Source organism: Lutra lutra, chromosome 16 (genome assembly GCF_902655055.1).
Source record: "Lutra lutra chromosome 16, mLutLut1.2, whole genome shotgun sequence".
Classification (NCBI taxonomy): domain Eukaryota; kingdom Metazoa; phylum Chordata; class Mammalia; order Carnivora; family Mustelidae; genus Lutra; species Lutra lutra.
Window position 1 is genome coordinate 37,310,682 of NC_062293.1, and position 142,641 is coordinate 37,453,322.

A 142,641-nucleotide genomic window follows, 5' to 3' on the forward strand; every position below is an offset into this window, starting at 1 on the left:
TGGAGTCACAGAATGCAGACCATGAGCTTTTCCTTTTTAAAAAATTTAAATTGAGTTTATTAACATGCGATGTATTACTGATTTCAGAGATAGAGGTCAGTGATTCATCAATCCTATGTAATACCCAGTGCTCATTAAATCATGTGGCCTCCTTAATGTCCATCACCCAGCTACCCCATCCCCCCAGTCCCCTCCCCTGCAAAAAAACTGAGTTTTTTTCCTACGATTTAGAGTCTCTTATGGTTTGTCTCCTTCTCTGGTTTTGTCTTGCTTTATTTTTTCCTCTCTTCCCCGATGATCCTCTGCTTTGTTTCTAAAATTCCACATATGAGTGAGATCATATGATAATTGTCTTTCTCTGATTGACTTATTTTGCTGAGCATAATACCCTCTAGTTCCATCCATGTTGTTGCAAATGGAAAACTTCCATTTTTTATTTTCTTTCTTGTTTTTTTGAAATATGGAACGCTTTGCAAATTTGCGTGTCATCCTTGTGCAGGGGCCATGATGATCTTCTCTGTATCATTCCAATTTTAGTATAGTGCTGCCGAAGTGAGCACCAAACTTTCATTTTTTGATGGCTGACTAGTATTCCATTGGTTCAACCCAAAACTTAACTTTGAAGCTCTCTTTGGTCACCTGTTTTTCCCACTTCATTCATTCATTCATCATTGAAGTACAACTTACAGACAATAATATGACAGATCTCAAGTATTCAGCTCAGTGTGTTTTGATAATTACATATACTCATGTAACTTTCACTCACAGCAAGGTATAGAACCGTCTATCACTCTCTTTGTCCTTTCCAGTCCAATCCCTTAATCCTTCTCTTTTCTTTAGGCAACTCCTTCTTCTATCACCCTTGATTCATTTTGCTTGTTATTGGATTCCACACACTTTTGTATCTGGCTCCGTTTCTTAAACATATTTTTGATATTTATTCACATTGTTCATGACTTAGCTGTTCATTCCTTTTTATTGAATAATACTCCATCGTATGAATATACCACAACTTATCTATTTTCTTGGAATGGACATTTAGTTTATTTCCAGTTTTTGACTGCTATGATTATTCTTTTTAAAAAAATATTTTATTTATTTATTTGACAGAGATCACAAGTAGGCAGAGGTGGGGGGAAGCAGGCTCCTCGTTGAGCAGAGAGCCCGATGTGGGGTTCGATCCCAGGACCCTGGGATCAGGACCTGAGCCGAACGCAGAGGCTTTAACCCACTGAGCCACCCAGGTGTCCCTCTTTTTTTTTTTTTTTTTGATATGATTATTCTTATATATTTTCCTGAGCCTCATTGCATTTATATTTTAACTATGAAACAGATACAGAGCAGTTTAGAGAATATTACAGATACTCATGTTTACTTCCCATATTTAATAAAAGTTAACATTTTGCCATAGCCAGTTCTTTTTTTGAAGAAAGTTTATAGATTTAGTTGAAACCCACTCTGTATCCCTCCCCACTCCTCTTACCCTCTCATACTTCTCCAGTATCCACTGTTCTGAAGTTGGTTTGAATTCATTCTGTGGTTTTATGTATTTAAGAATATGTATGTATGGATTGATCTGTTTTCATCTAATGTGGTGGCCATTTGGTGGGCCCTTTCCATCCAGAGGGCCAGGTCTTACTTCTGGGAAATTTTTCTTGGATTATTTATCTGAGCATTTCCTCTCTTCTGCTTTCTTGGCTCTCTCTGGAACTCCTATAATTTAGATTTTGGGCCTCCTGCATTGGTCTTATTTTCTCTCCTATTTTTTTTTCTCTTTGTCTCTAATTCAACTTTCTGGGGATTTTCTCAGCTTTATTTTCCAATCCATTTATTAATTTTTCCATTGAAATTGTCATATGTTTTTAATTTCTTTTTTTAATTTTAAATTTCTAACTTTTTTTTTATTCCTCAAATGTTCATTTTAACGTTTCCCCCATCTTGTTTTATGGATGTAGTAATATCTACTCTTACCCCTCTAAGAATAGTAATTACAGTCCTTTTATTATTTGTTTCGATTTTTTTTGTTTGGTCTTAGTTTTCTTTTCCGGCTTAGAATCTGTTTTCTCCAGGTTGCTTTTTTCCTGTTTCTTTTTGTCTTTATTGTCTTTGTTAGAGGTCTTTCCTTAGGAGTCTGGTGATGCTAAATGCTCACTGATATTTAAACATGGGGCACTAAAAAACTGAAAGTTCTGAGTTTGAGATTATGGTGCTCACTTGGCTGGGCTGGGCCATGTCCTTGGGGGAACCTGATGTCAGAAGTACCAAGATTTTCGCCTTGGACTAGTCGGAATCCTTTAGAAGCATTTCCCAATCTCCTTCCCGAAGGGTATAGGCTCCCTTCACTTTATCAGGATTTACTATATAAACATTCCCTTAATTCTCTTGTTCTGTATAATGACTTGCTCTCACATTTGTCTGCTTTTTTCTTTTCCACAGACTCTTTGTTTTAATCTCTTAAAAGTTCTGGCTGCATGAAGCAAGAAAGGAAATCTAGGAACCTATTGGCTTTTTAAAGATTTCTATCCAGTCTTATTTACCACTCCATCTTCATCCTCATTGCCCAAGGTATCTGGTAGACCAAACTGGGTTACTTCTCGGTTCTCTCCACTTATAGATTGAGATTCAGCTTTCTTTGGTTTTCTGTCAGTTATCTCCCATTTGTTTGCTTTCTGGCTTCCAAAGTTTTAGTGCTATAGCCTTTTCTCCCATTTTCCTTAACCTTGTGAGTTTATGCCTTTTATAAAAAGAATCTGCTGTCATCTTTGTGAGGTTTTTGGAGGAAATGGTAGAATGCTCAATATGCCACGTCTTTACCGGAAAGTCGTTCTTATTGTGATTTTAAGTCGCATTTCTCAAAATACTGGTGAGGTCAAGTAACTTTGCATTTGTTTGTTTATTGTGTTTCTTTTTCTGTGACTTGCTTGTTCATATTCTTTGTGTATTTTTCCTCTTAGATTGTGGGTCCTTTTTAAAAAATGGATTTGTGGGGCGCCTGGGTGGCTCAGTGGGTTAAGCCTCTGCCTTCAGCTCAGGTCATGATCCCAGTGTCCTGGGATGGAGCCCCGCGTCGGGCTCTCTGCTCCGCAGGGAGCCTGCCTCCACCTCTCTCTCTCTGCCTGCCTCTCTGCCTACTTGTGATCTCTCTCTGTCAAATAAATAAATAAAATCTTAAAATAAAATAAAATAAAATAAAAAATGGATTTGTTAGAATGTCTATATAACCTGGAACTCACCCTTTGTTAGTAGTATTCTTTGAAAAGATTTTCTCCCACTTTGGAGCTTGGCTTTTCACTTTGTTGTGCTTTTTTTTTTTTCCTATTTCAATATAATATAGGGTGCCTGGGTGGCTCAGTCGGTGAAGCATCTGCCTTCATGTCAGGTCATGATCTCAGGGTCCTGGGATTGAGCCCACTGTTGGGCTCCCTGCTCAGTGGGGAGTCTGCTTTTCCCTCTTCCTTTGCCCCTCCCCCTGCTCATTTGTGCTCATGCTGTCTTTCTCAAATGAACAAAATCTTTAAAAATATATATATAATTAATATATTAAGCACATTTAGTATATTAAATCTCCATTTTAATATAGTCAAGTGTATTCTTTATAGTATTGTGCATTTAGGGTCTTACCTAAGAAATCCTGCCCTACTCCAAGGCCACAGAACTATCCTCTGATATTTTATTCTAACAGTTTAAAAATTATGCTTTTTCACATCAAAGCCTTTAAGTTACTCCTTATATACGGTGTAAGGTAAGAAGGTAATTTTATTTTTACTTTTACATATTGATAATCAATTGTTCTAGCATCACTTATTGACTATCCATCATTTTCCCAGTCATCTGTGATGCCATTGCTATAATTCTTAAATGCATGGGTCTATTTCTGAGCTCTCTATTCCATTTCATCGCAGTTACTTTTCGCTTTCTGTGTCAGAATCACACGATTTTAGTTATTATAGCCTTATTAAAAATTTTCACTTGTGGTAAGGCAACTGCCTCATCCTTCTTCAAAATTGTCTTTACTATTCTTGGCTCTTTTCTGTCATATTTTAAGATTAGCTTGAAAGTTCCCTATACACAGATATGGCCAGGTTGAGATTGTTATTGGAATTCTATTGAATTTATAAGGTAATTTGGGACTTAAAAAATAATATTGGGTATTCCATTCATGAACATGGTATATTGCTCTATTCATTTAGACCTTCTGACTGTCAATGAGGTTTTATAATTTCTCCATTTGAATCAACACTTCTTTTACTTCTTTTATTAGATCCATTGCTAGTACCTATATACCTTTTAGTTTTTGTGGATATGGTGACAGGAACTCTTAAAGATTACACTTTCTAATCAGTTTTTGCAGGTATATAAGAATGCTTTTGATTTTTTGATATGCTGAGATTGAATTCAGCAATCTCTCACAATTCTTGTGATAGTTACAATAATCAGTGTATAAATTTCCTTGGATTTTCTATGAAGACAATCATATTGTTAACAAGTAGCAACTTTATTTTTTCCTTTCCAATCATTATACCTTTTATTTCTTTTCTTGCCTTGTGGCATTGCCTGGGATAGCCAGTAGAATATGGATGAAAGTGGTGAAAGTTGATAGATGTTAGTTAAAGGAACATGTCACCTTTACTCTGATATGTATGTCACTAGAGCTGCTGGCTCTGGAACTATGTTGTGCCTGGTGGGTCTGTACCAGCAAAAGGTATATGTCTTTGGTATCTGAGAATAGGCATTTTTATTCTCACTTAATAGACGAAGAAACAGAAACTCAAAGAGGTAAATAACTTGCTTAAGACCACATAGCTAATAAGTGGAAGATTCAAACCAAAATCTTCTGATTCACAGTCAAACGCTATTTCCATGATTCCAAACTTCCTTCTGGCTCCCTATCTGTGCTAATGTGTCACCTTTCTCAGACAACACACTGCATCTTAAAAGAGATTATTTCAGAACAAACAATGCTTTTACCCAGTTAGATGCCTCTAATAGTGGGAGTGTTAGGCAGATACTGTTTTGCCTAAACAGACGACTTGTCCTACTTATAACTTAACAAACAAACAAAAAAATAAAACCTCACAGACTCTTAGAGTTGAATGGCTTCTTATCTTTTCCAACCTCCTATTTAATGTAGTTATCCCTATACCCCATTGCTGAGATCACTGTCCAGCCTTTACCTACTGCTAGGGTAGGTTTGCTTCCTTAACAAACAGTTGAATAATGGTCGTGTGGATCCACACTGTCCCCACAATCTGGTCCAGAGAGCAATCCATTTTCTACTCTACATTATACCTCTTCAAGTATTTGTTCTCCTTAGATCTTCCCTGTGAGACTATGCATCTCTAGAATGTTTGCTATTGCCTACATGAGATTATTTCCAGACTTTTCACTATTCTGATTATTCTCCTCTCAATGCTTTCCAGTTGCTCACTGTCCCTCTTGAAACCGATGCCCAGACTTTAAGGTGGGGTCTGATTGCAAACAAGTGGGGCTCTTTTGTCACATGATCTGGATACAGTCACTTCTATTGATGCACTCTAGATTTTTGTCTTCTTAGCAACTATGGCACATTGCTGACTTAAGTTTAGGGTTCACTCTTTGGCTTTTTTCCCATTCCATCCCCTATATCCTTTCCTGCAGCACTTCAGAGCTCTCTAGGTCAGGGCAAGGTCTGTGGGGAGGTAGCTAGGACAGAAATCTACTCTGTGACAGGGACAAAAGGGGAAGGATCTGCAGTTTGGAGGCTGCCAACAGGTAACCCAGAAACACCTGATTAATCAGGAATAGGTGAATTCATTTGGGGTTGCTGTCCTGGGACAGAATAAAAGTCAAATTTCAGAGCATCAGTACTTTGAGATTTTTACTATAGAGTTTAAATTTCTTACAAGAAACCAGAAATCTCATGATTTTTAAAAAATCTTCTTAAGAGGGGCACCTGGGTGGCTCAGTGGGTTAAGCCTCTGTCTTTGGCTCGGGTCATGATCTCGGGATTGAGCCTCACATTGGGCTCTCTGCTCAGCAGGGAGCCTGCTTCCCCCTCTCTCTCTGCCTGCCTCTCTGCCTACTTGTGATCTCTCTCCCTGTCAAATAAATAAATAAAATCTTAAAAAAAATAAAAACCCCTTAAGAGATGATAGAATAACCCCAAGAAGGGAAGGTACAGGAGGAATCAGAGTTCTCTGCTCAGCTATATTGACAGGCCAGAAGGTTTAAATGAATAGAGCAACATACCATGTTCATGGATGCAATACCCAACATTGGTTTAGTGGGGTTACCAACCATCCACCCTTCTATCTAACACAAATGAATTTCAGGAACATGCCTTTGAGATGGAAATCCTAGCTGCCCAAATCTCCCTTGCTCCTGTCCTGTTTATAAACCCATACTTACAAATCAATAAGCCTCCCCCTACCCCAACCTATGTTCCTCGTCTCCATCAAATAGTTGTAATTTTGCCTGGACAGTATTTACAAGGACAGCATCGTGTGACTCCAGTGTTGACAATACAATAGTGAAAACTGCAAACCTGAGATGGCAGGAGGTCTCAGTGATTATGGCTGAATTTGACGCATTTGTGCTGGTAACAGCCTATGTACCTAATGCAGGCCAAGGTCTGTTACGCTTGGGGTACTGGCAGCACTGGGATGAAGGCTTTCACAAGTTCCTGAAGGGTTTGGCTTCCCAGAAACCCCTTATGCCATATGGGGACCTCAATGTGGCTCATGAAGAAATCGACCTTCACAACCCCAAGGGAAACAAAAAGAATGCTGGCTTCACTCCACAAGAGCGTCAAGGCTTTAGGGCATTACTACAGGCTATGCCACTGGCTGACAGTTTCCAGCACCTCTACCCCAACACAGCCTATGCCTATACCTTTAGGACCTACATGATGAATGCTCGATTCAAAAATGTCAGTTGGCACCTTCATTACTTTTTGTTGTCTCACTCTCTGTTACCTGCATTGTGTGACAGCAAGATCCATTCCAAGGCCCTGAGCAGTGACCACTGTCCTATCACCCTACACTTAGCACTGTGACACCACCCCCAAATTACTTTAAACCTGGGAAATGAGCCCCAAGCTAGCTTTAAAACTTAACCTCCCCAAACTTCTTTAAAAACAGATGTAGATATCTGCACTGTATTTCCCTTCTAAAGATATAAATCCTTCAACCAGGTTCTTACTGATGCTTTTCTTTAAACCTCCAGTTTTTTCTTTTTCTTTTCTTTTCTTTCTTTCTTTTTTTTTTTTGCCTTAAACAAAAACTATTGCTGACTTCCTTTGAACTGTCCACATGAAAACAAAGAGCCATAGTTTCAAAAAAAAAAAAAAGGTACCTGTCATTCATTTTCTAAGTACTAAGCACTTGATACATCTTAACTCTTTTTGTCTTGGCAACAGTCCTTTGTGGTAGACAGTATTATCATTGTTTTACAGGTAAGGAAACTGAGGCATGGAGTTTAAGTGTCTGCCTAAGGTCATTCAGCTGAAAGCCATGTGTGGGATTGGACTCTGGCAGCCCCTTTGAGGTGTCTGGGCTCTGAACCACCATAGGTGCTGTGTCTTTAGATGGGGAAAGGGCCTGCTGTGGATGCCCCATGCGTGGGACCTGCAGCCCCAGACCTGAGTTCCCACTCTTGGTTCCTTCACCAAATAATTTCCTCTAGTCATAATCACCAGCGACATTCCTTTCCAAGGGTAGGATCTTCCATAGGCTTCAGCCCCTTTATAGATAAAGAAATGTGAGATCTAAATGTTAAATCATGTCCTTAGGCTATAAGTGACAGAATTAGAATGTGAACCCAGCTCTGGGTGACTCTAGTGTCCCCTCAACTTCCCTTACACTACGGTGTGTCTACTGTGGGGCCATCTCTTCAGAAAAAGCCTAGACACTCTCAGTATCCTCTTCCATAGGGGATGGAGAATGTGGGGGTGGGGGGCATTCTTCAGGGAAAAAATCATCACCGTCATCATTATAACCAAAAATCATCTTTGTCATTATTTTTACCATCTTGTTAAAGGTCTACCAGTATGCTGGATGCTACAGTCTGGGAAGACTTTTCACGCCTCTTTGAGGATCCCTGAAAATATGAGTGTTTCATCATTGACCTGGCAGAAGGAAGTTAAAGGGTAAGTAAGGCTTCAGCAAATCCAAAGATGGGTTTCTCCATTTCTTGAGCTGATTGGCTGGATTAATTTACTGTTTCTCATATACCATTCTCTGGTCTTGCATTCAGATCAAGCATAAATGTTTGCTTTCAGAATGTGAGTCAAGGGCGTGATTCCTAGAGAACCACAGGCTGGTGTCTGGGATCACTGGGCTATGCACATTCCTGAGCACACATATGTGTATGGACACACGTATACACGGCATGGACAAGCACACACACACTATACCACCACGTTTGTGGCGAGCAGTTCCTGGAACCAAGGGTTGCCTTCAAGTGAGCAGCTAGTGCATGGGGCTGCAGTCTCCATTCCCGGGGACATTTGTATGGCCAGTTCCACCAGCCTGTGGTGGGGTGGAGCCTGCCTTCTCAGACCGATTCCTGGCTGGGACTGTCCTTCCAGAGGTGTATCCAGGGGTCTTTCAGGCCTTCTCAACACATCCCCTGGTCTGGGACTTGCAGGTCAAGCAGCAGCAGTGCCCACTTCTCAGCCCCCATGGAAGGGTCCCCGTGCTCTCTGCTGCCCCCTCTGGCCAGCTGTCCTCTTGCAACAATGGAGGGATGCCTTCTTAGGTCAAAAGGGAAAGCATTATTGCTGCTCTGTGGCCAGGTAAACAAGCCGCTGGCTTTGAAGTCCCAGGGCGTATGTGCTCAGGCTGGAGTGGTGAGTCTGAAGGAGCTGCCTCCCCCAAACCTGGCTGTGTTTGTTAACTCCACCCTCCCACCCAGGTCTGCTCCATTTGATGTTTCAGTGGGGAAGCCAGAGGAGGGAGGCCTGCCCCCCGGGGTCCTCAGAGGGCTGTTTTCAAGTCTTGCTGAGCCTGCAGGCCTACTTGGGAGCTGAATGCAGACTAGGGGCTGAGTCCAGAGGAGGCCTGCCAGGGAAGTCCCTGCCCTTCGAGGCAGTCAGCTGGGGTGTGGCCAGGGGCAAACCACAGAATGTGCTACTTCCCTTGGGCCATGTTTTTATTCAGGTGACATCAAGTAAGAATGAACAGCAGGGGAAGACTGGAGGGAGAAAGAGGCACCTAAAGGCAGCATTGGTGCCTTCAGTGGCCACAGGCCCGCCATTGCCACTTACAGAATCTCCTTCTTCCCTTCTCCCCTTGACCACCAAAGCAGCATAAGGTGGCCATTTTGCCTTTCCCCATTCTGCTGTGCCTCTGGCTCAGAAGCTACAGGTATGACCAGAGACCCTGCCCACCTGGCCCCTCCCCCAAGCAATAAAATGCACTGAGTGAGGACCTCTGGGGGCGGGGAGAAACTTCTGGAGAGTAGAAACCTGGGTAAGACAGTGCTCCCCCTGGGCTGGCTCTCTGGACTTGCCTCAGGATTTCACTGCATTCCAAAGCGGGTTTACGGCCTTTCAGGCCTAGGCCACAGGAAACAAGACAAGGGATCAAGCATTATTATTAACCGGTTCAATATCCCATATGAATATTGGCCATGAACAGCTTCCCCCGCCCCTGCCTCTCTCCTCACTCTTCCTGCTCTCCCTCCCTTCTGAACTCCTCTATTTGCTACACCCAGATGTGCACACTTCTGCCAGATTCTCCCCTCCCCACAATGCCTCTCTCTAGTCTGTCCCTGCCTTCTTGCCCCCCTGCCCTCCCCGCAATATCACGATTGAGAAAGAGCTTGTTGATAAGACCTGGAAATCTGGAGTTATAAATCCTTCTAGCACAGCCACCCTATCTCCATGCTGATGCTTGTGGTGCCACAGAAAGGAGGCTCACCTGCTTGTGACCCATCCCCTTCCTCCCCGGCATTCTCCAATTGTCCTCTGCAAACATGGGCCAATGGGCCAATGGGAGGTACCTGTCTCAACAGGTGTGAGCCTGGTCTCACTTTCCTACAGGGTGATGGGGAGGTCACCCTCCAGCCCACCTGCTCTGGGCATTCCTGTGATTGTGGAAGGGCAGCCGACGCCACTCTCCTTTTGGATCCCCCCTGATTGCAGCTGTGGGAGGCCAAGCCCACCTCAATGGCTTTAGAAGTTTCCAGGTTAGCTGCTGGGTGCTCTGGCTACAGTGCAGGAAGAGCTTGTACTGCCTGGGTGGGTAGCTTTCCCTGCTAAGCCACAAGCACCTTGAGGGAAGAGAGTGTTTCTTATTTGTCATTGAATCTCTATGTCCCGCAGACTGCGCAGAACACAATTACTTGGTAAACGACTCAGAACTATCTGGTAAATTGCTGTCATACTCATCACCAGGAAATATTTACTGGGGGAGTCTCATGTGCAAAGACCCTGCTAAGCAGGAGGCAGCACAAAGATTAATTAGACATCATTCCCACTTTCAGGGGCGTGCCCCGGAGTCAGGGAGACCTAGAGGAGTTCGCTTGCTAGGAGGTCACAGGAGGGAGCTGGAGCCGGGGGCCCCAGGGAATCTGCTTTGGTAACCAAAATTTGACAAAGAGTAAACTTAAGCAGATAACCCCAGACCCAGACCCCGTTCACTGGGGATCTCTGCATATTCAGAGTAGAGATATTAACTCACTGGCTATCTGCCTGTCTAGCTTTTTCCTGTGTCATGTCAGTGTCCTCGTCTCAAAAAGGTGAATAAAAATTAAAAAAAAGTAGTGTCTCTATTTGGAATGAATTCCTTAAGCTGGTAGCCTGAGCACAGAGGAAATAAAACTTGCCCCCACCACATGTTAGGTGGGCCTTGCGGTTTGGTTTGGGCTCCCCATGGATCTGCAGCCAGAGCTGCCACTGCCCTCAGGAGGAAGGAAGGAGGAGGTGCAGGTGTCCGTCTGGAGTTCAGCTCATCCTAACCCACCTTAATGGAGTGGCTCATCCGTGCTGGCCTTGGGAAAGAGAGGCAATGATAATGGGAGTGTAACTCCTCTTCTAGAACAGGCGATGTATGTCTCTGAGAACCTGGGAGAAGAAGGACAGCAAGCTGATCTCTCGGAATCCGAGGGTCAGCCCAGATGATGGGAGGCTGTGGCTGTAGCAATGCCATTGTCTCATCACGGTCACCCTCTCTGCTTGGAGTGGGGGTCTAGCATCATGCATGGATGGTGGGGTATCATTAATGGGTGGCATTTTCTGCACAGCTCTTTTAGGGGGGTGCTTCTGAAACTGTTTCTACTGAAGCCCCATTAATGGCAGAAAAGAGCGATTTTGCGCTTCACAAGCGGTGTGGGGTTTCAGATCACTGCAAACAGGAGATTTCTTTGAAGCCCCATATTTTATCTCAAAAATTTTGCACCATGATCATGCATTTGCTTTTATATAAAAAAAATTTTTTATATAAAAAAATTTTGCACCATGATCATGCATTTGCTTTTATATAAAAAAATGCAGTTACGATTACTTATTTCTTATTTATTTATTTTTTTTAAAGATTTTATTTATTTATTTGACAAAGAGAGATCACAAGTAGGCAGAGAGGCAGGCAGAGAGAGAGGGAAGCAGGCTCCTCACAGAGCAGAGAGCCTGATGTGGGGCTCGATCCCAGGACCCTGAGATCATGACCTGAGCCGAAGGCAGAGGCTTTAACCCACTGAGACACCCAGGCACCCCACGATTACTTATTTCTGAATAAAATTGATGCCTGGAGAAGATGAGCTATTTTTCCTAAGGTCTTTTGTACTCCCTATGGCTCACTGCCCTATGTCCCAATTTGTGAAGCATGCCTTTTAGGACATCAGACCCATAAACACATACACCACATTCAGGGGTACCATCCTGAAGTGGGTCCCCGACATACTTGCATGGCCATGCCCTTGATACCAAAACACTCCTCCAAGTTTGTCCTATGCTGCCCTGGCCACACACTCCTCCGGGCTGACCCACAGGATCACTCCTTCCCTTCTGGGCTTATCCTGGTTCTTCTTGCAGGGTCTGGAGGTCGGGTGGCCTGTAACACTCTTCACTAAATGTCTAGGGACAGCGGCTCTAAACCTTTTTGCAGTGTCCTTCACCAGGAATGGGCAGGGCAGGCAACAGCAGCCTGAGATCCTGAGGGGCTTGAAAACAACTCCTAAAGTGGATACTTCAGGACCTAATTACCTAACAGGCTAAGAATTGCCCTTGTGCCCTTGGTGGGCTTTAGCTCTGTACCCCACCTTGCTTTCCCTGACACAACTGTTCCATCTGTAAAAGGGAACCAGGAATCAAGGCTGCTGTTTATCTGACAAGGTAGAAGCTAGGTGATCCGAAGCCCACTGTACATTGTTATGGATTCAGGATATCAGTGGTTTTCAGATTAAAAAAAAATGCAACCCATTGATTTATTCATACCTGCATTTATACACGTGTTTACTCACTTTTGTGAAATAGTGGAGCTAGAACAGTGACCAAGAGGGACATGGTCTGGGCCTCTTTAGGGCGACATGGCCGCCCTCAGACCTCTGGAGAAGCCCAAGCTTGTTAAAAAGAGGACCAAGCCGTTTATCTGGCACCAGTCAGACCAATATGTCAAAATTAAGTTCAACTGGTGGAATTCCAGAGGCATTGACAATAGGGTGCACAGAAGATTCAAGGACCGGATCTTGATGCCCAACAATGGTAATGGGAGCAACAGGAAAACAAAGCATATACTGCCCAGTGGCTTCTGAAGTTCCTACTCCACAATGTCACGTGGAACAAATCTTACTGTGCAGAGACTGCTCACAGCGTCTCCTCCAAGAACCGCAAAGCCACCGTGGAAAGAGCAGCCCAGCTGGCCATCAGAGTCACCAATCCCAATGCCAGGCTATGCAGCCAAAAGAATGAATAGACAGCTTATGTACATGTCATATTTATGTTAATAAAACCATAAAGCTACAAAAAAGTGGAACTTACAAATGGCAGACAGAATTAAACAAATAATCTCCAAGGAAGTGAAAGAACCTCAGAGAGGGCCGGCCCAGGGCCTTCTGCAGCCTGCTAGCTGCTCCTGCCCCAGAATGTTCTGTCCGGAAGGATAAGTACACGAACAGCAGGTTCTGGACTAAGTCAGAGGTAATGGTGGATTCACCATCTGCACCTTCTCCTATGAAGGTAAGAAAACATAATTACAAGATTCTCCTCCAAGTCTGCCCGCCTGCCCAACCGTGCCAGAAAAATGCACCAAACCCTGGATGTGCAAACACTCTTGAGGGCAAGGAAATTCAGAGTCTCACTGGATCCTCACTTTGGAGCTGCGACACTTAGTAGCACCAGAAGTCCCCCATTTCACAGATATACAAATTGAGGCCTCAGAGAAGGGAAGCAGTTCCTTGGTGCTCACCTAACCAGACTGAGATGGGGTCACCAAGGGGGTGGGTAGAAGTAGGGCCGAGGAGGGTGTGACCCTTGATTCTAATGAGCAGTGCTGGGTTGGAGGCTTCCAGCAACTCGCCAGACAGACCCCCACGGTTCTGGAGACACTGGCCACTGCCCCTTATCTTCCCTCCCCATGACAGGTGCAGATCTGATGGCTCCTGTGCAGAAAAGCTCTGGGCTCCGAACCTCAGCTCTGAGCTCGTGCGACAATGGACACATGGGCTTTGGAATGTATGCAAACAACCCATAGCCCTGTCCCCCTCCTCCCCAAAGACTGACCAAGATTGTTCCTAAGACACCCAGTGGCTTTGGCGACTGCCCGACAAAAGAGTGTCACACTTTTCTACCCTTCAGTTCTGCAGTATCTTCATCTGAACCTGTGCTACCACTTACAGGGGAATTCAACCAAATTTGGACTCGGGTTTGGGTGTCTAGCTAATCATGTTTAGGGTCACCTACCTAGGACATTAGGGCCTCTGGGAGAGAGAGTCCCTGCAAAGTCTGTGAGGTCTGCTAATTCCACCTCGAGTGAGGAATGTGTTTATTCCTCCATGGGGCAAAGATCCCCCCGCTCGAGGTGACGCTGCCACATTGTGTAACCAGGAACATGGGCTGTTGCTGATGTAAACACATGGCCAGGGCCAGACCTGCCAGGAGCCTAGTCTCCTTTTCCCAGAGGTGTTTCTTATGAATGGTTGTGCCCAGTGAAGCAATTTCCTGCCTTGTAAACTTCTGCCCAGCAAACCACATCTCCTATCTACCGCCGCCCGGCTCTGGGTCATAAAGCAATTCCCCAGAGACCAATCTGAGCCCGATCAAGAGTCCTTGAGTAACGAGAAAATTACCCTCCACCTGCAGACGTAATGACACTTTGCAAGCTAGTGGCTTTGCAGTTTCTGAACGTAAACATCACATGCCTTACCCCATGCCTTCCCTCTGCTCATCTGAGATGTGGGGTCCGCATATTTGATTTTCAGACTCTGGTCCACTCCTTGGAGGCACTGGCTGGCTAGTGACCCATTACCTTGACCTGAGGACCTTGCAGCCTGGAGAACATATTTCACAGTGTCAGATCATCATTTATAGAACCAGGGCAAGAGAAGTTCAGGCAGGTGTCCCAGGCATGCAGAAGACAGGAGGTCTGGGCTCAGACAACACTGGGAACTCATTGATTTGGACACTCATTTTGCATGTTGTGGTCCCTCGATGTGGAAAGTCTCCCCCACTCCCTCTCCATCTGGTGAACTGGCACTCATTCTTTATGACGTAGTTCAAGTGTCTTTCAAAGAACCTTCTCTGATTTCTATCTAAACAGAATTGCTTCCATTGTCCTACCACTCTGCCTTCTCACACCTACACACTACAGTTCAATCACCACTAATTTGTCTGTCTCCCCAGCCATGTTGAGAACACCCTTGGGGAATCTTGGAACCCCCGGTACCCACCACACTAAACCGGCTCAAAGTCAGTGTGCAAGAGGTTTGTTGAATGAATGAGCGAATGGGAATCTATTACATGTCTCTCCACCATACTTAGATGCTTTGGGTAATGAAAACGTGCAAAGAATACAGTTAGAGGAATGAAGACCTAGGTTGGGCTTGTGAAGAAAGGCATAGCCTAGAGTTCCATGCTTGAGAAGGTTGCAATCTGGTCATCTTCCCGTGGATGACAGGAATATTTGCAGATGGGGTATAGAGATTGGGCCCATGGAAAGACAGTAGTGGTTTGTTGTTGGTTTTCCTTCTTGAGTGCCGTGGTCAGGAGCCAGAAGGGGTTCCAAGCTGGCCTAACTAGCCCTAGTTAACTACTACATGAGACATTACCTAGGACCTCCATTTTTTATCCATTTCCTCTCTTATCCCCATTTATAGAAGTAATAATTGAGGAGCGTCTGGGTGGCTCAGTTGGTTGGGTGTCTGACTCTTAGTTTTGGCTCAGGTCGTGATCTCAGGGTCCTGGGATCAAGCCATACGTTGGGCTCCTCACCCAACAGGAAGTCTGCTGGAGATTCTCTCTCTCTCCCTCTCTCTCAAATAAATAAATAAAATCTTTAAAAAAATAGTAAAAATGACTTGATCCTTCCTTTGAAGTTTGAGGAGTTTGAGATTGTGGTAGTGGTAGGTGGACACTGGGTCATTTTCCAGACATTTGACTAGTAAACTCCATGACATACATGCACACATTCATTCATTCAAACATTTACTGAGCACCTAATAGGTGCCAGGTGCTGAAGGATGGGGTCCAAATGGTGAGCAAAACACCAAGTCTCAGGCACCTGGGTGGCTCAGTGGGTTAAAAGCCTCTGCCTTTGGCTCAGGTCATGATCCCAGGGTCCTGGGATTGAGCCCCACATCGGGCTCTCTGCTCAGTGGGGAGCCTGCTTCCTCCTCTCTCTCTGCCTGCCTCTCTGCCTACTTGTGATCTCTGTCAAATAAATAAATAAAATCTTAAAAAAAAAAAAGCAAAAAACACCAGCTCTCTGTTCTCATAGAACTTAGATCCTAGTCAGGGGAAGACAGTCAGGGACAGTGGGGTTGGGGCCCAGACTGGAGGTTAATAATGAACAATTATTTCATTTTCTCTATACTTTCTCTATACCAGGCAAAGGGCTTGAGGCACCTTATGACAACCTTATTTGCAGATATGGAAACAGAGAGCCTAAGTGGACGTCCTAAGATCATACATCTAGTAAGCAGCAGAGCCAGGATTTGAACCTAGATTTTTACTGTCCTCCAGCCTGAGCTCTCCACCACAACTTTATACAGCAGCAGCAAATGTTTATTAGATGAACAAAGAAATGGGTGAATGGTTAACCCTAACTATAGTGGTAGCCTGTTGCTTTGCTTCCGTGATACAAACGTGAGCATAAGTTTTTCATTTACTTATTAAGTCAAGCTTCTCCCAAGTATGGCTCCTGCTGAAAGCAGATTTCCTGAAGATTGAGAAACAAGTACCTTTCTCCTGACCATTCATGTTTCCTGGGCAAGGCAATCTGTTTTAGGGATATGACTTTTTTTCTTTCAGTTTTATTGAAAAATAATTGACATATAAAACTGTATAAGCTTAAGGCACGTAGCATGGTAATTTGATTTATACGTATTGAGAAGTAATTATGAATTTAAAAAAGATTTATTTATTGGCAAGACAGAAAGAGAGAGAGCAACCAAGAGTGGGGGTAGGGGTAGGGGCAGAGGGAAAGGGAGAAGCAGACTCCCCGCTGTAAAAGGAGCCTGGCGGAACTCGATCCCAGGACCCAGGACACACTGGGATCATGACCTGAGCCAAAGGCAGACGCTTAACTGACTGAGCCACCCATTCAATTAAAATCATGAATTTTAATTGAAAAAGTTGTACAAAAGAAACTATCGCCTTAAGTTTTCTTCTGGGTTTGTGGCAAACTCTGTATTTGGTTGTAGGATGATGCCCAAATATATCAGGTCTTAATTCCTGGAAGGTGTAAATGTTACCTTAAAAGGAAAAAAAAAAGAGTCTGTGCAGATGTGATTTAAGGAGACTTAGATAATCCAGTGGGCCCTGAATGTGGTCATATGTATCCTTATGAGAAGGGGAAGGGGGAGATTGGACGCTGCAGAGAAGGGGACAGGACCTCGGGGGCGGGGGCTGGGGATGCTTCCACCAGAAGCTGGAAGAGGCGGGGAACAGAGCCTCCCCTACAAGCTTCAGAGGGTGTATGACCTGCTGACATTTTGGTTTTGGCCCAGTGATACTGCTTTTGGACTACTGGTCTCCAGAGCTGTGAGAGAACATGTTTCTGGTATTTCGTGACAGCAGCCACAGGAAACAAATACAGTCTCTCACAGGGATCCTCCAACCAATGAATCCTCCTCCTTCCCCATCCCCTTTCTTGGATATTTGTTATGTCCTAGTACCCATCCACACCTGGCATAGTGTAAGTCTGTGTATCATCATTGGTTCCTCCCAGTTGAACATCCATAGAAAAAGGGACTTTATTATTTTTTTTTAAAGAGAGAGAGAGCAAGTGGGGAGGGGCAGGGGGAGGAGGAGAGAGAGAATCTCAAACAGGCGCCACACTCAGTGCAGAGCCCGATGTGGGGCTCGATCTTAGGACCCTGAGATCATCACTTGAGCCGAAATCAAGAGTTGGACACCCAACTGACTGAGCCACCCAGATGCCCTGAAAATGACCCTTTTTTTTTAATGGTTTTCCTCCCCCACACCTTGAAGAGCATGCAGCACATAGTAAGTACTCAATAAACATCGGTAGGATGAATGCCCGAATGTCATGTTATTGCCCCTGGAGAGCTCTGACATCGTATCAGGGTCAGATGATAGCAGGCACGACCCAACGACCTACTACCAAGTTGCTTCCTAAAGCGCCACTTTAAAGAATATCTGAGGTAGAGTCAATGGTCTGGCAACCCTGTCTCACTTTCTACAACATCAGTTGCTATTTCCTCCTCTGTTCCGCCCACAAACCTAGGAACCGCCTTCAGTGCCTCTCTTTCTCACACTCTGCGTGCAAACCACCAGGAAATCTTAGTGCCTCCAAATCCTCTCCCTTCAAGAGGACATCCACAATCAGACCACCTCTGTTCACCTCCACCACCACCCCGGCTCTCAGGCGGACGACATCAACAGCTTCTGGTTTTCTGCTGTCACTCTTGACCTCTCCCTACAACTCAGCAGCCAGAGCAATCCTCTGAAAACGGATGTTCCATCTTGTCCCTGCTCTGTTCATAATGGACAGCTTTCAGCTCCCTCAGGGAAAAAGCCGGGCCCTCACGGCAACTTACAGCGGTCCCTTCAGGTGGCGACAAGGTCCTCTGTCACTTGTCGTCATGCCTCACACCTGCTCTCCTCCCTGACCCACAGTTCTCCGTCACTCAGCTCCAGCTCCTCTAGCCTCCCTGTTGGATCTTTCTTGGTTTTGTCATCATGCCCCATTCACAGTTACGGCTTGTCTCCCCCACCAGAATGAACTGCAGGAGGAGAAGGACTTTTTTAAAGTAATCTCTACGCCCAAGCAAGGCTTGAACTCACGACGCCAGGATCAAGAGTCACACACCCCACCAACTGAGCCAGCCAGCCCCAAGGGGGGAAGGATTTTTTGATTCACTGATGAATCTTCAGGGTCCAGAACAATGGTGCTCGGCACACAAGGGTATCAGTAAATATTTCTTGAATAAATAAACGAGAGACGTTATTTTGGACTAGATGATGTTTCCAAAAGCAAAGGGATACGCGGAAGGTCTTACGGTAGCTCAGGAAATCAGGCACCTTTTCCTTATACTGGAATTTGTCTTAAAAAAAAAAAAATTAGCTTTCTCTTTTTAATCCCTTTTGTAATTGAGAATAATTGAATATAATTGGCTTATGAAGGTTGTCTGCACAATTGGGCATAGAAGAGAAACCTGCCTTTTGGGAATGCAACAGTATTAAGAAAATTAAATAGGTGAAGACTGTAAAGAAATATCTTGTTTGTGTTGTGGGATCTGTTGGCGTAAACATATACATGCGGACTGTGGGAACACCACTTTGATGATTCCTGCTTTTGATGGTAACCCCCCCTTTTGTTCTGCACTGCTTTCCCTTAGAATGTGTTTCCTCTCTCTCTATGCACACAGCACTGTACACACACCCAAGAAAAAAATGGTCATTCAGGTGTGTGTGAAGTCCTGCATACCCCAAAGATTCATTTAAAAAATACGGTCATGTTATAAATCTTGGCTGACAATCTAGTATTTGCCTAGTCGGAATGACCTCTGCACCATAACTGGGGGCAGGGAGAGGAGGGAAGAGAGGGAGAGGGAGGGAGAGGAAGAGAAGAGGCGGGGAGGGGAAGGAGGGCGAGCTGGAGTAGGAAGGACAGGCTTTATACAATTTGCTTCAGCAGATTACAGCTTCTCATGAATATTCAGCCAATATGAATAGTGAATGAATATTCAACATCCAATTGTTTGAGGCAATTGGGGTGTGTTTGAAGTATTAAAACATGGCCATGTCATATGGCACTGCACTGGCCATCTTCTATTTGGGAGATTTGGATGGTGTTATGTGTTTGAATGAATTCCTAATTCAAAGGGGACACATCAGCCCTGAGTTTCCTTGGGAAGGTGTCTGTTCCTGTTTCCTCCTGACCCACGCCATTCCTTGCTCTGGTCAGTCCTCCTCCACGGCCCCCACCCACCTTTAGTCTGGGCCCCCTGGCTCTCACACTTCCTCCAAAGTCACCTTCTTTTTACCTTCTTCTTTCCCTCAGGAGACAAAGACTCCCCTCAGTCAAGCCTTCCCCCTCTCCTCAGACTTCCCTCCCGGACTCATCCTTGGTTCCCTGCTGGATTTGCCATGTACCATAGAAAGGAACATCAGTTTCCCGGGAATTTGGTGGTTTTCTTGACCAAGCTTCAAATTTGTGATAAGAGGGGCACCTGGGTGGCTCAGTGGGTTAAGCCTCTGCCTTCGGCTCAGGTCATGATCTCAGGTTCCTGGGATCGAGCCCTGCATCGGGCTCTCTGCTCAGCAGTGAGCCTGCTTCCTCCTCTCTCTGCCTGCCTCTCTGCCTACTTGTGATCTCTCTCTCTGTCAAATAAGTAAAATCTTTAAAAAAAAATCTGTGGTAAGAAATATCTGGAAATAGCAACAAAGCCCAGAATCCTGCAGAAGTCACTGCGGGAAGACAGGATACTAAGGCAATGTAGCAGGCACAGATGTCTCCAAGGGCTTGGCAGGTATCCACTCATTTACTCCTCAAACAACCTTATACAGGAGGAACTATTATCATCACTCAATTTTATGCAGGAGGACAATGAGGATGGGGCTAAGGGCTGGCGTTAGAGATTCTAATCAAGGCATTCTGGCTCCAGAAGGAATATCAAAGACTTGCCCCCCCCACCAGCTGAGGGCCAAGAGCTGAGATTTCCTGGGTGTCTGCATTGTGTTCTCATCCACCTGAATCTAGCAGCTAACCCCCCAGTTATCTCTGCTTTGGGTGGGGGATACTCCCCTGTTCGGCATGGAATAGGTTAAGGCAGGTCTTCATTACCGATTTTGTTCCTTGTCCATGGATGTTAAAATGGTATCTGCTTCTCCAGGGCTCACCCTAGAAAATGACAGCAGGTCATGGAAAAAACAGGTCCATCGGTCTGTTAGTCTAGGCTCCAGGTGTAAGGAGAAAGCCTGGAAATGTCAGTGGAATTGGATGGATGGAATGGAGGAAGAATGGGGGTTTTCAGTTCCAAGTGAATGTTCGGCATGGAGAATTCCACATGAAGACTCTGTGGTGACCCCTGTGCCCCGCTTAGAGCCAGTGGAGGAGGTCCCTGCTTTATTCAGAAGGGAGGTGCTAACCTTGCCAGCATTGTTTCCCGTGTGTCTTGGTTTCTATAGGGTTTGGTTAGAAAAGTCCCCAGAGATTTGCCCCATCCATCCATCCTCACTCCTCTCAGCCTCCAGCTCTGCCTCCATAATCTCTTGGATGAATAAGGCCTTCTGGGGGGGGTGGTCCTCAGGGTGATTGCAACAATGCAAGATCTAAATCTGTCAAATGCAGATACTTGCTGTCCCAGAAACAACATGAGTCCAGATATAGGGTTCCAGCTGAGGCTGGGGCTTGAGGCCTGTAATCTGTTCTTCTTTAAACTCCCAGGAGCCATCTAATAGGACATCCCAGGGGATCTTGGCCTCTCTTGGCCTGTGATACTTGGCCTTGGCCCCCACTCCTCTCTACCCAACCTTGAGTTTTCTCTTGACCCCTTCGGCTCCAATTACATTGTCTAGAGGAGCCAGGAACCAGAGGAGGTTGGCATTTCCCTAACTAGCCATCCCTGTCCTGGGCACCCAGCAGAGTAGGTTCTCCTTAAATCTGCACAGCTCTCTGTGAAAAGCATCTTCCCCTGCTCTGGGATTTTGAAAAACCATTTCTTGGGGCCTGCTCAGCAGAATTCCCTGGCCCACACCTTGCCTTGGAAACAGACAAGAAGCAAGAAACCACATGTGGGTAGGGTCTATGCTGTACAAGAGGATACAGCGAAGTGGATGGATACATCCTCTTTCTTCCTGGAGTCAACACTGGATTATTATTTCACTGGGTGAAGAGTCCAGGGCTTTGGCTTTTCGCCTTCTGGACTGTTTGTGCTCATTAGCATCCTTGCCAGAGGGGGAAACCCAGGCAGGAGGCAACACTCACAGGATCCTAGTGACTAACGGCTCTACAGAAGAAAGGAAAGCCTAAGGTTAATGCTTAGGAGGTGGCAGAAAAAGTTACCCACAGGGTTTCCATTCTTCCCGCTTTTTATCAGTTCCTATGACCAAGAGTCACCAAGAGCTGGCTCTATTCCTTCACTATGACCTTCACCTAGGACTTCACCTATGACCAAAGTGTTGCCTCCCACTCTGGCCAGAGCCCCTCGGAGGGGCTTGTGGAGCCTGGTTGGGGGAATCAATGCTTACCTTAGTGGTACAGCCGGCACGGAGACACTGGGACACACAGCCACGAGCCCAGTGGAATACATGGAAAATTCCAAGGGGAGTCGGGGCCGGGGGTTCTTGGTGGAACCTTGGCAGAGGAAGCATCAGAGACAGAGATAGGAGACTCTGGGCAGTGATAAAATAAATGGTTTTAATGGGAGGCTTTCAGAGAGGGTGACGCTTTCCTGTGCTATCAAGCAGCCAGTTTTCCTGCCTTGCAGTGTCTCGGTGGTGGGCTGGCAGAACCCCTGGACCCCACTGGAAGCTAGGATATTAGTCTGACGCCATGTTCAGCCCCTCCAGGATCCAGAGCTGTGTCTCCACAACAGGAGATTGGAGTCAGCTGGCAGTCAGTCCCACACAAACATCCTGGTGTCTGTCCAGGCCTGAGAGAAAGGGGCAGGAGCTTTCACTTCCGACTGGGGCTATTCCTCCATGGGGGGGTTGGGGGAGAGGGGACCAATCACTTGGAAAATTCAACTCCGACCTTTACAAAGAGAACTAATAGACACTTCAGTATTATATACAGGGCTGGGGGTAGGGAGGGAGCGGAGGGGAAATTGCACTTAATTACAGTAGGTTATAGTTTACACCCATTGGAGAAATTTACTTCTTCAAAAGAAATCTCAAGATCAGCTGGGATGGGGTGGGGGGGTGCGAGAGGTTGCTGATATTTACAGTGTGTTTGGCTCAGTTCAATAGCACGTGTCCTCCTCATTTCAGTAACAGATTCAAGTTTTTTTTTTTTTTTTCTGCATCGGTTTGTTCGATGAAAGAGTGCGACGTAGACACGACAGCTTTCTCTCTTCCTCCTTCGTGGTTTCTCGCCTCCCACCCGTGGGCCGGATGGGAGTACCTGCCGTCTTGGGAGAGGCATGGGGACAATACTGCATAGAAGGGGAGGGAAGTTGCACTCTGGGCTGTGCCTCCCAGCGGGCTGTCCTTGTCCGAGGGGCCAGCAGGATGGCAGGTAGGCGGGGACCTCTCTCGAAGGTGCTTGTCAGGCCACTGGCCTTTTCCGTGACAGCTGCCCGGAGGGGGACGGTGTAGAAAACAGGGTCCTTGTTGCTGTGCACAAAGTTTAAGTGATGGGTGGGCATCACCAGGCTTGGAGGGGGCACTGCAGAGAGAGGAAAGAGAGCTCAGCAGTGTGTATTCAGCAGGGACGCCACTCTTTTGGCTTCTCCAGGGGAGCCGAGACCCTGCTCAGCCCTCTGCGGGCTGAGGACCCAGGGCCCGCTAGGTGCCCCAGCGTTGGTCCTGAAGCTCGCTCCCTTTAGGGAAACTCCCGAGCCAGGTTTCCCGGCCACTTCAGAAGGCAGCAGCAAACTGTTGTGGACCTTGAAATAGTCATAACTCGCTGAGCTTTGTCCTCAAGTCAAGCTCCTATTTCAGGGAGTGTGTGGTTGCAACAGCAGCTGGACGGGAGCTCTTGCCTCTCGTGGAAGTAAGGGTCCTCTTCCTAACACCTCTATGGGCAGGGGTCCCCTAGACCACTGATCCCCACACTTTAACGGCCCTCTGAATGCTGGGGAGCCTGTGAAAAGGTGGATTCCGATCGAGTGGGCTTGAGGTGGGCTGAAGCACCCGCATTTCTAATCAGCTCCCAGATTACCCCAGAGCTGCCGATCTACTTAAGCACATGAGAAAATCACCACTTGCTCAAGCGACCCATCAGGGAAGGCATTTGGGAAGCTGCAAAGTGCTTTCTACAGGCTTGTTCCTATTAAGACAAGAACTCTGATGCCAGATTTCCAGGTGGGTGGGGAGGCGGGGCAGGAGACCCCAGAATGGATGGAGAAACCCTCCAAGAGGAGCCATGCAGCCCCTTCCTGGGGCAGCCTCTCCTTCCAGGACCTTGGACTTCATTCATTTCGGCTGTCATAGTACATCATTCCCGTCCTTTTCTCTCCAGGAAGACCCTTCTTGCTTCCCTCTGTCTCTTCCTTCCCTTTCACTTGTTTTGGCATCTAAAGGGAAAGTCTTCTCTGTCTTTTGGCTTAATGGCTCCTTTTCTAAAGACTGTTCCTTTGGGGCACCTGGGTGGCTCAGTGGGTTGAGCCTCTGCCTTCAGCTCAGGTCATGATCTCAGGGTCCTCGGATTGAGCCCTGCATCGGGCTCTCTGCTCAGCAGGGAGCCTGCTTTCCCCCCTCTCTCTGCCTGCCTCTCTGCCTACTTGTGATCTCTCTCTCTCTCTCTCTCTCTGTCAAATAAATAAATAAATAATCTGTAAAAAAAAAAAAAAAAGACCGTTCCTTCAACACTCAGGAGCTTACATGTGCGTAAATGTGAGCGTGCACACACACACACACATGCACACACCCCTATTATTACTACTAAAGGTCTATTTTCACATTATTATCTCATTAGCCAGTGCTCCCAGCCATACTCCTGTACAAGGTTGCCATTACGCCCATTTTACAGATTAAGAAGACAAGCTCCAAGAGCGAACCATCCACAGTTTCAGAACCCGGACAGTGTAGAGACAGATTCAAAACTGGTTCTGGGTGCCCTTGGGCACGTGTTCTTTCTAGTATGCTCAGAAAGTAAAAGTCTTCTCCTAGCTTTGTGTTCTTAGTCGTGGCACTCTCTCTGTGCCTCAGTTTTCTCACTGGTGAAATGGAGGCTGTTGGGGAGTCAGGCGAGCCAATACATGGGACGTGCTCAGAATTAACACTGGGCTGCGCAGGGCGCCCCGGCCCGTGAGCCCTCTGTCACTGAGCTGTGCATTTGCTGGAGAGGATGTGTTCTGACCCTTTTAAATTCTTGAGGCCCTGGCCAGGGTCCTCTGATACCCTTTGCCTCCTCTTCCTCCCACCACCCACCCCCACTTTTGAGTCTCTTTACTTCCCACTATCAGCCTTTTTCCAGTTTTCAGATTTCAGGTGAGGAGAGAGAAAATGGCTTGTGACCTTGCAGGTTTCAATAGAAGAGCAAACAAGAAGGGCAGATAAGGAGACGCCAGTGAGATTCTATGACCTGTCATTAGGGATGGGCTTCCCAGCTATCAAATGTTTGCTCACATAATAAAATGGTGGCAGAGCCCTAAATGTTGTCAAAGGCACTAGAGTTATTTGTCCCCTTCAGAGTCTAAACACAAACAGCTGATAAGGGGTGCACTGGGGTCCCTCAGAACCAAGGCCTGGCACAGCCAGCCCTGCGGGGGCCCTGGCCAAAGGAACTCTGAGGGGACCCTCTCTCTGAAAGGGGTGGTGGTAGCTGGGGTGACAGTTAAGGACGTCCTCACTCTACAGGGGCTGATTGCCTATGGCAAGAGCTAACGTTTACTGAGGTCCTACTGTGTGCCGGGCTCTGCGCTAAGTGGGGGCTTTACACTCATCCTTGTACTGGATTCACACATCAATCCTTTGAAGGTAATTACCATTCATTCACCGAACACTTTCCTGAATGCCTCCTATATAAAGCAGCTCAGCGCTTCTTTAGGCACGGGCCACGCAGCCATGAGCAAAGACCCTGTCCGTATAGTCACAGAGTTTATATTCTAGAGTTTTGAAGAAATAAATAAATGAATATGTATGTGTGTGTATATACATATGTATCTATATTATACATGCATATATAAAACAAAATTCCAGGTGGAGATGAACACTCTGTAGAAAAAATACACGAGGGGAACCTGGGTGGCTCAGTTGTTAAGTGTCTGCCTTCAGCTCAGGTCACAATCCTGTGGTCCTGGGATCAAGCCCCAAATTGGGTTCCCGCTCGGCGTGAAGCCTGCTTCTCCTTCTCCCACTCCCCCTGCTTGTGTTCTCTCTCTCACTGAGTCTCTGTCAAATAAATAAATAAAATCTTAAAAAAAATACACATGATAACAGGTTAGGCTGATTTGAAGGAAAAGGGAATAATTTACACAGGGCAATCAGGAGGGGCCTCCTTGAAGTGGTGACATTTGAGCTGAATGAGATGAGGGAGCAAGCATGCAAAGATGTGTATTATGGAGTGTTCAGGGCAGAAGAGACCACAAATCAGAAGTCCTGAAGTGGGATCACTTCAATCCTGGCTCAGCTGAAGCTGACTGGAAGGAGGAGGAGGGGAAGGTCGGCAAGGGGCTGATCACATTGGGCCTAGGAAGCCTCCATTTCAGCTTGGTTGCATGGGAAGCTACTGGAAAGTTTTGACAGGGCAGGGGTGACATGACTGGTTTCCCCCTTTAAGAGATAATTCTGGCTGCTGCGTAGTGAGCAGACCATAACCACCATCGTGGGGCAGGAGTGGGAGTGGGAAGTTGGGGGCACTGGAGGGAATCAGTGAGGGAGGGGGCTGGACTGGTGGGGAGATGAGAAGCGCTCAGATGTGGGATGCATTCTGCAGGATTCCTGCACAACTGGTACCATTTTTGGAAATGGGGAAGCCCAAGAAAGCAGTTTGAGTAGGGAGAAGTAGAGGCAAAATGAAGAGCTCCTATTTTAGCGAGGCTTGTCATACCAAAGATGCGGCAGATTTGCGAATGGGCACTCAAGGCAGAGGTCTATACTAGAGACAGAACTACTGGATCCGTCAGTGTGGACACCTGATCCAAAGCCATGGGACTGGAAATCACCCAGGAGTGAACACAGTAGAGAATGAGTGCGAGGGCCCTCCAACAACTCAATGTTGGGAAGACAAGTTGCCAGCTATGGAAATGATGAGTGCCATGGTGGGGAGGACCAGGAACGGGTATCGTCCTAAAATCCAAGTGACAAAAGGCGGGCGTGATCAGCTATGTCAGAGGCAGAGATGGAAAGTTACCCATTGGTTTGACAACACGGTGATACTAGTGAAATGGACAGGAGATGCTCCAATGCCATGTGAGGACCGATGACTGTCAGGAATAGCCTCAAGACAGAACTGGGGCTGAGCAGGTAGAAACAGTGGACACAGATAACTCACTGCTCTTCTTATGAGATTAGATTCATTATGGTTCTATTAATTAAAAGTAATGATGGGGCACCTGGGTGGCTCAGTCAGTTAAGCGTCGGACTCTTGATTCTGGCTCAGGTCATGACCTCAGGCTCATGAGATCAAGCCCCATGTCAGGCTCTGCGGTAGGTATGGAGCCTGCTTAAACTTCTCTCTCCCTCTCCCACTGGCCTTCCCCTGCCTTTCTCTTCCTCTCAAATAAATAAATGTATGTATGTATGTATGTATGTATGCATGTAATGATTATGCTTCCAGTTTTACCGATGAGGGAACTGAGGCCTAGAGAGACTGTAGGTAACTTGCCCAGACTCTCACAGGAGAAAAGTCTGTGTTCTCAACACAAGGAAGAGGACTTCCTTCTACCTTCTGAGCATGGCCACTGGAAAATAAATGCCCTTTGCCATTTACAGTCTTCCTTCCAAAGCTTGAGAGACAATCAAGGTTGCCAGCGAGGGAAGGTCAAGTTTGCCCCAGCCGCCATGGGTGGGGTTTTGAGCCAAGCACTGAGCTAGGTATCTTACAAGACACACTGTATTTAGTCTTTTTAATTATCCCATGGAAGAGGAACCATCATTTTCGTATTACAGGCGAGGAACCTGACACTCAGAGAGGCTAGGACTCTTCCCTGAGGTCACACAGGTAGAAAGTGGTAGGATCTTAGGACTGCCAAGTTGGTGCTCTGAATCATCACACAGTTCCTGCCTGACCACCAGTGGAGAAGGCTGGAACGTGGGAAGCTGCCCAGGATTTACAAGAGGCTGTCTGCCTCCTCCTTAGCAGCCCTCTGACCTACCCATGCTAGCTGGAAGTGGGGAGGAGAAGGGGTCCTCTCCTGACCTCTCTGTAAACTGGGAAGTGGAGCAGTGGGTATAGAGGCTGTGGAAACAGGACTCGGCGGGCAGCCAGCCCACACTTGTTCTAACCCATGTCAGTGCTTGCTGCGGTCCTGTTCCAGACTGGCAGGGCCCTGTCTTACAGGAGCTTGGGCACAGCTCCACTCAGATGGTAGCTCGCCAGTACACAGGGTTGAGAAGGAGGGGGAGGCACACAGAGCCATAGGAGCTGCAGGTGAGAGCGACCCAGCCCAGAGGTTCCTGAAATGTGATCCACATGGCCCCAGGGCATGTCTGTCCTGACAATGAAAACACTGTGATCAGATACAAGTTCAAATCCTCCCTTGAGCCTGATGCCTGCATAAACCTGGGTCACTTTTCTGAGTGTTGAAAAAGGGATAGGAGAAGATGAATGTGGTGGGATGGATTTGGAGAGAGAAGACCAAAGTCTGGGAGTCCAGCTCCAGATTTATCATCTGTGTGAGTTTGGCTAGATCCCTCCCCACCTCTGAGCCGTAGTGTTTTGCTCTGCAGGTTGGGTGTAAAAAATATCTACCTTGCAGAATGGGTCGGAAGGTTAGCTGGGAAAGAGATAAGAATGATGAAGCACTTGTTGCTTTGCAAATGAGAGGCACTCAAAAAATGCTAGCTCTGAATTCATTCATTCATTCATTCCTCCATTTATATTTTCTGAACATCTACTATAGTCCAGGCATTTGGCTAAGCACAAAGGGCTCTGGTGCTTTGAGAGGTCCTTTCATCATTTGCTTTTTTTCTGGGAGTCTGGGAGTCCAGGGATGAGAGCACATCTGTGAGTCAGCATAAAAATGGGAAGCATGGGGCTCCTGGGTGGCTCAGTGGGTTAAGCTGCTGCCTTTGGCTCAGGTCATGATCTCAGGGTCCTGGGATCGAGTCCCACATCGGGCTCTCTGCTCAACGGGGAGCCTGCTTCCCTCTCTCTCTCTCTCTCTCTCTCTGCCTGCCTCTCTGTCTACTTGTGATCTCTCTCTGTCAAATAAATAATAAATAAAATCTTAAAAAAAAAAAATGGGAAGCATGTAGACCAAGCAATGAGTCAAATTTTGAAGGAGTCGATAGAAGGCATCTCCTAAAGGATCACAGATGGAAAGCAGCAAGAGGGAAGGACTTAGCACGTGGAGTATTTGACCACGTACCAGCCATTCTTCTAGGCATGTGAATATCCTGTGAGACAGGGTTAGGATTTTCCCCATAAGAGATGCAGAAATGGTCCCGCAGGATGAATTAACTGCCCAAGGTCCTGTGGTGGGGCGGGGAAGGGACTGGGGTGAATGCAAGGCTGCTGGCTTTTCCCAGCATTCTGTGATGCCTCTCAAGGAGGACTGCCCGGGATGCGTTCCTTGGCCTGGAGCATCTGTGCACCCTAATGGCCCCATTTCATGCACATAGCAATTTATGAAAGATTTGGAGAAACCTGGCCTTGTGGTTTTTAGCTATTGAACCCGGCTGTTCCCCCAAAGTATGGGACCAAGGAATCCTCCTGTCCTTACACCACCCCCAGTTCCCAGCAACCTTCTTGAAACTTGTTTTGTTATATAATACTTTAGGACAAAGAGAAAGCAACATTGTACCACATCTCTTTCAGCATTTATTCTGACCCTTTGCCTGGGGAACAGATTTGGTACAAAATTTTCTTTACCTTGGTTCTTTCTGTCTGACTTTACCTTTACCCTCACTTCCCCATCCCTCTTCTCCTTCAGTTTCGAAGAAGAAAGTTGACTGACTGGGACACCTAACAGGGGCTGAAATTCATGCTTGTTCCTGACCATTAAGACTGCAATAGCAGCAAAGGCTTGGGTGTTTTTGAGACGGAGGTCGCAAGGCCAGTATTGCTTAAATGGAAGGAGTCCAAGATTTAGTCAAAGCCCAGAGTCTGAAGGTCCAGCTCTAGAACCGACCAGCTGTGAGACCAACTCTGCCTCTCTGAGCCTCAGTTCATTCCTTTGTACCAAGGAAGTTGCAACAGAAAGAAGATGATGAGATCATGTTCACGAGAAGTATAAACCTACAGGGCTCTGTGCATAGTTTGATCCTACATGTGAACATCCTTCTCATCACCCCAGAGATGAGGCTACTGCCAGACTCCTGAACCGCCCAGGGACTGGGACAACTTCCCGGTGGTTCTGGAGGGCTGTTCGTGCAGCTTCAAGGTCGGCTGGCCACTCTGTCCAGCGGAGGGGAGAAGCCATTTGCTGGCCAGTGCCGCGTCTCAGAGAGCGTCTCGGAGAATTTTGATTAAGAGACCATTTCCTGAATTCAGAGGGCTTGTTTCAACAAGCAAGCATCAAAGTCAACTTGGGAAAGACAGGAATAATTAATCAGAGCCCTGTCTAGGGCTGACCAAGTGGCAGATGGATTGATAAACCTTTCAAAGGGGGAAGGTATTCCCAAGCAGGGCTGCTGCGCCTGGCTGGTTCCCTGACTGAGATTTGTGAGCACAGATAAATGTTTTCCCTGCTCACTACAAAGAGTGGGAAATCGCACGGGAGTCTAAGGGCAGGGCCACGGGGGGTGTCCTTTCATCTTCCATTGGGTGAGAGAAGAGTGGCAGAGCAGGTCCCACACACCTCCTCCCTCTCCCAACTCCAGAGCCCAGCTGCCTAGGCCATGTGTGGACCCTAAATCCACACGATCTCATCGAATCCCTAGGACAAGTCCATGTTATGACTCTTATTTTAAAGGTGAAGAAATGAGGGCTCAGAGAAGTCAAGGTGGGCAAACCTGGAACAGAACCCACCTGCTCCACCATACTGTGGGACCAAGAGGAGATGTGGGCAAAGGGAAGAGCAGAGAACCTGAGCCCATGAAAGCACATGAAAGCACACGGCACTGGAGGAGGTTTGAGTCCCAGGACTCATAAAAAAGACCAGCAACAAGACCAAACCCTGCTGAGCGCCTCTGACATGAAGTTCAAGGCTGTCACCTACTTATCTAGTAATCAATAGAGGCCAAACAGTTCCCACGCTGCACAGACCCCAGCTCCTAAAAGGTCCTATTGTATTATTCTGGAACTGTTGTGTGTGTTCAGACACCCTGTCCTATTTCCTTACTCTCCGTGTCCCGTGGCAGGGACAAGCTGCAGGGATGAGTCCTGTCTTTGGTTGGGTTTACTGCTCCATCGGCTCTCCCTGGAGGTGGGAACCAGCTACCCACTGAAAAGAGTGACGAAGCCTCTGGATTCCCCACTTTTAGCGAAGTAAATTCTAAGTTTCTTGATAAAACACCATGTAAACACAGGCCCCTGGAAGGCCCGACTGTGCACTGGGGAATCTCCACGGGTGGGGAGAGTTGGGTCACTCTCTGAAATTTGCAGTGTTCCGGGTTCAGCATGGGTCCTGGATAGGGTAATTGGCCTTACTACTCCCTTTTTCCATTGATTAATTTGTGGAAAAGCCTCAGGCATCCCTCTTGCAAAGCAAGAAATGCTATAGAGGGCGTGACTGTCTTGAGTCGCCCTTGGAAACACCTTTTCCATGGATCACCGATCAGTCCATGGGAAATACTCCGTCTCAATACCTAAAGGCTCTGTGTAATCCAGTCTTCAACGGATTATCAAGCCCTGGACATTTAGTGTTCTTGCTGGGGAAGCTGAGGGAGCAGAAAGTCCTGTTAGCAGGTGGCCCATCTTCTTTGCCTCTGACCTCAGGGACTCCTTTAGCAAGTAACCAGGAGCCTGAGAAGGACCAGGCTCAGGCCCCACATGCCACCCTCTCTGCACATCACCTGGGTCGCAGGCCCCACCAAACTTCCTTTGGGCATTTACCTGTTTACTGGAGGACATGTTGGTAAGCGTACTGATGCTGCTCGTATCTGTGACCACCATCGCAGACGGAAACCGGGAGGTGTGGGAATACTGGGGGGGTTCCTGCTTGTGAGTGTACACTGGAGAAACAGAGGGAAGACAAAGTCAAGACCACTTTGGTATGACCACACAGGCATGTACACAGCTACAGACCTACAGACCCCGCCCCCATCCCACACCATAAGTTCTTATGTCCCTAGGCAGAGAAGAGGGGGCAGGTGCTGGTGATGTTTCAGAAGGCAGCCTGATGTGGTCAAAAGAATGGCCATGTGTTTCAATTCTGGCTCCTCGATTAAGTCACGTCACCTCAATTTCCTCATCTGTCAAATGGGAATGATAGCTGTTGTAGATTGGAAAACATCACGTGGAAAGTCCTTTGTACCAAAGACACAAACAGCTTTGCACAGTGTCTTGTTGGCGGTAGTGGATGGCACTTCTGTTCTCCTGACTTTTCAGTTAAATGTTAGATGCTTAACATCAACAAATGGGCCTTAGGCATATGTGGTGCATCAGAGATTGTAAGTCAGAAAAAGTTCTAAGTAGCCAGCAAACATAAACGAGATGGCCAGCACAAGCTTATCCTATCTGCATTGACTCAAGAGCCGGGTCTTACGCAAAGCAATTACAAACTGATTAATAATTATAATTAGACATGGGTATAAATCGTTGTATAATTCTGGGTTGTTCCAGTTTGCGCTAAAATGACATCACAGGTCATATTATGATGTCACAGAAAGACGAAGGATGACAGACAAGGGGAGACTAGATGCAGATAAAACCTTTAGGAGCAGGTGACTCAGTTTTCAGTTTTTCCAGTACTTGTTTCACCAAGTCCAGAACTTTTTGACTCATGCGATTTATCCATTAGATTCATATAAAATCCAAGTCACATGACCAGCTAACAGAAGCATGGGGCTGTTTGGCCATGAGGGAGGGAGCAGACTATTCTATCCACCACAGCATCTTCTAGAGAGTGACGGGGTAAAGGTCACTGCCTGTCACTCCAGCCGGTCCTTCCAGCGGAGGGAGGCTGACTGCTGCCTGGTCCTGGGGCCCCCATCTGGGCCTCTGCAGTTCACAGGTACTAGGGACCACTCTCTGACAGTCCCACCTGGGCCTGGCAGGGGACAGCGACAAGCAGGGGCATATTATCAGGTCCTGAACAGAAAGGAAAGTGGGTATGGACGGTCCTAGACTCTGCTACAGGTTATGGCAGATTTTTCCAGAAGCCACATAAAAAAATGTGATTGGAATGTGAGATGGTGCTTGGAAACCAGCTCTGCAGGCCTGAGGAGGGGAGAGTGCCCCGAGGACAGAAGAAGGGTGAGCTGTGCAGCCAGGGGAGAAACAAAAACCATCTTCCCCATTCCTGCCTCCTATTAAAAACTCCCTTAATAAATCATCACCTGCATTTCTGTAACTCTTGTGTTCACCAGATACAGGTCAGACCTAGTCTTATTTCATCTCCATAATCGCTTTCCATAATCACTCTCCATTATTTATCTCATCTCCATAACCTCTCTACATTCCATTTTATGGATGAGGAAATTGAGGCTCAGAATGGCTAAGAAACTCTACCAACGGCTACCAGCTGGTAAGCCTCAGAGGCAGGATTTAAATCCTATGTTTGTCTGACTCCAAGATGATCACTCTATTCCAGAGACTTCTCGGGTGTTCCTCTGGGACCCTGCCAAACTTACAGGCCAGGGGCTGTATCCTGATCTGGCCAGAGGGCTGGCTGTGGGCCTGGAGCTCAGGACAGAGGGCGGGGATACAGTGGCTGGAGTGGGTGGGAACTAACTGGTTGAAAGACAGGATATGAGAAATAGTTTGGGGGTTGGGGGGGGGCGGGTAACGGCAGAAGCACTACTATTTTTTTGTTTTTTTTTTTTTAAGATTTTATTTATTTGACAGACAGAGATCTCAAGCAGGCAGAGAGCCCGGCAGAGAGAAACGAGGAAGCAGGCTCCCCACTGAGCAGAGAGCCCGATGCGGGGCTCGATCCTAGGACCCTGGGACCAAGACCTAAGCCGAAGGCAGAGGCCTTAACCCACTGAGCCACCCAGGCACCCCAGCACTACTATTCTTTATCCAAGATGGCAAGGAGGTGGTATTGTCCATCTATGTCCGTGGTTCTTGATTAGAGATGTCTGAGGTCTGTCAACGGGACAGCATGGGGATTCTAGAAGATTCTTCAGTTTCAGAGAACACAAACTGCATGCTTACTCTTGTCATTTGGTAATGACTACCTGGAATTTTAGATTGAAAGGGCTAAGCTGAGGCTCATGGGGAAAAGGCTCTGTGGTTGCCTAGCAAGATCGTCCATGGGTGCCAACCCTGCTCTCTATCTCCAGCTCCCCTTTACACGTAGGTTCAACTGTCCTCTTCAAACCTCCCCCAGGAGTCATGGGGGTAGAGAGTAGGTCTAGGAAAGGCACAGACCACACAAGGGTCATGTTGAGGAACTGTCTGGGTTGATAACAGGTAGGGAAAAGTGACCAAATCAATTCACTTCCAAGCAAGTACGGATCCAGAGAGGGCAGAGGTGGGCTGCGTAGGGCCCTTGGTGGTGCCCGCCCCACTCCCCCAGCTCCCCCGCCACTCCGCCCCATGTTCTTACTGTGGGAGTTCTGCAGCTGCGTGACGGCTGCCATGAAGGGCTGTTGGGTCATGTGGCTGCTGGGGCTCTGCTGCATGAGGGGCTGCTGGTGAGGGCTGTGCAGCTGCTGGGAGAACTGGACAGGCTGCAGGGCCGCCAGACTGCTGGCCACACTGTTGATGACAGGGACGCTCTGTGCTTGGGAGGTGTTGAGGCCTGTGGGAGCAAGAGGGAAAGATCAGAGGTGGCTTCAGGGATGCGGAGAGGCGAGTGCCCTGGCATGGTCACCGACAGAGTCCTGCCATGTGCCTGGCACGGCTGGGCTTCGCGTGAGAGATTGCCTGGGAAATGGTTTTATAGATCCATTCTGCAGACAAAGAAACTGAGGCTTGGAGAGACGGATTGTTCCCTCACATTCCACAGTGAGCTGTGGATGGAATTGGGCTTACACAGATCCGAGGCCTGAGAGTCGTCCTCCCAAACTTGGCTCCCTTGAGGTTGCCAGGACCCTGGGAAGGCGGTCTCTAACTGGCCAGCTCCCTCCAGACCTGACTCTGAGAGGCCTACGTGGGTGCCCTGAGGGTAGCTTAGTGTGCCACTCAAAGGCACAGGTTACTGCCCAGACTTGTCTGCCCAGCAGGGGGCAGGAGTGTTCAGGAACTCACATTTTGATTAAAAAACCCAAACCAAAACTGAAAAACCACCACCACCACCAACAACAACAACCTGCACTGTCCTAGGAGTACGAAGCCAGAAGACCGTCATTTAGCGAACCGGTGCAAAGACCCTGGCAGAGGTCAGATGCTCCTTCTCTTCACTGTAGCAGAGACGGGGGGAAATACCAGACCTCAGCCCGTCTGTGAAGTGGAAGGATTTTATCTGGCGGCACAGAGCTCGTGGCATCAAAAGGTCCAGGTAGTGGGAAGAGGAAGTCGCAAGTTAAAGGCTGGCCGTTTATAGGGGCTCTTGCCATCTTTCTGCTCTGGAGGTGTCAGGCCTCTGTGGTCCTGTTCTGTGTCTATATCCTCTGCAGAACTGGGGCCAGCGCTGCAGAGACTGGGTCCCTGGTCCACCCCGCCCCCCCGCCACTCCATGTGCTCCTTGGGCGGGAATCTGGGGGAGACAGCCTAGCCAGGGTGGGAGTGGTGATGAGAGGATCGGGGCAAGATACCCCGATCTCTTTCCTGGGGCTGCCAATGTTCCTTTGACTTTGCTTTCTGTGAAATGGAGGGCAGGATGGGATGAAGAGAAAAATCCAGAAAAAAGGTCTCTTTCAGGCAAGTGTGGAAGCGACACCTGGAGGGCCTTTCCTGAAATGGAGAGGGTTCTAGAAGCGGGTTTGTGGGAAGTCCTCCATGGAGATAGCAGGAATACCTCAGCTGGTGATTACTCAGGGCTTTAGCTGATACTGTTATCAGAAACCTAAAAGGTGAGGACCCCTGAGCAGAAGTAAAGGGAGAATAAGCCCCCTCCTGGGTCTTCTGGGGAGGGGGGCTGGGGCCGGGTCCTCTAATCCCATACAGACTAGCACTATCTCCCATTCCCTAGGGGCTCAGGTACCCAAGCCCCAGTCTCACCTGATATCCTGATATATCCTGTTTCCCTCTCCTACCTTCCCCTGGGGTCTCCTGGGAGGCCCCACGGACTTGCTATCCTCCCAGGCTTATTACTGCTGCTCTTTTGGGAAATCTCTGCCCAGAAAAGCCAATTATCCTGTTGGGAGTGGATGACATTTGAGGGCACAGTTCTAAAACCTGCCTGTGCTTTAGAATCATCTGGGGGAGCTCTTTAAGAAATATACATTCCTCTGCCTCACCCAGGACTTAATGAGTCAGAGCCTTCAGAGGTGAGGCCCAGGAATCTTATTTTCAACACAGTCTGTGATCCTGCTGTGTGCCTCAATTCCAGGATCGAGAGCCACTGATGTCATTCTAGCTCCCACGGAGTGTGACTCTTGGCCTTTTCACCTGTTTTCTGGGCACTGGTTCCTGCCTGAGAGGCACGTTGTCCATCCAGTGGATGAATAGAGAATGGGGGGTTGGCAATGCCAACCAAGTACTTTGTTACCACTTCTGCCCAGGGCAGGACCCTCAGACTCAATGGGACAAGAGCTGGCCACAGGAGGACACCAGCAAGCAAGTCTTCAGCCTGTTACTCCACTGGCTAGGACCACGAGTTTCAGACAAGTTTTCTGGGGATCCTCGCCATTCTTCATTACCCCACCCCCCAAGTCCAAGCACACACCTGCACATGCACCATGAACACACTTCCAAGGCCAATGTATACTCTGCAGATTAAGGATACAGCAAGATGGCAGAGAAGTCTGGGTGGAAGAAATCAGGAGGAACAAAGTTGAAAAAATATGGAATAGCTTCTGGGAAAATTTTAGTTCAGAGAGTGCCTAAGAAAATATTAAGGATTGTGTGTCAGCCGAAGCTTGATGTGGGAGGAAAGAAAGTAAGTGGGATGGTTTGTGTATCTTTTCAGTTGTGGAAATTAAGAGGTGATAAAAAGAGCTTAGACATGGGTCGTTTAACCAAATCTTCTAGAAGGCAAGTAAGCTGGTTTTAGGTATCCTAGCTCACTCTCAAACCCTGCTGTTAGTATGGTTACCACATTCCTATGAAAAGGCAGTGAGTTTAAAAATTTTTTATTTTGTCAGTTCTCTAAAAGCTTCTCTAGTCCCATTTCTCTCTGCAAAAACAAAAAACAAAAACAAAACAACTGCATTTGCTATTTCAATTCCTGAGCAGCTGAGGACATGCTCAGTAAAGCTGGATGCCTGCCATGGGTCTAGCCCAGTTCTACCCTCCAACAGCACATGAGCCACTCTCCGCAGAAGTGATCTGAGTAGCCACCTTGGCTATAGCTGACTTAGAGAGGAGAGAGAGAGAGGAGGAAAAGGCAGGAACAAAGTAAAGAAGTGCAGGCACTCGATATAGGGAAGCCACAAGGACAAGGGGATGATATTAGCAGAGAGAAGGAGAGCAATGCACCATTCAATCTCTCCCGAGACTTCTTGGGAAGACTTCCCAGGGTCAGGGTGATGACTTGGCCCGTGCTGCCATGATGGAAGCCGGAAACAAACTGACTACTCATCAGCATTAGAATTCTGAGAGCGGCATGCGACCCCCCTCAGCCTTTCCATGCCCTGATCTGGTGCACCCGTGAGGGGCTAGAGGTTCCTTGTACAAGAGCCCCCTAGAGCTGGAAGGACCAGATCCATGCCCCATCTTCCGGTATGTTTCTCCTTGAAGGATCAGAGATGCTCCTACAGTTTCCCTTGGGAGTTTTCAATGTATTTTCACCACTGGCCAAAGAGCTGTCCCATGACCACATCAAATTCCCTGTTTAGAAGGAAGCCCATCATTGCTCCATCTTCGCCAGCACAAAGAAACATCAGCATCACTTCCTGGAATATCTACCACATCCTTACAGGTAGAAATGAACACGAGACAAAAGTACAAGCTCTAATATTACATACTCACATTTGCAGATTTACAAGCATGTCTCTATGCACTGTTATTGGATCACCTCAGCAACCCATTTTACAGATGAGGAAACTGAGCCTCATTAAGGTTAATGATTTGCCCCAGGATGCACAGCTGGTGAGCTGTGACCCAGATTCAGTGTGACTCCATTGTTCCTCTTTCTTTAGGCTAAACAGTCCAAATATTGTTGAGGAGAGAGATAAGGAACTAAACATAAGCAGAATCAAAATCGACAAGCAGTGGGTGAGTTTGAAGGGAGCTTTTTATAAACCTTTTTAAAAAATCAGATTGACTTACTTTCCACCCTTCTTCTCCCTTCCCCCTAGGTTTTGTGACCAAGAACGGAGCTTACTTTGTGCAATGGCCATGACTCCGGAGAGGGGGGTCATGATGAGGTTTTGAGATTGCTGGGGATTATGGTGGGACAGGCTGTGGATATTCGTCAAGGTGCTGACAGGGGGCAAACCACCTCCGGAGACGGAGATCTGCTGGAGAGAAGAAACAAGAGCAAAGTGAGTGGGACCGGGACTGCAAAGACCAGTATCCAAAATGACATGGCTCAGTAAGTCCTCGGGACAGCTAATTCACTCACTCATTCATTCATTCATTCACTCGCTCACTCATTCATTCACCCGCACTCTCATTCATCACTCATTCACTCACACACTCATTCATTCACTCACTCATTCACTTACTCACACACTCTTTCTTTCTCTTACTCACACACACTCATTCACTCACTCATTCACTTACTCACACTCTTTCATTCATTCACTCACTCACACTCATTCATTCATTCATTCATTCATTCATTCAAACAATTATGAAGCATACACTGAGGCGCAGGCACAATTCTAGGTGCTAAAGACCAAGAAGCAAAACACACAACCCGACCCTTATGGTGCTTTTGTCTGTTGACTACTTTGAGTTACCTGCCTGCCTTAGGGATTCTTCTGCTCCCGGGTATTGTGGGACTGTGGCTTGCTCAATTTGGAAGTATCCTCTGTTCTGCTCCATGCTGTCTCTCTTACTGGTGCTAAAGACATGTGATTGCTGAAAGTAACGACTGAAATCTGCCTGAGTGAGAGTGGATTAGGGACTAGGCAGAAGCGCCAGAAAGCTCTCACCATTACAGACTCCACTAAGTACCACTCATACATTAACAGACAAACTTCACTGTGGTTCCGTGAGGCAGAAACTTCACCGTAGATCTGTATCAGGTAGATACAGTATCAGATAGACATATCACTGTTTCACAGAGGAGATATGTAGGTTGCCTAAGATCCAATAACCCAGCAAGTAAGTGGTATTCAAACCCAGGTCTGCCTGACTCTGGAAGTCAAGTCCTTACCTTTTTTTTTTTTTTTAAAGATTTATTTATTTATTTATTTGACAGACGGATCACAAGTAGGCAGAGAGGCAGGCAGAGAGAGAGAGGAGGAAGCAGGCTCCCTGCTGAGCAGAGAGCCCAATGTGGGGCTCGATCCCAGCACCCTGGGAACATGACCTGAGCCGAAGGCAGAGGCTTTAACCCACTGAGCCACCCAGGCACCCAAGTCCTTACCTTTTACAGAGGACCTTTCCTTACCCCGCTCCTGCCATTACTCCTAAGGGTTGAGGGAGATCAGCCATCATTGTGCTTTTCTCCCTTTTCTGAATCTCCACTATCCATGAACAATTTTTATTTTTTTGGTCAAGGAGCTGCTGTCTTAATGACAAAGCTACTAAATGATAAGCCCTGGGCCCCAAGGGCCCCCATTCTGTGGCAGCATTATATTTTAATGACAGATGAGCAAGAGAAAGCTACTAATTTTAAAGGTTTACTACGCACATGGCCACTTTGCAACCTTTCACTGGGGATCAAATACTTTTATTTATTCCTTATAGTGTCTTTTCCTTATTGATTTTCCTCACTTTTCCAAGGTATGAAGGCATCATGAGCCCACATGCTGATAGGGTCTCTTCCTTGCTAGTACTAATATGTGTACAGGTCTTATTACATTGGTTAGAATTTTCTAAACAGTATTAAACAACTGTCATAAATGTGCTTGTTTTGATTCTGATGTTTTCCAAAATGCTTCCAAAGGTTCCCCACTAATTATAAGAATTTATCAATTTTACACACACACACACACACACCTGCAGATGCACACAAGCACATAGTTTGTTTGTTTGTTTGTTTTTGGTGACAAAGTAGTTTACTATTTATAGTTTTAATAATTTCTAAAATTATTTTTAAGAAAGGATGTCTCGGGCCACCTGGCTGGCTCAGTCGGTAGAGCATGTGACTCTTGATCTCGGGGTTGTAAATTCAAACCCCACACTGGGTATAGAGATTACTTAAAAATAAAGTCTTAGAAAGAAAGAAAGAAAGAAAAGAGGGGGGAGGGAAGAAGAAGGGAGAGAGATGTCTCCTGACATTCTGAACTACTCTAGACATTCTTGATGGTATCAGGACTACTTGGAGATACTTTAGGGTTAGAGTATAGACATTCATGTCTGAGTAGTCCTGTTGCCCTTCTTCTGGAGTTTGTCAAACAATAGGTCTCATGCCAGCACCTGGGTAAGACACTATCTCCCGCCCTGACCTTCTGGTCAACCCCATAGCTTCCAAGGTTAATTTGAAAAAGAAAGAAAGAAAAAAACCAAACGGGTTTGTTTGTGTTTTTTTAAAAATGGGCATCAAGAAGTCAGTTGGGGTTGGAGGGGGGGAGGTGTCACGTGACCAAGAAGGAATTCTGACCACATCAAACAAGAGAGAACCAGCCTGTTCACTGGGCTTGTTTTTCAAAATGTCACAGCCATTAAAAAAAGAAAAGAAAAGAAAAGAAATCAGTAACCTGCCTTCAGACTTTGGGTAACGTAGTCTTTTGGAGAAAATCAATGAAGTGACAGTAATCTCTGCTGTTTCAATGTTTGATTTTAATGGTGAAAGAGAAACACAGATGCCAACCATGGCTTTAGAGTTTGTCAGGTGCTTGCACTGATTGTCCCCAACAGATAATGACACAAGTAAGGAGGGCATTCTCACCACTGCCCCTACGTTACCAATTAAGAGACTGATCCTCCCAACAGTGGACAGACCAGCTCTGCGTCACTTGACTAGTCAGTGAGGAAGCCAGAATTCACACTCAGTTTTGCTAGAGTTCAAATCCCTTCCACTTACTATTTTTGGGTAACCTTGGTCAAGTTCCTTCCCACTCTAAAATGCAACCAGTATTTTCTACTTGCCTCCAGAACTGAAGGAAGCCAGGGGCTGCCTTCATGATTCTTACATGATAATTCGCTGTGTCTGAATTACATGAATGCTGCCATTTGCAGTTCGCCTACACTAAGTGCTTTACTGTGTACAACCTACAAGGTTGGTGTTATTACCCCCACATTGCAGACATGGAAACAGAGGTTGAGAGAAGTTCAGAAATGTGCTCAAGTCATGTTGGTGTTGAAAGCAGGCCATCCGCCTCTAAGGCCTGAGCTTTGATACTGGGAAAGTATCCAGTATGTGTGTTTTAATTTTTATCATCATCATCATCATCATTATTATTATTATTAAGTAAACTCCATGCCCAATGTGGGGCTCAAACTCATGACCCCAAGATCAAGAGCACATGTCCTACCGACTGAGCCAGCCAGAAGCCCCAGTATGTGCTTGTTTGTTTAAGATTTTTATTTATTTATTTGAGAAAGAGAAAGCATGAGTCAGAGGAGAAGTGGAGGGCAAGCAGACTCTGTGTGAGCACAAAACCCGACAAAGGGCTTGATCCCACGACCCCAAGATCATGACTTGAGCTGAAACCAAGAATCAGACACTCAACCAACTGAGCCTCCCAGGTGCCACAGTAGGTGCTTTTAAAACAACAACAACAACAACACAATGTTCAACACACACAAACTGCAACCCTAAATCAGGCCAGCTTTTTGCCTATGCCCTTGGGTGCAGGAGAGGGAACAGACAGTGCAAAGGAAAGCTCACGTGGACCAGCAGTATTTCCAAAACTGATCCCCGGGGGAAGATTTTGAATTCACACCCTAGTGAACGTCAGTACACAAGAGACTGCCACTCCTCGCCTGGGGCTTACCCAAAGAACTGCAGTGCTACAAGCCATCCTCACACCAATCCCACCATGCAGGCATGATTGCCCCCCATGTTACAGATGAGGAAGCGGAAGTTAAGCAACTTCCATCCTATCACTGATAAACAACCAAGCCCAGGACGTGGACACACGGGTTCCCTTGCCTGCGTTATTTTTAACCATATTCCACTCCTGCCTTGGTGGACCACATTCTGGGATGGACCTGTTACATATTAACAGAAAACAGATTCTTGCATTTGGGCATCCAGTAACAGTGACATAACATGTAAGCCAGGGTGTTGGAGACTAGCAAAAAGCCGGTCCCCGCAAACCAGCTTCCAGGTGTTTGCTAACGTTGAGGTGTGCTCTCTTGGTCAATCATCAATCCAGTAACACGCTGCCCATTAGGGCACTGCTGAGCAGAACAGGAAGCAAAAAGCCTGTCTGCAGCAGCCCCGGCTTGGGGTGAGGCCACTTGTCTCTGAGGAGAAAGAGCCGGAGGGTCCAAAGGGAAACCCCAAGGACCTTCAAGCGAGAGGAGTGGAGACTTGGAGGGTTTCATGGGCTATGTCTCCCATAAACCCCCCTTCTCCGGAGCAGCTTGGGTGATCCTTACCCCTAACCTGTTTGGGTGTCCAAGTGACTCACAGAAACTTGCCCGTGCCTCTCTCGTTTGCACAGACTGCTACCAGGGGAGAGCAGCGCGTCTGCACAGACCACGACCCAGGCTAGCTCTCCCCTTGGAAACTACATGCTGTTTTTCCCTCCAGGGAGCTGGGGACTAAGTCACCTGTGACTCACCATTCCTGTGTTGCCTACACAGTACACACACGTCAAGGTCTGAAATGGCATCTGCTCCCCGTCCCCGTCCCCCCAGTCCCCTCCCCACCGCTCCAGCCCCCACCTGCCTCTGGATCAGACACCTTGAGGGAATGTGTGCAGCTCCGCCTTGAGCGTGGAAGCCGGGAACCAGCAGCTCCTCCCCCACCGAAACACAGAGCGTGACCCAAAGAATAAAGTTTTCCATTTCCTGCCCTTACCGGTGTCGTAATGCCTGTCTCTCTCACTAGCCGTGCTCCCCTGCCCTTGTGTGGCTGGAGAGTGAGAGCCTTGTCAATTCAAAGAGTCTATTCCTCACCGAGTGTGCTAAACTTAAATCTGGGTGTGGGCTGTGGGTATGGCCATAGAAAGCTTCATTTAGAGAGAGGGACACAGACATCCACATCACACCACCACGGCGTTTCTCAACTCTATGACATGGTGCGGAGTCTTAACTTGTTAGCATACTTGCTCCCCCAAGCTACCGTATTGTTATCACCCCCATTTTATAGCTGAGAAAGAAAGAAGAGTTCAGTAACCCGCCCAAGGCTACTCAGCTATTAAGTGCGGGAGCTGGGATTTGAACCCTGGTCCCTGGAACTTCAAAGTCGGTGTTTCTCAATGGGCAAGCACTGCCCCACCCCACCATTCTGTGCTGTGCTCTTCCGTGAGGTACATCAGATGTCCCAGCTCAAGAAGCTTCCCTCCATCCCTCCTGCCCGCTAAATCCCGACTCAGTTTCTCTCTATGCCAGCACCAGGGGGCGGTGAAGAGAAAGAGGGGGCTTGTTTCCAAGTGAAGTCCTCTCTGAGGTGAAAAGACTGGCTTTGGAGGCCTTGGTGGGGGGTGGGTAAAAATGAACATTTTATCAATGCAAATGTCTTTGGCGGGCCCCAAAACAAACAGGGTCCCACCCGGCTTGCTCCTTTATGAGGCATTCAATCAATAAAACGAGAGCAGAACTCTGTCAGATTTATTGGCTAGGTTCAAACCGAACACCTCTTCCACCCGCCAAAGGCTGGGTCACCAGTCCTACCTTTCCGTTCCAACTCTGGACAGCCCCCATTTTCCCCGAAGGGGCTACAATGGCTCATTGTTTGAGGCAGGCCTTGTGAGAAGTTGTGTTTGTTTTGCCTCTTATCTTATCAGCTCCAGAGCTACAATGGCCCAGGTGTACTCACCATTTTACCATCAGGTGAGAGGAGATTGTGGCCAGGGTCCAGACTGGCGGGAGAGACTTGCTGTAAAACGGACTGGCTGGTCACCATGGCGCTGTTGCCATGGTGGCTGATTGTTGAGGCGGAAGTGACCTCACTGTTCCCCGGCTGGCTGTAGCGGACGCCTGCAAAACAAGACGGACCCCACAGCAGCCGTGAGTGCCCCCAGGGCCTTGGAACACAGACTCGGCTCCCCTTGTTGGCAAGGGTGGACGCCAAGAAGGCCAAGTAGCCTTCTCCTCCCCCGTCTGCCCACAAGAAACACTGGCCATCTTTCTCTAGGGTAGAGGTGGCGTGGGCTTGACTTCAAATTCCAGAATGTAAGCTCCACGAGGGCAGGGCGTTTTTGTCTGGTTTGTTTTGTTCATGGTGGTATCCCTAGTGTCTTGTCACTTGGTGACCACTCAATACATACCTGTCAGAAGAAAGAAGGAAGGAAAGAAGGGAGGGAAGGAGGGAGGAAGGGAGGGAGGGAAGGAGCAAGGAAGGAACTCAAATGCATGAGAGGATTCCCCTCGTTGTTGCTTTAGCATAATTGTTTCAGGATTTAGGTGCTGAGATTGGCCTTCTCTTCCTGGTAAGAGTATTTCTTTTACTCTTCAAAATGCCTTCTAGGAATTTTTCCCCGGCACTCATGGCAATGTGGGGCCTGCAAAGTATCAGCAGACCCATTCTACAGAGAGGCACTTGCCCAGGGACCCCTGCAGGAGCCATAGCGGAAGGCATCCATCTCTGCACACCATGGTTTTGGCTGAGACTGAGAGGCCCCCGAGGGGACACGGGCGGAGCAGGACAGGGATGTGGGGCTGCGGCTGGGAGTCTTGGGCTCTGTAACTCACATTCCTCTGATGGGGTCCCATCTGGCTGACTTCCAGGGCCCAGGGGAAGGTGCAGCCACCAGGAGGTGGGGCAGGGAGCACATCCTGGCAGGACGTGGATGATTAGTCTGCAAGGGAGGGGAGAACCAAGCATGCTTATAGCCTCCCTGCTCTGACCCTCCCTCTTGCTCAGGAACCAAAACAGAGGTCTGCGCTCAGGAAGGCAAAAGTGCTGCGCAGAGGTGGCCTACAGAAGGAAGCAGAAAAGGGGTGGGGGGGGGCAAAGAACCTGGGCCCAGTTTGCAGGGTCAAAGTCTCTCTGGATGTGCCCATGAGACAGCCAAAGACAAAGCTGGGGGGCTCTGGGACATCTCACCTAAGCTCAAAGCTGATGAAGATCATGTACTTGTTTTGCACTTTGGATTCAACAAAAAGGTTTGAGGGACCCTGGGTCTACCTGCAAGGTAGGGAGATGGAATGCTCTCGGTGTGCCATTGCTTGGAGAGGTGGGCCAACTGTCTGGCTGCAATTCTCCGTTTGCCAGCTTTCCCCATATTAACTCTGACTGTATCAAGGACACTGGTTCTGTTGGTCTGTTTCCTGCTGCCCTCCTTCCTGCTCCCCCAGGGCCCCACCCTCCCGAGGAGGCTACAAAGCTCCCCCCACCCCCACAGGAGCCTCCAAATCACTAACACGAAGCTTGCCAAAAGGAGACCCAAGCCAGTTTTCCTGACACCATCCAAAGGACGTTACCCAAGGCTGATATGACCTAGAGCCATAGGGGACTAGGAAGAAAACAAACAAATGCTAAGGCGGGCTTCCAACCTTCAAAAGCAATCTGCCTGACTCTGAGCGGCTTACTGTGTGCTCTGCGGACTTCTTCTATGGGTGGTTGTCCCCATCCTTTGATGCATGGGGCTGCTGGTGGGGGTGGCAGTGGGACAGCATTGGAATTTGATGGTTATTGGTCTAGGGCACTCCACTTTGGGGGGAACAGGAGCCATAACGTTAAAAGGAGGAAAGGCTTCCCTGCCTCCAAAGCAGCACCCCTTGCCTGGTCCTGCCCATGTCCCCCCACAGCCACCTGCAGCCCTGAAGTCTCCTATTTACGACTCTCTACTCTGCCCCACTGGGTCACATTAGGTTCTTTTTCTCCACTCACATTTGCCACTGGGCTCCTGGCAGGGTGTGTCCCAATAGCTCCTACTGCTATTACGCAGAAGAAGAAAGATATAGGCCTTGTGAGCTCAGGAGCCAGAGCAGATCCAATGGAAAAGAGGGAGGCAGGTTTTCCATCAGCAAGAGAAAGAGATTTCTGACAAGGAGGGACAGTGAGAAGACTGTGGGCTCAGGAGCTAGAGAAACTCGGGCTTGATTCCTGAATTTGCTCTTTGGAGATGATCTTGGGAAAATGACTTTTCTGTCTGTGCCACAGCCTCGTCTCATATGATGGAGGAAACATATCCTTAACACAGTGATCTCGAGATAGGAGAAAATATCTGTAAGTCTCCTAGCCTAATGCTAAAAAGGGGTAACTATAGGCGGGGAGGGGGCTAGTATGGAGAAGGACCCCAAGGCACCTGTCCTAAGACTCTGGAATTCTAGACAACCCAGGGCAGGTTCTAAGCACCCAGTGGAATGACCTGTCCCTGGAGAAGGGCTACCAAAGGATCCTTCCCTGCAGAAGCCCGGAGGTTTTGCTCTGGAAGCAACCTGGGAGGCAGACCTGGCCTCTGCCGCTCTCATTCTTTCCTTCTGGAGGGACTGGACTTCACCCTGTTTTCTCCTGCTTTCTCTGACTCCCAGGCCAGCTATTTACCTCCCCAAGATGCTCTGCTCCGGAGAGAGAGGTGATAACGCTGGGAGTCAGGTGTGTGTTCACCTCCCAGCCTGTCCCCATCATCGATTCAGCCTCAAGTCAAACAGACTCCGGTTTTAGCCTATTTAATTTGGCTGAAGGAAGAGGGCCAGTCCTCTGATGATCAAATATGGGTCACGGAGAGGCTTCTCCCCTACCGCAGGCTACATAATTATTTATTTAAAAATAATTAACCAAGGAGATCCACAGGAAACAAAAGCCTCCTTTTAGGAAGGAGCCTGGCAGAAGGGTGTCGAGAGCCATTTGTTAGAACCCTAGCAATGTAGCCCAAGGCTGACATGGTTTTTAAACCTCGTTTTCTCCCCCAGCAGAACTTCATTCTAGGAGAAATGTCAAGGTGGGGCTGTTGTGTTAAAAGACTGGTGGGCCTCGACCTCTGGCTAAGGGGGAGCATCGGGAGGGAGTTAGGGGATCCCTGTTTGATCCCAGCTCTGCCTTCAGTGTATTGGGGGAACCCCAGCTTCCTTATCTCTGAGCCCACTGGGAGAGGGGGCTGCTATTGCCCCCCGAGTGTGGTGGGAGTGAGGCAGGGGGCTGCTCGCCCATTCCAGATTCACCTGTGACCTTTCCGACCGGTGCTCCTCTCCCCAGGAGTCTGGGAATCACTCTGGGCCCAGAGAAGGTGGCTCGGAGATCAGGCAGCCGCCTGAAAGGGGGTGTGGAGGGGGAAGGTGTATCACAAGGTATCTGCTGGCGATGCACCAGGAATAGTGTTCTCGTTGGAGGAAGGAGAGGCCAGGTCCTTGGGTATTTCACAAACCCAGAAGAGCGCTTCAAAGGAGGAGGAGCGTTGCAACCCCGCAACCTGGGTTGAAATCCTGGTTCTACCACACATGCGCTGTGTGACCTTGGGGAAGTAACTGAACCTCCCTGAGCTTGTTTCTTTGCTGTTTAACAGTCTCTGCCCCTTAGGTCATTGGGAAAACGAATGACCTTAAGAGATGTGAAAGTCCCCAGAACCTGCCTAGCACATAACAGTTGCTCAAGATACCTCAGCTCCTTCTACCTTGGGACCATCTTTGTCTAAAAGACGTTTTCAGGAAGGTTGAGATCACAAAACTTGACTGAGACCCTGTTACGGGCCAGGTACTGCACTAGGGCAGTGGAATGGCCTCTCCCCTTCTTCCTTTACTCCCATGAACTCTGAACGGGAATATACCACCAGGGCTCTGGTTTAATACTGACTGACTGAAGATGCTGCGTCAATAGCCCCAGAGGTCCCCAGAGGTCCCCAGAGCAGACAGACAATGCCAGAAGGTGATCCTCTACCTTGCACTCACTTCCCATCTCAAGGCACTCACTGGCCACATCCCCACTGCTGGTCCTAGGAACCACAGCACCTTGTATCCAGCAGCCAAAGTCCTCCCAGCTAGAATCCAGAGCCATCCCTGATGTCCTAGGGAGGAGCTGACCTACTTCACCTGTTCTAGGCCTCAGGATCATGGGTGTGGGGCTCTTTCTAAATTCCTGACGGCATGTGGGACAGAGACAACGCATCCGGTTTCTATGCAATAACTGGTCAGAAGTATCAAGGCATGAACGGAACTCATGGTTCCAGAAGCCAGCATCTTCACGCTCGGGTTCCTGTGCCAGCAGCCTCCTCCAGGGCACTCTTCACTTTGGTGCGGCCTGGGATTTCTTTCCAAAACAAACTCGTACCATGTCATTGCCCTGTTTGGAAATCCAGCATGGCCCCTCACTGCCTTCTGGAAAAGCCACAACAGCAAAGACTGGCAGAATCAGGCCATTGGGACTCCAAGCCCCTTGGCTGTAGCCTCTCACACAACGCCCCCATACAGCCGTATCAGAGCACCTGCTGTCTGTCACGTTGGCCTGTTCACCCCCTGCCTCCATGCCTTTGCTTCCACTGTTCCCTCTGCTGGGAAAGCTCTTCCCTTCTCCATGTCACATCTTTTTTTTTAAGAGGGCTTAATGTCACCACCTCTGTCAAGCTCTCCTTGATTCATCTTGGTAGTTACCTGCTTTGCCCTTTGCATTTTACATGCAGTTGAGACCCTTACAGCAGGAGTCCGTCCCCTGGCACCATAATGTTCCTTTGACAGGGTACTTCTCTCTCCCTCTTAAAGGAAGGGATGGCTATTTACTCACTGTGGCATCCTCAGAGCCTCACAGAGGGCCTGGGACTGTGACTATTTACTGAAAGAAGGAATGAGCCCTCAGCTGCTTTGAGCAGGCATGCCCCAGGACAAGAGAGCATCCCTTCTGGAGGAAGGAGAAAATGCAGTCAGTCCCAAGGCAATGCTGGTGTTAAAAGCGTGCATCTGTTCCAATTCTATTGATACATTATGGAATAATCTGAATGCAACGTGAATTTCCCATTTGAGGAATCCAGAAACCTGCACCCACAGGAGCGGAGCCACAGGGGAAAACACTGAACACATTAGTGTGCACATGCACACGCAGACACACACACCCCCTTCAAGCCTCTACCAGCTACCAGCAGTTCCCTGCATGGGCTATCGGCCACCTGTGGAGTTAGAACTTTCCCTCCGATTTCCGACACTCCTCCGCCCACCACCTCACGGGAACTCACAGGCTGAGGCCCTTGTGACACCTTCCCTATGCAAACTTTAGGGCTCTTTCAAGGAAAAATGCCATATACTGTTGCACTGAAACACTTCCTAACCAGTTCACAGGGGTAAAACTCTGCTCATCTTTTTATTAGATTCTTACCTCTTCAAAGGGTGTCACTGGAGAAGTTTTGAGTAGTGTGCCCTTAACCCCATTCCCCCCCAACCCATAAACCCCATGGTTTATGCGTGACTTTACAGAGCACTGTGGTTTTTCTGATGTCAACGTCAGCTTCTACAGAACTGGCCATGGACCTGTGTTTGAGGCCAGACACAACTGCCTTGCAGGAGGACCTGGGAGAGGACCCATTTAGGGTGTAATTAACCACAAGGACTTTTCAGAAACCTGTGCTTCAGGGGGCGAGAACTACAGCTCTCGAAGAGCTTCTAAAAACAGCCGGAATGCCACAATTCCAGAAATCAACAGGCCATCAGCATCGAGACACTTGAGACAAATTCTCTCTGTCTCTCTGCCTTGATGATCCTGGGCCGGTCAACTTGGGTATCTTGGCATTCTTCTCTACAAGATGGCCACATGGATCCTCCTTCCTCAGAAGCCAGAATAATGAGTGAGTAAAATACGGCGAGAGAAGCACCGGGTTTTCCGGGGAGAGAAAAAGCTGGGCAAACAGAAGAGCCATGTCAGCCAGGGAAACATGACCAGAATTGTTCTTTTATAGGAAGTGGGGGGAAGAAGGAGGTGGGGCCTCCTGGGTTTGCCCTGGCGTGGCCTCTGGCACTGAAGCCAGGGGCCCCATTTTCCTGGGGTCTGTGAGTTGTACCCAGAATCTGGTGGGATGCCTTTCACCCTTGACATTTCCAAGCCAATCTCCCATCCCTGATAATGTAGGAATGTTCCTCCAACCAATGGACCTTTGCCAGCACGAACGAGCGTCCCAGCCACCAACAGAGTAAACATTACTCAACGGGCCAGGGCTCTGTCACACACATTCTTCCCGTGTGTTTCTAACCTCATGCAGAGCACAGCCCAACCCTGTTGGGTCGAGAAACTGGGAACTTAAGCCCAGGCAAGAGGGAGCGTGTGAAGGAGAAAAGGAAACAACCCTGTCCATCAATTATGGGCAGACAGAGCTGTCTTTGCTATGACGCCAGAACTCAGGGCCGGGGAGGGGGCCAGGAGGAATGAGGCCCGTCCTGATGGGGGCCCGGTAATGTGTCCACAGCAATCCACTCCCCCTTTTCCCACAGAGGAGTCACTTTCTTGAGGAAAGAGTCAGAGACACACATGATTCCATCTTGGGAACTTCTGAGACGCTCATCTGGGATAAAAAAGGGCGCACCGTTCCCTGGTGTGTGACTAGGAACTCCAGCAACGAGAGCTTTCCACACAGGAGACAGCCCTGCTGCCTCAGTGTCCTCATCGGCGACACAGGCAGGACTCCTGCCAGTTCCTAGTCCTATTTCCTCCACTCTGGGCATCAAGATTAATGTTTGCAGAGAGTTTAGGAGATTAAAAATCTGAAAGCCTGAGAGGAAAAAGCTGATGTAAGATGAAAGCAGTTCAAACACTAGGCTGGTTTCAATTCCACATCGCCTTCTACCTGAGGTGGCTCAGTGAGGAGGCCGGTTCGTAAGGGCAGAAACACAGACAGGCCCGCGGGGACGGTAAACACTCTTGAACTCAAGGAGTAAAAGTGGAGTGATACTTAAGGGAAGCCCACAAACTGGTTTTCTTATAAAAATCAAAGCAGAGGGAGCCAAGAAAAGAAAAGGGAAAAAAAAGTCATCTTCCATTAAAGCATCTTGGCTGAGAACAGACCCTAACGTGTACAGAGCGCCTGAGAAAATCACACATGTGAGGAGGTAGAAGGGCAACAGAAACTCTGCCTGTCCTCCCCATGAGGCCTGCCCTGGCCACCCCGCCGGGTCCTTACCCCAGAGCCAGTCTCTACAGGCAAACATCAGACAACTGGCAATGAGCACTACAGCCTAGAGTCCGCGGCTACAAGTGAAAGAGGCCAGGCTGGCCCTTGAGAGCTCAAGAAGTCCTCACCTCTGTGAGTCTCCTATACATGCTGCTCTCCGTGTGTCACAGATGCCCATTTGACAGAATGGAAAACTGAGGTTCGATGAAGAAGAGATTATTTTCACTACCTCTGGCTCCTTGTCCTTGTCTCCCCTCCAAAGCTGACCCTTCTTCCTCTTTCCCATAGACCCCGAATCAATTCTAGGTATGCTGGGCTCCATCATGAGCCACCAATGGTTTGAAATGACTTTGTTTACTTGTTGCTTGGCTGTATCTCTTGCTGGAATGTATACCCAATGAGGGAAAGACCTTGCTTGCCTTCTCCACTGTGTCCTCAGCACCTTGCACAGGGCCTAGCCCATTTATTTTTATTTTCATTCATTTAAAGATTCCATTTTTATTTATTTGAGAGAGAGAGAGAACGTGCGCATATAAGCAAGGGGAGCGGCAGGGGGAGAGGGAGCAGACTCCCTGCAGAGCAGGGAGCCCAGTGCGGGACTCGATTCTGCAGGACTCTAGGATCATGACCTGAGCCAAAGGCAGACGCTTAACTGACTGAGCCACCCAGGCACTGGGAGCCTAGCCACGTAGGCACTCAGTAAATACTGCTGGAACAAGCAGCTGATGGATGAATGACCTACGCTCCAGCCCTGTCCAGGACCCACACTGCCGGTCTGCTGAACAGAACGGTGGAGAATTGGGAGTGGGATACATCTCTCCTCTAGATCTCCTGGTTTTGCTGAGGTTAGTGGGAGCCATGCCTCTTAAAGAAGGGAGAAGGGGGAGCGAGAGAGGAGGAGAAAGAGAGTAAAAGATCATCGAGGTAGATATAACACAGACCCGTTTGGGTGACTTGGTGTTTGAAGGCCAGAGGTTGGTGCACAGCGGCATAAGTATCACATATGAAGCAGCAGAGATCTCAGGCAGAGCTCTACCTGGTGTAAAAAAGGGCCAATGGGGCACCTGTGGGGAGCCTACCCATTCCTGATTTCTTGAGACCTAAGCATAACCCCCATTAACTGTTTTAAGGGGGATGGGAATGGGTGCTTCCATAAGCACAGGATGACCATTTCTAAATGTTTGGGGCTGTGGGTGGGAACCCAAATTTAGATTCACCCTGTTAGAACCCAGTTTGGGGCCTCTTCGGGTGACTTTGAGGAAGGATTAATTAATGGGAATTTACTGTGGCAACATGAGTCACTTAAATGCCTTTTCTCCAAAGGAAGTTGGAGTAAAACTGAGAAGGGTTAATGGTGGACATCATTAGGGTGAAGGCAGGGAGGACAGACAGAGCCCGGCTGCAGTCTGGCTCCTGGGGTCTCTTTTCTCAGAGGCAGCCTTTGCAGGGAGGGGTAATGTGGCTGCAACAAAGGCCCCTGGGCTTGGCTGGCGAGGAGAATGATGATGCTTCTAGTGGGTCTGGGCAACGGGGGAAGGCTATAAAGCCATCAGCAGACTGAGCCACTAGGTGTCCACACAAAAGTAAGGTCCTAAAAACAGACATCTGTATTGTGACTGAAGGGCTCATAAAATTGCCTCAGAAAGGAGAGGTTTTCCACTGCGACCTATTCATAAGCAGAGCCCTGCTGGGAAGTGACACCCAGGGAGAAGATCCTTTGAGGCCTGGCAAGTGTCGGAGCTGCCTTGTTATGGGCACTTGCCTGGCCAGACCCCAGCCTCTTCATCACCGCTGCCAGGCACCATCACCATCGTCGTCATCATGACATATAGCCACTGGTGACCATCTCACGGACCCCGGTCCCAGGTAGCACCAAGTGTCACGCACTGAGGCTTCAGAGGTTGGATGGTTACTGGCTTCCACTGACCAGGAGCACTGGCAAAGCACTCAGGGAGCACTCCCCGAGGATAGTAGCAGCTTAGAGCCATCTTGCCAAATGACACTGATCTGTACAACGTCCAGTCCCTTTCCTAGACCTCAGCTTGCTCAATGAAACCTCAGGAAGAGCCATACTAGCTCTTTTCTTGCCCAAGGGATGTTGGTAAGAGATCATAAGAACTAATCTAGCAGAACATTAAGCTAGTAGAACTAAATCAAACAAGCAGACTTAACTAAGCTTGTAAACTAAACTAGTAGAAACTAAATGAGAACATTAAGGGAGAATGAATACTCCTGCTCTTTGAAAACTTCCTGGTAGCATTTAATGTTGGACGGTGTGCGTGCGTGTGTGTGCGTGTGTGTGTTAGGCGTTATATGCTGGTTAAGCAGCATCAGTGCAGACAGTGCTGGATGATACTGTTCCTAGAAAAGGGAACACATGCTTTAAATAACAACATACTATGTTATATAAAATGAAACAAATACCACACGCTCAGTTTAAAACTGAGAAACAGATAATAAAATGGGATTTAAGCATTCACCTTTTTGGACGTGAAGCCCTCCCTGACAGACCTCATCACTGCAAGATACGCAGAACCTCGACCCTATGCTAGGCACCAGTTGTGGACCGGTGGTGAAGAAAGCCCACTCGGGCTCAGACACTGGTATGAGAATTCTACCATTCAGAATACAAACACAGTTCTAGAGCCTTCTGGAGCGGCTCTGTTGGCAGACAGAACAGCCTTACTTGGTTTGTTTCTTTTCTTGGACACGTAGGGATGCAAACCCTCTACTTCACCTACCAGGAGGATTCTCCAGAAGGAGGAGCAGATCCATCTGTTTCCATCTGTAAACTCGAATGTTTCCACTCATGAAACATCTTGAAATAAATTAAGCAGCTATTTTGTGCCCACCGTGCAAATCGATGTTACGCAGATGAGAGATGTTATTTAGAGGTTTCCCACCCTCGCCGAGCAAGAACTCACTGGGCTTTATTGCCAGCACGGTCCAATAGGGGCTGGCCAGGAGGAGGCTCCCTGCGGCCCGCAGGGCCAGAAGGCCTGGGCAGGCGGACTGCCACTCAAAGGCCCTGAAAGTGTTAACCTCCAACAGTGATAGGTGTCTCGTTTCCACCCATTATAAATCTGTTTATTGTGACTGGCCCCACCCAATCTGCTGGTGCTGTAAAGCTCTAATGGTCCCTAATAAAGGTGGAAGGATTGTAACAGCACACAGTTCCTGAAATGGGGAAGGAGCAAAGGAGAGGGACTGATGATGAGCTTAACAATAAGATATCACAATGGCCAACCTTCCTCTGCTGCTGGGTCCCAAGACTCCATAGGATCCCTGATCTCCAAATAATAATCTGTCAGACCCAAGAGGTCCAACACTCTCATTTGCCAGAATCCGTAGGAAGTGAAGTGATTGGCCCAAGGTCACTCCTGTTCAATCATGGCTCTGGAGTCTCTGGCCCTTCCCTCTGCTGCCTCACCTCTCCTAGCTCAGCAAAGGACCATCCGGACAACCATCAACCCCTTCACGACCCTCCTGTTCCATCAGACCTCATGATACCCAGCCCTGACTACAGACCTCCACATCTCTTCAGGAGTTTGTTGAAACTCCCCATGCCTGATGCCCCCCATGCCAGGTTTTGATTTTAAAAAGGAGACATGCGTGTTTTTAATGAGCTCCCCAGATGCCTTTTATGTGGCCTGGGAAGGAGATGTGAGAAGCCCAGGTCTTGCCAGTACTGCGATTTCATGGTTTCTGATGTCTCAAATGAGAAGCAGGGCTCCTGCACAAGGGAAACTTCCAGGGTGAAACGGCCAAGCCACACCCCTGTCAAGAACCCAGGGAAACCCAAAGCTCTTCCTCCCTCTCAAGGCCTGGAGGGCTCCAGAGCCAACAACACCTGGTGGTGGATCATCCTTAAGATGCTCAACAGCCCTCAGGAGGTAGGTACCATGATCCCTATTTCACAGAGGAAGAAACTGAGGTTCAGAGAGACCAAGTAACCACCAAACAGTGAAAGAACCACAGATCAAGCCTGAGCCTCTCTGGGGTGCTACCCCTGTGACCCAGATACACCCTTCTGAGTATGGTCCAGGAAGGGACTGCTTGTAGCCGGCTTGCCTCAGGGGGTGTAGACTTCCCTCCGGAGCGTCATTAAACACCAAAAAGATCTGCTCCGTGTTCCTCCAACCTGGGAAGGATGTGAGTATGGGTCCTAAGAAAGTTGGTTCTTGGCTTCCTGAATGCATCAGAGACCGAGCTTCATTGACAACCTGTTTGTCTGGCGGCTGCAGCCAGAGCAGAGGGCAATGGGCAGGGGTCTAGAGCAGAAGCTGGCTCACAGGTGGAGGGAAGGAGCTTCCAGAAAAATCAGCCCTCTGGAGCTCCTGAGGTTTCCCGCATTCACTGCAGGGGGTGTGCTCTCCCTCCCCTTCCTGCTGCTCTTTTCACCTGAAGTTTGGGGAGGCTTCCCTCCTAAGAACAAAGACCATTAAGTTTCTCAAACCCGGCTTCCACCAAGAAAGAACCACACCCCCTCTAATTGGCAGGTTCCCGGGGCTAATTACTCACAAGCAGGGTGCTCACGCCTCCCTGAATTAAAGGAGAAAAATGCCCTCCAGGAAATTCAGGGTCATCTTATGAACCTGACCTCCTGCTACATGGTCATGAGCCTCCGCCCCTCCCCATGATCCTTGGTGCTTCCCCACTTTTCTCTTCCTGTTTAGTGCATTTGCACTACATGCCTATTGTACTGGACATGGCGCTGGAAGTATGCTACAGATGTCACAGAGCAGTCCTTGGAAGAATAAAGAACAGTATTCTACGAGGGAGGCCAGACTTAGCCAGCTGCAAACACCAAGATGAGTATCTAGTTGAAAACACTCAAATTCTCTAAAAGCCAGGGGGCGCCTGAGTGGCTCAGTCAGCTAAGCATCTGCCTTTGGCTCAGGTCATGATCCCCGAGGGCCGAGGTCCTGGGATCAAGCCCCACATCGGGATCCTCGCTCAGTGGGGAGCCTGCTTCTTCCTCTTCCTGCCACTCCCCCTGCTTGTGCGTGCACATGCACGCTCTCTGTGTGTCAAATAAAATCTTAAAAAAAAAGTTCTCTAAGAGTTAGGACTGGAAGACCTTCAAGAGGAATGGAGGGAAAGGAGGGGGGAACCCCAAAACAAGGCTCTGCAAGATATGGCATGAGCTACCATTTATGAGCACCTGCAACCTCCAGGGTGTTTCCATACATTATCTCATTTAATCCCTGTGGCATCTGTATGACTTGGTGTCCCCATTGGACAAATTGAGAAACTAGGGCTTAGTGGTCGCAGAGATTTGCCCAGGGTCACATAGCTCATGAGTGGTCAAGTTGAAGGGGGAATTCAGGTCCTCCCCCACAGCCTGTGATTCTGTTGCTATGCCCGCTGGATCATGAAAGCAAGTCCACAGATCATCTTCAGTGTGTATTACGCGTCTGGGTTACTGATGGTCAGGCGTCTATGGCACAGGCTGGGCACTGGGATTTTTAGAAGCTCCTCAGTTGATTTCTAAGGTGTGACAAAGTTTGGGAACCATCATCCTAGAGTGGGGGTCAGCCAACTGTGGCCCACACTCCAAAGCAGCCTGTTTCTGTAGGACCCATCAGCTCAGTGTGGTTTTTACATTTTTAAATGCTTGGGAAAAAAGTTAAAAGGAGAGTATTTTGTGATGTTTGAAAATTATAGGAAATTCAAACTTCAGTCCCATAAATCAGGTGTTGCTGGAAGACCCTCACATTTGCTCACCTACATATGGTCCAGAGCTGCTTTTATTCTGCAGAGTCCAGCAGTTGTGAAAAGAGACTATAGCGCCTGAAAAGTCTAAAATATTTACTATCTAGTTCTTTCCAGGGTAAGTTTGCCAACCCCTATACCAGAGTTCCCATGACCGCTAGGATAACCACAACTGAATGCTTGACTTGACCTTATTGCGGGGTTATGTTTCATTCATATCTACATCTATATATCTTCCCCATTTGTGCTTGTACTTCTCCTTGAAAAGTGGGTAGAGGCAAAATGCCAGATCTTGGGCCTTCATATCAAGAAGTTCGCTTCAACCTTCAACAACCAGGGGCTCCAGGGTGGCTCCATCTGTTAAGCATCTGCCTTGGGCTCAGGTCCTGATCTCAGGGTCCTGGGATTGAGCCCCAGGGCAGTCTGTCTCTTCCCCTCCCCCCTGCCCCTCCCTGCTGCTCCTTCCCCAGTGCCGGTGTGCTCTCTCTCAAATAAAATCTTTAAGAAAAAAAAAAAAAAAAGAAAAAGGAAAAGAAAACAAAACTTCAACAGATTCCAAGGGCACTTCTCCAGGAACCTGCTGGCCAGGGCTCTGCCCTTGTAGGCAGCTTCCTTCCTCCTTCGAGCTGATTGGAGACAACAAGGAGTCCTTGAATCATCTAAGGGTCCTTCAGGGGGATGATTAGGCATGGCCCACCGGGCTGCCTACTGCGATAGCGCTCCCGTATCTCCAGCCCCTCTGTGCAGTGCCTCTGAGCCCCGCCATCCCGCAGCCAGGTGTCTTTGTATGCAGACCAGGGTCGGGCCACAACTATCAGAAGGAGGTTACCAGCAGAAGCCTCTGAAGGCTGGGCCTCTTAATCTCATTAATATCCTGATTGTCTTCCTCAATCTAGTGGAAGCCCATAGGGTGGTACTGCAAGATAAACCACCTTCAAATTTAGCAGATAAAACGCCCGGCAGATAAAGTCCCGACAGAGGAGAAGCGCTCAGCTCCCAAGTGTTGGTACCAAAGTGCTTCCTGAAGTACCAGATGTTTCAAGGCAGGATTTGTTTCTTTTCTGAACTGGCAATGATCTGTTACTTAGGGACAATGGGGCTTATTTGCCAGGGAGACCTTTGCTGTGGAGATGAATATTTTTACAGCCGCCCTCATAAACCCCGCCCCTTGTCTGCGGGCCGGAGTGGGCGGAGCTCCAGAGGGGCGCTGAGGTGCCCAGGCTGTCTCTGGGCCCCATTAAGCTGTTAAGGCATTTAGTGCCCCCAGACAGGGCTGACTACAAGGGCAGTTCAAATCCCTACCCAGATGGGGATGGGTTCATGAAAGAGGGGGCTTGAATTTCTTACTGGGGCAGGGTGCAGAATCTTCCTTGGTCAGGGGCAACAGCTTGCCGAGGGAGGGGGCAGGCGGGAAGCAATAAACCAGCCAGACTGGGTGACCCCTCCATACTTGGCCCAGCTCTCCTAAAGCCTTTTTGTCATTCAGAGGGGAGCAGTAAGAATGTGGGAGAGGAAGGGACTATGGGAGTAGTGTGTGTGTGTGTGTGTGTGTGTGTGTGTGTGTGTGTAGTGTGTATGTTTCCATGCCTGCAAAGTTCTTAGCATCTGCATAATGCAGAGAGATGGTAAGCATGTGACAGTTCTAAACCTGTCTGCCACTTACTAACTATATGAACTTGGGCAAATTATCTACCTTCTAAACCTCTCCCCTTCCTTGACTGTAGAATGGGGGTGTGGGAACAGAAGGTTTCTACCCTTATAAGGTTGCTGTGAGGTTTAACTGAGGTGATGCGTATAGGCACTCAGCCCAGGGCCTGGGACCCAGGAAATATTTAATCAACACAGATGTTATGATTATTCACATGCAGCCATAACCCTTCCATTGGGCACTTTGGAGATTTCCTCCAGTCCCACTGATTTCTGCATCAGGGAAAAACAGCAGCAACCACACAGATATCCTGGCCCAGGGTTCGATTTGTCTAAGACCCAGGCTTAGATTCTGGTGGGTGACTTGGGGAGGACGTGTGAAGGGAGCCAAGCGGGGGAAGTGGGTAGCAGGATTCAATGGGTTTCAAGCTCTGATCTGACCACTGGGCCAATCAAGTCCACCCTGGGCTTGGAGAGGGGGCAATAGAGTTCGAAGGGAGGCAAGAGAAAGTGGCCACAGAAATGAAGTCCCCCATGTAAAAAGACTGTCGGTCAGGGTATCCAAAGATTATTCTGGAAGGGCTTCCTCTCACCTCTGTGCCTCACTTTCTTTCTAGGAGGATGAACCTCAACCTCCCCAAAAGATGGTGTAAGAGCGAGGACACGACATGTGGGGTGAACGAAGGCTGATGAGGTCCGTCTGCCCCTCACTGGCAAGCTGGCCAGGTGAGTCTGCCGCAGACTGGAGCGGAGGCTACACGGAGCCCCACAGCTCATGCAGCTGGATCCCTAGCCTTAGCCCAAGCCTTGGCTTCCCTTCCAGGCCAACTTCCTCCTCCTCCTCCTTGAGCCAATCAATACAAGCACCTGTCTCCAACCAGTCCCTTTCCTTGCCACAGCCCTGCTCTCTGACCTTTTGGGGGCCTTTCTCTTGATTCCGCTCCAGAATGGAGATAGGGGCCATCACTCCGGGCCTCCTCAATGGCCTCAGAATGGGCTGTCATGGGGCCTCTAACCAGGGACAGCTCCTGCTGGCCAGAGCTGGAATGGGGGGGGGTTGCAGATAAAGGCCTTCCAGGCTGAAGATGAATGGCTGCTGGCAGCCCGCTACAGTAACTTCAGGCCCCCAAGAAGAGCAAACAAAGGGTGCCCCTGTGACTCTCCCTGGAAAGATGAAGGCCCATCAGCGGCAGCCAGGCTGGTTCAAAGCCCCAACTTAATTGTCAATTAAGCATGCATAAGGGGGACAAAGCCATGACAACCCTGGGCCGCATGCTGGTGTGTGATTGTAAAGGCGGGAGGGGCAGCCCCCGAAAACAGCTGATTCTGCTGACAGGGTGTTTGTGGGGCACCTTGTAACCAATCAGCTGCTGACAGAGGCAGAGTGCTCCCCCTGCCACTCCTATTGTGTGGGACATTCCAGCCCCCGGGTCACACTGTGGTCACTGTGGGCAAGTGGGACGCAACCCACCGACACTGGCCGCGAGACCAGGGGCTCGTTAGAAACGGGATGCTCTCTTCTCCAGGAAGAAGGATCAAGGGGAGGATGGGTTTCTCGGGTGCCCCCAGGGGCTCCGGGCTCGTGTGCGGGGTGGGGGGGGGTACAGGAGAGCAGAGTAGGGGGACTGGGGCCTTGTCTCCCCGCACCCCCACCCCAGGCTCAGCCTTAGAGGGTACTAGGGCTGACGCTGACTCTGGGTCTTGGTTTCTCCCTGGCCCCCCACGGAGCTCTTTTTGTATTCTGTGTCCAGGTACATTCTGGGCTTGGCTAGAGGCCATACCGATAGGAAACACATTGCCAGGCTCTGCAGACTATACGCAGCCCTGCCTGAGCACGGGGCTCCAGCCTGCTGTCTGCCGAGCCTGGGATGTGTCCCCTAGGAGCCCCAGCACAGTTCACGTGCTACCCCAGCAGCCTAAGGGGGGGGCACAGTCACACCTCCCAGCGTCCTGCACCCCAGGCCCCAGCCCGGCCCCAGGGCGCATGTCACCGCCTCTTAGGACACCATGCCCCCAAGTGTGAAAGTCAGAAGGAAACGGATGGCTGCTGCCTGCCTTTCTTTCTGCGGCTGCTTGTCAGAACCGCAGCAATAATGAGAGTCGTCACCATTTATTGGGAAAGAGGGTGTTTACACGTTCTCTCATTTAATCCTCACGTGGGCCCGATGAGGCAGGTCCTCTTTCTTTGTTCTACAGACGGGCAAGTCCGACCTGGAGAAGTGACATGACTGGGTCACCCTGCTGTTGTGGGGATCAACCTGGCTAGCTAGGGGCAGGATTCAGAACCAAGTCCAGAGAACCCCCTCTCTGGGCATGGACAAGGACTGCCACGATGAGCCCGGAGTGAAAATTCAGACAGAGGGGAAGGCAGCCACTGTGAACACACATAGTGTCCCCTCACTACTGCTCTATAAAGAGGAGTCTCTCCCTAGAAACACACGAAGTCCCGGACGACAGCCTTGGGCCCTAGATGGTCCCGTGCATTCCATGCCAGCGCGATGCCTTCCCAAGGAGACAAGAAGCTTCTGTGGGCAGGACGCACACGCACCTATGTGGCGCCGAGTGGGAATCGGCAGGCCCAAGTTCTAGGCACGTCTGCCACCCTTGCTCTCTTAACTTTGCCAAGTTACTGCTTCGTTTGGGTCTCCGTTTCCTTCTTTGAAGCTCCTCCCAGTTCTAGCATTCCATGATTTTTTTCAAAGGCCGAGATCTGGTGGGGGGACCCCAGAGAACCCACTCCAGGGGGACCATGCGTCCCAGGACCCCGATCAGAGGGCTCTCGGGCTGTATTTAGCATGCACCCTGCTCAGTTTCCAGTACCTGCCTGGCCCCTCTGGCCCCGCTCTGTGTCTCCTGTCAGTATACAGAAGGCCTCCGCCAACGACCCTGTGGTGACCTCACCACAACCCCAGCTTGTCAGAAAGCTGCCCGGCCTTTGTTCGGCTTGCAGGCTCCCTGACTTTGGTGTGGAGATCACAGGTCCCAGCACAATAGCCATTGTCTTCTCAATAATGCCCCTTGCCCTAACCACGCCCCCCACCGCTCCAGCCCCTGCTCCGTGGATCACCGCGGGCGGGCAGCAAGTGCCCCAGTCATGCTCCGTGCTGGCCACATGCCGTTTGCTCTGCCCTCTGAACCCTGCTTTGGGTTTCCGTTACAGGATGGACTTACTCTGCCATCAGGCTAGTGCTCTTCGGGGTTGGGGTGACGGCGGGGGCGGGGGGGCGCTTCTAGGCCTTTCAAGAATAACCTGAACCTTCTCCCTGTGTGGCTGAACCTTTCCCTTCTGTGGGAGTGGGGTCCCAAGAAGGCCCCAGCCCTGGCCCAGGTACCCAGACACCCTGGAAGCAGTCATGCTGTGAGAGCAGTGTGTGGAACAAATGCTTGGCAACAGCCCAGCTGGGGCCCCCCACCACTGAGGCCAGCCCCAGACCTCAGACTGCTCCCAGCAGCAGAGCAAGCAGCAGGCGGAGCTGCAAATGAGGCCTGGTTCTTTTGCAAACCCTTCCCCAGAGCAGGGGGCAGATCATGCCATCCTTTTTCTACACGGACACCAAGCCAGGCTCAATAAGCACCCTCACGCTGGGCAGCCAGCTTTCCGGGAAGGACTAAGCCCCGGGGAAGGGGGAGAAGTGCTCTGCCTCAGACCAAGCCTGATACACCACTCAGCATATAGGGGTGCTTTCCCACAGTGACGATGTAGGCTTTGAGCCTGACAAGCCCACACCCCGTAGCAGAGATGCCTAACGCAGGCCAGGGGCCCGGCACACGGCAGCACACAGTAGGGAATCAACCAGTTTGGGCCATCTCAGCCCTGCAAAGCTGTCAGGTGAGATTCTGCACTAACTCTGGCAGAGCACCGAAGCCAGCAAGAGACTGCCAGCAGAGTGGCCCTTCCCCACAGGCCTCTGGGCCCCCCCCCCTGCTAGGGCTGGATGGAGCCCTGGCATGGGATCTGGACAGGGTAGAGGGGACCCTGTAGTTCAGATGTAGAGTGCCAATAAGGCATCCTCTCCATCTCATCTGACAGTCACCCCGCTTTGCTGAGTCAGCAACCACCCAGGGAGAAGAAAGGAGACCCAGAGAAGGCTGGGGAAGAGGGGCTCCCCAGAGTCTGAGCAAGGACTCAGAGGAAACCTGAGTGCAGCCACACACTATTCTCCCAAGAACATTCTGGCCATGGGAGGGGGCCAGCCCTAGCACCATCCCGCCATTTCCTCCTCGGGAAAAACCTTGCGCCAGCCCAGACCCGTGGGGAGAAGCAGGGTGGCTGGGCCTCCAAGGCACTGGGGCCTGGGCCAGGCTTACCTGGCAGCTTGTTTGGAGGAGAGGCGCCAGGCTGGTGGTGGGGAGAGCCGTGGGAGAGCAGGGGGTCCAGGCTGTGCGTCTGGCTCGAGCTGTAGGCGTCCATGGCCAGCTTCTGCCGGAACGCCTCCTCCTTCCTGCGGTTTGCAAACCAGTTGTAGACACGGACCTCAGTGACCAGGTTGGAGCCCAGGCCGTGGGCTTTGGAGGGGGAGACACCTCGCTGCAAACATTCTGCCCTGAGGATGGACGGGGGAGGGGGAAGCGGGGGAAGAAGGTGAGTGAGAGCAGCCAGGGAGAGGCCTGCTGGTCCTTGGCCCCAGACACAACATCTCAGTGCTCCTGCTCAGGAGCGTGAAGAGGCCAAGGACAGAGGTGGGGCCTGGGGAAAAGCCTGTTCTGAGAGAAGTCCAGCCCATGGAGTTATCTGGCTGGAGTAGGGCCGAAAATGGGCCGCACAAGCTCTGTGGCCCCAGAATGAGGGGCTTAGGCCTCTGGTGTGGCTCCCGACATAGAGAGAGCAGCCAACGGGCAGGTAATGCAGAGAGAGGGTCCAGACAGGGCCTCTTGATATCTTATGTTGCTACTCTTCCCAACCTACAAAAGGTGAAATCCTTCACTAGCTCCATCTGAACCCCTTCGAGGGACTTCTGGCCGTTTAGAGTTTGGATAGCCCCAAAAGGGTACCAGGATAGCCATATTCCTTATGTGCCACAGGAATCCTCTTCAAAGGGCAGGCTGGGAGCGGTGAAAGGAAGACACAGAGAGGTGCTTGGTCTCTAGCTTTATCACTGCTGGCCAGGTGGGAGAGGGACTCTCAGACACCGCTGGGTGCTGGGGGTGCTTCTCATTAGCAGGGGGACAGAGCATAGCCTAGGGATTCTGTGACATGTCCTTTCCTGGCTTCAGCTCCCTAGCCATATCTTGTTGTCAGAGCCAGACCAGCCCAGAGATGGACAGAGAGCCCGCAGGTCTTGGCCAGAGCAAAGACCAGACTTCTTTTTTCTTTTCTTTTCATTTCATTTCATTTCATTTCATTTCATTTCATTTCATTTCATTTATTGAGGGTGAGTACAAGCTCTCGTACAAGAAAGGGGGGAGGGGCAGAGAGACAGGGACAGGGAGAACCTCATGCACACTCCATGCCCCGTAAAGAGCCTGACATGGGCCTAGATCTCATGACCCTAAGATCATGATGACTGGAGCTGAAATCAAGAGTCGGACGGTTAACTGACTGAGCCACCCCGGTGTCCCCTACCTTTTGCAGACCAGACTTTTCAGGAAGTCAAAGTTAATGTTGGAGTCAGGGAAGATGGCAGGAGTGAAAAAAAAAAAAAAAAAAAAAAAGATATCCCAAGGATTTCTAATCATTTTCTTTAAAATTATATGTGGTTGTTAAGATACAAAAAGAATTCTAAGCAGTGTAGACAGAGTGCATTGGACAGATCTAACCAATTCTTTTCCGCCAAGTTTCCTCCTGGACCAGTAAGTTGGTCAAAGCCAGAACCAGTCTCTGGCTAAGGGACCGTTTTTCCCTGGTCTGCATGGAGGTCAAACACTGGTTCTCATCCTACTGACATCTTATTTTTGGACCAGCAACCTCCAAATTATCTTCCCTACAATAACAGTTCATCGTTTAAGTACCCCTTGCCTCACAATCAACTCAACAAAGCGATGTATGTTTCTCGTTTCTCAACTCTAGGCTTTCTCGGGGTCTTTTTAAGGTTAACGTGGGTCACGACTCCCCGGGAGGAAGAATACACTTGAAGTTTCTCAAACTTATTTGTTAATAGTGTGAAATCAGGGTTCCATGGACCACACTTTGGGGAACCCTGCCGTAGCCACACTTAGCTGGATAACCAGTACTTCAATATCCCAGCACTGTAGGGATGGATCTCAGGTCCATGTGCTTGCCCGCCTGCTCGAGTGAGTTTCTGGTGGTGTTACCTGTTGCACTCCTCCACTAAGGCCTCCCTCTCTTCCTTGCTGGGGTTCTTTTGCCGGTCGTAGGCCTGGTACAAGATTTGCTGGGATGCGGGCCCCCATTTGAACCGGTTGCGACGCATCTTCTTGTTGGCGGGCTCAGAGCAGGCGTCATCGGACTGCCCAGGCCCCTGGCTCTGTTGACTGAACTCTGGAAAGAGAAACAGCAGCTGATCCTGACTGCTTTTGTCTGTCATATTTCCAGAACTCTGGACTGTCTGGTTGAATTCTGAAAAGAGAAAGGAGTAGATTTGATAGGGTCTGTAGCCTTCACTTGGCAGACAGATAGACAGATAGACAGACAGACAAAAACACCTTTATTCCTCTCCCCTAAGCTTGCCATCTGCCGTTATGACGTGTGGGGCCGTGGGGTCCAGAGGGGAAGCCCACAACAGGCCCCTCACTGCCCACTTCGGTTTGCTCCACCAAAGCCACCGCTTTCCTTTCTCTGAAGGAGCTCCCATGTGGCCCAGCCACTGTCTGAGTGGCAGTGTGTTTTCATCGGCTCACTGGCCCTCAGACATGAAGCAAGCCTCTGAATCCTGAACTCTTGTATTTTGGTGTCCAAGAGGATGAGCTCAACCAAGTCTCAGGTCTAGAGGTAAAGGGCTCAAAGATACAATATGCTCTTAGACAAAATATTCAGAAACAAAAAACAGCTCTCCCCAGCGCTCCTCTCTCCTCATGCATCCTAGGCGTCTACCTTATGATGTTATCCCCTCAGAAAAACCCAAAACCTGTTCACTATTACTTAGGAATAAATATAACTGGAGTTTTAGAATAGAAAGAGAAGAAGCTCTCAGATTTCGGATAATTTCAAAGGCAATGGTGTGTGTGTGTGTGTGTGTGTGTGTGTGTGTGTGTGTGTGTGTCCAGGGGTCCATTTATGAGGGAAACAGCCCAAGAAGGAAAGGTCTTACGGATCTGCCTCACTTTTGACAGATGGCAAATGCAGAAGACTGCCAACACAGGACCTTTCTAGCAATGGCATTTAATGAGTTGGAGAAAGATAAATGTAGACAAAGCGATGCTCCCCGTCAATTCCCAGGATCTGGGTACATAATGACCCTCAATACATTTTTTTGTTGAATGAAAGAATGAAAGGTGGCCGCTCACCCACTGGGGACACTCTAGCCCCTGTGGTTTAAATGAGATTTACTTTTCACTTGTGGGAGAAGAGAACTTTGTTTTCGTCTTCCTCAGAACTACACGAACCAGGGTTCAGAGTCATTAGTTCCATTTTACAGATGAACAAACACAGAGGCCAACCACCCTGCTAAGCAAGGACACATGACAGATTCACTTCCTAACTCCCAGTCCCCAGGTTCTGGACCTTGATGTTTTTCTTTCTTGGTTCCTGGAGTCACTTCTGCAGGTGTCAGAGGCAACTTGATCCAAAATTCTCCAAGGTTCAGAGTCAGGCCACTATTTAATGCTCAAATTCCCTCTACGACACCCTGCCACATGGTCTTCCAGTCTACACCCCTCCAGCGATGGGGAGCTTACTACCGGTCTAGGGATCATTTTCCATTTTGGCCCATCCTCAGGAACAGTGGGCCTCTAACCAGCCTGAACTTGAGACTCTGCTACAGGCCATGCTGGCTTCATCTGAACTGGTTGCTGACTGGCCAAGTTCTAAGTAGTGTCTGAACCTGTCCCTGGGGCCTAGGATTTGGGTCCTACCCACTCTGGAGGATTCTCAGGCCACTTTCGGCTCCGTGTTCAGTGATTCCCAATAACTGCTTCAGACACCTCAAGAGAAGCCCTGCCCAAGCTCTGGGCAGGAAGCCACTGCCTCAGTTTTGGCTAATGGAGGGCCCAAGCCAAGTCACCTAACTCTCCCCACCGCCTGCTTCCCTGCCTGTGGGATGGGACCAGGTAAAAACCTAAGGGGGCACTCAACAGTCTTTCAGAACATCTATCTCTAGTCAGGATGATGACAGGGACCCACATTCCTAGGGAGGCCATGTTTTTCCAAGTGCCTCCACACCTCTTACATTACTGGGTCTCCATGGCCACCGGCTAGTACAGCTACCTGAGGGACAGCAAGATGGGGAGAAAGAAGTTCCTTGCTCAGAGGTCTGTCTCAAGGTCTTCTCTCCTCCCTGTGGCGTCACCAAGAGTAAGAGGCAAGGCCAGTAAGGATAATCCTGAGGACCCAGGAGCCCCAGGAGGCTCTTCCTACACTCCCGAATACTGATCATGACAATGAATGTGTATTGAGCCCCCAGTGTGGTGGGGTATCCAAAAGGTCCATCTAACTTACAACATCTCCATGCAAGAAGTCTGGTCTTCTCCATTTTGTAGCTGAAGAAACTGAGGTTCAGACTGCTTATAGGACTTGCCCAAAGTTGTATGGATGTGAGGCACGGGCCACAGCCCTATAGACACGAAGCCTCCTTAATCAGCAACCTTTGCATCGCCTCTTGGTACAAACCAAACCCAAACAATACATCCACAAAACCATCACATCTGACTTGGGTGGAGGTAACAGAACTAATTTTGTCTGTGGTAGGTGTGAGGCTCCCTCACAGCTGCCCAGAGTTTGGGGTGGCCTCTGTCTGAGGGCGGCCTTCTGGGGAGGCAGCCTCCCTGCACGCATGCCCAAATCGGCCAGGCTGCCTTGATTGCAGGTGCCTGGAAACATCTGGGTTCTGCCTACCTCAGGGCCCTAGCCTCTGGAGTTTTGAAGAACTAGACTTTGGCCCATCCTCCAGCCACCACCACTTCTCCTCCGCTTCCTTCTAGATCAATGGGGGGAAGCAGGGAGAGAGAAAATGTTCCGGTTTCAGCAGCCTCTTTATAGGCTCAGGAGCTAGCTTAGATAAGCAGATTCTCTACATGTGCATAGGCCCATGAATATTATCACTGATATTATCATTTTTCATTTTTCAAAGAAGTATGTCTTTTTAAATGCTTCCCCCTGGTTTGGGGGGTAGGGGAGGAAAAAATGAAACAAGATGGGATCGGGAGTGAGACAAACCATAAGAGACTCTTAAATCTCACAAAACAAACTGAGGGTTGCTGGGGGATGGGAGGGTAGGGATAGGGTGGTGGGGTTATGGACACTGGGGAAGGTATGTGCTATGGTGAGTGCTGTGAAATGTCTAAGCCTGACTATTCACAGACCTGTACCCTTGGGGCAAATAATACATTAAATGTTAATAAAAATAATTAAAAAAAAAATGCTCCCCCCTTTCTCCTTTCACATGTTCCATCTCACTTGCTAATTTTTATCCCATGCTTGTGTATCTTGTATTCATCCTGCAAGAATTGGGTCCAATGCCACCTCCTCTAGGAAGCCCTCTGTGATATCTCCAGGCAATTTAGCAATTCCTCTGCTGCCCCTTGTGTACACCTTTGTAACAGCTCTTAGAAAGCGACAGTCATTATTTACTTAAACATGTCATTTCCCCCATCAGGTGGTAAATCCTGGAAAAAAGAGCCCGTGCATCTTACAGCCCAGGACAGTGTTTGACACCTAATTGATGTCCAAATAATATTTACAGAATGAAGGAATGTTTCTTAAGATTTAGACCTCATGTGGCTTTAAAGCAATAATGATTTTAAAAATCCTTGCAGGGGAAAAAAAAAAATCCCTTGCAGAGACAGTCTCATCTCAAGCATCTTGAGAAACTTTCTGGGACGTGTGTCTTTTTCATAGCTTCTAACTGGCCTTTCCTGGATCTCTCTGCTTTCTGAGAGATCCACTGAACACAGGGAGGCAGCTCAAACTGGAGATGCCACATGAGGCTTGGACTGGAGTGAGAGCAGGCCCAAGGGTTCTCTGGCCTTCAGAGACTGTGGTTCCTGAGAATGTTCTCAGATTCTCCAGGAATCACAGAGAGTTGCTTCATGTCAGAAACACAAATTCTTAAAGACCTAGCCACTGTGGGTGGTGAATCAACCCCTAGTTTAAAAGGGGCCCCTTCTCCTATGCAGCAAAGACCTCTGCCTTTGCTTCTTCTTATCTGTCCATTTAATGCTTCCAACAAACAGCCACCCTAGGAGATGGAGGTCTAAAACCTTTCCCTCCTCCAGGAAGCCTTTCCGCCCATGGGCACGGAGACAATAAATACTGAAACAATCACTTCAGAGCACTGTATGGCAGAAAACAAGAAAGATTTTTTAGAAAGTGGACATCCAGTGAGAGAGGAAAAAACCCAACCCAGAAAGTGGTGGAAATTAGTATCTTGATGAAGAGAGAGGAGCCCACGGCCCAGAGGACAGTGGATGGGAAGAGGACAGTGGGATGGGATGGCCCAGAGGACAGTGGATGGGAAGAGTGGAAAGCTCATACAAATTTTTCCTGGGAAAAGGGCCAGATCAAAATAATTAAAGGATAATGTAAAAGCATATTCTCCTAAAAATAAAAACAGTCCATCATTCAAATGCAGTTCAAACTTCCCTATGCTTCAAAACAAAAATCTCTTGGTATTACTGACTGGAAGAAATCTTGGGACAGAAAGAAAATTTGGGGATGGAAGTGGGAATGACAGTAACTGATTGGCCAATGTCCCAAATGGAGACTCTGCTGCTGTGTCCTGATTTAGCCAGAGTGGCTTCCTCATCAGACAGGGTCATCAGCTGAAGTCTCAAAACTGTGTCGATATTGACATATGTCAGGGATCATCCTAAATTGCTTTGGGATGAGAGTGCTCCCGCTCCCAGAAACAGGGTTGAGTTCTGACTGTATCTGTATCTACAGCTATCTTCTGTTTTGTACATGCTCTCCAGAGGGGAGGAAAAGAACAGTATTAGTGATCAACAGGTATGGATGGCTACAGGACATCTTCCTTGGGAACTCCGATCTGCGGCAAGGAGAGCTGTTTGGTTTAGTTTGGGGACAACAGTCCACTGTTACCTACTTGGTTTCAAAGAGAAGGATGCTGGAAGCGGGGACCAGAAAATTCAATGTACATTGCACACACTAATGGACTCATCAAGGCAGCTGGCTGGGTAGTAAGGAACCATGGAAGAAGAAAATGATGGAAATCAATCCACTGTATAACTACGAAAACCAAATCCACCTGCCAGCTTCCTTGTATCTGCCAAATGCTCCGCAGGCCTTCTGGATGTAGAGGAAACTGAGGCATCCCACAGGGGTCAGAGTTAGGGCAAAGGTCACTCCAGGTTGAGGTCCAGCAGGGGTTAGAGCACTTACGTCGGAGGATCTCTCGTTGCTTTCGGACGTACCAGGTGTAGAGGGCTGCGCGCTTCTGGGTCTTCATGGGGGTGCCCTTGTTGAGATGCTGAGAGAGGTGGGACTGGTTGAGACCCGTGACATCGACCACTTCCCTCTGGGGGATGTTGTGCTGCTGCATGTAGCCCTTAATCATTTTGGCAGCCCTCCAGGGGTCCTCGCTAGACAGATAAGCAGACAGTTAGGATTTTGGTGGAAGATGTCTGGGTAGAAATATTCCCTTTTTAGGGCTTTTACCTACACTCTGTGCAAAACCCTGATCTTCACCCACTTCTTCCATCTGCCCAAGTGACATCCAGGGGAGAGAGGTAAGGCCAAAACAAAACCTAAAGGAAAGGGAGACAAAAGCTCCTATACAGTATACTCAGTCCCTGTCATCGGAGATCAGGAGGATAAAGGTGACAATGATGTCCCATCTTCAGGGAAGGGGAGGCACCACCAGCACTCACTTTCTTTAGCAGAGAGAAAAGTTCCTATTTTATTTTGCTTTCCTTCCTTTTCCTGGAAAGTGAGGGGCGTGAAGGCAAAAGGCCTTCTGGAAAGTGGAGATGCCATTAACTTGGGGCTGGGCGGGCTGATCCTGCAATGACAGGGGGCAGCACCAGTCTGGAATTCCAGACCTTTCCCACATTATTTCCTTTCTGAGTAGGTGTCTCAGTTTTTTTGTCCTATAAAATTGGAGTGAAACATTTGTGTCCATCTCCTGAGAAGCAAGGAGGACTTCACAGCCAAATGTTAAACAGTTTTCAGAATTTCAGAAAAGTTTTTAAGAAATACAATGATGTTCCTCCTCCCAGAATGAAGAATCACTCCAGGGAGGTAACGCAAGTTTAAAAACCAACCAACCAACAAACCAAACAAAAAACAACCCTCCACAGCCCTACCTCCCAGATGAAACCTAACGGGGATGGATAATTTCAAATCAATTTTTTAAAAGATTTTATTTATTTATTTGACAGAGAGAAAGATCACAAGTAGGCAGAGAGGCAGGTAGAGCGAGAAGGGGAAGCAGGCTCCCTGCTGAGCAGAGAGCCTGATGCTGGGCTCGATCCCAGGACCCTGGGATCAGGACCTGAGCCGAAGGCAGAGGCTTAACCCACTGAACCACCCAGGCGCCCCTCAAATCAATTTTTAAATAAGATATTAACCATCCCAAATGCCATGGTTTCTCCTATTCTTACCCTGACCCTATCAGGGAAGAAATATATCTGGAAGGCAATGTTTCTCATCAATTTCAAGCATGGGATAAGAACTTGATTATACTTCTCATTTCTCAGAATATACGCAAAAAGCTTCTCTACAGCAATGTACTAGGGTTTTTGAATTTTATTTATTTAAAGTGCTTTCAACTTTGCCAATATGTTTTCTTGCTTATTGAATAGGTGACTTCAAAGTGAGAGGTGTCACTTAAAACAAGAAATTTTAAAAATGAGGCACAATATAGAACAAAAGTATTCACACCACATATCCACATATACTATTTGATACAGTTATATATTTAACTTAAAAAAAGACCCAGTACCCCTTTACTATATGCTGATGTGTATAATAGTCTGATAGAACATGAAAAAAAAAATGAAGAAAAAACCTGAGTTTGAAATGAAACAATAAAGAACGTGTAAAGCAGAGGATAAAACAGAGATACTGTTGCAAATGAAACGGTCATTTCTAAATGGTGCCCATCACATGGCAAATAAAATTTATTTTTGTTTAACGAATTTAAAAATTTGTAAGTAAACATATTTTGTAAGCGTCTGAATAACTGGTTATTTTAACAAATCTTTGATATTAAATTCGTGAGATCACAGGCTTTAGCAGAGATGTTTTGAAAGACACACTTTTAAGATTAATTATATATATATGTCAATACATTTCTCAAGTATTTATAAAGGTACATCCAAGTGATGAAACATAATGAACTAACAAGGACAAAAAAAATGCGAAAACGCAATCCATTTCACACATGGAAAATATCCACACGACGCAAATACCCGTGTAAACATCAGCGATCATTTTAACGCTTGCTTCTGGGGAATATTTCCATAGATATTTTTAGGGTAGAAAAACACTTTCAACAGATACAATTGCTTTGGAACTTAGAAAACGCCTTTGGATTTTCAAAGTTAATTGCTTTAACAGATTCTTTGACTCTCTCCGTTTTGTTTAAATTTCTTTACCTGTGTTCATTTCGTGTGTCTAGGAAACCTAGCAAAATAGTTTACTGTTCTAAGATGGAAAGGTTCTGTGGAAAGAATAATTAGTTTAACAACTGGGAAGGTTAAGGAAAAAAAAACCAAAAACACAGGGAAACCCTACAAACTCGAGCAAACCCTTCAGCCCGTATTTAATGACAAGAGCCAGGGGGAAGATGGCGTAGTTATACCTTTACAGCTCTCTGACACCACAATTCACCTGTATTCACCGGGAGGACCCCAGAGAGCTGGTTACGTTTGTCCATTTGAAAATACAGCTTAGATCAAGAGGTTCCAAAGCCCGACAAATACACGGATCCCGAGAAACACGAGCAGCCACTGTGCTCGGAGCGCAGGTGTCAAACGTGCGACCCCGGTGCCGGGAGTGGGCCCAGCACGCTCCTTTTCAAACAGGGACTCTGCTGCCCAGGAGCAGGAAAGCCCTGGACCCCCGTACAGTTCGCCCCGAGCTCCTTCAGAAGCCTCAACTCTGGCTTCCTTCCTTTCCAAACGCCCGGGCTCCCGAGGCAGCTCCAGCCCGGAGCGCGGGGCCAAGCGGTGCGCGGTCCCGGACTTTTCCTTCTTGCCTTTCCCTTCCAGGAGTCCTGCGTCCAGCAAAGACACTTCCGTTCTGTTCTTTCCACTTTACCGGAACAGGGTGGGCAAAAAAGGGAGTGCTCGGGAGCCGACCGTGCAGTGACCTGGGAACCGCTAGCAATTTCTTGAAAAATTACTTTAATAAAGTCTGAGCACTCCCGAAGGTGGGGGAGGGAAGGCAGCACCCGCCTGGGAAAGGAGGGAAAACCGTGGGTCTGTCCTGCGTCTCTACGTCTCCAGCCGGGTGAGGGTCTCTGCCCCTCGCCTCCCTCCCCGCCCCGCGGGAGCCAGGCTGCGCCGAGGGCACAGGGCCGAGGCCGTGTCTGCTGGTGCGCACCGCCCCGGGGCGGCCCGGACAGCCCAGCTTAGGTGCCGGGGGGCCTGGCGGGGAGTACCCCGCAGCGCCGAGCGCGCGCACCGGCAGGAGCCCCGCGTCTGCGTTCGGACTTCCTTCCCTCTCTAAGCCGCGTTTACAACTTCACCAATGAATAACCCGCCTCTCTTCTTAACCTAATCACAACTCTTTGTGTATCTTTCTGTTGATGATTTATAGAAATAAATTAATAACACCCTAACTCCACGTGCTGCCGTTTATGTTACATCTCTGCTGCGTCCAGCCCAGCGCGGGGCTGGGTGCGGAGGGGGCCCTGGGTCGCCTCAGGCTTCGAAGAACGTCCCAGAACCCCGCTGGAAGACGCACGCTAGCGGCCAGGTGGATGGGCCTGGGCCCCGCGGGCTTCCCGTGGCAGGCGGCCGGGAGCTCGGTTAGACTGCCCGGCCTGCACGACCTCCAGGCTGCCCTGGAGCCCCAGCGGCTCCTCTTCCGACCCCTCACCTTCCTACGCCCGAACCCCGGCGGTAACGAAACCGCGGCCGCTCGGGGGAACCGCGAGGGAAGAACCTCAAACCTACGAACAGCAAAAAAAAAAAAAAAAAAAAAAAAAAAGAAAAGAAAAGAAAAAATACTTCGGAGGGGAAAAATCTAGAAATCCCCAATTATCTTTGCTAGAGAGTAAGCCGCTGGGTCCCCAGATGGCAAATTCAAATGCAAGGTCACATCCCACCCCCAAACTGCTGCTGCGGCCGGGATACCGAGGCTGCCTTACTCGGGGCGCGGCTTTGGTTCCGGCCCCTGTCCTGAAATCTCGGCGCTGAAGGGTCCGAGGCCACGCAAGGGACTCGGTCCTAAAGCCGAGCGGCCGGGAGCGACGTGCGGTCTAAGGGAACCGCTCGGCTCCTTGGATAATTAGTAACTAGCTGTCAAAGCCCTAGGCCGATCGTGGAGGCCCAGCAAAAGATCCTAGGCCCGCCAGGCGGCCCGAATTCCGCGAGGACGCCGGGATGTCGGCGGCCAGGTCTGGAAACGCCCTTCTTTCTCAAAATGCCACCAAATCCTCTGCGAAGGCGGTCTCAGCCTCACTTGCCCCTGGCTTCCTTAGATACGTGTTCCTTTTGCCCCGTGCCGGTCCGCCCCGGCCCTACAACACGCAAACGTTTCCCTTTGCAAATCTAACCTGGCCCTGAGGATTCCGGATAACCCTAGGGTCTTTCAGGGGCGCTGCAGATGGGAGTGCCCTCCAGAGAGCTCGCCCCCCGGATCCCGGCCCCGGGCGCCGCCAGTACCTCTGCAAAGGACAGCGGGACACGGTGCCGGATGCCGGCCCGCGTTTCCCGGGACGGGAGAGGCGGCGCGCGGGAGAAACGCTCTGCTTGGGACCTGTGCGGGCGGGAGCCTCTGCTCACGGAAAGTGGCCACTGACTCACTGCACCCACTCGCACCTCCAGTCGCGCGAACAAACCTCCCTCCCAGAGCTCCGCCGCTTGGGCTCTCCCAGGCCCGGAGGGCCCCTCGGGTCCGGGGCGCTGGCCTGGGGAAGGGGAGATGGAGCCTCGGGATTCAGGGCCCTCCGAGTGCGGCACTGGGAGGGGTCCAGGTGTTGGGAGAGAAGCGGAGCACCCCCCCCCCCGGGGGACTTCTCTGGTGGGAAACAGGGTCGCGCGTAGCGTCACTCAGGCACAAGGCCCGGGCTTCAGGGGTTGGGGCGCCTACTCCCCACCTCGGTCCGCGCCTACCTGAGCATCCGGTCCACCTCCGCCCGCTGCTCCGCCGCCTCCTCGGTGTTGAGCGCTTGCAGCTCCTTGAGGATGGGAGGGGTGTCATAGTCGTCCCCGTCTTCGGAACCCTCGTCCCCAGACAAGCGGCCCTTGGCGTGGCCGTTCGTGAGCGTATGAAAGACTGGCTTGGTGTCGGGGTCGGCCCCGTTCCCGGGGGACAGGGGCAGCGTCTCCAGCTTCACCCCGAAACTCGGGGATGGCAGCAACTCCTCTAAGGCCTGGACCAGCACCTCCTTGGTGACCCCGGAGCTCAGCAGGGCGCTCAGGAGTTCTTGCTGGAGCGACGTAAGCTTGGACACCATTTTCCAAGGACAGAAAAAGAAGGGGGTGAGGGGGTGGGTGGGTGCAAGAGAGGAGGGTGGAGGGGAGTTTCACAAGCGAACCCCAAGTCCAGGAGCCCCCCCCACCCTTCAGCCTCCAGACACCTGTTAACTCCCCAGGGTCCCGGAGTCTCCTCCGAGAGGAGCCAGAAAACTTCTAACTTGCCATGATCGCCACCATTAGGCCATATAAGATATGCAAATTAGCGGGGAGGGCCCGGCTTTCGGCAAGATGCAAATGGTCTTGGGGAGGGGGGAAAGGGAGAGAGGGAGAGTATGAGGGGGCAAACGTGGAGAGCTGGAGACCCAGACCGGGAGCAGGGCATGCCAGGGTCCATTGTACTCACGCTGGGGGGCTGAAGACCTTCTTGTAGTGGTTCTGTTTATCAGCCAAACTTTAGCTGACCTTTGGACTTGGTAAGCAAGCAGCTTGCAGCCTCGGTGTGGGAGGCTCCGGGGCTTTTCCAGACGCCGCGGGCCCAGGTTTAGTCTGGAGAGAAGAAACTGCATTTCAGGGGTGCAGGTGAGAGCTGGAGGAAGTTGGGGTGCCCTTGGAAGAAGGAGACGGAGGAGGGTGCGAAGAGTAGAGGCGCCTTCCGACGCATCCCAAACGACGCAGGTGGTGGGCAGGGACAGCCTGCGGGGCGAGGAGAAACTGCCCCCTAGGGAATGGACGCGGAGACTCGGAGGAAACGGGGGTGGCAGGCGGGATGAGTGCGGATCGCGGCGACCCCATTTAGTTCTACCCGTACTATTTTGCAGACCCCAGGCCTTCCCCAGACGAGTCTTGGAGGTTTGGATTCGCAGAACTGCCGGCCTGAGAGAGCAGGCGACAGGGAAGGAGGCCCGGAGAACCCTTGGGAGGAGCCCCCACTAATTTATGGCCCGGGGAGCAGCCAAAGTTGAGGTCCTCCAGCCGCCGGGCTGCCCCAGCACCTAGGTCCGCCAAGCCTCGGGGGAGCTGGCCGCCTGGGCCAAGCTCTCCAGTTTAAACGCAGAATATCAAAGCGCCTCTGCTTTTCCAGCGAAACTAGGATTGCAGGGCCTCCTTTCGAACAGTGAAAGCAAACCTTGGCCTGCGGCTGGCTGGAGGGACAGTGGGAGCCGCGTGTCCCCTGGCCCACTGCCTTCTGGTTTATTCGCAGCTCCAGGACCCAGCGGTTCTCACCGCCAAGGACGGAGCTCCTCCGAGGTGAAGTCAACCAAGGCAGTGGCGGGAGGGAGCCAGCGCCCAGGAAGACGCTGAGGGAGTGAAGATTTTTACCACCTTGGCCTGGGTCAGGAAAGAAGCCCGAACCTTTCAGTTCTTTGGGAGTTTCACCTGCATCTCCCCTGTCTGTGTGGGAAGGAAGGAGGCCTGCGGCGCCCCTGGACCTACATACAGGCTGGCCCTGACCTGCAGTAGAACAGGGCAAGGAGCTTTTTAGGATCCACAGTTTGTACACCCATAGCTCCCAGGGCAGAGGAACCCCAGCCCTCTTTAAGCCTCAGTTTCCTCATCCATGAAATACTGATGCCAGTAGTGCCGGGAGAGGGGCGGGCGTTGTATACATTGAATGAGACCACCTGTGAAACCCTTGGCTTAATAATTGGTGTTCACACTTTTCAGTCTGGGAAAGGGAGGAAGCCAGTTCCCAGTAGGAAAAGCTAACCCCTGGGGCCTTAGCTTCTCAGAATCAGGCAGATCCAGAGCTGGGCCTAGAGGGACTGGGAGATTAGGGACAAAAATTCAGAATCAGCAGGGAATTTGCAAAGGAGCTTCTAATCAAATTCTCCTACCATTCCCACCTTTAAAAGACAATTAGGAGGAAGTTCAGCGAGGGGGAAGGAAAGGTTGGCAGCTCTCATCTGCTTGGTTCTGGATGAAGCTAGGTGTGTGGGAGCTGAAGTCCTAGGTGGGACTAACTGCGGAGGAGTGAGGCTGCCTCTCTTAAAGGGTCTGCTCCCTCCTGGGACGCGTTCTGGGAGCCAGAAGGAAGGGGGCCACTGTGCTCCTGTAGCCTTGAAGAAGGCTGCCACTATCTCACGCTCTTTCCTTGAGAAAGGAGAAATAAGTTGATGGAAGTGAGGGCCCTTCATTCTACCCTGTTGTCTTTTAGTTTGTTGTGACATATGGCAGGTCCTTGCCCCTCACAATTCGGCCCAATGGGAGAACATTCTCTGCCTACCAAGCTCCCCTCAGCCAGGATAATGAAGTGTTGAGAGTAAATGTCCCTGGAGAACAATGTCTTTTTCTCTGTCTCTCACTTACTATCATGATAGAAGCAGTCAAGTGTAATGAAAATCAGTTTCTGTGTTCAGCTGGGAAAACCCATTAAAACACCAGCACTCACTTCCCTTTCAACAGCAAAGCTTTGATTCGTAGTTCCAAACTACTGAGCGCCAAGTCTGACTCAAGCTTCCTTGTCTCTCAAAATTCAGGTGTTTGCAAACCCATTCTTTCTCCCTCTAGCCCAAGCCAGTGAATGTACAGGAAGTTTCACCTTGATAGGGAAATTTCCTACCAGTGTCCGGGTATATCTATAGTTGGTCTGGCTGTCTGTATCCAGCACCTTCCTGTAATCCTCTGGCTCAGACCTACCTTGAATATGCTACCTGGTATTACGGCTTACTAAGGGGGGGCTTACTAAGTGGGGGCAATTATAGATCTGCATAGATGCGATACCTACCTCTTCGTATGGACATTTAAGAAGAAAAGTGTAGGGGCATCTGGGTGGCTCTGTGGGTTAAGCCTCTGCCTCTGGCTCAGGTCATGATCTCAGTGTCCTGGGATGGAGCCCGGCATCAGGCTCTCTGCTCAGCAGGGAGCCTGCTTCCCCCTCTGCCTACCTCTCTGCCTACTTGTGATCTCTGTCAAATAAATAAATAAAATCTTTTAAAAAAAGAAGTGTAAGTATCTCAGCAGACAGTCCTTCAGGATTTTAGGATGTAGGTCATAAATGCTAATTGAGTTACCTCCTAAAATCCTTTGGTTAAATATCCCTCAAATAGAGGAAACAAGAATATCGTTGAAATACTCTGTGTTTATGCTTCACCCAGGACAAAATAGTGAAGAACTAATACAGTAGCCTCATTCTAAAGGTGGGAAAATAAAACATAAGACACTTAGAGGTGTCTGGCAGCTCCTGGGGTAAGCAAAGGTCCGGGACTGGGGCTCAGAACTTGTGAGCAGGGCATTAGGTTGGAAGAGGAAAGTCTCCAGCTTTTACTGCTTTGGCAGATGGGAAGTTGCAATCGGGGATTCTACAAGGCAGAAGTGGAGGATCCACAGCAGAGAAATACAGAGTAGATGCAGAAATCAAACACACCTAAATGTAGGTCTCAGATCTGCTTAACCAGCGCTGGGACTTGGGCAGGTTACATAATCACCCTGACCCTCAGTTTCCTTCTGTGGAAAATGATAACAACACACCCTGCTGGGTTTTGTGTGAGGATTAAATGAGTTAGTAACTGTGTGTTCCCTGAGGGTGACCTGACCTGCTCTCCCATGTTCAGGAAGAAGCAGCAGCACATCATGAAAACAGGCAAAGAAGTCAGGCAGCTGATCCCTTTGAGGTCTTTCATGATCAGCTTTTTTTTTTTCTTTTTTTAAGAGTTACTGAATTTGAAGAGATCGTATTAGGTTCTTTTACTCAAACAATGCATCTGCAGGTCAAATCTTAAGATTTGCTGTGGTAAGTGCGGGCCTTACTGTAAGATCATTTTAAAATCCAGTTGGCTCAAGACTCTGAAGGCCTGAGCACCATCTTGGAATTTCCGCAGAATAGTAAATGTGGTTCCAGGAGACTCACCTCTCCTCTAACTTCATAGTGTAAGGGATGTTCCTTTCCCACTCTTGGGCGCACCGTCTTCCCCCCACTTCCCAATGTCTGCTTAGCTTGCCGCCGGGAGCGTCTGGTTCTCTTCACCAGCTGCTGCTCCTTTCTCCAAGGCTCTCCCTTTGATCTGGCAGCCTCCAGAAGGCCTCGTAGAATCATCTCTAGAGTAAATGAAATGAAATCATCTCTGGAGTAAAACATAAGTGCTGTTCTATCCCGGTCTGAAGGGGCGTGGGGGCCTTGCTGTTAGAGAGTACTGTCACAGCCAAGAGAACATTTGTATGTTTCAAATTTCCCATATTTTTTTCCTAAGTCTCAAAAAGTTCAATGACAGTCTGAGCTTGGAAACGTAGCATTCTCATGATGCCCGGTCATGATGGAATGAAGGAGAAGATTGCTAGCAGACTCCTCTGTGTGGGCTTCATGGCACCCAATCAGGAAGAGATAGCATATTTCCCACAGGACCCCAATAAATTTTATGCTAAAAGATGGACATCGAGATGCTACTTAGTTAATTCAAAGAAAATAAAGACCTCCCCAAAATGAGAAAACTTCTCTTCAATAATCTTTAACGAATTCTCTTATTCATAAAAGCACTTCTTGGAAAAAAAAAAAAAAGCAAGTTAGTCCATACGACCGTTTGATTTCCCTAACTCTTTTATGATTTGACATTTCTAAATGGTTCCATAATCCCAGGGTGTCCACTTCCAGGCCTTTGGCGGGGGTGGCTTATGACCTCTGGCAGGACCTCTGTGGGAATCCGGAGCAGCCCTTGAAAACCTGCACCACAGACCGGAGGCTCCATGAGGGCGGGGACCGTCTCACTTCTCCCTCTCCAATGCCCAGAGAGGGGCCTGGCAATCTCACATGCTTAGTAAAATACCTGTTGAGTAAATGAACAGGTGATCATCTCTGGGTGACGCCATTAAGGAGGATCTTTGTTCCCTTATGTGCGCAGCTCGATTTTCCAAACTATCAGCCATGAAGTTGTAGTTTAAAACGAAACATCATTCCTGGATGTGAAAGGATATACACTGTGTGATTCCATCTACGTGAAGTTAAAAAGCAAGAAGAAGTAATTCGCGGTGATAGAGGCTAATACGGAGGTTGCTCCAGAGAAAGGGGGCAGTGTGTTCACAGGGATGGGCTACAAGGGGGCTTTCCGGGGTGCCAGGAAAGTGCTCTGTCTTCACATGGGAATGGTGGCTATGTCACCAGGCTACACACCTCAGACTTGTACATGTTGTCATAAATTGTAACTTAGTGAAAAGTCAATTAAATAATTACAAAGTGTAACATGTGAACAGTGGCCGTCTCCCAGTTGGAACTGGATGTCCCCCAGCTGCTGTGTGGCCCTGGAGACTCTCTTCCATTCACTGTGTATCGTTTCTCACTATTAAAACCTGTATGTTGGCATATTCCAGGGGCCTGGCCCTTTTTCTCTAGAGGGCCAGACAGGAAGCATGTCAGGCTTCGAGGCCATGTGGTCTCCGTCACAACTACTCACATCTGTTACTACAGCTGAGACATCAATGACTAGGTGTGGCTGTGTTCTGATGAAACTATTTAAAAAAACAACTGGCCGCTGCATTTGGTCCATAGGCCACAGTTTGTCAATCCTTGGATAAAGCACTTCTGCGGCTAGAAATCCAAAGATCTGAAGGGAACTTGCAGTCATCCGGAATCACAGCCTTTGTCTGTGGGTTGGCGAAGCGATTCAGGATGGAGAAATGACTTTCCCAAGAGATACCACAGCGCGTTGCACTGGAGAAATCCTAGTGTTGGAGCCGCAGACCAGGGCTCTCTGGGAGGGTGTGCGGGTATAGCTTTGGGGTAAATCACTTAATTTCTTTGAGTCTTTATATTATCACCACATATAGATGGTAATAATAATGGAATCAATACCTTACAGGGTTAATGGAAGATTTAAATTAGATAACACAGAACATACCTTGCGTGGGAGCTGGCACAAGCAGAGCTTACCTTCAGTCAAGGGCTTCCTCAGAGGGCATGGCTCATGGCCTCCCTCCGGGCCTGCCTCCCTGCCTCTCCTCCAGATGCACAGCTTCTCGTGTGAGTTCACGGACAAATCCTACCAAGCACCTGCCTGCCACCTGTGAAGTCCTCTGGGGAGAGCTGTGAGCTAATAACAAATGATTACAGGGAGATCTGAAATCCCATCAACCCCAGCCCTCGGCATTCTTTCTAGAAATCTCTTCCAGCTCGTGCTTTTATTTCCCAAACAGGCCGCTATCAGATGATCTTTGCCAGGGTAACTCCTAAGGGTTGAGGAGATTTCTCTCATTTCGATTCAACAACTCACATCCTTCTACAGGGTCATTTTTAGAAATAGGGTGTTCCCAGTAGCCCGTAAAAGATTAAATTAAAAATTAGCAATCTAGTATGATATTAAACTAATAAATACTACACCTAAGCATGGAGAGCCTTTACTACAAAGCAATAATCTATTCCTCCTCCTCCTCCTCCCACAGCCATGAAAAGGGATTGGCAGTGGGCCCGGCACTGGGCAGGTACTCCATAAATGTTTGTGGAAGAAACGGTGTGGGCTAGGGTATGGTATTGGGGTGGGGGGGGGAGAGCAATAATATTTACGAAAATTTCTTGAAATTTGTTTTCAGATTAATATTCAAATAAGTGTTAGTGAGGTGCCCTTGCTCTATTCTCACCTTTACTTCTCAGAAACTATGAGGTAGGCAGTATCATCCCTGCTTTAATGACGAGTGAATGTAAACTCTAAGAGGGAGAGTTTTCAGTGGCCCAGGGACCCACAAATGGTTAAGGGGCAGATGGGACTTGAATGGTGGACCTCCTAATTCCATGTTAGGTGCCTCCTTCCTGGCTCTTTCTGGCAGCAAGTCCCCTACCCACCCAGACAGAGCAGGGAGTGCACAGAAGCACCTGGAACGGTCTAGTGCACAGAGAGAAATCTTGTGATTACACGTGCAAGAGAGAGACAGCAGTCTTTCCTGTCCAAGGAGATCTCTGGCATGTGAAGAACTGTGACATTTGAACAGGGTTTTATGGTGTGCAAAGAGCTCTCTCCTTTCATTTGATCCTTGAGATCAAACGATCCTCAAGACAGTCCCATAAAGAAGGCAAGACAGCCAGTACTCTCCGAGATTCACAGATGAGGAAGCTGCGGCTCAGAGAGGAAAAATGACCCTGGGAGGTGCCAGAAGCATCATCTCGTGGCCCAGGTCTTCTGCATCTAGGTGCCATGGGGCTGTGTTTGTATAATGACATGATGAGCACAGAGGGCAGCCCAGGGACGGGTGTGAGCCAGAAGAGAAAGGCAGGATCCTCCTATTTCCATTCCCGATGTCATGCTTGAGCGATGGAAAAGCTGAAAGGGTTCTGGGAAAGGCCTGGGTGCCGGGAAAGGCCTTGGGGCCGGGCTCTGAGTCAGGAACGGCTACCCGCTTGGTGCTACCCTGTGCCTCCCCACCACCTTTATCTCCCCTCCTCCCATGGGGGGCCCTGTGCTTGCTCTGTGGCGGGAGTGCTGTCTATAGAGGCACCTGAGGCACGAGGGTGACCACTGGGCCGCATGCTAAGGATGGTACTCTTTAATGCTCTGGTGACTAGGCATAGTCCCTGCTCCCAGGCCTGGGGGTAAAGAGCACTGCAGGGTTGCTGAGTCAATGTAGCAAACATTTACTGAGGCCCCTGCTATGTGCCAGGCTCTGTGATAGGTGTCTGGCCACCGAGAGGAGCGAGAGTCAATGGGATTTATTTACATAGCAGGAAAGAGAGAAGGGGAAACGCTTCTCTTTCCAGTTAGGATGGAGGGGGCTTTATAATAGGCCTGGTGCTGAGGGCTTTACATAAAAGCAATGTATGCTTTTTACTCTTCATCACAGTCCCAGGAGACGATATTATCAATTCCTACTTTTAGTTTTCTCCCTGATGCTCGTAGAGCGTGAGTTGCAGAGGACCTGCTGTTCCTCATGCCAAGTTGAAGGTCAAAAGCAGCACTGCTGGCCTTCTAAGTTGGGTTCCAGCTACAGCTGAGGGGCGGATGCCCCAGGGGGATCAGCCAGGGGCCTGGAGTCGGGTTGAGCTGGGTTGGAAATCTGTCTCTGCCACTTCCTAGGTGTGACCTTGGGCAAGTTGCCACTCTGACCTCCGTTTCTTCATCTATAAAAAAGAAAACAGTGTAGAATTTGGCAGGAAACGTAAAAGACATAAACCGTCTGGCACAATTAATCAATAGAAGAAAACATTAATAATTTGGGGGAATTTTCAGGGATCCAGCAAAGTTCAGTGGGGGCTCAGAGCCCTACGAGGGTAAGTCAGATTTCAACAACAAGGAGTCACAGAGCATTTCAGGCAGAAACAAGTGCAGAGAAAAGGCTTAAAGCCCAAACCAGATTCTGCAACCTCCCCGAAAACTTGCAGGAGCTTTCCTGTTGAGTTCTTTCCCTTCTAGCAATTCCCTGTCCCACCCCCCACCCCTAACCTTCTGGGATCAGCTGAGGGCTCATTCCCTTAGGAAACCCCAGCTAACTCTGGAATGAGTTCAGTGGTTCCTAACCGGAGGTTGGTTTGGGCCTCTTGGGGAGATCTGACCTTGTCTGGCTGGTCTGGCTTCGTGGATATGCTTGGGGTTTAATGCTCTGTAGTCTTAACAATCTTACCTTTGAGTTTCTGTTTTGTAAGTGAAGGCTGCTGCTGGGACAACGGAGCTTGCCTCAGGGGCTTGGAGCCTCAGCTTACTACATTCATGTCCTGTTGCCTCCCTAACTTTCTGGGATGGAATTTTAGCTCCAGCTTCTGCACAACCCAGTGTCCTTGGTCCCGCCAGGCCTCTCTGTCCCCACTCCCACCCGACAGCCGTCTCTGCCTTCTGTGCTTTTCAGGGACCTGACTGTGGGCACCGGGGGGGGGGGGTGGTCCCCAGATGGAGGGCTGCATTTTCATTTATCTTCATGTGGCCAGGTCCTGAGGCAGTGTCGGCCCATAGCAGGTTCTTGGTACCCGTTGACTGGACTGACCAGCAGGGCCTACGAACCCACCTTCTCTCATTTAAAAACCTGTCATGTTGTGCCTGTTGGAAGCATGAAACCACCTTGAGCTCCTCTGAGGCACTACAGGATTCCGTTTGGGCTCCTCTGAGTGGATGGTGAGTATCTGAAGCCGTGGGACGGGAACTCTCTCCATCTTTCATGAGAGCAAGTGCAGCCCGTGGCTGGCACCCTCTCAGGCTCTGGCTTACCAACCACCTTTGCTCTGTGCCCATTCCGCCTTTCTGCCCACCCGAGGCCCAGCCTATGCTCACTTATTCATTCAACAAACATCTGTCATGCACTTATAGTGGTGGGGGGAGGGGAACCTTGGGAGTTTAAAGATGTTAAAGAGACAGCTCCTGCCCTTAAGGAACTGGGTCTGGCCAGGGGGTCAGAGAGTGAAATTAGCCTTCAGAAGATCAATGACAAAAAAAGAGAAGAGAGCCAATCCATGACCCCATTTGTTTGCTCACCCAGCACCTGCGTGGGGCACAGTTCTCAGTTAGGGGTGCAGCAGTGAGGAAAGCTGGGGAAGGCCCGGCCTCACAAAGCTCTACGTCTACCCACAAAAAGACCAGGGAGCGAGCAGGGAGTGAGCAGACACACAGATGTGTCACAGGTCTGAGGACGGTCCCCTGTGCAGAGAGGTCAAAGGGCAGCAAAGTGAAAGGGCACGTGGGAGATACTTGGTAATGAAGGGTCTTCCCAAGGAAGACTTTTCAGGTAAGGGACCTAGTGCTGAAAATGGAGCCGGGCAGCAGCCCCGAGTGTCCAGAAGCCCCCTCCGAGCACAGTCAGAGGGGCTGACGGGCAACAGGAATGAGTTGCAGGAAGTGTTAGTTTTTAAGGGGCTTTTTCTTAAAGCGGGCATCATAAATGGGTGCCCCCATTATTCCTCTCAGTTCAGCTGAAAAGGTTTGAGCACCTCAATCCTATGATCCATACTGAGTGACTAATACACTTACTACAGGTGCCACTGTACTAACACTTGATGCGAACAGGAAAGTTAAAAAGGCCACGGAATTAATGCAAACATGAAAGTAAGACCTCATGTTTTCATCCTGTCATGACAACGTACCACCTCATATGCTCCACTCTGGGACCCCTGTTCTAATGCATCTGAGTGCTATGTTTTGTAGCTGTAAACCTGGCTAGAGGCCACCAGATGTCTGCCTCTCAGGAATTTTTCAAGATCTGGAAAAAAGAGGAAATTGACTGGAGGCATAGGATGAGAGAAAAGTTCAAAGGAAGAAAAGGAAGATAATGAGAAAAAGATTAATATAATTTTAAAGGCAAAGGAGGAAAGATAAGAGGGAGAAAGAAAGAAAGGAAGGAAGGGAGGAAGGAAGGAAGGAGTGGGGAAGTGGACAGGTAAAGGGTAAAGGGAAAATGTCCCCAAGATGCCACTGGATAGAGGCGGCGTGGATGCTCTCGGGTTGGCCTTTGCCCAGACCTCTCAGCGTTGTAAGAACGTCTCGTCACAGTCCGTAGGCTGGACCTTGGCCTCTTTCCACACATTTGGAATCACCGGCTAATGAAGTGGATATTGTTTTCTGGTCCTTCTCTCTTACCCTATGGCTAGTTCCCTTCCGTAGCCTTCACTTAGCAGCGGTGTCAGGAGTGATGGAGAGGCTGACCTTTTCCCATCATTGTCCCACACACTTCATTAACTCCTGCTTACAGCTGGAGATGCCCATCATTGGTTAGGCAAGCTGATGGGTTCCTCAGAGAGCAGAGGAATGCGCAGTTTCCCAGAAAGCTCCTGACCCACGGCTTCCCTCCTATAGGACATGGGAGACGATCTTCTGGTTTATAGAGCTAGCAGAACAAAGTCATGTTGGAAGGCCATGAAAAGAAAGCCCTGAGCACGCACTTTCTTTTTAGAATCTTGCTTCAAAGACAAAGGAACAAGACAAGGCACTTCAATGTGGAACTTACCAAAGAATAAAAAATACTATATAAAATTACACAGAATGAAAACTCAAGCAATGCTCATTGAATGCTTATTTTGCTTTTGATCTAGCCCTGGGCCAGGAGGCATGCAATATTAGTTGAATAAATGAATGGTGAATTTTCACAATAATCCTGTCAATTAGGAGCATTTGGGTGGCTCAGTGGGTTAAAGCCACTGCCTTCAGCTCAGGTCATGATCCCAGGGTCCTGGGATTGAGTCCCATATCAGGCTCCCTGCTCAGTGGGGAGTCTGTTTCTCCCTCTCCCTCTGCTGTTTCCCCCACTTTTGCTCTCTGATGCTCTCTCTCTCTCTACCAAATAAATAAATAAAAAAAATTTTTTTAAGATTTTATTTATTTATTTGACAGACAGAGATCACAAGCAGGCAGAGAGGCAGGCAGAGAGAGAGAGAGAGAGAGGGAGAGAAGCAGGCTCCCTGCTGAGCAGGGAGCCCGATGCCGGGCTTGATCCCAGGACCCTGAGATCATGACCTGAGCTGAAGGCAGAGGCTTTAACCCACTGAGCCACCCAGGTACCCCAATAAATAAAATCTTCTTTTAAAAAAGTCCTGTGATTTATACAAGGTGGTAGTGTCTTCATGTAACCGAGGAGAAAAAGACCGAGGAAGTTAAGTGCCCAAGTGACAAAGTCCTGTCCTCTATTGTCACGGGGGCCCTGCTTCCATGCAGTCCTTTGTTTACCTTTGGGAAAATCTGTCACTTGCCTAGAAGCTCTGGTGAAGCCATTCCTCTAGTCCATGTATGTTGTGCATCCACTGGAAGACGGGCATGGGGTGGGGTGGAGAGCTGCAAAGCTGGCCCCTGCCCTCAGGAATCTCGCAGCCCAACAGATGCTCTAGAGCCCAAGATGACCTCAATGGCCTCCAAGCCCACCATCTTTATCCACTATTATCTTCCAGGCCTCATTATTAAACATGTTTTAATCCATGTGAGTGTTCACTTAAAAAAAGACCTTTATTTCTTTAAATTATAAAACTCATAAACATCACCATAGGATCCAACAATTCCACCCAAAAGAATTGAAATCAGGGTCTCCAAGAGATACTGGCACACGCATGCTCATAGTGACATGATTCCCAACAGCTGAAAGGGGGAAGCAAACCAAGCGTCCATCAACGGATGAACGGAGAAGTAAAATGGGTTCCATGGAATATCATTCAGCCTTAGAAAGGAAGGAAGTGCGGACACGTGCTATTACGCAGATGAACCTTGTGGACATTATGCTGAGTGAAATAAACCAGTCCCAAAGACAAATGGTATATTACTCTACTTCTATGAGATGCTGACTATAGTCAAATTCATAGAGACAGAAAGTATAATGATGGTTGCCTGGGGGCGGGGTGGGGCGGGGCAGTGGGGGAGGGAATGGGGAGTTAGTGGCTCATGGGTGCAGTTTCAGTTTTGCAGAGCGAAGAAGTTCTAGAGATGGTTGTTGGTGATGGTTGCACAAGAGTTTGAATGTATTTGATACTGCTGAACTGTACATTTACAAATGATTAAGATGTATACTTTAAAAAACCCAAGCAGGATTTCTGATCCCTTCTTTTCTATTGTGTACTCACTCCTTGAGGGGTCACCAAGGGGAGCGTAATTTAAGTGCATAGGCACTAGGGACCCATGGCTGGGACTGAATTTCCATTCCACTCTTTACTGACTATGACCACGGGCTGGAGACTTTACCTGCATGAATCTCGGTTTCTTCATATGAAAATGGGTACACTATTATTGTCAGGACTTAAGAAGAAGAGTGGCAGGTGCTTGGCACCTAGGAAACAGACAATAAGGGCTGACTGTGGTTGTCCTTCTCTGGAAGCTTCCCCCATGACCTGTGCTCTGTGAGCAGGCAGGGCTCAAGGAAGCCCACAGCAAGGGAGGGGAGGGAGGACCTTCCAGGAGGTGCTATGGTCACACTTGCCTTGTGTGTATCATCTTTCCATAGAGGGGCTAGCTAAGAACACGTGATTAAGAAGCCATTATCTTTATCTTTCCAGCAATCAGGAGAAGCTGTTATATACAGATGTCCTTTTCAAAACAGCAGACTCTCAGAGTGAAGACTCATCATGTAAACTTTTAGGAGGAGGTGATAGCAGAATCCAGAAAATACCAAGGACCCAGGTTATGTGGATAGATAACCATAGAGGGCACCTGGATGGCTCAGTTGGTTAAGCTTCTGCCTTTGTCTCAGGTCATGATCCCTGGGTCCTGGGATTGAACCCTGTGTAGTTACGTAGTCCCTGCTCAGTGGGAAGTCTGCTTCTCCCTCTCTCTCTGCCCCTTCCCCTACTCATGCTCTCTCTCCTCTTCCAAGTAAGTAAATAAAGTCTTAAAAAAAAAAAAGGTATGGGGGTAATGGAATAAGTGTACCACTTGGCATCAAGAAAACTGAGCCCAGCTTCTATCTTAAGGTTTTCTGTAACCTTGAGTCATTCATACTGTAAACTCTTTGAGCCTCAGTTTCCTTGCCCTGAAAGTTGGCATCATGCTGCATATCATATAAGATTAGTATGAGGATTAAGGTAAAGCAGTACGCAAACGTGCTTTGCAAACCAGAAAGCTCTAAGCAGGTGCAGATGATGATTAGTGATTTTTTTGTTACCAACAGATTTGTGCCCACGTCCTGCCACAGGCCAATGCAGTAATGGAATCTTGTTTTGTTTTCCAGGAATGGAAATAACTTGCTTTTTTTTGTTGTTGTTCTTTGTGATATATAACCATTCTAAAAAATTAAGGCAAAATAAGAAAGTGCCAGTTTCCTTAATCTCAAGTGCTGTAGATATTTTTTCATTCTTACTTATTGATTTAAAGATATCTCAATATATTAAGTGAAAAAAAGGTTTCAAACATTTTTATAGTGCAATCCTATTCATGGCTTAGGAAGTACTAATTAAGTATCAGTGATGAGAATAAACATACAAGACACTACATTAAGATCATATGATCTTTTGGGCTTTAATAATTCTGAAATTCTGTCAGTTATTTCTAAAGAGCTTTCCTGTATTTAGACTGGAATAGGGTTCTAGTGAGGACCTGGGTTCTACATGGGTCAGATGGGGTGAATACAGTGTAAATTCATGGTTTAATAAAGATTAAATTAAATAATACACAGTGATGTCCCAGAGCAAGTCTTCAATAAATGTTAGTTGCTATTCTTGTCAATAGTAATACATGAAAGTAATTTCATTCTCTGCGTCTGTCAAAGCACTTGCTGCCTGACTACCAGTGGATAACTGATCTGATTAACCTGTGATTACCTGAGATGAATAACAGAAGGTTTTAGGAACTAGAATTCCCAATTTACCAGGTGTGAAGGTAGAGCAGAAGAAAGGATGACGAAATGAAGACTCTGAAGGTCTGGGGTGGCAGATTTCTAACCTCGGAAGGTCAGGAGTGGTCCTGGGACTTCTAACCTGGGGTGACCCACTGTGGCTTCCCTGGTCTAAACTTTAACCACTATCCCTGAAATTTCATGTGACTTTCTCCCCATCTCCCCATCCAAAGCTGCTTGAGGGTTACCTGCAGATTGGCTCATGTGTGAGGAGGGAGTACATTTACCTCCTTCTGCTGATGACAGGAAGTTTCTCATGTGAACCGTCTCAAAATTTCAGAGCAAAAAAAGTTTGCCCATTTAATCAAATTCTAAAGTCTTTCCTACCACTGTCAGATAGAGGGATTATAAAATGTTGTACACGCGACACTTGAGACCAAACAAGAGGGATACGTACTAGGTTTTTGAAGTTTAAAAGTTATTTTTTGTAAAACAGCATTTGCTCCCACAGGGCATTTTTTCTGTATCAGGGAAAAGCTGTTCAACACACACACACACACACACACACACACACACACACCCTGCCAAGTTTTCAGCTAATGGTGTACAGAAAAACTGGGACTTTAACCACAACAAAAAATGTGTCACCTGCTAGGTGGTCTTTGAGTTTACTTTCTAAAAACTGTTTCGAGGAGCCGCCCAGTTTTGGTTTTGGTTTTTCCCCTCTGATCACTGCTCACTGACTAAGGACTTGAGGCTGTTTACCCGAGGGAGAGCTTTAGATATGGTTATTTGTGTGGCATTGTATTGGGGCCCTCAAATATTTGCCGGGAGCTTTGGTGGAAAATGTCTAGACCAGTGCAAACACTGCAGGCCCCAGAGAAATCCAAGAGGCTCAAAGGGACCATTCAAGAAGCCCCTCTCTGTCCTGCCGTCACTACCGGGAAGCCTTGGTCATGGAACCTTGGTCAGCCTGCGTGAGCCTGCAGAGAAGACTGAAAAGGGTCCACGTCGAGGAAAAGATCCCGATTCCACCCCCGCTGCTTCCGTTTTTCCTGACAGGGACGGGGCAAAGCCACAGGAGCAGTGGCTTCCAGGCCCAGCTCTGCTCCTCACTTGCTGGGTCACTTGGGGAAGTCTGTGCCTTCTCTGAGCTCTGGTATTATTCGTTCTCAAAGCAACATGATCTCGAAGGTCCTTTTCTTCAGTCCTATCTGCCTGTTAAGAACCTCCTAGTTCCAAGACTTGAAAAGATTCTGAAACATGCCCAACGTCATATTTATAGCAAGAGACTCCAAACCCATCTCCCCTTGGTTCCAGAGACCGGTTTTGCACCATCCCTCAGCCTCCTGGGCTAATGTTTTGCATTTTTCACAGAGCATCTACACAACCTGATTGGGAAGACGACTAGGTCAGAGCAAGCACGCTTTAGTGAGAGGCCCCAAATCCCTTGGCTAGAGGGTGGCAAGTGTGTGGCTCAAAACTAGGTGTGCTGAATCAAAAAGGCCAGGGCTTTCCCCACCTCACGATATCACTTGTACGTGTGGTGGTGGACCTGTTTTGTCAGAATTTTGGACATCACCGCCCCTCAAGGTGGGACAAGCCTGCCACATGTCTCTCCCTATCTTGCTGTGAATACACAGCTTCCTCTTTCCTTCCTCAACCTTGCTTTTCCTGCAATCTCTCCCAAGCCCATGAATGGTGATTCCATCTTCCCACCAGCTCGTGCCCCAAACGAGAACCCATCCTTTTCTCTTCTATCTCCATCTAATCCTTCAGCAAATCCTGCTGGATCTTCCTTCAAAATAAACCCAGAATCTGATCGCTTCTTAGCACCTCCATCAACATCCTCTCAGTCACAGGAGACAACTTTCACCTGTCATTGTCTTCTCTGGTCCTTCTGTTCCTGTCCTTGCTCCCTCCAGTCTATTCTCTGCTCAGCAGCCAGAGGCATTTTGTCAAATCAAAAGTCAGATCGTGTTCTTTTCTGCTGAGAAATGTCCCAATGGCATCCCATCTCCCTCTACGCAAAAGCCCTACATGAAGAACTCGACTCCAGCCACAGGGCATCCTCACTGTTCCTGGAACATACCAGACACATTCCTGCCTCGGGACCTTTGCACTTGCTGTTTGCTGCCTTGGGACACCCTTCCCCAGATATCAGCACAGCTCACTCTTCATCTCCCTCAGGTCCCTACTGAGTTGTCATCTGCTCTAGCATCCAGAGCAATGCCTGGCACTTAGTAGGTCTCAATGATGTTTTTTGAATGAATGCATGAAACTTCTCTGGTCCCTGACAGTATTTGAATTTCAGCCCTGCCAGGGCTCATATTTTCGTGATCTGCAGAACAGATCATAGTTCCTCCAATCACCTGGCCATGCTTCTGAATTATGGTTCATTTATCACTGCCTCTTCACCCAAAACCCAGCTCCTACCTAAAAAGTTCTCCAAAGAGGCGTGGGTGACATGCTGCAGTCATGGGGGCTGCTGACCTAACCCCACATTCTGTGAATTTATCAAGGGACATTGACTCCAGTGTCATCCTGGACTCTTCCAGAAGACAGTGCCTTCGTGTACCACATTCTTATTTTTAAGAACTGCCCAGTCACTGAAGGTCAACCTTCAGCTTATTGAGTATTAATTATATAGATGTGCGGGAAATGCTCAGCCAGTAAGAAATGAGGATGAATCAGGGCAAGGGAGAAATCCCATTATAATGCCCCTCTTCTCCCCCTCTCTAGAGGTAAGTAAATACCTTTAAAGAGCCCCTGAATTTCTGGGTTGAAGAGAGGGCAGGAGCAAAGGAGGAAAGGCAAGACTGTTCATTTTGTAATTTGCAAGGAAAGAAGTTTGAGATATTTAACATATAATTGCCATTCAAAATTTCTTTACAGGTAAAGTTGCTGATTAAAAACAAAGCCAGTGGGCGCCTGGGTGGCTCAGTGGGTTAAGCCGCTGCCTTCGGCTCAGGTCATGATCTCAGGGTCCTGGGATCGAGGCCCGCGTCGGGCTCTCTGCTCAGCAGGGAGCCTGCTTCCCTCTCTCTCTCTCTCTGCCTGCCTCTCCATCTACTTGTGATCTCTCTCTGTCAAATAAATAAATAAAATCTTTAAAAAAAACAACAACAAAAAACAAAGCCAGTTCTCCTACTTTAAAACTGCCGCACAAGGAGGGTCATGGTTTTCCAAGAACAGCAGCAAAACTGACCAACCCCAGCCCTCCTATCAAGGGATAGTCATGTTTGCCTCCATCTACCTGAAGAGTCCCAGACTGTCTCTGGAGACGTACGTCATCACGAAAGTTACCCGCCACTGAGAGGAAGAAGTGAAACTCACCTACTAGTCAAGCCCCAAGTCAACACTGTTGAATCAGGGGTGAGAATAGAGCAGGCAAATCTGGGAACAACCTTAGAAGTGGCATCAACGGCCCAGCTAGAGTGGGCCCCAGAGGTCATCTGGAGAGACCTCGGAGGTCATGTGCACACAGACAGTGCACACGGACAAGCTGAGGTGCAGAGAGTAGAAGGACTCCGGGTCACATGGAGAGTTGGTGACTGGAAAGGAGCCAGGGCTCTCCCACCGTGAGCCTCCACCAGGGGCTACGTCCAGGGTTCTCAAATGACCTTGTGACCTGTTGCTCGCATACTCTCATTTTCCAGTTGAGGAAACAGAGACCAGTAAGGCAGAAAGAGCAATGAGGCCGAGGAGGACTTAGGAGGCCAGAGAAGATATTTAGAATGGACCTTTGCCCCTTCAGATTCTCTTGAGTTTATGTAAGTGGGACTTCCAGTTCTTTCTGTCTTCCTCGCCTTCAATGTCACAGTAACTTATACATCAATTTCGTCTAGTCCTGGAGGAAATGGCCTTGTGAACTTGAAAAACAAATGCCTAAATGCACTGAACCAAGTTAGTTTCTTGTACTGTCCCTTCTGTTCCATGCCAGTGTCTCTGTCCAGAAGTGGGGTCAGTTAGGTCGGAGCAGGGGGCCGAGGTACACGGACTCCCCCAGAGCCACATTTTGGCAATGAGAAAAAAGGGACACCCAGGACATTCTCCTCAGAGCAGATGGTCCCCGTGTTCTGGGCATACAGCAGGTGCTTAGCAAATGGCTGTTGGCTTGCCTTGTTAGGGGCCATGCTGGAAACCCTGTTTCCAGCTGCTGGAAACCACAACTGACCAACGGAAGGGCTTCTCGATGGTCAGCTCAACTCTCCTATGTCCAGAATTATAGTCAGAATTGTGCAATGGTCAAGAGACATAGGTGTTTTGAGTCTCACTCTCAGGGCCTTGAGCTCTCATTAGGAAGTCAGTTTCATCACATGTGATACAAACTGAGCAAAATATAAGACAGTTAGCATGTGAGACCGTGGGACCTCCGCAGGATTGTGGGAGCGGACCTCACAGCAATCTTTTCTCCATCACTATCCGGTAATAATAATAGCTACCTTTCTTTGACCAGTTACTGTACTTACTCCTCAGCATATGCTAAGCATTTGACAGGTAGTGTCTCATTTAATGGACAAAACAACCCACTGGATTGGTACTAATATTACTCCCTTGCCCAGGGTCATGTAACTATAGTGTAGAGGCAGAATTTGAACCCAGGTCCATCTTTCCCATACTCAGCCTTCTGCCCCACCCTAGGCCTCCGAGTGTAAGAGGTTTCTTGAAATATTATGCCTCCAAGACCTTTTAAGCTCCCCTCATCCCAGGTGACCATGTGTGGCCCAGACCAGCAGTTCTCTAACTCACCTAATGGGGTCTAGATGAGTGAGAAAGAAAGGGGAACTGCTTGTAACCTGTGACCCATTTGCTTCCACCCCAGCTGGGAGGGAGAGGCACAAGCAAACCCTGTCACAACATTATCAGTCAGGTGGAATAAGTTGAGAACCCCTGTTTGTGGTCACCCTCTGTTGCTCTGTTCCCACTTTGCCCAAGCCCTTCCTGCTTTCCTGTGTTTCACCTTGCTTTCCTGAAACCTGTCTAAAATGACAGGGACAAAAATCACCTCTAAAGCTTGAGGAGCTAACACACCTTGATGTATCAGGAGTCTCCTGAGTTTTGAGTTCTTCAGGGTACTCCTGGTACCTAATGCCTTTATTTTGTCCTAAGCGGGGTGGCGGGAGTTGGGGGGAGGGGGGGGTGTGTTCAGACATTGTGGGTACGCAGTCGCTGCTCCACCTTGTGGTTATTTCTGGGAACTGCAGCCCTCCTTCCTGTTCCTAGGCGGTTAAGGACAACCAGCCTTCTGCCTGTAGGTGCTGGGTTTCCAATCCACCCCTCCACTCCCGCTCTTACACTCGCTCAGACAGTCTTCCAGTTTCATGTGGAGGTACATCAAGTCGACAAGGCCATCTCACCTCCTCAAATTATTACTTTGGTTTCTGGGTACATTGAAATTAAGATTACCTTGATATTAACTACCAGCGCCAACACTACATGCTACAACCACAATTACCATCAACCCCACGCGGCTGCTGCTACGACTTACTAAGACTTGTGGTGTGCTTCACTCAGGGGATATTATTTCAATTGTCTCATTTAATTCTCCCAACAACCCTTGAAGTAGGAAATATCGCAATCCCTATTTTACAGACTAAGCCTTGGTGGTTTCCCTGATCGGTCAGATTTCCCACTGCTTTGTAAGACTCAAGTCAGGACATGAATCCTGATCGTCTGACCCCAGAGCTCATGCCCTTGACCACTCCGCTAAATGGCCGTCCAGTGAAAGGAGGTAATGTTGGCTTTGGAGTCAGGGAGAGCTGGGCAACCAGGCGAGTTAGTCTCATCTGTAAAATGAAGTGTCCAGTCGCATGTGTAGGATTCCCCTTAAGATCACATGAGTATAGGAAACATGTAACAGAGAAGCTGCCATAATTCACCGGACTCCCAGGGAGCCTAATAGACCTTCCATCTTGTGACTCTCCTCCCATAGCCAACAACAGGCGCTTTGCATATATTTGTAGGATGACCCACTCTCCACTCAGGCCCCCATATAAACTCCCTGCTAATCACTTATTTGTTTGTTCACTTGTCTATCACATGATCATGAAGCACCTGCTATATGCCAGGTATCGCGCTCGGAACCTAGGGGATTGGAGGGTGAGGGGAGCCCTTGCAAAATGTACCCGGTGGCATTTTCCATGTGCAGACTCTTGGGTGTGCAAGGAACAGTGTGGACAAGCAAGGCACCTAGCATCTAGTGAGCTTGCAAAGAAAAGCGAAACAAGGACATCATCAACTAAGCACAACAAAGATTAACGTCTTAAGAGATTGGAGAATGGATAAGCAAAAGAGAGAGAACTCCTATTCCTATCAGAGAAAGAGAAATCCCACTGGCGGGCCAATCAGGCAGAGTGTAGCAGCAGCACTGATAGGAAGGAAAAGGCAACAGCCACAGGTAGCTGTTGGAGGGGCATGACAGGTCATCAGTGCCTTGTCCTGGAGGCACCAAGTCTTTCACAGTACTTTCACTGGAGAAGGGGACATTCAAAGTTCCTTTAGGACCAAGAAGGGACAGGTGAGTAACCAAAGGGAAACTATTTCCCCTACATGCCAGGCACTGTGCTAGACGGCACTCTTCATTAGAAGGTAAACCAGCAGTATTTACTGTGGGAGTCAATCAGTTAAAACAAGAGGAGCTCTGCTCAAGGCATATATATGGGAAGCCCTCCATGCATGTGAGTTACCCAGCATTCTTTCATGAAGAGGGGCCGAGGGCAGTGCTGAGGACACACTGGTGCCCCAAACAGATGCAGCTATTAGGCTTCCTCTGTTCCTGAGACCTGCTGGAATTCCGGCCACCATACCCCAAACCTGTAAGTCAAGTGGGTGTTTCATGAGCTTATGAATTTTTATAAGATTCTATTTTTGCAATTTCATGCAATGCTCCAGTGCCACGGGACACGTCAGCTCCTGACCTTTCAGTCGGCAGGGCACTTCCCATCAACAGAGCCATAAAAGCCCACCGGTTTTCTCCTTGGCATGTGAATTTGTTTGGTGCTCTCCCTCTGTCCTTCACCATTTGAATAGTGATGTCATATTCCAATAGCCTCTCACCTCTGCTGAAAAAGACATACCGGTGATTCCCTCCTGGGTGCTCAGCAATCCCCAGGGGGGAAGTTGTGGTTTCCAGCACGGAGCGGGCATCATGAAACCGAGAGAGAGCTGGCGGGTGGGGAGGAGGAACGGGGAAGGGGGAGTCACCCAAAGGTAGAGGAGAGAGAAAAATGGCCCTGTGCGCTCATTTAACCTCAAGTCAGTGGCCAAGGCAGGTTTTGTTTTTGTTTTTGTTTTTTTACATTTTTAATTTCTGAGGCCTGTTGTTAAGACATTGGTATAACATTCAAGGAAATAGAGCTAGAACAAAGCCCCCACCCATATTTCCCCCTGAATGCTGGCCCAGAGATTTGTCTCTGGGACTGCTTTCAATTTTTACAACATTCTAATGGAAATTATAATCACACTGCAGGTTTTAATTTGAAGTGCTCCTCTTTTCCCCTTAATGTTGTTTCAGGAAGGCCTTTCCTGCAGGGCTGCATCGTCTTCATGCTTCTCATGGGGGCTGTTGCATCTTGGCTCATTCCTGAGCCTTGCCGCACTCCAGGGGTCTTGGTCCTAAGCAATCCTAGGGATGAGTGGGACAGTCACAAAGTCTTCCGTTCAAGCCTTGGTTCTGCCTTGTGCTAGCCATGTGACCTGGATTCAGTTCCCGCCTTGTGCTCTGAGTCTCAGTTTCCCCCTCGTGCACAGCCACTGTGAGGTTTTAGAAGCATGTTGAGACCTGTCAGAGAATTTCTTCGACAAAAGGCAGCTGTCAGTAGAGAACTATTGTTGGGTAGCTCTAACACTATGAGGGACATCAGTTACAAAGGTCCTTCTCCTTTTGACTTCTCTTTTGGGGAAGAGTCCCAGGAGTGAGATTAGTTGTCCCAAGGGTATCAACATTTCTGTGGCTTTTGATGTGCGATGCCCATTGGCCTTCTAAGAATGCTGATATCAATCCATGTGGTTATTGGCCATGTAACCCGTTTTTGACACAAACAAGCTAGCAGCCAAGGGAAGTCTGGGATGAGTATCCAGCAGTAGGGGGTAGTGAAGTGAATGGTGGCATGTCCGCACCATGAAGTGTTTTTGTCACATTAAAAACATGAGGATTTGATGGGGCGCCTGGGTGGCTCAGTGGGTTAAGCCGCTGCCTTCGGCTCAGGTCATGATCTCAGGTCCATTGGGCTCTCTGCTCAGCGGGGAGCCTGCTTCCTCCTCTCTCTACCTGCCTCTCTGCCTGCTTGTGATCTCTCTCTGTCAAATAAATAAATAAAATCTTTAAAAAAAAACAAACAAACATGAGGATTTGAAATAACGTGGGAAAAAGACTTCTGGGATAATGTTCAGCAATAATCAGGTTCTTTAAGGAACCAAACTGCAGCAGTTGGTGGAATTTGGATGATGGAAGTCAGGAATTTTCTAGGTGGTCTGGAGGTGATGGGACTGAGGCCGGGCCTAGTTACAGACTAACCAAAGGCAGATAGTTGCCATCTGGGTGTTCCTTAAAGCTTGGGCTTCGGGAAAGCTCAAAGTACTTGATATCAAAATGTGACTCTTCCCAAATTTATTTCTAGTTTAAAGAATCACTAAAATGAAATTTCTGCTGAAATCTTGCATTGATGATTAATGTTGCTAGTTCTTGGGGAGTTTGTTAAATTGTTAAAAACTAGTGGCTCTACTCCTGTCTTCTTGATTTGCATAAAAGCTGTTGCTTTGCTGGTTTTTATAGTTCACTCAGCCAAACAGTAGACCGTAGTGCTCGAGCACTACCTTTTCATGTGGAGGGCGTGCGGTTGGGTGCTGGGATATTTTCATTCACACTTTGTGATCTGTACCGCCCCTCTGCAGCAGGGTGGAGAGCACCCGTGGTGGGGAATTACTTGATCTGGGTTTGGAGCCTGGTTCTCTCATCATCTCACAGTGTCATCTGAGGCAAATCACGTTCCCTTCCCCCAAACTCTGAGGGCTTGGTCTTTGGAGACTTTTTGCTGTGGTGGCTGAGTGGCTGATGAGAATATAGCCCTTGGACTAGGGTCTCCTTACATGATTTTTCATTCCTAAATGTGAAGAGTCTCTGATTTCCCCATTCAAGGGAATGACTCTGCTCTGTCCATCATCCAGCTGTAGGGGTCGTATAGCCCCTACAGGAATCCACACCCTTAAGCTGAAGCTGTTAAATTAGATAATACTGAAGGTCTCTGTCTACCTCTGAGTTCCAGGACAGATTTAGTGAATGTTGGAATTGATCCAGGAGACACAGCTGGGCACTGAAAAGGCTTAGGGGACTATTTCTTTTCTTCAATTTACAAAGATGATAACTGGAAACAAACCACGTATCCAGCAGTAGGGGGTAGTGAAGTGAATGGTGGCATGTCTGCACCATGAAGTGTTTTTGTCACATTAAATACATGAGGATTTGAAATAGTGTGGGAAAAAGACTTCTGGGATAATGTTCAGTGATAAAATCGAGTGTAATGTAGATGTGGCTATGTATAGAGAAAAAAAAAACTGGAAGGAAACACTCAAACGGCCTACAATGCTTTTCTCTAGGTATCCAGATTTGGGTGATTTTCTCGTTTTCAACTTTTCTATATTTTTCCAAATTTTACATAATTTATTTCTACTTTTTTTTTAATCTGAAAAAATACTTTCACTCAGGCTTCATAAAAATTTTGAAATTTTATAAAAAATAAGATACTAGGATCCTAGATGCTAGGAATCAAATTACCCCCACATTTAAAACTTTCTTATATTAGGAAGCAATGTAAGAATTGTCAATTATAATAGTCAAATAAATGTGTGAAAAAATGGGTAAATATTCCCCTTTTTGACAAAATAAAACAGGATGATACATGGAAGAGTTTTGAATGGAAGCCAGAGAACATGGGTTCAAATCCCCGTAGAATTCTGGCTGAATGATGTTGGGTATAATTACTATTTCTAATATTCAGTTTTTTTATGTTATAAAATGTACCTCTCAGGATTGTTGTGAGGCCTAATGAGACAAGGTCTGTAGAAGTCTTCTGTAAAATGCTAAGTGATATACGGAAGGAGAATAACTAGGGGAAAAAAGGAGAAGGAGCCCTTCTCTGCTTTCTTTTACAAGGAAAATTGTATGTGTTTCAAACCATGGGTCCTGAGCCATTAGTGGGTCATAAAATCAATTTAATGGTTCATGAAGAGAACTTGTTTGTTTTTTTAAAGAATATAAATAAAAATGCCAGACCATGTTGCAAAGTAATGTCATTGTTTTGGGAAATGTACATACCAAGTTTTGATGTAAAACATATTTCTCAGTGCCCTAAGCACCTAAGATGATTGGGAAGGCCTAGAGAGTAGGTCTGTTGCTTCAAGGTCAATAGTCATGGGAAGACCAGAATAGCAAAGTCTCCTTTCTCTTGTTCAGTGCACGAAACTCAACATAATTGGTGTCTGGTGGTTTGTGAGTCCGTTTTAGGAGGAAAGGGGAAGTTAAAGAGAGGATGGTCTATTCTACTATATGATATAATTTCATATGTATCATGTCCTGCTGTTTGTAAATGTTTTAGGGCTCAGGATACATCCTTCCTTCCTTCTTTGCAAAAAATTATTTATTAGGTACCGAGTGTTATGGACTGAATCGTGCGTCCCCCAAATTCACATGTTGAGGCCCTAACCCCCATATGACTATATTTGGAGAGAAGGCCGGTAAAGAGGTAATTAAAGTTAAATGAGGTCTAAGAATGGGGCCTTAATCCCATAGGAACAGTGTCCTTAAAAGAAGAGGAAGAGGCACCCAGAATATGTGTTCCCAGAGAACAGGCTGCGTGAAGAACGCGGCTTTCTAAAGCCAAGGAGAGGCCTCAGGAGAAACCAAGCCTGTGGACACACTGACCTTGGGTTTCCAGTCTGCAGAACTGTGAGAAAATTCACTTCTGTTCCTTAAGTCACTCAGCCTGTGATATGTTGTTATAGCAGCCCTAGCAAACTAACACACCCACTGTATGCCAGGTGTGGTCTCAGGTCTTGGGGGAATCCAGAGATGCAAAGATCAGGTCCCTGTGGTTCTGGAGACCAAGAGCCAAATAACCGCTTTACAGTACAATATGTTAATTAGCTCAAGGTCCAAAGGCACGCAGAGGTAGGTCAGAGGTAGAGTCAGGGCCAGCGTCCTGGAGGAGGAAATTCTAAAGGCTTTAAGGATAAATTTCATTTCTCCTATCTTCTGATACCCTTAATAACAGATCAAAGCACAAGTCCCTGATTTGGATACCTTCATTTCTGATTGCCAACTCCTAATACCCCATAGCAAAGGGCCTTCCATGGGAGGATACCTGTGATGTCTACACAGAAAGTGCAATGGTCTTAAAGGGACATGTCAGGGGAACCACCCGGAGGCCCTCATGGGGACCCTCAGGGCTAATGGAGCTTGTGGACCATGGGGTAGGTACAGGACGGAGACAGAGCTCACAGAGACACGACCCTGATTCTCTATGCACAGGGGGTTAATTCTTGCCCTCTCGACACACAGTCCTCTGTAAGCTATGAGGGGTTTTTCTTCATGAGTACTAGTTTCTCCCTGGGAGGTTTTTAGCTTTAGATAGCAAAGCCTGGGACCACTTCCAAATTCCTGCTCCAGATCTTTCTTCTCTACCTGAAGGGTCTGCAAGCTCTCTCTGTAAAGAGCCAGATGGTCAGTATTTTTGGTTTTGAGTCTGTCCGACTACGGACTCTGCTGCAAATGCAGCCGTGGTTAATATGTAAACACATGAATGTGCTGTATACCAACAACATTTGATTTATGGACACTAAAATGTGAATTTCAAGGGGTTTTCACATGTCATGAGATGTCATTTTTCCTTCTTTTTTTTTCCCCCCCAGTCATTCAAAGAATGTACAAATCACTCTCCACATATAGGATATACAAAAGAGCAGGGTGTAGTTTGCCCACCCCTGACTTGGTTTTTCATGCATTTTTCATGAATTTGGTACTTTTTTCTCCTCAGATGAATTCGGTACTTTTTTCTCCTCAGATGAATTCAGGGAATCCTAATAGTACCAGAGAAAGTTAAGGACAGTTGAGTCTGCTTTAGATAGCTCTTGAGTTTTCATAAATTGTTCAGAAGGCATTTTTTTGTTTTATTTTTGTATTTTTATTTTTTAAAGAGTTTATTTATTTATTTGACAGACAGAGATCACAAAGTAGGCAGAGAGGCAGGCAGAGAGAGAGGGGGAAGCAGGCTCCCTGCTGAGCAGAGAGCCTGATGTGGGGCTTGATCCCAGGACCCTGGGATCATGACCCGAGCTGAAGGCAGAGGACTTAACCCACTGAGCCACCAAGGAGCCCCCATTTTTTTGTTTTAAAAAGATATATCTACTTAGGGCACCCAGGTGGCTTGGTCAGTTAAGTGTCCAACTCTTGATTTTGGCTCGGGTCATGACCTCAGGGTCCTGAGACTGAGCCCCACATGGGGCACTACTCTCAGCAGGGAGGCTGCTTAAGGTTCTCTCTCTTCCTCTGCCCTTCGCCCTGCCTGCTTTCTCTCCCTCTCAAATAAATCAATTTTATTTATTAAAAATATTTATTTATTTGAGAGAGAGCAAGAGCACAAGGGGGCAGGGGCAAAAGGAGAAGGGAGAAGCAGACTCCTGCTGAACGGTGAGCCCATTGAGGGACTCGATCCCACAACCCTGAGATCACAACTTGAGCTAAAATCAAGAGTTGGATTATCAGCCAACTGAGCCACCCAGGAGCCATGAGAATGTGCCAAGGCATTTTAATAAAATAATTATTTTAATAATATTTATATATTATATAATTATATATAATATATATGATATATATTATATATTAATAATAATATTTTAATAAATGCACTTAAAATACCCTAGGGGTAATTGTGCAGTGACTTTGGGGCATCCTTTCCTCTAGCGGGGCCTTAGTTTCCCCCTTTGTAAATGAAGGGGCTGATTTCAGCAAGTGCTCAGGTCCTTCTCTCTAAAGTCCCCACCCCCTTCCCGCCACACCCCATGCCCATGCTGAGCATGGCAGTGCCCCTGCATTCTGCCTCTGACCATGCACTTGAGGCCTGTGGGACTTTGTGGCACTCCACTCAGTTTAGCTGCTTTCCTCCTGTTAATCTCTAAGAGAGAAAAGAATTAAACATACAGAATTGGAGAGCTGGGCCGTTTGCATTTTTCTTGGCAATAAAACTGAGGGGCTCCTTCAAGGAATTTCCTGTCTCATCTTTGCCGTCTTTCCTGGCCTATTTGAAGAGCCACTTGGGGAACTCACTGCTAGAGCTGGCATGCCCATCGCCATGGGGAAGAGCATGGACCCTGGGTCCCCATGCAGCGCTGGGCTGGCTCAGGGGAGCCCCTCTCAGTCTCTCATGCAGGAAGTGACTAGAGCCTGGGGGCCCTCGACACTGTTTATAGACCACCTTCATTGCCAGTGAAAGAAAAATTCCCCGGGGCGATGTAATTAAATGTAGATGAGATTATTACTGGAACAAGTTTTTTCCCTCCCCACCCCCCTTTTAAGAAAAAAAAAAAAAAAAAAAAAACGGGTTCATGGAGTCAGAGTAGCAGAAAAGAGGCTCTTGTTCTAGAGCACCATCAACTAAAGGGATGAATACAAACAGGCAGATGGTCAGCCCTTACCACAATTCCTACCTCTTCCCACCACCAGCTGAAGAATTCAGGTATCCACAGGCAATCTGGGACTGTTTCTAAAAAGCAGGTGGGCTCAGAGGAGCCAGAGGGGCTGATGTCTATACCAATGGAACTGGACTGAATGATTCACCCTGGCTCTGGTACTAAAGCCTCAGTGGCCTCTGGGGCGTGTGGGAGGATGGGGTCTGGGGAATGTGGGAGGACGGGGTCTGGGCTCATGAGTGAGCATGACGGAGGGAGGCTGCCTTTTGAGTTTCGCTTGAAGACTCTGGAAAAAATATCCTTGGCATTAGTCACCAGAGGGAAGTGACTGCCTTGCAAGGAAATAGAATCGAGCTCTTTCTCTGCGGTTCACCCAGGGAAATGACTGGCCCCTCCTTTTCTCGTGCACCTAGGATACCGTGTACATGGACAGAGCCTCACCACACCCACATGGTGTTTCTTGTCTGTAGTTTCTTTTCTTTTCTTTCTTTTTTTTTTTAAAGATTTTATTTATTTGACAGAGAGAGAGATCACAAGTAAGCAGAGAGGCAGGCAGAGAGAGAGGGGGAAGCAGGCTCCTTGCTGAGCAGAGAGCCTGATGCAGGGCTTGATTCCAGGACCCTGAGATCATGACCTGAGCCGAAGGCAGAGGCTTTAACCCACTGAGTCACCCAGGTGCCCCTTGTCTATAGTTTCTTGACTGTAGTTTCTTATCTGAGCTTTGAGAGTCTGGGTCTTCCCTTTTTCTTTCCTTTTCTTCTCTTCTCTCTTCTCTTCCTTCTCTTCTCTTCTTTCTCTTCTCTTCTCTTCTCTTCTTCCCTTCCCTTCCCTTCTCTTTTCCTTCCCTTCCTCCCTCTTTCTTTCTCTTTCTTTCTTTCTTTCTTCTTTTTCTTTCTAAGATTTGATTTAGTTGTCAGAGAGAGAGAGAGAGAGAGAGGGCACAAGCAGGGGGAGCTTCAGGCAGAGGGGGAAGCAAGGACCCAAATGTAGGACTTGATCTGGGACAAGGGATCATGACCTGAACCCAAGGCAGATGCTTAACAGACTGAGCCATCCAGGTGGCCCGAATCGCTTCCATTTTGAAGAACAAAAAAACTTAGGCAAATTTTCTGTCCATTGTCACCCAATGTAACTGGGAACAAACCTTAGTTTATGTGCCAAAACATGTGTTTGCTGGAATCAGGGTGCCCTCTATTTCCACAGAGAGATCTGGAAAGATGCACAGGGCACTTGGATTTCTCTCTCTGGTGTTAAACTTCTCTGACTACACTTCAAAGGACAGACTTTCAACCTGAAGCAACCTTGGATATCATTCATTCATTCGTTCATTCATCATAAAGAAATTTCTGGAGACTTCTGGCTAATGAGATAGGCTAACATGTGTTTGTTTCTCTAAAAAGTCACAGACAATCTGGATTAAGTAGAACAAAAAAAAATATTTCTCCAAATACATTGTTGAGTTTGTAAGAAAGTAATAAAGAGGAAGATTCAAAGTGTGAGGGCCCAGTAAGCACTGAGACCCTGAGGGCTGACAGGGGTCTCAGATTCTGAGACCGGTGCGAGGTGTCGGAAGCTATGTTTCGATACTAAAAGGGCACAGAAGAGAAACTGAGGACAGGGAGAGGTGAGGAGGTGGGGTAGATTCTAAGAGTTCCCCTGTTCACAAATGGGAACTGGAAAACTGCTCCCGACCTAGGGAATATACAAGGAGCCTTAATACCCTCTTGGGACAGTAGGTGGGGGAAGAGACACCACAAAAAATAGACTGTGTCATATGTCAGTGTGGAGTCTCAGTTTGTAATATCCAGGTGAGGAAGTGTAAGAACCAGTTTAAACCAGTCAAATCACCAGAATCCTAGAGGAGGTATATATGAAATGGCCCAAAACATAATCCCTTCCAAAGATGACCCTGTGATGAAAGTTACCAACTGTGCTAAGAAACTGAGTGTCATGAAGGAGAGTAGGTTCCTACAAGAAGTAAGAACATTAGTATCCACAAAAATTGCAGATAATAGGACATTCTAAAAGCAAATGTAAGATATGTGGGTTTAAAATATTTATTGTGGTTAAAGGTCAAGAATGGGATGCTAAAAATGAATCAATTAATCTAAAAAAGTGGAATTTTCAAAAATAAAAAATACCTTTGGCTGGATGATAGAATAGCTACAAACAAAGAGAGAACTAGTGATACACAGTATGGATCTCAGGAAGTCACCCGAAATGAAAAGTGGATAAATAAAGAGATACACATCATGGAAGGACGCTAGGAGACATGAAACAGAGAACAGAAAGTTCCAACATACTTCTTTTTTTTTTAATTTTAAAAAGATTTTATTTTTATTTATTTGACAGAGAGACACGGCAAGAGAGGAAACACAAACTGGGGGAGTGGGAGAGGGAGAAATAAGCTCCCCACTGAGCAGGGAGCCCAATGCAGGGCTCGATCCCAGGACCCTGAGATCATGACCTGAGCCAAAGGCAGAAGCTTAACAACTGAGCCACCCAGGCGCCCCCAACACTTTGGCCACATCATCATCTACATTGACCAGGAAGCGGTGTTTGTCCAGGGTGAGACGACCTGGGTGCCCACCTCACTGCAGAGCCTGATTGACATGGCCAAGTAGAGGGGGAAGGCTGGACCTTGCACTGGAGAGGGGACATGGTCATGAATAAACAGTATTTTAAACTGGGGGGGGGGGGGAGCCCCAACATGCTTTATTTTTTTAAATTTTATTTTTAAATTTATTTAGCTTTTTTTAAAAAGATTTTTATTTATTTACTTGACAGACAGAGATCACAAGTAGACAGAGAGGCAGGCGGGGCGGGGAGCAGGCTCCCCGCTGAGCAGAAAGCCTGATGCGGGGCTCGATCCCAGGACCCTGAGATCATGACCCGAGCTGAAAGCAGAGGCTTTAACCCCCCGAGCCACCCAGGCACCCCTAACATACTTTTAATAGAGATTTTGAACAGTGTCTGGAGCAAATGTAGAAATGGCAATATTTAAAGAGATCCTGACTTCCAACTTTGAAGAGATATGACTGCTCATGTTAAAGGAGTTTTCTGAGTCCTGTGCAAGACAGACCAAACAACTGTATGCTTAGACACATCAGATTAATGAAGCTGCAGAAATAATACAGACCAAAGCAAAACAAAACACAAAAAACCCAAAGGCCAGAAGCTACCAGAGTTAAATACAAACACATTTCCTATACAGGAAACAGATTGAAACAAGACCTTTCATCAGCTACCAAAGGGGCCAGAACACAGTAGAAATAGTCTGCAAAGGACACAGGAAGAATAACCATCAATACAGAAATTAATATGACCCAGCTAAAGTACTATTTGGGGGGGGATGGCAAAATAATGGTATTTTTAGGCAAACACAGAGTTTATCTGTAACAAACCCTCACTGAGAGGGTTACTAAAGGATGTGCTTCAAGAAGAAGAGACCTGAGCCCAGATGGAAGGAATGGTGTTACAAGAACCAAGATGAGATAAATTAAATTAAATATATATATGTATGTGTGTGTGTGTGTGTATATATATATATATATATACATATATATATGTATATACATGCATACTACTATATTTTAATAATCCCTGGCCATAAAGTTTTTTTTTTTTTAAGTAATTTGCTGGGTCTGGGGGCGCCTGGGTGGCTCAGTGGGTTAAAGCCTCTGCCTTCGGCTCAGGTCATGATCCCAGGGTCCTGGGATCAAGCCCCGCATCGGGCTCTCTGCTCAGTAGGGAGCCTGCTTCCTCCTCTCTCTCTCTGCCTGCCTCTCTGCCTACTTGTGATCTCTGTCAAATAAATAAAATTGAAAAAAAAAAAAAAAGAGTCCTTTGTCAGCTCATGGTCACATGACTAGTATGTGGAGGAGCCAGAATTCAAACAAATTAAAAAATAAATAAATAAAGTAATTTGGTGGGTCTAAAAATAAAATGAAACTAAAGTACTAAGACACAATAGGGACAAGTTAAAGTGTTCTAAAGTTTTTATACTCTGGGGAAAGAGATCAGAGGTATTATTAATTTTATAGTTATTAAGACAAGAATTTATGTTATGATTTTAAGGGTTCCCACTAAAAAGAAGGAAAATAAAATGTAAAGCCTTCAAACAAAGAAAATACAGTCAACTTAGTAGAATGAAAAAAGAAAGGGAGGAGGAAGGGGAGAGAGAGAAAAAACAAAAAGATAAAAAAGAAAACATTAAGCAAAATGGCAGAAAGAAGTTCCCAAATCACAATGACTCTAATTGGGTGAAAGCTGAAATTTCTGAACACACACTTGACGTCAGGCATTATGCGATGTGCGGGGGATACAAAAATAGATAAACTACGGCTTCTGTCTTCAGGAAGTTCAGCGTCTCCTTGGGGTAGGGAGAGGGGGAAAACAAAGCTGTGATAATAGGCTAAGTGTCTAGACAAAGGGAACTAAAGAGAGGGGCTCAGCCTCCACCTCAGCCTGCAGGAAGAGGGTGGAGGAAGGCTTCCTGAGTTTGGTGAGGCTTCAGCTGAAGGATGAGTAGGAAGGCAAGGTGGACAGGAAGGGTGTACCAGGCAAAGGAACCACATGCCAAAGCATGCAAGTGGGAAAGAATGTGGCACCTTACGGTCCAACCTTCTTCTGTTATGGAGGAGGAACTTGAAACCCAGGAAAGGTAAGGAGACTGTCTCAAGGTCACTCAGCTGATTAGTCAACAGAACCAGGATTCGTACCCAAGACCCCCATCTCCTTTTCCACTCCCCTTTCTACTATACCACAGTGCCTAAAGTTTGTAACAGGAGGCTTAGTGACTGTGCATTGAGACCACAGCCAACTTTGAAAATGAGCTACATCCAAATGTGGGGACTGGATCTGTCTCTCTGGCCTATCCTGGGCTGGGGCAGAGCCAGGAGCTTGGTAGCTTCCTGGGCTAAGCAGCCCGGTTTACCCCAAGGAAGCCATGGCACCCATGCCCAGTTTAATCATTAACTCCCAAGTTCACAGGGTTGGAGCTGGAATGCACAGAACTTGGGGGGTGGCCTGGGTCTCCAGGGCGCTAAGGGAAAGATGGTTCTTGAGATGGGAAGGGACCAAAGTTTAGAAGGGGGTCCTTTGTCTCTGAACGGATCTACATTTGAGGCTCAGGAAAAAGGACTCATGATTTTTCTATTTTGTTGGAGTTTCACCATCATCTTATTAGCTCAATTTCAGGATTCCCTTTTAGTGTTCATAAGATACTGTAATTCCCTCTGCCACAGCCCCTACATGGCATGGGAATCCTTTAATCATCCATCTACCCCATACACTGTGGCCTCCAGGAGGGCAGGCCTCGCTCAATCTTTCATCTCAGTGACCTCAGTGCCTGACACATAGTAGGTGCTCATAAAACATTTGCTGACTGGTTGAATAAACAAGATCCTAACTCAGCCTACAGGGGTTCCGAAGCATACGTCTTTTTTGTTTGTATGTTCACGTAATTAGAAGAAATGGAGAGTGATTTTGCATTAGTTCAAGAGAAGTTCACAGACATCCTTTGAGATACTCTGTGGTATCTTAAACTATCACAGAGCCAAGATGAGGTCCACTGGTTGGAAAGAGATGGAATGTTCTTAAGGAGCTCAGTCTTCTCCCCTTTATCCCTCCATGTTTGGATGGCATTCTTGGGAGAGAGGTCCTATTCAAGCATGCGGTGAAATTTTATTGAGGAAACAAGAACCCCATGGAGGGCAAATTCCACCAGCATGATAAAGACAACCACTCCTTATAATTTCGGAAAGCTGCAGCCAGTGGTTGGAAAGCCTGCCTTAGCTAGAACATCACCAAGCCCAGAAGGCATCTCTCAAGACACTTCGGGGTCCTACAGAAGAAAGCTCCCACTGCAAGGTGAGGTGCAGCTGGGGGCACGATTTCTGCTTGCCTCCCGTGAACCTGATTTTCCAGATCTGTAAAGTCAAGGCAGTCCCACCTCTTCTTCACAAGGCACTGGGCAGGAGGAAGCGGAACGGTGCCATCAAGCCTTTTGCGGCTAGAAGATGCTCGGTTGTGGCGCAAGGACCTTCTCTTTCTCCCGAAAGTAGGAGTCCTGACCCTCTGTAGCATCAGAGGGGAGCAAGTAGGTTCTGCTCTTAGAGGCCATGGGACTGGGGCCCAGCGATTCAGCGGTCCAGTCTGGAAGGGGAAGACTCCCTCTGCGATGACTACGGGCTTAAAGTGTAAACCCATGCCTCTAGTGTTGCCGTCGTCGATAGCACGGGAAGTGCTGGGAGAAGAGCCTCCCCTTGTAGGAACAGTCGCTCGCCTGGAAAAGCCAGCTTGTGTGGTTGAAGCGAAGCCAGAAAGGCTGACTCTCGCTGTGGCCAATTCTCTGGCACTCCAAGGTCCAGGAGACTGGAAAAACTGGCCAGCGTCAGGGGTCCTCCCTCTGTACCAGCCTCTGGGTTCCTGTTCATCTCCTGGTTGGTGGACCATAATACAACCAGTTTGAATTCACTTCTTTCCACCACCTGTCTCTTCTCAGAGTTCTGTTGGTTCTCTGAAATTCTAGCACTCAGTGTTGGTTAGGTTGGGGGGGGGGTGGTAAGGTCATTTAGTAAAAACCCTTGGATTCCTCCAGCTTCTCTCCTGCCCTTGGTCCCAGCATCAGACTAGAGCAAATCACCTTGGCAGGGATTGGAAGACGCTGAGGTGCTCTGGTGACCTGATTTCTTCCCCTTTTGCCTTTCCCTTTCTCTCCCCTGCCCCAAAGAACTGAAATGAAATGAGAAGTAAATTGCCAAGGGAGATCCTCTCCTGGGGCAAATTTCCTGTCTTTGCTTATGGGCATGGAGACCCTGAGTGGGGAGGCTGGCTGTTGACTCTTCCAGAACCGGCCCTGGGGTGACAGGTGCAGGCTGCGTCCTCCGCTTTTCCATGGGGGTGGGGGTGGGGATTTAAAAAGTGAAGGCAGAGGAGGAGAGACTGTACAGGAGACCCCAAGGGCCATCCCCACCCTACCCTGAAACTGTCAGTCTCCACCAAGCCTCAGAGAGGAGAGAGAGAGAGAAGTGGGGGCGGGGAGAAAGAGACGGAGAGGGGGAAATCAAAGAAAATTGCAAAAGTCAATGGCCTGGAACTAGAGGCAGCCTCAGCAACTGCAGTGTGACTTTGATTCCCCTATCATAACCCTGAATTAAAAATTCAGGCAATTATCTGCATGGCTTCCTTCTGATTAGAACGAGCTGGAGCCTCATTAATGCAACAGCACAGAGGAAAGCCATTAGGGTCTGTGAAATGGAATGTTTCTCTGAGAACAGGTTCCGCTTGATGTAGAATACTCAGCAAAAAGAAATTTCACACATTTTTGAGCTCAGAGTCACAGGACGGGACCCTGCTTCAGGGCTGCAGACCCCGCCACGGTTGTCCCTTTGCAGCAGGCTCTGGGTGAAAGCCACCTTTGTTTCCCAGCCTCTCTCTGGCACCTCCGTCCTCTGGAGTCGTGTGGAGGGAGGAAGAGGGGGGTGAGAGGCCAGAAGGGACCTCCTGGCTGTTCCCTTTGCTTGGTCCTAAGACACCGAGGCGGCCTGGACGCGGGGTCTCAAAGTCCTTGAGCCATGAGGAACCCCAGAACTTCTTGGGAGTTCACTGTCCTCCTTTGCTAGAAGAACTAGGCGCAAGCTTGTCGGGAACCGTGAAGGTCCAAGACTCCAGAAAAGAGCAAAGTATCTGCATGTCCCCAACAGTCTTGGTACCTTCCTGACTCGTGTGGTGACTTGGGCACCCCAAGGCCATCCAAGCAGGATCTGGTGAAGCTGAGCCAGCCTTGAGGGCTTGTTGCTTAGGAGAGGGTGAAGGGTTGGAGGTAAGGAGGGCACCCTTTGTTCATTCCTTCCTGTGTAAGCTCTGTGCTCTTAGAAATGCAAATCTGCTGCCCAATCCCTAAACAGGGTGACTGTCCCTACCACAGCTGACATTCGGAAGCTTTCATGCACCCTCTTTTTGGGGATTTCCTCAGGGTGCCGCTTCCTTCTTCCAGTGCCTGTGGATGACTTCCAAGGGCAGCCAGGAGCAGTTTCCCAAACAATTTTCTTTGCAGCCCTCATGAGGTCAGTTCTTGGGAGGACTGGGCTTGATCCAGAAGTACTGTCTAGATTTTCTTCAAGCCAGTGGCTGGGACTTGGGCTCCCTCATTTCGGACAGCTGGGCATTCTCCTAGCACAGGGATTCTCGGGGCGCACCAAACGTTGATCCTTTGATAGATACGCTCTGTAGGAGGCCAGCTAGTCTTACGTGGTGAGAACTGATAGAGGTGAAAACGTTTTTGTAAAAAGAGAACCAGTTTCGTTCAATAGGATGCCAACCAGGAAAATGTTTCCTTCAAACTGTTTGAGTAAGCCACCTGTTAACTATTCAGCGTCAGGAGGGCCCCGTGTCTGCGGTGTCGGTGCGGAGCTGTAAACACAGGTTGCTGGTCGTCAGGTTCTAAGGGAGTCAATGTTTAACTACTGTCATTTGGAGCAAGTGCGCCCCCTGCTGCACACCAGCGAACCTGGGCCACCTGTGGTCTATCCGGTTTTCGGTTTTCGAGATGTTTTCAGTCACATCCCACATTAGAAGGGTACATTCCTGGTCACTGGGGAGTTTTTATGAAGCATGTTTTCAATACGGCAGACAGTTTTATGGGTGAAGGCTCCTAGCGTTTACCTCACCCCTAACCTCCCCCCAACACAAACAAGATGCTTGGTGATTCAGTTATGTTCCTTGTGGGTTCTGGGCAGCCGGTCTTTCCAACACTTTGTCCTCACTAGGCCAACACGTCACAAAGTCAAATGCAGTGACTACAGATGACCCCTGTGTAAAGGGCTGACCTAAAGGCCCCTGAAGTCTTGGGTGGAGGGAGGTATCTCTCTAGGCTCGCCAGCTGGTACGAGAGTGAGAGGAACCGGCCAAAGGTCAGGAATGTGGGCCTTCCGGAGAGAAAGCTCCTCCGCCAGCCCCACAGCCCAGGCCACCTTCTGCCTTGGGAAGGGATCGATCGCAACTCAGCCCTGAGGACCTTGTTACCGTCCACAGTATTTCTCAACAGTTTAAACATAGACCCTTTCCAGTCAGATCATTCCTTTCTTCCCAAGATAGTTCGGTTCCCACCTTTGTGATTTGTCACTCCTTATTCATTCAACAAATATTTTCTGAACAACTATTGTGCGCTAGACATTGTTCTAGGAACAGGAGCGCCCAGCATAAAGCAGACGAAGGCTCCGATCTGGAGCGCGCATTCCTGGCAGGGAACGCAGACAGTTACAGAAAGACAAATGAGTGAGACAGCGGTGTAAGGACCGTGAATAAGCAAATCTGGGGAAGCCGGAGAGAGGGAGGGAGGGCTACTTTATACGTGGTCTCTGAGAAAAGCTTCGTGTTGACCTCTGGCAATCTCCCTTATTTCTCTCCTGTCAGACTAGGATCGTCTCTTCCGTCAAACATCCCCTATGAACCTTCCACCTGCACTGATGTTCCCTTCAGCTCATCTCTCCTCCAGCTCCTTCATTTTTGGAAAGATATACAGCGAAAGCTTTGCCTCCTGGAAAAAGGGTCCTGTCTTCTCTTTCTCTGGTTTGCTATCAGAACAGGAGGTGGGGAAGGCAGGGAGGAAACTAGCATGTCTCCGATGGGCTAGAGACATGAACACATCAACTCAGCTCACCCTCACAGAACTCCTGCAGTCTCCCTATTACTGTCGCCGTTAGAAACCAGGGAAACTGGGGCTTCATTTAGCTAAGAGCACATGACCAAATGGTGCCCTTGGGATTTGAACCCTGACCAGTGTAGCACCGAGGCCTGTACTTTTTTTTTTTTAATATTTTATTTTTTTAAAGAAGGCTCCATACCCAATGTGGGGCTCAAACTCATGACTCCAAGACCGAGAGTTTCATGCTCTACTGACTGAGCCAGCCCGGTGCCCCTGAGCCCTAGACCAGCGTGAGCATCCCTGATGTGTTGTCAGTGCGTAACAAGTACAAGGAAGGGAAGAGCTCTAATTCTCAGAGAATGGCCACACACAAGATGTGCTTAAACTCCTCCTGTCTATTGGTTTATAAATCCTTCCTTTGCTACTAACTGGGTGACAACAGGTACTTCCCTTCCTCTTCCTGGGGCTCTTTGTAAACTGAGCTTAGACCACAGGGTCTCTCGGGTCTTCTCCAGCTCTGATCCTCTAAGAAATAGAATCTCAGGGATCCTGGGGGCCTCGGTCGTTAAGTGTCTGCCTTCAGCTCAGGTCATGATCCCGGGGTCCTGGGGTGGAGCCCCATGTCAGGCTCCCTGCTCAGCAGGAAGCCTGCTTCTCCTTCTCCCTCTCCCCCTGCTTATGCTCTTGTTCTTCCTCTGTTAAATAAATACAATCATTAAAAAAAATAGGATCTCCTACATGGGATGGTGGAAGGCAGGGAGAAATCAAGTGACTTCACCACATCAAATCTGATTTTTTAAAAAGATTTTATTTTTTTATTTGACAGAGATCACAAGTAGACAGAGAGGCAGGCAGAGAGAGAGGAGGAAGCAGGTTCCCTGCTGAGCAGAGAACCCAGTGCAGGGCCCGATCCCAGGACCCTGGGATCATGACCTGAGCTGAAGGCAGAGGCTTTAACCCACTGAGCCACCCAGGTGTCCCTCAAATCTGATATTTAAAGAGAGCACGAAACACTGCGTTTGTTCATTCAATTAAAATTTCAGCATATACTGCATATGTGCCAGGCCCTGGCATGTGCTAAGGATACAGATATGAAGTTTTAAAATATGTCCTCACCCTATAATGCGTGTAAAGGGAAAGACAAGCATGACAAGAAATTATGATGATAATAATTATGACTAACATTTTACACAGAACTTACTCTTTGCCAGAAACCATTCGGAACACTTGGAATCCTTTTAACTCATTTCATTCTTCCCAGCCACAATGCAGTGGGCACTATTTTTATTCTGACTTTACAAGAGAGTAAACTGAGGCACAAAGAGGTGTGTGGTCAGAGCTATCACGAACAGTAGTTATATACGATAAGGACTTACTTACAGGACCTGAGCTGCTGAAATTACGACAGGCAGATGTCGTGCAGCGCTCACTGGTGGTTTTATTCTCCTGAGATTTCTGGTAGTCCCTGTCTGACCCCTCTGCCATTTGCAGTCAGTGACACAGGGCCCCATTGGAAATGCAAAAATCTGCGGCTGTGAAGTCACTCAGACACAAGACACACTGGCTGAGTTAGAGCCGGTTTTCCTGCCCACAGAAAGCAGAGAGGGAGGGGAATGCTAGACTGCCCTGAGAAATGGGGAACAAACCCCATTCCTTCTTTGGGCCAGATGTCCGTGAGCTGTGGGATCAACAGCTGGTGTGCATGCCAGAGGTGTCTGCCATGGCCCTGCTGAGTTATTCCTGAGGCAAGGCCCGGGTTCGAGAGCAGCTGGAGGTTGCACAGGTCTAAGCCCTGCGAAGGTCCCCTTTGGCCTGCACAGGGAATGTCCATCTCCCAGGGAGGAGCATGGAAGTCAAAAGAGGGCCCCTGGGCTGAAGAGTCTTCTAGAATAGGAACCAGGAGAAAGGCTGCCTGGGGGACCAGCATGGCAGGTGGAGGTCCCACGACACGGCCACAAAGAGGCAATGGGGCCTAGAGACCAGGATGGGAACTCCTTGAGGGCGAGGGGGTGGTGGTGTCTCTGTCTGCTTAATTCACTGCTCCAAACTGTGGGCCCGGGTCAGGTAAGAGGGGATCGATCAATAGTTGTCAAGTGAATGACCTTAGGTGGGCCTCCTCTAGAACCAGGCTCTTGAGTTTCTAAACCTCTGCCTCTTAGTACTTGGGTGAGTCTCTTAGTACTTGGGTGAGTCTCTTCTCTTCTCTGTGCCTCTGTATAAAATGGGGTTAAAAATGGTGCAGGTCAGTACTGATCTGAGATCGAGAGAGGGGACACATAAGGTACTTAGTGTCTGGCCTAGCACAGTGAGTATCGGCTCTTAGGACTAGCTGATGGCCCGCCCTTGCCCTGCACCTCTTTGCTACATTAGGTCCCCCCAGTCCTGAATTCAGACCCAACCTCGATTCGAGGACTCCAGAATTGGCTAAGATGGGATTCCCATGACCAATGGATACGATGGAGATACAATGGAGAGTCCTGAGAAAAATTAAGGTAAGCAGTTAAAAGAAAAAGAGTTACTTTTCTTGCACAATGGATTTTGCAATTGTTAGATCATCTTGGTGGATAGTCCCTTTAAGAATTACGTAGTGTCCTTCTGTATCTCTGACTACAGTCTTTAGTTTAAAATCTAATTTATCTGATATGAGAATCCCTACCCCAGCCTTCTTTTGAGGCCCATTGGCATGAAAGATGCTTCTCCATCCCTTCACTTTCAGTCTGGGTGTATCTTTAGGTTCAAAATGGGTCTCTTGTAGACAACATATGGATGGGTCCTGTCGTTGCTGATAGTCATAGATGTCCTGGAAGACCCTTCCTAGCATTTGAAATTGAATAGGTCTCTGGCAGGAGAGAGGACGACTTAACTTATTCACAGGACAACTTAACCTCTCTCCTTGTCTTTTAGAAAAGCACAGTTCTTCAGGTGAGTTACCATTTGCAAGTGCTGCTAACAGAACTGAACTTTAAGGCAAAGAGGATAAGTTTAGGGAACAGAACTCTGTTTTTCCCTTTCCCTTCCACTTGCTCCTACTGAAAGAGTGCTGGGCTTTCCTGAAGAAATTCAGTACAGAGGGCTTTATTTATTGTTAAGATAAAACTCTCTTGAAGGTGAGTGATAAATATTGTCATTAATTTGATATTTTTTATTTTTAAATTTTCTTTATTTGTTTATTTTTAAGAGTTTATTTATTTGACACAGTGAGAGAGAGAAAGGCAGTGGGAGCTCAAGCAAGGGGAGCAGCAGACACAGGAGAGGGAGAGGGAGGCTCCCTGCTGAGCAGGGAGACTGATGCAGAACTCGATCTCAGGACCCTGTAATCATGACCTGAGCCAAAGATAGACGCTTAACCCACTGAGCCACCTAGGTGCCCTATCATTAATTTTTTATTTAAAAAAATCATCTGGGGGTGCCTGGGTGGCTCAGTGGGTTAAGCCGCTGCCTTCGGCTCAGGTCATGACCTCAGAGTCCTGGGATCGAGCCCCGCATTGGGCTCTCTGCTCGGCAGGGAGCCTGCTTCCTCCTCTCTGTCTGCCTGCCTCTCTGCCTGCTTGTGAACTCTCTCTGTCAAATAAATAAATAAAACCTTTAAAAAATAAAAAATAAAAAAATCATCTGGATTTATCTGGCTTCCTGCTTGTTCAAATGTGACCAACTCTCCCATTTGCACAGGGTTGTCCCCATTGTAGCACTGAAAACCCCCTATCCTGGGAATGTCAATGACCAGTCAAGTAGACTTCCAGCTCAAAAAAGTGCTTAAAGATTTTTTTTTCCTTTGGATGGACGAGGAACTGTACTTGTTTGAAATCAGAAGAGGCCATCTCCCGGGAAACAGATTCCCACTCTGCTCACTCTTAGCAAGCGTGGTTGTGAGGACCCTGGGAAGGGAGGCGCTCCCTCCTGGGAACGCATGATTTGACCAGGAGGAAATGGGAGGGTGCTGAGAAGACTTGCAGACAGGGCCACCCAATGAGTCTACAAATGCGTGTCTTGGCATCTTTCCTATAATGTCCCTCACTTTGGGTGGGGCTCTGGATCCTCCAACAGACCTTACGGGGCAGCGCCTGCATCCCCGAGTCACCATCAAGTCTGCATCTAGAAAGCTGGTGTATCCATGCAAGGGAGCAGCCCAGCATGGGGGTCCCTTGGAATATGTGGAGGGGCTGGCCTAAGCTTCCATAGATGTCCCTTTTCTGGGGTACCTGGGTGGCTCAGTGGGTTAAAGCCTCTGCCTTCAGCTCAGGTCATAATCCCAGGGTCCTGGAATCGAGCCTCACATAGGGCTCTCTGCTCAGCATGGAGCCTGCTTCCCCCTCTCTCTGCCTGCCTCTCTGCCTACTTGTGATCTCTGTCAAATAAATAAATAAAAAATCTTAAAAAAAAAAAAGATGTCCCTTTTCCTCAGACCAAAGGTCTTTCGCTGTTTTTGTGATGTCCGCAGACCTTATGGGATTGGTCCACTGCATGCAGGTTGACTTTCTGGTCATAGAGGATGCAGTACAGCCCGTTTCCACACCCAGTAGGTGCCTGTGAGGGCCCACTGGGGCTGTGGGCATGTGGCTTTCGGGTTGGATTCTTGAGGCCACAGTCCATCCGTGGGTCTCTCATGAGACTGCTGTGAAGACGCTGGCTAGACTGCATCTGAAGGCTCGACGGGTTTGGAGCTTCTGCTTCCAAGATAGTTCATCACATGGCTGTTGGCTGGAGGCCTGTTTCTCACCACGAGACTCTCTCTGTGGGGCCTCTTGAGTGTCTCCCTGACATGATAGCTTCCCCTGTGGAAAGCCATCCAAAGGAGCAAGAAGGAAGCCACAGTGCAGCTTAAGACCCGATCAGGCACCATGAAGAGCATGGGCTTTGAGTCAAATCTGAGTTTGAAACCAGGCTTAGCTCCCTTCCATTTTCTGGGATCTGGGGCAAAAATGATCATCTCTAAGCCTTAGTTTCTTCATCTGTAAAATGAAAATGACAATAGTAATTCTTTCAAAGAGTTATCATTTAAATGAGATGACCCATGCAGGGATAGACTCAAATTGTATGGGCCTTGACATATTCACAACTTGACAGGGCCCTCTTTAAGAAAGGTGAATGCAGGGGCGCCTGGGTGGCTCAGTGGGTTAAGCTGCTGCCTTCGGCTCAGGTCATGATCCCAGGTCCTGGGTTTGAGCCCCGCATCGGGCTTTCTGCTTGGCGGGAAGCCTGCTTCCTCCTCTCTCTCTGCCTGCCTCTCTGCCTACTTGTGATTTCTCTCTGTCAAATAAATAAATAAAATCTTAAAAAAAAAAAAAAAAAGAAAGGTGAATGCAAAATTATAAGTTAGGCACAAAATGAACATTTATTTAGAATTAGAAATGACAAAAAAAATGCCACACATTTTAAAAGCTGATAAATATCACAAATATCACAAAATTCAGAGAAATGACAATTCAAAAAAAATCACCTAAACATACTTCTTTAAAATACCTTCTTTCTTACATTTTTTTCAAAGATTTTATTTATTTATTTTACAGACAGATATCACAAGTAGGCAGAGAGGCAGGCAGAGAGAGAGGAGGAAGCAGGCTCCCCACAGAGCAGAGAGCCTGACATGGGGCTCAATCCCAGGACCCCGGGATCAGACCTGAGCCGAAGGCAGAGGCCTTAACCCATTGAGCCACCCAGGTGCCCCGCTTTCTTACATTTTGATTGCATACTTTTTGATCACTTGTCAACATGACAAAGATTTTGCAAAATTTTCCGTAGTCAGGGGCACCTGGCTGGCTCAGTCGGTGGAGCGTGTGACTCTCAATCTCAGGGTCATGAGTTCAAGCCCCACATTGGATATAGCGATTATTTAAGAATAAAATCTTTAGGGGCCATAAGGGGCCTCTGCCTTCAACTCGGGTCATGATCTCACAGTCCTGAGAATGAGCCCCACGTCGGGCTCTCTGCTCAGCAGGGAGCCTGCTTCCTCCTCTCTCTCTGCCTGCCTCTCTGCCTACTTGTGATCTCTCTCTCTGTCAAATAAATAAATAAATAAATAAATAAATAAATCTTCTAAAAAAAAAGAGAGAATAAAATCTTTAGGGGTACCTGAGTGGCTCAGTTGGTTAAGCGTCTGACTTCGGCTCAGGTCATGATCCCAGGGTTCTGGGGTCGAGCCCTACATGGGGTTCCCTTCTCAGCAGGAAGTCTGCTTCTCCCTCTCTCTCTTTCCTTTCCCTTGCTTGTGGTCTCTCTCTCTCTAAAATAAATAAAGAAATCTTGAATAAAATCTTTTTTTTTTTAAGAAAATCTTAAAAAAAAAAATAAAGGTTTTTCCCTAGTCAGAAGAGACAGAGAATTTGGTCTTTCCTTAGCACGGCTGAGTAAAATCCAGCTCTCATTCCTGAGAGCTTATTACTCAGCTTCACAACTCAGTATTTAACACGTCAGGCATTTTTTAAGGGTTGTTGTCAAATGTGGAAAACCTCCATCAGATTTAATATAGGAGCTCAGGGCTTCAAGTGTTTCTGTGCGGTGAACTGAAGGCACCCACTACCCAGGGCTGTTGGAGAGGTCTGTGTAAGGGGGGGCCTGGAAGCTTCAGCTCCTCTGGGAGCACGTATGTGCAGAGCAGGTGCTCAGGAAATGGGAGAAGCATGGACAACTCTCATCTTCCTGCTCCAATGCCTCAGGCAAAGTCAGGGATTTCTTATCCTCCATGCCATCTTCTTCTCCAGAAGCCTCTCCAGCGCCCCTGCCCCAGAAGGCAGGGACAAAAATATACCCCTGGGGTGAGAAGAATACTGGGCTCAGAATGAAAAGACCTGGACGTCTGGGTGGCTCAGTTGGTTGAGCATCTGCCTCAGGCTCAGGTCATGATCCCGGGGTCCTGGGATGGAGTCCTGCATCCAGTTCCTGGCTCAGCGGGGAGTTTGTGTCTCCCTCTGGCCCCCCCCCACCCCCCCAGCGCTCGTGATCTCTCTCTCTCTCAAATAAATAAAATCTTAAAAAAAAAAAAAAAAAGAAGAATGAAAAGACCTGGGTTTGGGTCCTGTTTTTGTCACTTAACTGCAGGACTTTGGCAAATGACCCCACTTCTCTGTGTGTCAGTTTCTTCATCTCTGAGATGGGCACAGTGAGGCTAGTATCATGCGGTGTTGTCTATTAGCAGCAGAATATCCGCACAAGGGCTTTGTGAATTACAAAGCAGTTTTTACTAATGTCATATGTTTCTATCTGGGTGCCTAGAAATTACTGAGGAATCGGTTTGGACACTCTCAAGTGTTTATGAGCATCTTAAATTCTTTGTTCTCTGGGGTCTAAATGAATTGGAAATGCAAACTGGACTTTAATCAAATTTGGCATCAAAGACCGGGACAGCAAAATTATCCACTCTCTCCACAAAAAGGAACTGGTTTCTAGCTATTGCCATATTTGTGCTAGAGATGGGGAATACCAAGATGGACAAGACAGTCTTGGCCCTTCAGGCATGTAGCACAGGTATATGAAACCCCAGACCGACATCTGGAGGATGGGTTCAGCTCCTATTAAATTTACAAGCTTGGCCTCACTGTGCCTCAGTGTCCCCTCTGCCCACAGGAGTAGCTAACTGCCAGAGAGGGGTGTAGACACAAAAGGAGTGAGAGCCAGCACATCTTGGAGACGACCCGGACAGAGTCATCAGAGGGTTGCACGGAGCCCTGCTGAGACTGGCTGTTCTTGGGGATTTTTCAGGAAGCTTTGAAGTACTGCCAGGATGAGGGAGGCTGCCCATCCTGGAGGTGCACTGGCTTGTAATTTACTCCTCCATGTGGGCTCTGGAGCTCCAGTCTCATAAGTACCTTTGGCTGCTCAGTGCCATCCTGGAAGATGGACAGCAGGAGGGGGGTGGAGGGGAGGAACCGCTAAATTAAGAAGGTCCTTGGGAGTGACTGGCCTACAGACACGACTGAGTCCCCAAAGTTTCTCTCCTTAAAGCATAAATATTTCCAACTAAGATCACAGACTCCCTCCTCATAAAAATCAATGAAACCACACGGGAAAATGACCTCCCGCTTGACTGCACCAGAGATATCTCAAATGGAGTCCCTTCCCCTCCCGCAGAAGCAACTGTGGAGCCCGGGATCTGAAACCCAGGCGCTGCCATGGGTTTCAGAAATCTGCGGGGGGCCATGTGACTATATCTCTTTTGTTTTGCTCTGTTTTGTGACAGCTTCTGTGTAACCCCTGGCTGGGTGTCTTTGGGCAAGGTATGCTCCCTCCACCCCAGTCTCCTCATCTAGTACAGGAGGGGGCTAAGGCTCTGTCTGCCTGCCCTGAGGGGGAGGTGACCCATCAAGAGAACCAGCTGTACAAATGCTTTGTAAGCCCTACCGCTCCTGACAGGTAACAGCTCTTATTACTAAAAGATAAAAGCACCGTAAAAGCACCAGTCCCGCTTGTGTACTTGTTACAACTCCTCATGCTGGAAGTGACAGAAAACCTACCTCAAACTGTCTTAAACCACAGTTGATTTATGTAATTAAAAAGGATGGATTCAGGTGAGGACCAGATTCAATGTCACCAAGGCCAGCTCCTCCCCAGCCCCTATAATGACTGTCGGTGTCACATCTGGACAAGATGCCATCCAGAGGAAGGTAGGTCCTCTCTCCCAACTCCTGTTAAAGAGAGATTGAGGGAGAGGTGGGAGGATCTCTTCTTTTTCTAAATTCAGTATATGTGTCTGATTTCATTAGCTCTCTTTACATAGCCAGGGGATCAGCTCTGCTGATGGGTGGAAGAGAATCAAGGACCAGCCCTAGATCTGGATGGAGGCAGGATCAAGACACCGATCAAACCGCATCTGGAGGGGTCACTTTATCAGAAGGAGAGTGAGCCAATGCTCACTCATAACATCCAACCAGTACAGCCCACCCCCCTTTAAATATCCACACTCGCTTGTATCCCCACAATATACCTTCAAAAATCTCCACTCTCTATGTGAATACAGTCAACCTCTTCTCCCCAAGAGGAAATAGTCTGGTTCTCTGGGAGGTCTGTGGTGCTCATGTGGGGACCCGCTGTGGTCCTATAAGGTCCAGTGAGGCTAAATGGTAAATTTAATCCCAACTGATGCACTTGGTTAAGAGTAATGGAGGGAGAAGAGGACACTTGCAGAATCACATGGACATCCTTCCTCTGCAGCAAGTACCTGCCCTTCCCAATGCTGTCCTCCAGAAGGCTTCCCTTTCCCCTTTGCCCTCTGCGGCCCCCGCTTGTCTCTTTGGGACAATCCCTTCTATGTTGTCCTCCACAGATCATCTGACAAGTGCAGAGGAGGATGCCCTTTTGGGGGTTGCATAGTTTTCTCAGCTCTCATCCTGCTGCTGTGAGCTCTGGAGTTGAAATCATTATCGTAGACCATTGGGACCAGGTTTGAGGGTTCTCTGGCAAAATGATGCCCTTAAAAAATGAATGTAATCCTTTCCAATGGAAAGTTTATTTCTTTCTGGCTAATGCCATGGATCTTTTTTTTTAAAGATTTTATTTATTTAGGGGCACCTGGGTGGCTCAATGGGTTAAGCCTCTGCCTTCGGCTCAGGTCACGATCTCAGGGTCCTGGGATCGAGTCCCACATCGGGCTCTCTGCTCCACAGGGAGCCTGCTTCCTCCTCTCTCTCTCTCTCTGCTTGCTTCTCTGCCCACTTGTGATCTCTCTCTGTCAAATAAAAAAAAAAATCTTAAAAAAAAAAAGATTTTATTTATTTATTTGACAGAGAGAGCTCACAAGTAGACAGAGAAGCAGGCAGAGAGAGAGGAGGGAAGCAGGCTCCCTGCTGAGCCAGGAGCCTGGATGTGGGGCTCGATCCCAGGACCCTGGGATCATGACCGGAGCCAAAAGCAGAGGCTTTAACCCACTGAGCCACCCAGGTGCCCCTAATGCCATGGATCTTTACAAGAGTCTGGGATCTTACCATGTCCTAGTCTTTGAACTAGAAACTGCCTCAGGACAGCTATGGCCTTGTAACAAGCCCAGGTGTGCTGGCCATCCTTTAGTTTCTATCTTGGCCTCTACTTGAGAATAATCTAAGATAGCAGGCTAGGTGGGGATGACTCACAGAACTACCCCCTTCCTCACAGTAACAACAAAAAATAATAGGAGCAACATGTACTGATTGCTTACTATGGGGTGGGCACTCTTCTAAAGGCTTTATGTGGACAATAACTCACTTAAACCTCACAGCAGCCCTATGTGACAGGAACTTTCTCCCCTTTGCAAACATTGGTCGTGGAACAGTAAAGAATCTGCTCCCAAATGACGGAGCAGTGATGTACACCCAGGCAGGCTGGTTCCATGGTCCTAGTGGACCACTAGCAGCTGTTATTTGTGACTTCTGGCTACCTTCTGTTGCATCCCCCCAAGGAGCGTGTTGACTTCTTTGTTGGAGGAACCTGCAGGAGGGGCCTGAGAAGGGGTCTCTCCCAGGCCTGAATCTTACTTCCTGCTTGGTGTCTCTGTTCCCACTACGGAACTTCTTCTAACTTTCTTCTTCTAAGTGACTTTCTTCTGCCAACTTCGATTTGAAGGCACAGAATTGAGATTGTCCTGGTCTCTCAGACAATTTAACAGCAGACCATCAGCAAAAAGACAACTCTTAGCAAATCTGTATTTTTCCCCCTCTCTTACTTTTGGATGGATCAGATTCAGTTTAATCTAAGTGTTCTTGGAAGACCCTGAAGAAGTTACCAGCACACCCTCCAAAATTTGAAATTTTCTTACAATATCTTTTAATGTTAGAGCCTCCGGAAGCACACAGTGTGAGTCTCAAGGCTTCACAGGCAGCAGGTTAACTCACTGTTTACTCTAACATAAAAAAAGAACTACTAAATTCTCATATTAATTCTTTCCTTCACCCAAATCTCTCAGCTTAGCCTTGTAACATCGCACTAATGGTATTAGATTCTGTGTCGGTTAAGAATCATTTGGTTGTGACTCAAACACTTCAGCAGAAAAGAAATTTGTTGGAAGGCTCCTGGGGGTTCAGACTGAATTATGCTTGAGGACATCAACCAGGATCCCCTTGGAGGAGCTTCCTGGGCAGTGCTGCACTCAATGCCCTACTTGTTTGCTCTCTGCCCAAGATCCAGTTCCCAGGCAAGGAGCATCAGACCGGTCAGGCTTGGGTCACTTGCCCACCTGGGGGTAGGGAGGTCCCACCAGACTATGCTTGATGTAGAAGAGATCACTCCAATCAAGGAAACAAGGTTGCTATTTGGGAGGAGAAGTGGATGCAGAGCGATCAGAATCCAATACAGTCCCCTTGCACCCAGCAACGCTGCGCACATGGCTCTGCAGCTGTCCCTGCAATTCAGAGCTGGGAACATGCTGGATGGAGGTCTGGAGGAAACCTACAGCAGTTAGGTGGATGTTAAGGATGACGATGAGCGTTCCCAGCCTACACTTGCTCTTGATGTCACCTTCAGGAACAGAATTCCACACTGGATCTGATTTATTGTGGTAAGACTTGGGCACTTAGGGGTTAAAATGTAACAAAACAAAATTTTGTTTTAGTTGATGTTAGCTTTTGATGTTAGCTTTGCTTGTTTATTTCAGGTGTTTGTGTCTAAGGGGCAAATACAAATATATTTCACTGTCAGCATGTAATTGTGCTCTCAGGAGCTGGTGCTTCATTCCCTTACTCATTCGCTGATGTAACGAATCATGTAATGGATATTTATTGAGCACTTTGGTTCTGGGTACCATTTAGGAGCTAGAGGTACTATTTAGGTACCAACATGGATGGCATAATCTCTGTTCTGGAGGCTTGATGTCCAGGTAGTGACAGAAGTCGTAGGAATATTTCATTCTCCTTGGAAGATGGTCCAACACAAAGGCTCTGAAGTCAGACATATGATAGTGCAGCACTGGATTTGAACCCTGGCCATCTGACCTCAGACCAGTTACAGACTCTCTCCAAACCTCAGTTTTCTCATCTCGATAATGGGAATAATGATAGCTCCTAATTCAAAGGGTGGCTATTCTCCTCAAATCGATCAGTAGATTTCATGTAATCCCAATCAAACTCCCAGCATTTTTTAAAAAATAGAAGTTGAGGGGCACCTGGGTGACTCAGTGGTTAAATGTCTGCCTTTGGCTGTGGTCATGATCCCAGGGTCCTGAGATCGAGCCCCGCCTATTGGGCTCCCTGCTCAGTGGGGAACCTGGTTCTTCCTCTCCATCTGCCCCTCCCCTACCCATTTTCTCTCTCTCTCTCTCAAATAAATAAAATCTTAAAAAAATTGGAAGTTGATAAGTAGAGTGAGTCTAAAATATATAAGGAAATAAAAAGAGCCAAGAATAGCCAAGGCACGAGGATGCGGAGAAAGGGGAACCCTCCTACACTATTGGTGGGAATGCAAGCTGGTGCAGCCACTCTGGAAAACAGGATGGAGGTTCCTCAAAAATTTGAAAATAGAGCCACCCTACGACCCAGCAATCGAACTACTAGTTATTTACCCTAAAGATACAAGTGTAGTGATCTGAAGGGACACATGCACCTGAATGTTTATAGCAGCAATGTCCACAATAGCCAAACTATGGAAAGAACCTAGATGTCCATCAACAGATGAATGGGTAAAGAAGAGGTGGTATCTATATACAATGGAATACTATGCAGCCATCAAAAGAAATGAAATCTTGCCATTTGCAACAGCATGGATGACACTAGAGGGTATTATGCTGAGCGAAATAAGTCAATCAGAGAAAGACAATTATCATATGATCTCTCTGATATGAGGAATTTGAGAGGCAGGGCGGGGGGGTCATGGGAGGTAGGGAAGGAAAAAATGAAACAAGATGGAATCAGGAGGCAGACAAACCATAAGAGACTCTTAATCTCAGGAAACAAACTGAGGCTTGCTGGGTGGAGGTGGGGAGGGAGAGGGTGGTTGGGTTATGGACATTGGGGAGGGTATGTGATACACTGAGTGCTATGAAATGTGGAAGGCTGATGATACACAGACCTGTACCTGTGGGGCAAATAATACATTGTATGTTAATTAAAAAAAAAAAAGTAGCCAAGGCAACATCAAAGAACAGAGCTAGAAGGGTCACACCACCACATAACATGATGGAAGTCTTCGCGGTATGGTTTGGACTCAAAGATAGACAAAGAGACTAAAGGAAGAGTCTGGAAATAGATGTATATAGGTCACTTAATGTATTAATTTATGACAAAGATAATGTTGCTGAGCAGTGGGGGAAAGATTTGGGTTTTTGGTAATAACATTTGTCCTTTTATGTCTTGCCTATCTCAGAGTGTCTTCAAGATTCATTCAGGCTCAGCATGGGTCCGAATTTCGTTCCTTTTGAAGGCAGAATACTGTTCAGTTGTGCGTACATACCACATTCTGTGTTTATCCATTCATCCCCTGGTGGGCATCTGCGTTGTTTCCAGCTTTTGACGCCTGTGAACCTTGCGGTTTTGCATTTCGGTGTACAAATTTCTGTTCAAGTTCCTGTTTTCAATGCTTTCAAGTATACACTCAGAAGTGAAATTGCTGGCTCATTTGCTAATTCTGTGATAAATTTTTTGAGGATCTGCCATCCATTTTCCACTGTGGCTGCACCCTTTCACGCTACCATCCCTGTTGTACAAGATTTCCAATTTCTTCACTTCCTTGCCAACACTTACTTTTTGGTTTTCTTTGTCTGTTTGTTGTTTTTGATGATTGCCATTTACTGGGTGTGACCAAGCTTTTTTTCTTTTAAAGTTGGGGGTGAGGGGGAGAGAGAGAATCTTAAGCAGGCTCCATGTGAGCATGGAGTCTGACACTGGGGCTCCATCCCACAACCCTCAGACCCTCAGATCACGAGCTGAGCCGAAACCAAGAGTTGGGCACTTAACTGATTGAGCCACCCAGGCACCCCATGACCCAGTTTTTTAAATTTACTTTTTGTGCTGCTAAATGAGTGTCTCACTTTGGCTCATCATGGTCACTGGTCACTACACTATGAAATCTAAATTAATATTTAGTGGGTGTTTACCCCATAATAGTCACTGAACTGAGTAATTTATCACCTTACTTAATCACCACAATAGTAATTATTTTGGCAAACACTTAATTGAAATATAACATGCATACAGAGAAGTGTGCAAATCCTAACTGTACACACTGATGCATTTTCATGAAGTGAATAAACCTGCATGGTCAGCACCTAGAGCAAAACCTAAAAAACGACCCTCCAGAAATCCCCTTCGTGCCCTCTCCCACTGCTGCCCAGTCCCTCCCTCCCCACCAAACCCCAGTAGAAAGCCATGAAAACTAACACCTTGACTTTAAACTCAGAGATTAGTTTTGCCTGGTATGACATGGGGCTTTTAATTGACATTCTCTGGGAGATAGTGAACTTGAGCACTATTTTCATACATTGATTGGCTGCTTGGAGATCTTCTTTTGGGCAGTGTCTGTTCAAATCTTTTGCCCACTTTTCTATTGTGTTATCTTCCTTTTTTCTTACTAATTGTGAAGGTTCTTCATTCTGGAAAATGAGTCTTTGTGTATCATATATTACAAATATCTTTTCTCACTTGCCTTTTTCACTCTCTTTATGATATCTTTTGATGAAGAGAAGTTTTCAATTTTAATCTAGTCTGGTTTACTGTTTTTTATTATTTTTTTTAATTTAAAAAGGTTTATTTATTTATTTGAGAGAAAGAGAGAGAGAGCGAGAGCTGGGAAACAGGGCAGAGGGAGAGGGAGAGAAAGTCTTAAGCAGACTTCCCTCTGAGTGTGGGGCTCGATCTCACAACCCTGAGATCAGGACCTGAGCTAAAAGATGCTTAGCGACTGCGCCACCCAGGTGCCCCAGTTTACTGTCTTGTTTTAGTGATTAGTACTTTTTTTGTCCTATTCAAGAATCTGCAGTCCTCCAAGGTGATGAAGACATTTTGTTTTATTCTAGAGTATTTATGAGTTTTTCTCTTACATTCAGATGTATAAGGTATTTAAATAAATCGGAATATATTTCCAGGTATTATATGAGGTACGGATTTGAGATTCTACTTTTTTCCATACAGATAGCTAATCAAAAATGAATTAGATTATGTATTTGGCCCACTCCAAATACTACCTCCTTTCTGAAATAGTCCCATAGAAACCTAGTTAGAAATAACTAATTATTTTTAATGAATTTGATACATATTTTTTGCACATCTAGTATTTGCTAGTTTAGCTAGGTTGCTAAGGGGAGGCCTCTCTGAGAGCGGACACTTGCGCTCAGATCTGAGAGAAATGACGCCAGCCATGGGCGGAGTTGGGGAAGAAAATTTCCGCAAGAGATAAGGGGCAGGGAGGTGCAAGCATGACATGGTCAAGGAAGAAGAAGGTGGCCGGTGGGGCTGAAGGATGATGTTCTAGAGGACGTGAAGCACAAGATAATTCTCAAATGTGAGATCGAAGGAAAGACAACCAGACCGGTATCACCACAAGATGACCAAGCCATGCCTAGAAAGTTCTGAGGGAAACTGTTGTTCAACCTGGAATTTTTTCCATTGAGAGTGAATGCAGAATGAAGACATTTCAGACTTACAAGAACTCAGAAATTTTTACCTATGAAGCACTTTCTTCAGGGTTTTTACATAGCGGTCTACTCCAGTGGGGTGAGGACAAGAGGAGGTAGGAGCCTACCCAGGAGGACGGTGAAGACAAGTGCCGCCATGAGAACCGTGCCTCTCCCAGACAACTAGTGGTTCAGAATGGAACAGGTCTGGAAGAGGTTTTTGAGTATTTTTAGTTTATACTTGTGCTCCTTCCAATCCATTTTCTACAATGTTGCTCAAGTAAACTTGGTAAAATTTTAGATTACTTCCCCCTTCAGGTTAAGATCCTTCAATAGCTCTCCATACATGTCAGGATAAAACCCAACTTTCAGTGTGATATGAAAAGCCCTTTGTCAGTGACATCTGCCCATCTGTCACCACTCTGAATGGCCACTCATACCCACTCCTCCAGTCGCTGATCTTGTTACAGACTTCTTAGAGCTCTCTGCCATAGTGAAGCCATTGTAGCTACTGCTCTCTCTCTCTGTAAGGAAACCCTTCTTCCCCTCCTTTCCCTGGAAGATTCTTTCTTGTGTTTCAAACTTCATCTTCTTGGGGGAAACCTTGTGCTCTCCCACCCACCATTGGCTGCAGTGCCCTTGGTTTTACCCCATGATTTCTCTATGCTTCTCACCTCCAGTACTAATCTGTCTTTTTCATTTTTTACTTGTTTATCTGTTCTCCTCACTAGCTTATAACCTGGAGAGTAGGGACTGCACTTTTTTTCTTTTTAAAATATAGTCTTCATGCCCTAGCATGGAGCCCAACGTGGGGCTTGAACACATGACCCTGAGAGATATACCTGAGCTGAGATTAAGAGTTGGAGCTTTACCAACTGAGCCACCCAGGTGCCCTGGGGATGCATTTTAATCATTGCTGAAGTTTCTCTGATGGCTTCTCTGTGGTCGGACTTGGGTGAAACCTCAGCGACACTCAGGAACTCTGAGTCTCAGTTTCCTCACTTGCAAAACCATGTGGTATTTTGATCTGTGGCACCAGCCACACAGACAGTGCCCAGTGAGTTGTGCGGAATGAATCCGTGCAGATGCTCAGAGTTCCCAGGACAGGAGCCTCTCAGCAGGAGAGCACGGATGACTCACTTCAATCAATCTTGATTCCTCCCCTTCCCTCCCAAGGAGGAAGGCTCAGTTTCCTCTCTTAAGACCGTTATGCCTTGAGGGTGGTGGTAGGGAAAATCTGAAAAATGCAGGCTCTTTTCTTTTTCATGTTTATCCATGTGTTGACCTGAGGAATTCGGGATATCTCAGAGGGCAAAAATTTCCCAAACATGCCATTGTCTGACCATTCTTACCAAACTATCCAAACATGGTGTTGCTTTAGGACCTAAATTTTCTTAGACGTGGATGTGTTAGACTGCCTGGAGGAGGCAAAAGAATTATGTACCCATTCTGCAGATGGAAAAACTTATAATCTTCTCTGAATTCCTCAGAGTCCAAGGTCTTATGTACCTTGTTAAGAATCTTCCCAGAAGAGGGGTGCCTGGGTGGCTGAAAGTTAAGCATCTGCCTTCAGCTCAGATCACAATCTGGGAGTTCTGGGATCGAGTCCTGCATGGGGCTCCTCAGTGGGGAGTCTACTTCTCCCTCTGTCCCATCCCTATCCCTATCCCTACCCCTACTTGTGCTTTCTCTCTCAAATAAATAAATAAAATCTTAAAAAAAAAAAAAGAGTCTACACAGAAGAGGCCCCAGCACCCCCACACTCAGTGCTTCTCCTCTCCCTCAGTTAAATTAATATTTCCTTTTTCTTCTTATGGTAGAGGCAGCATCCCCATGGGGCTACTGTGGCAAGAGAGTTGACCCTTCTCAATGTGTTTATAAGACCTGGAACAGAGTCACAGAAGGGACTGTGAACAGGTACATGAAGGTTCGAAGCAGCCTTATTCACAACAACCAAAAACTGAAAACAACTCAAACATTCACGAACTGTTAAATGGGTACATGAAATGTGGTATGTCCCTACAATGGAACATCAGCAGAGAACAGAATGAAGTGGTGATATGCGCTACAACGGGGATGAATCTTGACCTTATACTCAGTGGAAAAAGCCAGACACTAAAGACCACATATCATAAGATTCCACGTTTATGAAATGTCTGAGGAGGCCAATTTATAGAGACACAAAGCAGGTTAGTGGCTGCTTAGGGCTGGGGGTGACTGCTGGGAGCAACAGGGAATGGCCCCAGCGGGTGTGGGGTTTCTTTTGGGGGTGATGAAAATTTTGTAAAATTCACTGCACTCTTGGTTGCACAACACTGTGAATACACCCCAAACCACTGATTTGTACACTTCAGATGTGTAAATTGTAGCTCAATAAAGCTGTTAGAAAGACACAGATCTAGAGAAGAGTTGGGGTGGGCAGAAAACAGAGACTGGATTGTGCTTTCCCATTGATCTCCTGCAAGCACTCATTCTGCTAGAGAAAGAATCAAGATCCTAACAGTGGGTCTGAGACAGATTTGGATTTCTGACCATCAGGCCTTCCTCTCGCCCCCCGTAGAGAAGAGTTAGCTATCAGAGTGAGCTCTAGCTTAGTTGTCTTTAATGTTAACGTCTGCAAACTACTGCTAACTTTTGCTTTTCCCTTTCCTTTCTGTCTTCTCCTTTTCAGGGAGCCAGTTTTCCTAGAGGTAGACCAGATGCACCACAACTTGGATCACAGAACTGGGGCAACCAATCTGTCTAGAAAGTGTGTTGAGTACAACACTGATTTAGGGAACAGTGCCCTGAACTTCGGGTTCACCTTCAGCATTTCTCTGCAGGAAGCTCCAAGGATGGTCCCATCCTGTAGAAAGCTCATGGTCACCTAGGGAGGTTGGCTAATTCATGTCAAGAAAGAGCTCAGGATGCAGGTGTTTCTGCTTTTTCTTCTCCATGAGGGAGTAAACATGAGGCTGGCCAGGGGACGTCAACTTGGAAAGAGGCACAGCACCGACCTTCACATGTAAGCCACCAAGTTTTGTTTGACATGTTACATTTACTTTTCCTTACAAATGCCTATCTATGCCATTCTCTGTCAGACTGAACACTGAGACTGTATTTCTCAAAGTAATACAAGTCCAACTTACTTTAAGTGCAAGGAGGCATAGGGCAAGGTTACACTCAAGCCATTACCAAGAAAGCAAGAGGGATTGCTGGAGTCTTCCAGCACTTGCCTTGATTACTTGGGATGTGATCAGGGCAGGGACAGCTGGACGCACACAGTGGCATGGGGCAAACGCAGGAGTAAAGGGTTAACTGTCAGGGTTAAAATTCAGGACACCCGTTTAAATTTGAATTTCAGATAAACAACAAGTAATTTCTTAGTGTAAGTGTGGTGTCCCACGAAATACGTGTTTGTCTGAAATTTGAGTTTAATTGGGAGCCTTCCATTTTTGTTTACTGAATTCGGCAATGGCCCTGTGATTCCCTTGGCAGTGTGATCAATGCAGCCCCACTAAAGGGCTAATGTTTTGCACTGTCCGCCATCTAGTGGCCACGTGAACAAGGCGGGAACCAGGAAATCGCTTGAAAACAGCAATGGGAGAAAGTTGAAAAGAAGCAACTCGGCTTTCATCTTTAAGTTTCTTTAAATTTTTTTCTTTTTACGTACTTCTTGGGATGATCCAATGAACAGCCCAAAGTGTCCACCAAATATCTGAAGTCCACTGTAAGTCATCCCTTGTTTAAAGGGCAACGCTCACCCGCCGACTGCCTGAGACGTTGGGCTTTCCCATTAACACATAAATGCGAATGTGCAGCCTTGTCCTTGATCTGCTGGGGCTCCTAGATTCCTAGTGATTGTTTTACAATAAGCACGTGGCTGCCAGCAGTATCTAGTATGATATAGGTCAAGCTGGTGCAATCTTATAAAACCCAACTAGGCCCATAGGGAGACACAGGGAAACAAGTATTTCCTGTTTGCTGTTTACCCAGGGGTATGTGGTTGAGTGCCAAAGGGAGCTGGTACCATCCTGTGAGCCTCTGGGTGCACGCTGGAATCACCTGGGGTGTTTTTCAAAATACCAATGCCTCTGCCTTCTCGCTTTCACCTCCCCCCTTCCCCTTCCTTTCCTCCTCCTCTACTTCCTCTTCTTGTTCTATTCAAATCACAGGAGTTATGCAGCTGCATGGGCTTGCTTTCAAGTAGCACATTATACAGCCCTGAGGACTTAGTAAGAGAGGGACCTGGAAATCAGATTTCCCTTTAAAGCTGGGATATTCTGGGGACAAAAATCTCTCCTCCTCAGTATATCCACAGTGGCCTCTCTGCTTTGTTTTGTCTTGTTTTACAGAGAAGTTTAAAAGGCACAGGAGCTTCTCTGTCTCCAGTTTTGTTTCTGTGGTTCTGTGATCTCATCACAAAAACTCATTATGATATGATACAGAAACTCCATTTGCAATTTAGCCCAGAATAAAAGCTCAATTTGTTCTTTGAATAGATTTTAGAATAAACCGAGAGGGAGTTCTGTGAAGAAATTTATTTTCAAGCACCCTCCAAATTGACAAGGTAGCTCTCTAATTATAACAGTAATTGTAATAAAAATGATAAAAATTGCCTGCAATTTATCGAAAGTCTCTTATTTGTTGGGTATTAACCAGGATGCTTTACATGCATTATCTTTTTTTTAACTCTCAAAGCAACCCAGCGGGCTGGGGACCGTATCCCCATGTTCCACACAAGGAAACTGAGGCTCAGAACCCGTGTTTCCTCAGATGACACAGCTGGGAAGTAGCAGGGCTGTTTTTCACAGCCAGCTTTGTCCGAGGGCAAAGCCTTTGTTCTTCCTTCTCTGATATTGTGCCAAGGCTACCATGCACGGTTCTGCAGGTGTCTTTCCCCTCTCAGCCCCTCTTGGGATGGAGAGGTCACTTCCAAGTCCCTCCCACGTCAATGACCCTCAGTCTCCAGCCACCCTTGCCCAGCGTGTTGAGGTACTTGGAAGCAGGTTTTAAAGATTACTCACTTCCTTCTGGCTGGCTCAAGGAGTCCAAAAGCAGTTTTCATTTTTTTAGGACACTTACCTTTGAGGAGCTGAGTCGCCTTGGCTCTTATTGGGGCACTGGTGATGATATTCTAAGCTATCCTTAAGGATCTGTGGAGGATGAACAAGAAAACAAACCACCATTTGTGAAATGGGGAGCGGAGATATTACCAACACAAAATCTGTATTTCGGAATCAATCCATTCCTCACACCTCAAGGCCCCTCTGGCTGAAATGATGTATCCCTCCCTCCTCTGCAAAGCTCTCGGTGACCTCCCTCTGCTGGGGGTCCGTGAATTGCTCCCTCCAGGCTCCCAGCTCCTCTCGCTCAGGCCTCTGTTCTGCTCTGCACACTCTGTCAGAGGCTGTGGGCCGTGGGGGTGGGGGGTGCAGACACATCCCTTTCTCTAGATTACGAGCTCCTTGGGTTGCGCAGGGTGGGTCTAGACAGGTCAAACTTCCCCAGGGAGTGTGTGAGTGTCCAAGGAGAAGTGGTCCCAAGGCACGTGGAGCAGGCAGCAGGCAGGAAGGAGGTAAGCCTTTGCTAGCCTTTGCTTGGGGACCCAGGAGGGCGTGGATGCCTCTTTAGGGAGCGCTTTGAAAATCCGTACGCTGTCAGGGAATGGTACATTTTGTCCATTTCACAGCCTGTGATTTTTCTGAGCACCCTAGATTTTCCTGAATACCTTTAACCTCTGCTTTGTGACCGTCCCCCAGCCCCCCTGCTGTCAGAGGACAGAAAACACTCACTCTTTCATTCAGCAAGCACTTCTTGAGAGTCTGTTAGGGGCAGGGCTCTGTGCTGGGTGCTGGGGATAAAATGCGCAGCTCTCCGTGGCTCCTACCCCCAGGAAGCTTACAGACAAAGGAAACGGCTTACGATCACGGGGACTAAAGTGTCCAGTACACCACGAGCTCCATGAAAGTACAGATTAGGTCATATTTCCTTCTTAACATTTTCAATTTATTTTATTTTTTAATTTATTATGTAATTCACACACCACAAAATGCGCCCTTTGAAAGTTTTAACCGTTTGGTATATTCGCAAGGTGTGCAAAACTCACCACTGTGTAATCGCAGAACATTTTCATCACGCCCCAAAAGGAAGCCCATCCCCATTAGCCATCACTCCCCATTCCCTCTGTCCCCAGTCCCTGGCAAGCACCAATCTACTTTCTATACTGTGGGTTTGTCTTTTCAAGACATGTCACGTAAATGGAATCATGCCATACGTGGTCTTTCATGTCTGATTTCTTCTACTTAGCATCGTGCGACCAAGGTTTGTCCACCCTGTGGCACAGATCAGCGTTTCAATCCTTTCTATGGCCAACAAACCCCTGATACGAATATTGCACATTCTGTTTCATTGGTCATCGCTGGCTGGACGGCTACGTTTCCTTTTGCATCTCGTGCCTCCGCGTCCCCCTTTCCCTCTTCCTCTTTCTTCTTGCCTCTCTTCTCCATTCCTCCTTCCTTCCCTTGTTGCTGCTTTCCTCTCTCAGATGCTTCTGAGTCACCGTGTGACAGGGGCTGTTATTAAGCATCTGATAAAGGCTCCAGCCTGAGATAAATTGAAGAGCACCAATTTTTTTTTAATGAAAGCTTTACTTTAAAACAGATTTAGTTTTGCTGAGAAGTTATGAAGATAGTCCAGAATTCCTGTCTCCCTGTCGCCCAGTTTCCCCTACTGTGACCGTCTTCCACACGAAGGTGCAAGTTCTAGTGAAGGACCCAGGATTGTTACAGAACGTCAGCTAAACTCTATCCTTCACTCAGATTTCACTGGTTTCCCCCCAGTGGCCTTTTCCTGTTCCAGGCTCCCACAGAGACTTTAACCACCATGTCTCACGAGGCTCCTCTGATCTGTGACACTCTCTCAGGTTTCCCTTGTTTTGGATGACCTTAAGAGTTTTGAGGGGTACTGGTCAGGTTCTTTGTAAAATGTTCCTCAGCTGGGGTTTGTCTGTTTTTGTTTGTTTCTTGTGGTTAGACTGGGGTTATGGGTTACAGGTGAATAAAGGCATCACTTTGAAACTTCTGTGAGAAGCCCCACGGCTAAGAAGTGAGACCAAATCAGCCAGGATTACTCAGAAGAAAAGAGAGAGAAGCTTTACTTTTGAGGCCTTGAAGTGATAAAAGTGGCTTATGGAAGATCCCCGGGCCCCTTTCCCAAAGAGTTGTATGTTCCCTGTCCCACAGTGGTGAAGAAAGCTTTTATCTGATATATAAACACAACTGGACATTTGTCCTTTCTCTCCCCTTGGCTCTATGGTGTGCCCTTGGGAGAGACAAGCCCTCTTTCCGAGTGTCCATAGAATCTGGAAGTTGGACCAGTGACCTCCAAGGCTTCTTCCTGCTACAACATAGGAGGAGACTAGAGAGATCCCTTGTCTCCTCAACACCCAGCACATTCCTCAGTCGGAATCCCTTCTCTTCCATACGGGTCTCAGATGGCTGGAGTCACATGACAGATACCCCCAGACCACAGCCCTGCCCAACCCCATTTTTAAAGCTTCCTTTGCAAACACCAGAAGAAAACAAAACTCAGAAGCTTTCCATGAGGACCTCCACGCTGAGGAATGCAGTGAGTGCCCCAGGATGGCAGTGCCCAGAGCAGGACCCCTGTCCCTGGCTGTCCCTTGTCCCCTGCTGACACAGCACAGGTGCCAGAGGGATGAGGGTCACAGGCAGCTCCATACACCACACGATGGTGGAGACTCACCCCAAGGGGCTGTTTTGGTTCAACAACTCCTGTGGCTCGACTAAGTTAATCACTGATAACAGGAGATTAATTTATAACTGGACAGCAGACAAGATAGTTCAGGCTTTGGTGGGGTGGCACTGAACTGTGGCACAGGGCGTCGCGCAGAAGAGGCCCGGTCTGCAGCTCAGTGTGGAGGCTAAGGGCTTCAGCTGTGCACGGCTTCCCAGAGGCTGGCTGGACAAAACAGAGAGGGACACTGTGCCAGGGACTCTCCTCTCCGAGCAGATTCGCTGGTCTTAGAAGACCTGTCCAGGGGCACCTGGGTGGCTTAGTCGGTTAAGCGTCTGCCTTCGGCTCACATAATGATCTCAGGGATCGAGTCCTGCATCAGGCTCCCTACCCAGCGAGACAGCTTTTCCCTCTCCCTGCTATTCTCCCTACTGTGCTCTCAATCTCTCTGTCAAATAAATAAATAAAATCTCAAAAAAAGAAAAAAAAAGGAGACCCGTCAAAACAACAGCTGAGCTTATGGGAAACGTCCGGAGTGAAAAGTCCAATTAGGAGGGAGTATCAGTCTGCCAGCGCAGTCCAGGCCCATCGGCTAAGCCGTATGGGACAGGAGGAGAGGAAGGGGACAAGTAAAGAGATAGAAGGTGATGGACAGGGGCGGAAGGCTAGTTGGGAGTCCTGAGCAAGGTGTGGGGTGAGCAGTGGTTCCGCAGCCTCCAGAGCCTCGCTCGGGGACTGCACCCCTCCAGCGAAGGCGGGTCTCTGAGGACCAACCCTCCCATCCCACCTGCATCCCCTCTGTCGTTCCCAACACGACCAACCCTATTCTGGGCCCAAAGAAGATTGAAAGGAATCATGATGTGCAGACTCCTCTGGGGCCTGGACTTCATACTCTAGACATTGCTTTTGCAAGAAGTGAAAAGACCGTTTCCCGCTGCATGGGGCGCACGTGGCCTCTATGGGTGCCGCCGTTCCACCAGGCGCAGCAAGCTCGTGTTTCTAGCCGGGACACTTTGGCGTTCTGAAGTCAAGCCCGTTGGTCAAGGAAGGTCCTGGCAATATGGCCCTGGTGGCACAGGGTTCCGGAGGCTAGTCCATGAGACCGCGGTCTCGCTAGAGAAAGAAGGTAATAGAAAGTGAGAAGGCAAATGGAACCAAAATAGGAAAGAAGCCAGATCAAAAATGGGGGTTGCTGAAAGGCAGGCTTCCCACCCAGAAGCATTCTGGGAGCGCGGCTGAAACGTGAGTGACTTATGCTTGATTGCCTACCAGGAGCCCGGTCCTTGTCATTTTGATTCAGTCCCTGCAGTCTCCTGTTTCTCTGTCCATGTGTTCCCTCCACCCGGAACACCCTCCTCTCCAGAACCTAGTTCCTATTTGCCAAGACCCGGCTGAGGCATCATTTCCGCCGAAAGCCTACCAGGAACCTTCAGGCTGGACCCGGGGTCCTTCTCTTTGGCGTCTAAAGTTCCTTACATCTATTGTAGCAACATCTGTGGGTTCCCAACCCTGACAGGCAACTTAGCATCACTTGGAGGACCTTGTTAAAAATATAAATCCTGGGGGCGCCTGGGTGGCTCAGTGGGTTAAATCCTCTGCCTTCAGCTCAGGTCATGATCTCAGGGTCCTGGGATCAAGCCCCACATCGAGCTCTCTGCTCAGCGGGGAGCCTGCTTCCTCCTCTCTCTCTGCCTGCCTCTCTGCCAACTTGTGATCTCTGTCTGTCAAATAAATAAATAAAATCTTTAAAAAATATATATATATATATAAATCCTGAATATATATATATATAAATCCTAGATGCCTGACTTTCTTGCAACAAGGCTTGGGAAGTTGTGTTTTATTAATCTTCACGAGTGTGTTAGATGCCAGGCCAGGGCTGGGTAGCTCTCATCTAGTCTGTGTCCCCTGGGTCTGCGCACAGGGCTTAGGTCATGGAGACCACATGCCACTGGGCCCAGTCACCCCCTAGGTCTGGCAGGAAAGGATGCAGAAATGTAAGACCCAGGCCCTTCAGCTCAGATTATTTCCGTCCATTCATTGCTCCTGCCTCATGCCCCAAACACTGTCCTAAGCATAAAAGAACAAAACGCAACACAGCCTACCCTCACGTAGCTTATAGGCTAGTTGGCAGACAGAGGCAAATCCCATCACCTACACACGTGTTATTGCAGAGTACAATGTGAGTGTTCTAAAGGAAAAGAGAAGCGGCTCAGAAATCCTATAACGGGCACTCTGGCAAAGGCCTTTGTTGGATTATAAAAAGATACACGCACCTCCCTTTGAACTGACATAATTTCGCACTGAGAACCAGGCTTGACTGGTGAAGTACAGGCTGGATTTAAGTCACCCTCTCCCCTCCATCTCCCCCAACCCTCCAGCAGTGGAGCACTCTTGCACAGTGAACAACTTGGACACCCTTCTGTTGTGGCCCTGCTGCAGTCTCTAGCAGAACATTCTGGCTTCTTGGCTCTCCCTTATAGCTGGAAGAGTCCTTTATCCTAGAAGGAGATAATTACGTCTTCTATGGGCATAAATCTGTTTGGACATTTAGAGAGGAATTTATATGTAGTTTCTGGAGGACTGGGTGTTTTTCTTATCTAAATTGAAAAGAGGATTCTTTTAAATATGATCCAAGAGTGTTCTTTCATATGGTAATCACACACACTCTGGCTGATAAGCTCTAGACTTGGCATAAGGTTCAAAGCAGAAATTATGTTCAGATGAGGCACAGGGATGTTTTTTGATCTGATTTGTTTTTAGCTGCTGACACTGGGATAATTTTGGCTTCTGAGTGGCAGGAGGCCTCAGAAACCTGGGAAAATGAGACCTTTTTGAAGAAAGTCCGAACTACCTAGAAGGGGTGGAAGGGCGCTTGTTACATTTGGGAGCTAGGACAAAGCAGCATTCTCTGGTGGAAGAAAACTCTGGTCTCACGCTAGCCGCAGAGGATCTGAGCTGGAGTGGCCCTTGAGAGGCACCGTGTCCTGATCCTTCTTTCTGCCAATGGGGAAACTGAGGCTCAGAGAGAGAAACTGGGTTGGCAGTGGGCGGCAGAGCCAGGTTGACCCCTGCTGCTTCTGCTGATGGCCCACGGCGTCCAGCAGGAGGGTGGTGTGAGCTAACTGGGTGCCTGCGTGTATGGAGACAGCAAGAAGGTGGCAGGTAGGGCTGAAGACATGGAATCTTGCCACAGCCAGCGTGGCCCCTCCTCTTTCAGATGCGGGATGATGCTCTCCCTGCTTCTGAGGGTTAGGGGTAAGTGTCATCTACAGGAGAGGACACTGGGAACAGAAGTAAGGGAAGACAGAAGTCACCCAACAGACACCAGAGAGGGCACAGTGAGCCACATGCCACGTGGCTGTTTCACAAGGGGTGGTAGTAATCGGTCTGGGGTAGGGGAAGGTTGGGTGCCCGAGTGACATCCTACCTTGGATGGACACCGTATCTTTCACGCTTTCAGTTGTGAGGACAAGATGGGCTAATGGCTGCTCGGCGAAGGGTGGCATCTCTCAATGGAGAGCCTGCTAAGGAAAGGGGTGGGGGAGGGGAACTCTCTCCTCCAGGCTCCTCAGCGGTGGTGCTTTCAAGAGGTACGACTCTCCCCATCTCACAGGTGAGGAAACAGGAGAATTTCCTGCCTGGAGTCATACAGCTTGAGAGAAGTGAAGTCAGGCTCTTCGGATGACATGCCTTAAGCTCCGAGCCAGGCTACCTTCTCTCAGACTCAGCATAATTTCTGCCTGCGCCAGCTGCCGGCTCCTTTCCTTGCCTCCCAGCCCTGCCTCCTCTCCCCAGAGGACCTGCAGCAGACATGATCCCCAAATTCAAGTGCATTTGAGTACAGATGTGGTGCTTTGCACACGAGCTCTGACTTTGGCAGACAGATGTGTTGGCAGCTCAAGCATTGGAGAATGCTGGAAATGGGAGTCCCTTTCCCAAAGATGAAAGATCAGGGGATGCTGTGGGACATACCTAGCGTTGGTTTTACTCCAACTTGTTTTCCAAAGGCCCAAGCTCCACCAGCACGCTAGGGCCCAGCTCTGATTCAAACTTAGGAAGTCGGCACAGACATCTCTAGCTGAGGGCTGCTCCTGCGTGGCCCCTGCGTGGTCGGGCCACCTTTCCTTCTCTTGTCTCCTGGTTACTGTGCTTCTGGGGACAAGGAAGGGACAGCTCCGAACAAAGGCCTTCATCAGTTCTTTTGTGAAACTCCTACAGATTGGGTAACTGACAGTTTTTCATCAATACCCATTTCTCTAGTGAATTTCAACAAGCTTGAACTCTTAAAAAACAAAACATTTTCATGCCCTGTGAAAGGTGTAGGTAAATGTGGAACAATCAATTGAAAAGATGAGCATTTCTAACTCCTGAGGGCATGTGCAGGAGTCCCGACCAGGCTGGGAGTGAGGAGACTGAAGTTTCGGTCCTCATTTCTTCTTGCTGCCTGTGTGACCCCGGCCAAGTTGATTAACCTCTCTGGGCCTCCATGCTTGCTAAGGCCTGTTTCACCATTACAAACATGGAAAGAAACCTCTCGGGAACATAGTTCCTTTCCAGGGCTGAGTTTTGCACATTCAACCCTGGCCACTGATACTTGATGAGTTTGGAATTTTCTCTTGGTGGGAATAAGGACAGGTGTTTAAAGCAAAGACCTGAGTTCTTTCCAACTGTGGCCCTAAGTTGGTGGGTCTGGGAGGCCAATCAGGCTGTAGAATCATATGCAGTTTATATTATAGAAATAGATCCAAGTTGCTTAGAATAAAATCCTGGAGGTAAAGTAGTGTTTCCAAACTCCACTGAGTTGCAGCCTTAGAACTAAGAGCCAGACCACATGGTGAACACTTCAGCGGACAGGTGGGGAGGCCCACAGTCCACGAAGGAAGTACCCCAGGACTCCTGGAGAATTCGAGACAGAACCGGAGCCAGAACCTCGCTAGACACATCCGGCCTAACGCTTGTGTCCTCTCTGTATGAATAAAAGCTGGTTTAAAGAGTAAGGGATTATAAAAATCACCCTATTATCTTAAGAGCAGCTTTAATATATGTAAATACAGGCCCAAAGATTTTTATTTATAGTTGCAGTTTAACACAAATCAAAACCCTGCACGTCCTCAGACACCACTATGGACACTTGATTTGCATTTCCCGAAGCCACCCTGAGAGCAACTCTGAAATAAATTAAAAAGAATGGTCAAGCCTGAATGCACACCGAGGTTTCCATGTGCTCAACTCAGCAGATTCAGGTATGACCCCTACAGAGCTTGGACTCTGAACGGCCACTAACATTCTCTACGCTCAATGACCATTTCACACAATGAATTCATCTGTGTAATTGTGCTTAGCTGTCCCGAGATTAACTCCATGTTTGCATGAAGATCAAAATGCTTACTTTAAAAAGTTTGGTTTTCTTCCATTTCTGCCTTATCTGGGGAGGTAGTCATGCTTGGAATTTCCTGGGCTTTTCTTTTTTAAATCTCTTGGAGGGATTGAGAATGTGAGAGCGAGTAACAGGGGGTGGGGTGTCTTACTGACCTTTTATTGTCTTTTTTTTTTTTTTTTGGAACAACAATGGGCACCCGGTCTTCCCTGTGTTGATGTCCTCTTGTCAAATGCAACCCAGAAAATCGGGATCTTAAAGTGGGTAATGGCACCCTTGCTCGCCTCCAGCCCTAAATCCTACACTAGTTAGAATGTGATCTAGAATTCTGCTTTATCAGAAAGTTTTCTGCTGCGTTAGAGTTGATGTGCAGTAAAGAGCACACATCCGAAGTGTGCATCCTGATGGACTTTGGTTAACGCATACACTTCTGCATTTGTCCTCCTTGGTAGGGGAATATCTGTTCTGGGCTCTTCCAAGGCTGGGCCGCTTCCAGGTGGGGCAGAGGCCAACATCAGGAGTGCTGAGAGGGTGGTGGCGTGATTGGAGTCAGAAGGCCTTATTTTCTCCGGGTTCACCTCACTTGCACTCTGGCTGAAGCTCTGGGAGAAATGCTGGCCGGCACATGGCACTTTTGCTCACAATGGGGATCGGCCGGGAACGGGAGACGTTTGAATGGGGTGGGGTGTTTCCACTTAATCATTACCACTGCTGACATCAATGAAAACCTGCATGGGCACCCACAATGAGTGGAAAGGAGGCCAGACTCTCGGGAAGTATTGTGATGAGGTCGGGGACACAGAGAATACAAAACCGAGCTGGGCTTGGATTGCGGCTTCAGTGCACGGTTGTTTTTTGTGGTTGAAGTGTGCAAACCGCCCTAGCTATTTCCAAACAACTTCAGGAGAGGAATGGTTGGGTTTTCCAGCTCCCCAGTGGGTGCCCTGGACACAGGCAGCCTTGAGAACAAATATGTCCTGTCCAGAAATAGGAAGTCGACTATTTACTTATGCAAGCAATGCTATAAAAGGGCTTTATAAGGTGAGTTGCAGCTCCTGAGCTTTGGACTGACCCCTGGATTGGTCTCAGAAGGCTCCTTCCGGAGGAAGGAAGGTCCTGAAGCTGTCGGGTGGAGCATGGGCTCAAACAACAACTGAAATCAACTAGAACCTCCCCCATCTAACAAGGTGGTGAGCCCAGGCAAAACACCCTCAAGACAGCTTCGGAACGAAGATGACAGTATCGCCGTGTCAATCTGAACCAGCATCACAGCCTTTCAAAATTCATTTTGTGACGTCAAGAAAAAAATTTTTTTAAAATAAAATTCGTTTTCAAATCCTATGATTATTGCCTTAACCCCTTCCTTGCGTGCCCCCAATTCTCCCTCTGAGCCCTCCCCCTCGTCAACTTCCTTTGACAAAGCCACGGCCTTGGTTCGATCTGACGCAGCTCACTTCACGCCTGACCCCACATAGCTGAACCAGGTTCTAGAAGAACACGCCATCATGCTGGCGGCTCACACTTCAAACTTACGCCCTTGAATCTCAGGAAGCTCCTTAGGGTTGCTGGGTAGCTATACTATAGATCCCTGGTCAATGTATATTGGCATGGCTCATTCGATCAGTATTTGTCGAATGAATGGATTGAATAAATGAATGTTATTTAGGGTCCTATCTGCACTAAAGCTCCTCTTGCCC

At 48.0% G+C, this 142,641-nt stretch overlaps 2 protein-coding genes, 1 non-coding gene and 1 pseudogene across 7 annotated transcripts; 2 read left to right on the forward strand and 2 right to left on the reverse strand.

The window, feature by feature from the left end:
* Positions 1-454: 454 nt before the first annotated feature.
* On the reverse strand, positions 455-559 carry LOC125088206 (U6 spliceosomal RNA). The gene has a single exon (XR_007123611.1). It is a non-coding gene; the product is annotated as a U6 spliceosomal RNA (small nuclear RNA).
* A 2,240-nt stretch (positions 560-2,799) lies between these two features.
* LOC125086686 (DNA-(apurinic or apyrimidinic site) endonuclease-like) lies at positions 2,800-7,033 on the forward strand. The gene is made up of 3 exons (XM_047706025.1): positions 2,800-2,863; positions 5,638-5,751; positions 6,462-7,033. Exons 1-3 carry the CDS (start codon positions 2,800-2,802, stop codon positions 7,031-7,033), a joined length of 750 nt encoding a protein of 249 aa, XP_047561981.1.
* Positions 7,034-12,504: 5,471 nt separating this feature from the next.
* On the forward strand, positions 12,505-12,927 carry LOC125087704 (60S ribosomal protein L32-like; annotated as a pseudogene).
* A 9,824-nt stretch (positions 12,928-22,751) lies between these two features.
* Positions 22,752-75,114, reverse strand: HNF1B (HNF1 homeobox B). Of its 5 annotated transcripts, none has more exons than XM_047708288.1 (9): positions 74,549-75,114; positions 69,648-69,847; positions 64,448-64,634; positions 62,504-62,739; positions 43,624-43,784; positions 37,903-38,035; positions 34,081-34,275; positions 31,422-31,540; positions 22,752-22,985 (listed from the first exon to the last, which is right to left on the reverse strand). In XM_047708288.1, the coding sequence occupies exons 1-9, from the start codon at positions 74,890-74,892 to the stop codon at positions 22,965-22,967; spliced, it is 1,596 nt and encodes a 531-aa protein (XP_047564244.1). In that variant the 5' UTR covers positions 74,893-75,114; the 3' UTR covers positions 22,752-22,964. The 5 variants fall into 5 exon arrangements, with proteins under 5 accessions (XP_047564244.1, XP_047564243.1, XP_047564242.1 ...); XM_047708287.1 differs by having other exon boundaries at positions 37,903-38,038; XM_047708286.1 differs by having other exon boundaries at positions 64,448-64,712.
* Positions 75,115-142,641: the final 67,527 nt, after the last annotated feature.

Bases quoted from the DNA above. Each gene is read 5' to 3' on its own strand.
- HNF1B (XM_047708285.1), bottom strand. From the start codon at position 74,892: ATGGTGTCCAAGCTTACGTCGCTCCAGCAAGAACTCCTGAGCGCCCTG. The intron at 31,541-34,080 runs GTAAGAACATGG...CTGTTTCTCCAG, and splicing joins GCAGCTGCAGAACTCCCACA to TGTACACTCACAAGCAGGAA. The intron at 22,986-31,421 runs GTAAATGCCCAA...CTCTCTCTGCAG, and splicing joins ACATGTCCTCCAGTAAACAG to TGCCCCCTCCAAGCCTGGTG.
- LOC125086686 (XM_047706025.1), top strand. From the start codon at position 2,800: ATGCCACGTCTTTACCGGAAAGTCGTTCTTATTGTGATTTTAAGTCGC. The intron at 2,864-5,637 runs GTGAGGTCAAGT...CCTTTCCTGCAG, and splicing joins TCGCATTTCTCAAAATACTG to CACTTCAGAGCTCTCTAGGT. The intron at 5,752-6,461 runs GTAACCCAGAAA...TTGCCTGGACAG, and splicing joins AGTTTGGAGGCTGCCAACAG to TATTTACAAGGACAGCATCG.